Below are 144179 nucleotides of genomic sequence, written 5' to 3'. Positions count from 1 at the left end.
GCTTCGGACCGCAAAATACAAAGATGTCTGAGAAACGACAGAGAAAGACTGTGTTCGAGCTGGCTCAGAAGAGACGGAAATCTGCGGAGACGAGAGACAAAACTCGAGTTATTCTGGGAGAATCGTTTACGCGCTGGCATGGGTTGAAAGCGCAAATCAGGCTTCCGACCGACGCCTCCGTTGCAAAGTTTCTCTTGGACAGGTAACTTTTTAGCTTACTTTATATCTTAGTGTATGTAGAATTTATAATTGTGGACTAGCTGGTACAACATTTTTATGGTGTTGCGGACTTTCGCGTGTAAGTTTTTCTGGTCAGTGTTTAGTGTGTAATATTGCCGTGAATAGTGTTACTTTTTCATTTACGCTACAACAATTGTTTTGTTTATCGTATATCTTTGCCAAACTATTCTGATAACTGATAGTAAATGTTCTGTTGAAGCGTCACGCACAATGACCTCAACTCCCCTCCCACACACACAATGTTCATTTTCATCATCTATGCTATTGCTATTTTTATAGGGATGCAGATTTCTCTGTACCAGGTGTCGAAAGAATGGCCAGCAACAGCAGCAGTGGTGGTGAAGACCAAACTTTGTCACACAAGGCTCGCAGGTAAAAATATGTTCTGTGTTCTGGCTTGTGGAATGGCTCTTTGGTATATGGAATTGTGATTTTAATGGTTCTTTCAAACAGGGCCTCAACTGACATTGATGTGGAGGCCTTCAACAGTCTACAAAATTCAATGTAAGCAAAAAAAAATCTATATCGATTCACATGGCTCACACATTATAATACAGTAAACTTTAAAAAAAAATCGGACACTGAAGTTCAGAGAGCTGAGATGGAAGTTGAAGGCTTTCTTGAAACCGTGGTTCCGGATCTTATATTCGGGACTCCAGTTGTGATCCCCACTTCACTTCATATATAAAAAAAATTATATATGTATTATATATATTCCAGGCCGAACAAGCCAAAGTCTTGTCTAGAATAAGACCTACAAATGTGAATATTGACAAATAAAATAACATCACTATGATGTATAGAAGAATCAGAAAAGGTTTAGTGCCAATGAACAAAATTCACAAACATTGGGACTTGCTTTGGTGATTCATTGCAATATAGCATATATAAAATCAAACAGTGCTAAGCAGTAGTTATCTATACAAGTGTGAGATGTTGTAGTGGTATTTGCATTGAAAATGCTTTCTTCTTTTAGAATAGACTGTAATGATGAAACCTGGACCCCGGAAATGGAGACACAATCTCTGTCATCCTCTGAGGAAGAGTTTTCTTCAGACTCGAACAGCGAAGACCCAGACTCTGCCACTGGTATTTGCCTCAAGTATGTGTAATCAATTTAACTAATTTAAAATGCAGCCATGTGTACCAAGGTGCCGTACCCAAAATGCCTACACAAAAGAACTACCAAGTACCAGGGGGAAGCACAAGTGTGAGAATAAGTATTATTTGGATTGAAGTGATATGTAATCCTTTACCCAGACAGCAATCATCAATTTATGTTTTCATTAGGCCGGACGAGAGAAGGATTGTGCTCTGCTTCTAAGTTGGAACCGAGACATTAGCAACCACTTTTGGTACTGCTGCAAGGAAGCAAAAAGTCATGAAGATTTCATGGTTAGTCTTTAAAATAATTTATATTTGACTGTTATTTTAAGGTGCCTACACATGTAAACTTCCTACATTTAGTACAGCAAATGTATTGTTTGTGTTCTGTTACAGTACCTGTGGACTGGAATTTCACATCATGTCACTAACGTACATAAGTGGCACTTTGGTGCATGTCATCATGAGCCATTGGAGGAGGAAAACAGGACTAAGGAGTGGATCCCAAAGGGCTTGGCAGTGCACCATCGACACGCTGGCTGAAGAACATTATCAAGTATCTCCCATTCAGGTAAACTTTTCAGTCAGAATTGAAAATTCAGCCCTATTCAAAAAAGTGGTTAAAAGCGGTTTTCTCAATCTTTAAAAAAAATAATTATAGATCCACTGCAGAGCTTGAGTCATTCCATAACCATATACTCATGTATGCCTCCAAACGCCACTCCTTCTCCCCACCCGGTTATAAAGCACGGATCTTGCTGGCTGGTTTGGACTACAACAACCATATGAACCGGGTAGCACGGACCCATGCAGATGGCACACTTCAGTACGTATTTTTCGTTCTTTACATGTCATACTTGTGTGTTGACGCCAGATCTTGTCTGATCAAAGACTCTAATCAAAACTGGGCATTAGTGCCTTGATTGGATAATGCTCGTTGTGTCCTTTGGCAAAACACTTCACACACATGGTGGTTGGAGGGGCTCATGGCAGATTAGCAGCCCTGTGGCTATAACCTAAGTGTGGAGTGAATGAATAATGTGCTTTTGGTGTCATGAAAGGCGCTATATAATATAAATAATTATTCTGAGAATGCCATGGGAATGTTATATTTCATGAATCTTTGTGCTCCCTTTATAGATACGGCAGACTATACAGCAAGAGATCGAAGATGTGGTGACTCTACACCATTAAAAAAAATCCCAGACCTCCAAAATGCCATTCTGCATTCACGGTTGATGGCTTCTAGTGGGATGTCAGAGAAGAAGCCATCCCGGCCAGATGACCCACGAAGGCTTGGCCTCTTGTCTGGTGGCCCTGCCCCTACAATCCAGGAACTGCAGCAGCTAAAAGCCAGTAGAGGGCTAGGTAGGTTCTCATTTTACTTTGTGTGTGTGTACATACACTTGGTAGAAAGTTATTGTACTGTTCATTGATAACTTTATACTTATGTTGTTGTTTTTTCCCCACAGGGCAACCATCTCAACCCTGACTCTGCCATATGCCTTTGTTTCAACCTTTTTGTAGTTGACTGTGTACATTGTAAATATGTAAAATTGTTGATTAAAGTATGAATACTTTTATCTGATCATTATAAATTGGTGGTTCATGTGATAATGGTTACATTGTGTTTGACATAAATAACACCTGAATGTTTAAAATTGTACATTTTGAAACAACCTTGATTTAAATAGATGGTATAAAAATAAGGTATAAAAATTATAAAATTATAAAAAATGACATGTTTTATTGCGACGTGAAAACCTACATGTAAATGAATGTACAGTTCCATGTGTGGCAATTTTGAAATACAGTTTGTGGAAATTGTCCACAGCATTTCTTTTCAAGTAGTGTATGCATATTTTCACAGTTTCCACAGATACACCAGCCTGGTGCCTGTGGAGTAGGTGGTTCTGGTGGAGCAGGATCAGGAGCGTAAGCCAGGAGGTCAAAGATGAGACTAGGTTCGTGTGTTAGGCATCTTTCTAGCAGCTGCTGACACTCCTCCAGGGTCAGTCTCGGGATTCTAGCCTGTAAAACATAACCAGTTGGATTTTGTTGTTTTGTTGCTATTTAGATGTTCAAGTGTATTATCAAAGTAAATAAACCTGCATATTTACCTTTTCAATTTCCATCCTCTGCTCATGAACATCTTTGACTCTTACAATGTCCTCTTCTGTCAGATTACCCAGTACATTGGGTTGGCCCCTGCGACCACTAGTTTTCCTTTTTCTTGTTGATGGTGGCATGGCTGTCTCTGTTGGTTGTTTGCATGTTCTCTTTTTTTCCCCCTTTGCTTTTCCTTTTCCCTTTGATGCTCCCTGGGACTGAGCTGATGGATCATAATCCACGTCTGAATCCCCATGGTTCTTTTCTTCAAAGCTCTATATAATGCAAAACAAAATTATGACGAAATGGCATAAAACACGCTCTCAAACGCACGTGATACAGCGCAAATACACTCGAGACACGATCCATATCATTACTTTTCACGTTTTAATTAGGTTTACATCAAATGACATATAATTTCTGTACATAATAAAACATTGATTTTACTTACTTGAGAATCCGACATCGTTCTAGAATTTACAGCTTCTTCGGTCTAGAAATAAATGCGATGCAATGAACCGGTCACGCCAATAAACAAACGCACATGTAGCAGCGAGGCTGTGTCTGGCGTGCTCGTGCATGAGAATTGAATGGAAGGGGAGCCTCCCGGAACGAACGCGAGGGTGGGGGTGAGTGCGCATGCGCATTTTTAAAAAAAGGACTAACAGTCGCTGGTTTTTCGAATCGGCGAAAATCGTCCATACCGCCTTTAAGTTTAATATACCAATATAACATTAAAAGAATGCTATTTGAAAATGTTCATATGCCATTGTGTTAGTTGAATGGAATTCACCCTTATCAATTTACCAGTGTTCTGAATCTCTCTGGTCCAGCACAACACACAAACACAAGAACCCCAAAAACATGAAACAAAGGAAACAATAAACTGAATAACAAAAGGATTCATTCCAAAAGCCAACTCCTGGCCAACTTCTGATCAAATAAAAGATCAAAAACTGGAGGGAAGTCCATTCTGTAAAAAGGACACACTGAGTCAATATCACAACGTCCCCAAACCACTACGTTCCTCTGCCGGAGCTTGTTATCTATCACACACACTATTAACACTCTGTGGAGTGCGTGTGACAGACACAGAGCAAATGTACATGGTCACAAAGCATGGGGGTTCCAGCTATGTTCATGTGTCAAATCAATAACTCATATAGCACATGTGTGACGATGTAAATCTGTGTAATAATCATCACGTTGTTTTGGCAATACGTACTCATTCTGCCTGGCATCTTCATAGTAAAAATAAGGCTTCATAAGGTAAAAGATAAGAGATAAAATCAGCTGCCCCTAAAATAAGTAGGTCAACAGTAACTTCAAAATAATAGAAAAGTCTCATAATGTGGCATTATTTGAGATAACATACCCCATATTGGTGGATGAAACTCCTGCTGCTGTTCAGTTTTCTATGTTCTCTGTGTTCTGCATCATGTTGAGGAGCATTTCTTCCTCCGCTGGTGTTTTGAGCACATGTTTTCTACCTTTGTATGTACTGTCTCCACCTGAATTCCTCACAAACATGCAGAAGTGAGTAAAGAATGCCTTCTTACCGTTGTACTGGATATTTCTTTTGAATCTTGCAGAACCTTATTCTTTTCACAGTGATTTATGAATCGCATTATCAGGCATCTCAATCTTTTTATTTTGCTGAGTCGATGCACTCTCTTCAAAGTGAAGTGGGGATCACAACTGGAGTCTCGAATATAAGATCCGGAACCACAGTTTCAAGAAAGCCTTCAACTTCCATCTCAGCTCTCTGAACTTCAGTGTCCGAGACCCTTCGCTCTGCTTCAGCCACACGTCTGTCCACTCCACAAAGGTCATTTATTTCAGCTCTCACTGCTCTCAGCATCTCCACCATGTTTTTATGCCAGTTCTCCTCTCCATCTGGTGAGCCTGCCGAGTGGGGGGCCGCCAGGTCTGTTTGTGCAGGAACCATCGGCCCCCATACCTCCAGGGGCTGCTTTTCTGAGATTGAGGGTGTAGCAGCCATTTTAGCATTAGCTTGAGAGGCCATTTTATCGTAAAGGTTACAGTCCATCAGTATTTACCGTCTGATTTACCCATCTCTCAAAGCATCTTGCTCCTTGTTTTCTTGCAGTTGAAATAAAGATTTTCTTAGCAGAAGATCTGCAAAAAACTAAGCGACTTGGTCATTCCAAACTGTAACCAGAACACAAAATCTACAATATCTTAATTAAAATCATGATCGCAAATGTGCAAATTGCAGAATTGTACAAAATTAATAACATTCTACTCCATTTCCATTATCTGTACATTTTTAAACAATTGCAATCCTTAGAGTAGTATTTGATCTTTTAAAACCATGGATAATATAATGTGTCAGTGTCTATGCCTTTGACTGCCAAATGTTTCTAAGCAAGCACTTTATAACAGCACTTTTTACTGTTATTTTATTTATCTATTAAAAGTAAAAAAATAATCTGGACGTAATATCTGATTTACAATTTTAACTTAATTAAAATTAGACGGACAAAACACAATTAGGTATTTTCAAAGGATAGAAAAAGTTAGGACTGGCGCAAGAAACACAAATAATTTGATTGTCAGGCTGAGCAAAATAATATGTCTGTTCGCCGTAACCCGAACGACCTGGTATAAAAGTAACCAACTGAAAAACAAATATCAGCATTTTGTCAAAATGACGCCAAATTATTTTTTTTCTCTAATATTTCGCCGACTCACCGACCGTTCTTTTCTAAAGTGCAGTGTAGATTAATTTTATCGCGCTGGTAAACCTATCTTTCATTCCAAAGGACAAATAACGCATTGCACGATGCATTTATGTCAACATTTTCGGTCCTCCATATGCTTCTGTATTAAACAGACAGGATTCAACCTGTATTTTTGTTTTGTTGATTATCCTCTGTCTGTCGACTGGCAGGGGCGATTCTAGGGAGTGTGGGGGCCCTAGGCAGAGATTCTTAGGGGGCCCTACCGACCAGTGTTCACAAAAAATCTTTGCGGTCTATTCTGTCCTCACTGTGGTGTCACTACCAGGGCTAGACAGATAGCGAACATCCAAAAAAGAGAGTCCAACGACCATGTAGAGAAGCGTCTTTTAAGACGCTTTTCCCCACAACTTGTCTCTTTGACAATTGGAATTTTGTAAAACTGTAACAAACACATAAAAACACAAGTAAACCTTATAAATGTAAATTCACATCAATTGTACATGAACAGATACATATAAGAGCAATGAAAATAAAGGTTTGAACACATAGCCTAGCTTAAAATGTGACAAGGCTACATGCACAGCAGCTAGCAACAACCAACATTCAAAGGAAGTACAGATTAAGCTTAAGTTTGACATAAGTTTATATATGCAAACGTAGAACAACATTATAACACAGAATAACATTCAACTTACGGACAAAGATACCCCAAGGCAGAAAACGGGATGTTTTTTGTCAGTAGCTGCACTGCCGGAGCCGGACATGCTTGACTGAATGCATGAGGCCGAAAAACGAAACTTATACCGACAACGTCCACTAGGGGCAGTAGTCGACTATCGCGCACACAAAGAAGTTTAGAAATGACGTAATCCTGTGTCAACAGTACACGGGCAGTAAGCACAACCAGAAATAAACCATATATTAAGAGCACGGCGGCTTCGCGGGGGCCCCCTAGTGGCCTGGGGCCCCAGGCAATTGCCTGGTATGCCTAATGGGATGCAGCGCCTCTGTCGACTGGTGTGTTCACCTCGTTCTGCATCATGGTGTGGATTTCATATTGAATTGCATGCTGGGACATAAACACGCCCAGCAGCGTAATCACAACAAAGATGGCGGCGCCCGTGTCCCCGCTCGCCTTCGCTACCAAAATAAAGGATAGCGGCGTACAAAGGTCGATTGAAATATCTCAAAATCGGGTTGATCGAGACGTTTTCCGTCATTGACTGTTGAAGCCTGACCCCTGGACTGTTGAAGCCTGACCCCTGGACTGTTGAAGCCTGACCCCTGGACTGTTGAAGCCTGACCCCTCGACTATTGAAGCCTGACCCCTGGCGGTCACTCCAAGTCAAAAAATGGCGACGATTTGGATCTTTTTTTTTTTGCCTTCAAAGTAAAAATAATAATAAGAATTTACCTACCGACCCACTTGAAAAATGTTGGGTCGGGTTACGGCAAAAAAATTATTTGGGGCAGCCTCAACATAAAGCTTTTTTCACTTGTAGACTTACCAACACTGGGAAGAAAAACTAAAACTTATTAGTATTATATTAGTATTAGTATTAATACACTGTAAGATATATTACTCAAATAGGAGTCAAATAATGTGTGTGAAATCCATTCAGAGAAGTATAACTTTAATTTAAAAAATGCTTAACTCCAATAAATGTAACTGAGTGCCCACTTCTGTCTACAATACTCAGAAACCAAAATGTCATACTTCCCATATGAACTCAATATTCCAACTCAGAACCATCCTAGCTAATTCGCCGCAGCTACAAGCCCATTCCTTCAGATTTGAGGAGAGTATGACTGATGAGGTCCTTTGGTATTTCCGGGAACAACAGACGGGGTTTCCTCTCCTTTCACTACAGGGATATTGGAGTGCTCTGTTGCAGCACTGTCCGCACAATCATTGATTTCCAATGCATGCGTCAGCACAGAGGCGGACAGGAGCCAGAGAGCGTGCTGTTTAACTAGTGGGCAAAGTGTCAGGAATGCACAGCAGAGAGGACCCGACATATAGTACAAGTCAGCCCGGGAGTACACACATGCAAACTGCCTTTGACACTTCATACACAAACCTCATTCTACAGCATGCATTGGTTTGTTGTCTTCCTGTTATTAAGTCTTAAAGGTATCCAAGCTTAAACTATTATTATATTGGATTCACATTTTAGATCGGGCTTCAAAGCAATTGCTTTACAGTATTACAGCTAATCAATTATTGAAATAATCATCAACTAATTTAAATAACTGCACTACACATGGCACATACATATGCTGGGAGAAGAGGTTTTATGACTGAGAAAAGGCAGTACTTTTCTGTCTGTAAGTGTACTCAATCCAGCTTTTCTCAAGTGGCATCATTTTAGATTTATCTGGGTCTAATTAAGAACAAATATATACACGCTTTTGCAAACCAACAAATTGCCAGATAAATCTAGAACAAAATAATAGTTAGTTGCAGCCCTAAACTTCATAAGTTTGAACTGAACTTCAGTTCTCAAACCAGAAGATTTAGCTTTCTGTTGGTGAATTTGAATTCGCAACATTATTATTATTATTTTTTACAGACGATGGATATCTGCAAGTTGACTGTGAAAACTTGAGCATTTTGTAGCCTGGTGGAGATGAAAGAACAGACAAAGCTAAAAGTAACCCTTGGCATTTGGATCAAACTTTCTGTGGCACAGACTACATTTACAAAACTTATAAATACTTTCTTGGACAATGCTGTTTTCTCTCTTGTCTTTCCTACAGCAGGTACTAAACGACAGATGGCCGAGCATTTGGTTTCACTCTGACAACGATATGAATCACTTCTAAGCTGGTTTGTAAAGCAAGTGAAAAGTGCTTCCCAGCTTTCATATGCTAAGAATTAGTTTGTCAAGGTGCAATCAATGAAGCTGTGGTGGAATGATGTTGATAATCTTACATAACAAGTTCACAAATCATTTTCATCTTTATACGTGTTGCTCCTCAGTGTATGTTCCTATACACTGAATTGCAAGAAAAATGTCATAAATGTACATAATATATAATGTGAATTTAAACTGAACAAATGTTAGTAACGCATATTGTTGATTAGTCACAATTATAACATTTTACAATATGTTTTCATTTGTGTTGTGGTTGTGAGAATGAGCTTTTAATTTTTAGCCAGATCTTACAACTAAAACCATTTGGCAATAAACGCAAAAGGATTCTTTAGGATATGATGCGTCTTCAGTTTAAAACTTAATAGTATTTCAAGTTCACTTGTAATTAGAGCTGGGTCATGATTATATTCATGTGCTTTGGAATAACGCAATATTATTTCCGCGAACACTGATATTCTTCAGGCTATATCTCCTTACCCTATTTGTAATTGTATTGCTGTTCAAGCCAATAGGAGCACATGTTACCTTCAGAGACATAAGCTCCTTTTGGACACTCTGTTCACATAATTCGGCATTGTGGATGCTTTGTTAGGAGCGCATCGTTATTTAACATTACATTGGATGGAAATCATGTAAATTGCCCCAGCATATTCATGTATTCTTCCACTGCCCTACTTCCACTATTTTACGGTATCTGGCTGCTGGCTTTGCAACTGGCACGAAGCAAAAAATCGTTAGCAAAACTCAACGGCGAAATGCAAATCACATAAATGACAGACAGACAAGACCACAGAGCGATACGTCTCCTGTAACGGGCAATGCGGCATGCCGGCCTCGAAAATGCTGACACAGAAACGGTGAAGCGGAGGAAGGATGGGGGGGGCGTACAAGCTAGCGTTGAGAAAATACTAATTAAAGCTATTAGCATCCGAGTGACCTCATTGGCTTTGGTTACGACAAACCGCTATGCCAACGACTTCAGCGAGGAGGAGAGAGAGAGGTTACACTGCCACGCATTATTTATACCAGAGAAATGCAAGGAATGTGAGCTTTTACCCTCGAGCGATGCGTGTAGTGCGGCAAAAAGATTAAGCAACAGGATAGGCAAGGTAGAGAAAGTGTGAAGAGATGGAAACGCAGATAAATGGTTGGAAGGTGAAAGGCAGTCTATATTTAGAAGAGGAGATATTGTTTTCAGGTTAGAGGAGGATGGGGGAGGTGCCAGACTTGACAAGTTTTTTCTCTCCCGAGCCTTTCCAAAGTGTAAAGTCGTTGGGTACGTGCAAGAAAAGTAAAGTGCAGAACAGATGTGCGATAAAGAAAGCAACAGCCTGTGCATTAGCAGCTGCACTCTGATGGTGGAATTCTCAACAAATACATTTTTCTAGTTTTTAATCACACAAGCTGATTATTATTTTACATTTTGTTCAGTGTAAAGCATAGTAGTGATTTAAAATGTCTTAACAATAGCAATTGGTTCATGCCATAGAGGTTATGCAGATGGAATTTGGAATTTTAGCAGTAAGTGTCATTAGTGAGCTCAAAACGCTGCTACAGTATAATAACAAATGTAAAAGTCTATAATTCTGCTAAATGTTTAGTTTGTTCCTGACATCTAAAAAAAAAGAAGATCAAGTAAACAGAAGTAGAAGACCAGATAAACCGTGGTGACACTGCACAATTATTACTGTTGGCAAACAAACGAGCTCTGCAAAGTCAGAGTTCGTTTGTTAATCAAGCAAAAAAAGCAAAGAAACACATTTTGTGCTATCTGTAATAAAACTCTGATAAAACCAATTTTCGGCCTGATTTGCCAGTCCACAAGTTCAGGGAGGCGTGGCCGCAGTAGTGATTCTTGTAGGAGATTATTTGTCGTGGCATTGGTCATCTCTGTGGTGTTAGAGCGACTCTGTTACGACTATTTGTCAAATCATAAGGTTCCAACATATTACTTTATAACAGCCAATCAGAGCAGCCAGGCTTCGTTCCCTAGTGAAGGCTCTCAATTACACCATCCAGAAAAGATGGTGCAGCAGATTTATATAGCAGATTAAAAAAATATATACATTTTTGATTATATATATATATATATATATATATATATATATATATATATATTTATTTATTTTTATCATTTATTGTTTCATGTTGCACCAAATCACCAAAGCAAGTTCCTATGTTTGTGAATTCTGTTCATTGGCAATAAACCGTTTCATATTCTGATGTGTTTGAACTAATTCTATAATGGTGACGCTTTAAAGTGTATTTTACAGAGCTAATATTAATAATGAAATGTAACGTGTTATGATAGCATTCAAATGTGTACTTTTTATTATGTTGTGCTGTTATGTATTCACCTGCCCAGGGACAGATGGAAAGTAGCAGCAGCTAAATCTGGTGCAGATCCCTGGGCAGGTGAATACATCTTTGAAGATTTTCTATTTTCTACATGGTCCCTGAGAAATAAAACTGAACTAAACTAAAATGTGGAAAATATCGGGAAAATCAATGAGTATATTGCGCTCTCCTGTGGCCTTAATCAGCAGATTTAATCCACACGCGTTTCATTGTTTTGTTTTATTTTGTTAATCTAAATACAAGGGCGTTTATAGACACTTCTCTCCTCTGCTTGTAGAAAATGTGGTGTTACTGTCCTTCATGCGAGTTTGAGACAAATACTCATCACAAAATATCCTTGTGTGCAGCACTTTGGACAGCTATATTTGCTGTGCCACATAAAAAAAACTTGACCATGACCATGACCTTATTTTTTTGATACGTCTTAAAATCGCCAAACTCTTTAACATCCTCTAGTGTTCAGCCAGCTTAATCCGGGAAGATTTGAGGAAGTAATTCTTTACTCAATTAACAGTAGGATAAATATTTGAATTCTCAGACTACATCCACAGATTGAGAATAACTCTTGGATGAGAGTTGAAACAGATGACTACTGAATTTTCTTCTACAATGGAACACTTCTGGACTAATGAGGATTTACACTAAACACGTTGCACTTTGCCGCACGTCCTGCTACAGATCCTGTGCTGTCCGTGCACATATATAGGATACGTTATTTTTGGTTTGGCTTGTTACTGGGTGTATTTAGAAAAAAAGAAAAAGTGACATGGAGCTGGTAGTCTCATCTGTTGTCATCGCTGCGTGCTCAGTCTCATATAACTAGGCCTAGTGGAGTTTTTGGCAAAACGTGAAGCTTTAGCTGAGCTGTTCTACATTTAGAACAGGTCCACGCAGGCGACTGGTAAAGGCCCAAAGAACACCAGGGTGGTGACCCCTGGCGTAAACCTTTAGCTGTTTTATTATAGATATTATAGATATATATATAATTGGCGCGTAAAACTGGCATCGGAGTTAATGGCTAACTAACAACAGATCAATCAATCTGGGAAAAACAAAATCTGTATTTCTTTTATTTTCTCCTGTATTGCATAGCCCTATTCCAAATCCAGGATGTTTCAACCAGACCAATGTGACAAAAATATTAACAACAAACGAATTATTCAGTGAGCTATGTCAAATTTGAGCACTGACACTGCTGTTAACTGCTTCCGAAGAGTGCACACGCTTTTTTGCTCGCTCCGCTTGCTATCGCTGCTTTCCTTATTTATTTTGCTTTTTAATCAGTTTTTGTCTTCCAAACATTTTTGCTTTAGACTTTTTCAAGTAAACCAAGGATTTTAAGAACATTTTTCCAGTTTTAACGACATATCTGACGCCAGCGACATGTCCGTGAGAAGAAGGGAGAAAGACTGTGAACGCTGTCGGAAATATCAACAAGAAATTAATGAGCTGAAAACACGGATATTTGTTTTGGAATCTGAAAAAGTTCTTCACGATACCATTCCTGTGTCAACCGACGGTAAGAAGAGCACACTTTTTACAAGAAAAACTGCTACTTTCAACCTAAACGATACAAAGATAACGTGAAGTCACCTAAAATACAGCTCACCAACAGATTTTTACCACTTTTAGAGATGGAATTAAATGAAAAAAGGAAAGATGACGTGGCCAAAATACAGCAAGGAGGAACTGTGCCACAAGCCAAGGTCACGCAGATTGTTTTAGTTGGGGACGGAGCGATAAGTCATGTGACGCATGAAAAGATAAACACACATTCTTTTCCAAGCGCCACTGTTTCTGAGATAACGTCACTCCTTCCAAATATTATGGCTAAGCATGGAGGAGCTAAACAGCTGATTGTGCACGTGGGTGCAGTGGACATGCGGCGGGAACAGACTGAAGTTTTGAAAAAAGACTTCTTGAAGTTATTCGACGTGCTTGATAAAATGGAAATCAAAACATTCATAAGTGGACCTCTTCCAAACATCGACAGGAGGATAAACAAGTTTAGCCGGCTTCTTCAGCTGAACACATGGCTGTCCAAAGAGTGTTCCCCGAGAGGACTACACTATATTGAGAACTTCTATCTATTCTGGAAACGAGAGGACCTGTTTAAGAGAAATGGCCCCCACCTATGCAGAGGTGGAGTGAGGGTGCTGACAGAGAACCTGCTCCACGCTCTGAGGCATTGGACTGGGCCTGGACAGGGTCCTGAGCAGATAGTTAGAGAAGAGAGGAATGAGAGAAGAATTCCTGCTCCATCAGCCAGAGACCGAGCCAATGTTTCAACATCAAAAGCACCACAACCTCAGCCTCCACCAAAGGATTCATCAGCAGCTGCTCCACCACCACCACCAGCAAAGGATTCAGCTCCAGCTGCTCCACATTCACCTCCACCGCCTCCAGCAAAGGAACAATCTTCAAAGGCCTTGGACCCATCTGTGACAAGCCCAACAACATCCCTGTCATCGCCCCTGCCTTCACACCAGCCCTGGGTTCCCCCTGCAACATCTACTCCCACTAAAGATTCATCATTCTCCTTCTCATCTCCACTCTCACCCATGGGCCTTCCCAGCCATTTTGAAAGTCTGATCAAATCAGGCATTAAGATGGCTCCACTCACGCCCAATATAGCAAGGGCTATGTCAGTACCGACTACACCAACAAAAGCCCCACCACCCATCCCCCCTCGCCTCTCACCTGGTCCCAAACTCTCCTTGGCTACAAAAGCCCCACCACCCATCCAACCTCGCATTTCACCTGGTATCTCCCATAGCTAGGATGCACTGGGTCTCAGCGTTGCCGGGACTTATTGTCACATTAAAAATCAAACCAACCCGGGGCCCTATGTAAAAAGAGCCCCCCCTAGTGCTATTTCTGTAGTCACATCATCACACAGATGGAAAAACAAAATGCGAGTCAGGCCCAATCTGAGAAATGTGATTCATATTCCCTGTGAAAAGATAAAGCCCAGTCTCACTGAAACTAGTCTGAAACTTGCTGTGCTAAATGTCAGATCCTTATGTAACAAATCTGTCTTAATTAATAATTTTATTTCTTCTTATAATCTTGATTTTATGTTTTTAACTGAAACATGGCTTGACAAAAACACAGGAAATGTAGTTCTGATAGAATCTGCTCCACCCAACTTTAAGTTTGAATCTGAAACACGAGAAAACAAAAAAGGGGGTGGAGTCTGTGCTGTCTTTAGAGATGAAATAATTACCCGCAGGTTGTCTTTTGGGGTGTTTTCATCATTTGAGTATGTATCCTTTAAAATGGAGCTAAAACGGTCTCCATCCATTCTCTTCATTGTTTTATACAAGCCTCCCCAGCACTGCCAAAGTTTTATTGATGATTTTACTGAGATGCTTTCAGTCATATGCACAGACTTTGATGGTTTGGTCATTACAGGTGATTTCAACGTGCATGTTGATAATATTTGTGACAGAAACGCTAAAGAGCTTGATGCTGTCCTTGAAACCTTCGGTCTTACTCAGCATGTGAGAGGCCCCACCCACAGCAAAGGACACACTCTAGATCTCATAATTACAAAGGGGGTAAATATTTCAAATGTTAATGTGATTGATGTTGCTCTGTCTGATCATTTCTGTGTCTTCTTTGACCTGTCTGTTTCTCCCAAACCACCGGTTGGTCCTGCAGTTGTTCAGCGGAGACACATAAGTAATGGCACAGGTGCACTGTTTATGGAAATGATAAACTTTGAAAATGTCTCATGTTCTAATGTAAATGATTTGTTGAACTCTGTTACATCTAGTGTTTTGAATGTTCTGGACACCATCGCCCCAATAAAGGCTAAAATGGTTAAAAATAAGCAGAAGGCGCCGTGGAGAAATGATGATTCGGTCAGGGCACAGAAAAGGGAGTGCTGCAGGGCCGAACGGAAATGGCGCAAGTCAAAGCTCCAGGTTCAAAAAGAGATTTACAAAGAAAAGCTGAACATGTACAACCTAATCTTATGTAGAACTAGGGAAAGATATTTTTCTGAAATAATTGGAAGCTGCAGTAACAACTCGCGTGTCCTGTTTGCCACAGTAAACAGATTAACAAACCCTCCAGCTCAGCTGCCGTTAGAACTCATTTCCACATCCAAGTGTAATGAGTTTGCATTATTCTTTAATGACAAAGTTCAGGGCATTAAAAATGCTATAAATCCCACAATGCAAAAAATTACCCTAAAACCACCAAGACACTTAGAGCTAACTCACTTTGCACCAGTAACTGACAAAACTGTCCATGAGATCATCACCAGTCTGAGTTCATCTACATGCTGCCTTGATGTGTTACCCACCAAATTTCTAAAGTCTGTGCTGAACAGTTTGTTAGCACCACTCACTCACATAGTTAACATGTCGCTTCAATCTGGAACATTCCCAATGTCTTTGAAAACTGCGGTCATAAAGCCTCTCCTAAAAAAGAGCAGTCTTGATGCCGCAGTACTGAGTCATTACTGGCCCATCTCTAATCTGCCATTTTGGGGCAAAGTCCTTGAAAAGGTTGTTTACCAACAGCTCACAGATTTCCTCTTAATAAACAACTCATTTGATGTTTTTCAGTCAGGTTTTAGACCTCATCACAGCACTGAGACTGCTCTTGTCAAGGTGACAAATGACATCCGCCTGAACACTGACACGGGCAAAGCCTCAGTCTTAATTCTGTTAGATCTGAGTGCTGCTTTTGACACTGTCGATCATGGGATCCTCTTACAGAGACTAGAGGACTGGGTGGGCATCACTGGCACTGCCCTAAACTGGTTAAGGTCCTATCTGGAAGACAGGAAGTACTTTGTTGAAATTGGTAGCTGTGTCTCAGACCACATGACCCTGACCTGTGGAGTGCCCCAAGGGTCAGTCCTGGGTCCCCTTCTGTTCAACCTCTACATGCTGCCGTTGGGTCAGTTGATACGCAGTGAAAATGTGTCCTATCACAATTATGCAGACGACACTCAGATCTATGTTTCACTATCGGCAGGTGACTATGGACCAGTAGATTCACTCTGTCACTGCATCCAACAGATCAGTTTGTGGATGCAAAACAACTTTCTCCAGCTGAACTCAGACAAGACTGAAATAATCGTTTTTGGCCCACAGAAACAAAGAGAAAGTGTTAGCGGTCACCTCCAGAGTCTCGCTCTAAAACCTACAAACCAAATTAGAAATCTGAGGGTAATAATGGACTCAGACTTGAACTTTAATAGCCACGTCAAATCAATAACATCAGCAGCTTTTTACCATCTAAAAAACATTGCCGAAATCAAAAATATAGTGTCAAAACCAGATTTAGAGAGACTTATCCATGCGTTTGTCTCCAGTAGATTAGACTACTGTAATGGCCTGCTCACTGGTCTCTCCAAACAAGCTGTAAAACAGCTGCAGTACATCCAGAACGCTGCTGCTCGGGTCCTGACTAGAACCAGGAAGTATGATCACATTAGTCCTGTTCTCAGGTCTCTGCACTGGCTCCTGTGGCTCAGAGAATAGACTTTAAAGCAGCTCTGCTTGTGTACAAGTCTCTCCATGGCCTAGCACCAAAGTACATCTTGGATATGTTAGTGCCATATGAACCATCTCGGACTCTGAGGACCTCAGGGACCGGCCTCCTGCTGGTGCCCAGAGTCAGGACAAAACATGGGGAATCTGCGTTTCAGTTTTATGCAGCTAAAATCTGGAACAGTCTTCCTGAAGATGTGAGACAGGCTTCTACTCTGACAATGTTCAAATCTAAGCTAAAAACAGTTTTGTTTAGCTGCGCATATGACTGAAGGGATTTTTTCTTTGCACTCTTCTCTTCTGTTTGTGATTTTATTAGTTTAGAAAATCAGTTGGATTGATAATTTTTAATTTAGTTAATTTTATTGTATTTCTGTAATTTCTTTGTGATTTGAATGCATTTTTCCTGCTGTGTGAAGCACTTTGAAACTTTGAATTGCCTTGTGTATGAAATGTGCTCTACAAATAAACTTGCCTTGCCTTGCCTTGCTTGTCCTGCCTCTTATTAAAAATGTATATGACAGTTTCATTCTAATCATTTCACACACAAAGGCATGTCCACCGTCTCTGGGTCTCCAAGCTCGGACTCATCAAATGAATAATACCATTATTCAGCAGCTGACCTTATCCGTGTGTGATTTATCCTCCAGTACAATATTACCATCAGACTCACTCGTCTCGCAGATGCACTCACCGGGCATGTCCTCCGTCCTGTTAATGAGCAGGCTGCACTTTGGATGGACCATTAAGGTGTTACAGTTACACAATGTGAGCTGACATATTGTCTCAAAACATTTTCAAATATGTTTATCATACAAGCACCTAATTTGAAGGTCATGTCTGTTTCTGCATTTATTTATTTAGCTATGTTCTTCAGGGGTCACGAGAACAGGTGGGAAAAACACATTCTTACAAACCCTTTTTGAGGAAAGTGCTAATTGTGTATACTTTTTTGGCATGTTGAGAATGCATTGTCCGTTCATTTTGCACATAAACTTAAACTTGTCACATTAGTGCAACTGGAGCGGGTTATTAAAGTGAAATTGAGTGAGGACAGACCTAATCTGCACCTAAAAAAGTTTAGAATTTAATTGCATCGTTTATATGCATAGAGACATAAAGTTCAGCCCTTAAAGAAGCATGTTTACAATGTTGTGCTTAACAAGATTTTGACGGATCGTGCAAAAGGATTTGTTGATACAAAATTAAAAGCTTGATTCATTTAATAAAAAAAAACACCTAACATCTAGTTTACTCAAATACTAAATAAAATGTCCAAAATCCGCTCAGAAAATGTTCTTGTATGAAAACTACAGGTAAGTTAAACATAAACATAGCTGTGTGAATTTTTCAGATTTGTATGTACCAATTATAAAGACATTACATTATGAATAACTTGTAATTAGTTTTTTCTTACATTCATGTGAGTAAACTGTAGAAGACATTTCCAAATGAAAGGATTTTTCCTATTTACCTGCAGTGACTGTCTTGTGCATGTTCATTTTCATGAAATTAAGACTGAAAGCCAGTTTTGTTCTAAAAAATAAAATGCATTTGCAAGATATGATCGATCAATATTTTGCTATTGCACCCAGCCTACAAGGACAGGAAAAGAACCTTGTTTATCAGTGATTTACAGCCGACCACAGTGCAAGTGATAATCTGGTGGTGTTGTATGTAGTTACACACTGTGCTGTGTCATTAGCATGGTTCAGGGCAACTCCAGTGGCTGTGTAAGAAGAACGGCACACACTCCAGTCTGAGCTCCACAAATCCATGTTAAACACAACAATGCACAGATGACCCTCAAAGCGTCACATCTGATGGAGCGTCAATGGGATTTTGTTTTTCATTCTAAGCTGAATGACTAAGATAAACAGTCTTTAATGTTATATTTACTACCCTGTCCAGTATATAATCCTTTTTGAAAATGCTAGTCTATTATATGGAACCGAACATTGCATTCAATATAGCTTTGCAGTGGTTAATTTATAATTTTACTTAACCATATTTGAGAGCAGGTATCTGTGCTTTCTACTCTACTATAAATCTTTTAACTGGACTGAAAAGTATTTTTTCTGGTAGTTGATGGTTGACATTTTACCTTAAGGTTTTGAGGTTTTATCTATTGAGCAAACAAAAGTGTATGGACACAAATTAACAGGAACATTTAAAAATCCATTCAGTTGCCTCTGATTATCAAAAATCTGCAACATGTTTTATCACTACATTTGACTCTTTAATAGTCCTCAAAAATGGTGTGATAACACGTGTAACACGTTTCAGCCCATGGCCTCAGCATGGTGCACATGGGCGGTGCCCGTGCACATGCATGGGCGGTGCACATGCATGGGCGGTGCCCGTGCACATGCATGGGCGGTGCCCTTGCACATGCATGGGCGATGCCCGTGCACATACATGGGCGGTGCCCGTGCACATACATGGGCGGTGCCCGTGCATGGGCGGTGCCTGTGCACATACATGGGCCGTGCACATGCATGGGCGGTGCACGGGCGCATGCATGGGCGGTGCCCATGCATGTGCACGGGCGCATGGGCGGCGCCCGTGCACATGCATGGGCGGTGCCCGTGCACATACATGGGCGGCGCACATATATGGGCGGTGTTCCAGTCCTTGTTTAATTCTGAGTCCAGGTTTAGACTCGGGTTTAGTCCTGGTTTTGTCCCAATTTTGATGTGACAAATGTGCCAGTGTGAACCCTTATAGTCCCGGTTCAGATTTTGTGCTCTTTTTGTCTAATTATATTTTCATAAATGATCAGATTTTGTACACCAATATCTTATCTTTACAAGCAATCTTCTTAAAAATGTTGCCATAGAGATAGATAATCATATTTGGGCGTGAAGGGCACATTATCCCTGGGTTAAACAAGGAGACAGAAGAGTGAACGGCGCGTGACTCTACTCCTCTGTGCAACCTGAACATGGATAAAGCCTTTAGTCTGAGGGCCAAGTGGGGCCAAGCCGAGCAATCACAGCTGACGAAGCACACCGATGAGCCTGGCTGCCACCGCTGGAGGAGCTGAGGGCGGAAGAGCAGCTGCAATGAATAATACAGTCACTGGAGCCTGAAATCACCTCCAACAATTTACCTACACTATTTGACACGCCGTAACTCGCTAACACCTATAAGCAGAATTTGAGGACTCCTTATGACTCCCTTATGTTGTGACAAACAGAATTCAAAATCAATTATATTACAAAGTGAAGAGGTTAAATCAATGATGTGCTGACTTTTATGTCAGCACCTGTGATGTCTTTATGCAATTTCACTTCTTGTTCAAGTCCCTCCATTTCTTTATCTGCAGTTTTCGGCATGTGACACAAAATCAATCTCCACCCACGTGCTATAAAATCTGTTGCTGTGGCAGAAAACCACCACAAAATAAAGATATAACTTCTTCATATAACCTCTGCACATTCTTCCACAGGTTTAAGCTATGTCAAAGTCAACAGCTAAGAAAATCATATGGTGCAATGCGTTTTTTCCAGTAATTAAATATGTTTTGTTCTTCATAGCAATTTACTGTATGCTTTATTTTGATCTCGCATGCTTTTAGTTACCATGGCATTTTAAATTTAGAATTTGAAATAATGCCTATACTTATATAAGAGGCTTATGACCAAGCTATCAGATGAATTAGAACTCCTTCTGCTGACAGCCATAGGCATGAAAAATCAACAATGTAGTAAGCATGTAGCGATGTTACTGGCATGCTAATATATACGCATGCAGTTGTGAAGAAACCAATTTGACCACAGAATTGCTCAGAGCAAGATTTATGCATTTAAAAACTCTGCAAGGGGTTGCTCCATGTACAAGTCTCTGAGTTCAAGTCCCGGCTTTGATTGTTTTTTTTATTTTTATTTGGTCGGGACAGTGCATTTTAATGAACATACATGAAACACATGATGTAAACATGCCGTCGCCCTGCATTCACTCTCACAACACACTTTCATTCATGCACATGTTTGTAGTAGTAGGTGAAACCGGAGTACCTGGCGGAAACCTAAGCAGACACGGGGAGAACATGCAAACTCCACACAGAAAGGCCCTGCACCACCACACTATCTGAGCAAAATTAGAATTGATTACTTTCTGAGTGCTAAGAGGGAGAGACCTGGTGCACAAGATTACTGAACTAAACTATAAGTCTCCTCAATCCCACGGTCACGTCTTCTGTGGAGGGAGCAGAGGCTGAGGACACAGAGGCCACTCGTCCTTCATCCAAGCTAAGGTCACTGAGGTTGTTGGCAAGCTCCTTGGTGGTAAGGCTCCGGGGGTGGATGAGATTCGTCCAGAGTATCTAAAGTCTTTGGATGTTGTCTCTTGGCTGAACAATCAACATTGAGTAGCAGTCACAGACAGTGCCTCTGGACAGTGCCTCTGGACTGGCTGACCGGGTTGGTGGTCTCTCTGTTTAAGAAGAGGGACCCGTGGGTGTGTTCCAACTACAGAGGGATCAGACTCTTCAGCCTCCCGGGGCCCTTTGCTCAGGGCTGTCCGGTCCCTGTATGACCGGAGCAGGAGCTGTGTTCGCAGTAAGTCAGACCTGTTCCCAGTGCATGTTGGATTCCGCCAGGGCTGCTCTTTGTCACCGGTTCTGTTCATTGTTTTTATGGACAGAATTTCTAGGCGCAGTCAGGGGTCGGAGGGTGTCCAGTTTGGGGACCACAGGATCTCACCAATGCTGTTTGCAGATGATGTTGGCTCCATCACAGCAGCGGAGTGTGAAATGGCTGGAATAAAAATCAGAGGCCATGGTTCTCAACCGGTAAAAGGTGGTTTGCCCCCTCCAGGTGGGTGAAGGGTCCTTGCCACAACTGGAGGAGTTCAAGTATCTTGGGGTCTTGTTCACAAGTGAGGGATGAATGGAGCGCAATATTGACGGGCGGATCTGTGTGGTGTCTGCAGTGAAGAAGTCGCTGCATTGGACTGTTGTGGTGAAGAAAGAGCTGAGTCGAAAGGCAAAGTGCTCAATTACCGGCTAATCTACGTTCTTACCCTCGCCTATGGTCATGAGGATATTTGTTTCCTCTGTAGGGTGGCTGGGTGCTCCCTCTGAGATAGGGTGAGAAGCTCTGTCACACAGAAGGGGAAGCCAGCTGAGGTGGCTCAGGCATCTGTTCCGGATGCCTCGTGGACGCCTCCCTAGGGAGGTGTTCCGGGCATGTCCAAATGGGACCAACATGCTGGAGGGACTATGTCTCTCATCTTTGTGTGTTCATGGAAAAGGAAGTCCGGACATCCCTACTCAAACTGCTCCCTACGCAACCCCGCATGGATAAAGCAGAAGAAAATTGATGGATATAATTTTAAGTATGCTTTTGATGATCAGCAAATACAAAAACAGTAAACATTTCCATTGATCATATATGATGAAACATGTCGTTCATGTTTCATCATATATGATCAATGGAAATGTTTACTGTTCTTTCCCAAAATGCTTATAAAACAATAACGGCAAATACTGCAGAAATATATCCTCTTTTAGCCATTGCTATGAACTTCATGTGTTATTGAAAAGACGCCTTGAGGAATAACAGGAAGTATAACCAAATTAGCCACTGCATGTCAGTTTGAGACTGATGATAATGCATGATAGTCATGATTTGCGGTGGGAGTATTTTTACAGACTCTCCAAGGAACAGAAAAGCAAGAACACAGCTTATTTACTTAAAGAAAAAAAAAAGATTGACCGAAAGGGCAACTCAGGCGGTATTTATTAGCTAATTAATAGGATAATGTTTGCAAGACACTTTAAAGCCGTATGGGACCACTACACTGTCTCCTTATGGCGGTGCCTTTAAACTGCCTTTGCAACATGAATTAACTCACATCGTGCTGCTAATTAATTTACCATTGCTAATTAAAATGAAAGGCACCTTCTCTAAACCAGTCCTGTGTGTCCCCGCTCTTGTCTCTTGTGTTGTTTGTCGTCCATTGCTCTAATTCTCCATTGGTGCGCTGCGACTCTTCCCACAGTGAGTTCATGCCTGACAGCTGATGCTATTATTGTGCTATGTGCCTCAAGCTGAAAGTAAAACGTCTCGGTATTTGTACCTTTAAATGCTTCCACCAACAAGGAATTGTTAGCAGGATGTCAAATATGATCACTCTAAATCCCCAACTCCCCAAGCGCTGCCTCATATTGCATTCTGCTTGTTATAGAATAGCAGTGTTTAAGAGGCCAAAGCTGTTTATGATATAGTTTGACTGTATTCTAAGCACGTATGATAGATATTATAACATACCGGTTGTAAACCAGTAAACTGACTACAGTATGGAACTATACATTTTAAATTTTGATTAATTAGTGGGCTTTGATAAATATGAAATGATGATGATAAATGTAGGAAAAAAGTTTAATTTGGCCAATTATGAGGGAGTAGGGCTGGGCGATAAATACATATTCAAGATATCATTTTGGGGAAAATATAATTTTGGCCATATCGTAAATATTGATTTGATTTTTAATAATAGATTGATAATTCTGTGTGGAGTCTAGATCTAGGGTGGAGCAGTGCTGTCTGTGTGTTTCCTCTCTCTGCGCCTCCTCTTCTCGCTCAGGGCAGACCTGCACTTCTGTCTGTGTCAGAGCCTGCTTTCATCTCAGAATCAGAATCAGAAAATCTTTATTGCCATTGCCAAAGAACATAATTCACAAACATAGGAAGTTGCTTTGGTGATTCAGTGCAACATAAAATAATGAACAATGATAAAACAACATTATGTAAAGTACTTTATCTGTCCTCTGGACAAATGCTGTGACCCAAAAGAAAATCTATCCAGATTTATCTGATGCTTAATTTCTCTCACTTTTGAGTTTACAGGAAAAAATGCGAGTCAACACTTTGGCGGTGCCAAAAACGTATTCCATGACAAATCTTTACATTAAATGTGCCCAGAAACTGACCTAAACTAACTCCACATTGTGTCCTGCAGAGGACAGGGTACAGTATTCCAAGTAGCTACATTTTTAGCATCAGGCGGGTGCTAACACATAGCTAAACTATACTCGATTTGGATGTAGTTATAGTGGTTGGATGGATTTGGATGTAGTTATTTGTTATAGTGATACATTTATACAGTATATATATTTTTTACTAGCAGCTCTAAAAACAACCCTGTCACACAATATCACAAGCACTACACAGAGAAAACTAACACACCAGTCGGCCACAGAGAAAACCGGAGAGATGAGAGGTTGATCAATAAGACTTATTTGTTGTTATATGTCAAGCATTACTCTGTGCCCCTTATTGTTTATTACAAGTGAAAGGAAACATCTGTGTGATGCATAAAATTCATTGTTGATGTTAGACTTAGTTTTAATCAGGAATCAGCATCACTAAAACTATGTAAATACATTTTTTTACTGTCCAATTTGCAGCCTAAAGGCGTGGAAAAAATGATTTAACTTTAAAAAGATAGCAATATATATCATATATCGAGATATGAAAATATATATTAAGATATAAATTTTTGTCCACATCGCGCAGCCCTATGAGTGAGCATACCTAAAAGTATAAAGGGGCGTTCAGCGTTAAAGCGTCCAGCTTACATTCAAAGTGGACACGCGTTCAGGGCGTGTCATATTAGTGATATTCACTCAACTTATCTCACCTCGGAAGTATCTGGACCCAGACAAGCCACTGAGCCGATTTCCTCAGTTTTTGGACTGTGTAAAGAAAATAGACCAAAGCCGCTCTCTCAACCTGGTCTGCCTTTGGACCAAGAGAACAGCCACACAGGGAAACACAACAACTCCTCCACTGCACATGTGAGCTGGACGCCTCAGAGGCACGTCTGCTGGTGAGTTTATTTAAAGTGTCTGCCTTCAAACTCACAGGCAGGCGTCCAACGGGAGTCCGGTGCAAATTTGGACATCCTGGTCTGAACGCACATACCGTATGCCATCTAAAATGCTATTTTATTTTATAAACCAAAAAACACAAATCACTCCAACAAAGACATTTTTACCTTAACTGTAAAACTTTGTATGCATATCTCATAAATAGATATGTACGTTATGTGTGGGTTAAGATTTCGTGGGAAGCTCAAATTGCCAAAACTTTGATATAGTGGGCGACCTCTAACTGAGATAGAGTATATAGTATAACATTGCTATGACTGTACTGTATTATTTTATGTGGTGTGATGTATGTAATGATTACTGAGGCTGGAAATGAGCAGAAGCAGCTGATTCTGAACCATGAGCAAAAAAGAAGCTCAGAAAGCGTTTTTCCCATAGAGCGCATGTGAAAACAAACTGCGTTTGGCTTGCGGGGACACCTACAGCTTTCACAAAGGTCAGCTATTGTGGCGATTTTTGTCTATTTTCAAATCCTGACCTTTTTCCAGTTCAAAAATCATATGTTTTCTTTAAAAAACGCTTTTTGACCTTTTTTTTATGATTTTTTATTTATTTATACCTTTGTTTACGCAGGAGGTCGACATTAAGGTGTAACTAGCTGCTAAAGGCTAAACTGGTGACATGTGCTAATAAGCACCGACATTGATTTCAATGGATGGGCATCTTGCTCCCTGGGGGCTTGGAGTGAACTCTCTGGGATAGTGTCAGTTGCTTTCCACGCACAATGCCACTGATTGGACAAACTGTTGTCCCTGTCAGTCTCTATTAGATAAAAAAATGTTTTGAGAAAGGCAGTTATGTCTTTCAGTTTAAACTGTTTTCTCAACGATCTGTGTTTACAATACACAGCATTTTGAAGGACATTTATTTTAAACAGAATTAATTTTAAAAAAAGTATAGGTCCTTTAAACCTAGGGTACCTGATTGTTGACATTAAAATGAGGAAGTGTGTATTAAAATCTATTACTTCTATAACTAGTTAACAAGCTTTAAAAAACCTTTGGCACAATTGTGTGCATGACTTTTCAGGCATGTGTTTCAGACCTGCTTTTGGTTCTGACTTCCAGGTTGGCAAAAGAATAAAATACTTTTTTTACTTATTTACAGGAGAAATGGCACCCCAGCAACAGTTAGAATTTCAGTGTTAACTATCCAATGTAGGACTTGTAAGGGAATATACAGTGAGGAAAGTAATTATTTGAAAACCCTGCAAAGTTCTCCCATTTCGAAATTATGGAGGTCTGTAATTTTCATTGTAGGTACATTTCCACTGTGAGAGACAGAATCTAAAAAAATCCGGAAATCACATTTAAGTGGGAGAACTAGCAAAATCGCAAGGCGTTCAAATACTTACTTTCCTCACTGTATCTCTCTAAAGGTTAGTAGAGGGCATGATTGGCTAACAGCAACAGACTGATGACAACAGAATTAGTGACTCAGTTCAGTTCATTTCTGAGACTTTTGAGGGCAGCCAGTCCCCTTGCAGTTTTATAAAAGGAGGGTATGTGAGAGCCATGTCCATTTCCCTCTGAGCTCCTGGATGCCATATGTCCGTTCATGAGTCAGAGCGGATATATAGAGGCCTCGCATGGATGAGCTCAACACAACTCCCCATGTGCACCAGTGCCCTCTCTAACCCTCCATAATGGCCTTGTCATGAAAATGTATTGCATGTCAAAGTGTCCAAGGCACCCACATGGAGCAGAGGTTCATGAGTGGGACAACATTTGCCTCGCATGCGTCTGTGAGAGGGGTTTAGCAAGTTCAAAGGTTAGAGTGATTTCAACCGTTCATGATGCGACACAGTAAAGAAATTGACCAGAAGGCATAGCTTTATCAAATGCTGAACTCAGAGGATTAAACTTAACACTTTATTGCACCACGTGCATATAATGCATGTACAAAGCTTTGTATGTTATAAATGTGAAGACTCCAATTGGTGCCACAATCTTGCCTTCGATCCAGAACTCACTTCTACAATTCTTTACACAGGGTGAATCTGGTCACCACTCCCTCCAGTATGATGAATCCTGGTTAGAACATCTTCTGAATTTCTCAGATGTGTGATGTTTTCTCAATCTTTGACATCGCTCAGAGATTATTCTGCTCTATTTTAAAGTCCAGACATCACTGCCAGACTCGTTCTGAACATTTCTGCCGTCCAGTCACAAATATTACAAATCTGCTTAGCTACTTCAGGACGCTAGATTGCAATGTTTGTTTTAACTGTTTAATTTCCTCTGCAGCCAGTAACACAGTCAGTGCTGTGGAAAATGGCTGAGGTACACAAGTATTTAGGTTTTTAATTAACTTTGTTTTTAGTTCTAAAACATGAGAAGACAAACTAAAGGCACCCTAGAGCATGTTTAAAGGCCAATAACAATACAAATAATGCATCATATTTATCCTTTAAATGAACTGGATAGGGTATTGCTGGTCGTGCCAGTACATATGTTCTGCAGCAAAAAGTCCTCTACTGTCCAGCATTTTACCCAAACAGCGCAATGTAAAAACAAACTACCAATAATTCTGACTATTTTCAGATCAGGACTGACTAGCTGGCTGGTTCAGCCCATTATGCATGCTTTTTAATGCAAGAACATTGTAACGAGAGGAAAGCCCCCCAAGGTGCTTTTTGTTTTAGTGCTTATCAAACTTGTTCTGGTGGGTCAGTGTTACCTGTCTGCAGTGGGACAGCAGAGTGTCACAGCGGATCACTTCTATCGGGTCCGCACCACACAGACTGCTCTCTGAGCGGTGGTGACTTGTATTGATGTGCTCATGTTTCACATTTTATGAAAAGAGCGTGGGATCAAAGTGGAATGGGGGCAATATAAATGCACAAGCAACATATTCAGATATGACAGGCTTTATATCGCCAAATGAGTGATCACTTTGGGGAGTTAATTAGACTCGGAAAGGGATAAGACGAGCCGAGGTGGACGGAACAGAAGCGTGGAGCTACAGAGGGGCGTGGAGTGGGACAGAGCGGAGGCATTGGAGCACAGAGAGATAGACTGCTCCACTCCTCCGTTGCTCTCTCTATGTAGAAATGAACCTCGTGTTGGTGCTGGCTGTTGCTGAAGACATGCACATTGCACGTAATATGTAATAAACGTCTGGCACAGCTCTGCACTCCCCCAAATGGGAGTGCAGACCCACACTTTGAGAAGCTCTGGTTTAAATGATCTTTTTAAAAAAAGGTCAGGTCATTCACAAACTACTTCTCAAAGAATTCTACACATTTTATTTCGATCCTTTCAGCCCGATATATCAGATTATCCCTTCTCCGTGGCTGTAGTGAGTCGACCCATGTAACTGAGGTGTGACTGCAGTTCAGCTGACTAAATTATCTTCTAGTGTGCTTTAAATATCCCTGTGCTTACATCAATAACCATTAACATGATGATTACCATGATAAAAGATTGATCTCCACTTCTCTGGGGCTACGTTCTGATTATATTACCAACGGCAAAGATAATGAAAGTCATACACTATTGATTAGCGCTAGATAAACCTTGTTAGAGTCTATGTTAAATTTAGGGACTCATTTTAATAAAACAAGGGTACTTTACCAGACGGAACTTTATTACAACTGTTTCAGGAGGTTTTCAGTGTCATTGACATCTACAGCTTGCTCTGTTGGGAATAACAAAAGTGTATTTATCGTGTGTATGGTGTCTGCAGAAGACAAAGGGAGCTTTATTCCCAAAGCCACATCTGCTACAGGACCATCTCACAGATGTGCCTTGGTTCAGTCTCACCTCTGTAAACCTTGAAGTAAAATAGTCATATCAGTTTTGGGAATACTGATTTACGTCATAAGGCGCTGGTACAGCTGGCAGCCCGGTGTAAACGCTCTCTTCTTTCTCACACTTATTGTGCTTTATCTCCTATATTTTGTAAATATAGTTAGTATATTTTTTCTATTTTACTGTACGATAGGGACACGCGCTGGAATAGTTTTTTAATTCAACTGTTTTTGACTTTTTTCGGCTGGATTTGAGCGTTTTTCGTTGCGTTCGTTGTGTTGTTGTGACGTGAGCTAGCTCCGAGCGAGCCCACCAGCCCCCCCCCCCGCGCCCTCCGGCCGCGCTAAAGTACGGCGTGTCGTCGGTACACGTTTATATACACGTTTATATGAAAGAGGAACTTCACGAACGATCAGGACACGCACTGGAATCGCTTTAAATTAACTTGTTTTGACTTTATTCGGCTGGATTGAGTGTTTTCGTCGTGTCGTTGCGATGTGTCTTGGCTCTGAGTCCCCCGGCTCCGGCCCCGCCCCCCGGCTCCGGCCCCGCCCCCCGGCTCCGGCCCCGCCCCCCGGCCGGCGCCGTACCGCGTTTATACAAAGGAGGAACTCATGAAACTGCGGAGAACAGTCGTCTTACCCGGAGATCGCCACGTTATCCCGTCGCAATACTGACCTAACCTAATACTGATGTGCAATTCTGTCATATGTGCAATTGCTGTTGGAATTCATGTGCAATTCATGTGCAATTACTGTGAAATTCATGTGCAATCTATGTGCTGTCGTGACACATATTCATGTGCAATTACTGTCGGGATCACATGCAATGGTATTTATTTATTTATTTGTCTATGGGAGTTTTTATTTATTTATAGGAGATCTTCTACTGAAAGTGTTTTTCAGACTTCCTATAAGTGATCTGTTCTTCTGTATCTACCTCTGTATCTACCTGCGTTGCACCAATGAAATTTCCCCATGTGGGACAATAAAGGAATATCTTATCTTATCTTATCTTATAATTTTGGGTGTTTGTAATACTATAATAAAATATCCAAATAAATGTCTACAAAAAATAGTAGAACAACCATGATATAACTAGTTCAATGTGCTGCGATAAGAGAATTGTTGCTGTGCTGGTTTGCTCTGAACGCGAAAATAAAATATCCACAATACTGAAAACTGATCATGTTGTGTCCTTGGGCAAGGCACTTCATTCACACTGCCCTACGTGTCTTAAGCCTGGTGTCCACATATTTTCTGTCTTATGAGATTTATGGATGTCCCATTACTAAATGTGAGGAGTTTAAGTGAGAAGACAGCACACATTCACACTGTGCAATGGTTTATACTGTTAGTCATGGCTAAAACCAAAGTTTGTCTGTGCAAATATCAGGCTCTAGTCCAGCTGAGGCTTACACTTCATGCTAGTTTTGATTTATTTGGGTAATTGTAAATATTTGTGAATTAAAGAGAAATGTTCTTCTGCTGTTACTTGGCCAGCGCATAACGCTTGTGTTTTTACTGGTTACATGTTTGACAGAGATTTATCGTAGACACAGTGACAGGAAGGCTCACTCTGCAAGCAAGATTCTAAAATATCAGACAGCTTTGATATAAATCGCAGCTCATCTTTCGTCATACAACAGTTCTTAGAGCAATATTGGTCCTACAACCTACATCTTTGAGCTACCACTCGATATTTCCCCCCGATCTGACATCGTTCATCGCAGACAGCCAAAATCATGCAGAAGATATTTAGATTTATTTAGTGCCCATTTTAGAAACACGCAGTTGCTTTACATTGTTGACAAAAGTTGGGCGAAGTGTCTTGACCAAGGATACAGGGACATTGTGTACTGACCAGAGCAACCCTCCCATTAAGACTCCCAGAAAAGACATTGAGCAAAAATACAATATTGGGTTTCAATGACTTTAACATATGTGCCAAATGTATTTACCAATAAGAATAATGAGGTGACAGTAATCTGAAGGATATGCTGCTCCATTAAAATACTATATGTAAAAATATAACTATATATATAACAATGATGAGCACTGACAATTGCCGTTTTCAGGCTTGATAGCTTAAATAGCTCAAATGATTGTATTCTACCTTGATGGTGCTGTGACAACATTTTCTACACCTCCTTTAAATTCTAGCAGGAATGGCTCAAATGACTGAGGTAAATTGGTCGCTGAGCAGATTGTTATAGCAGCGGATGTCATTTTTCTGCATTGTAATAGCACATTTCACAGACGCAGTGCACAGGCTCATTCTGATGGAGATTGATTGTGATTGCAGAGACGGCTTCTTTGGTCAGATCATTCCATGGAAGCTGGGAGAGGATAATGAGGTCGCATCGCATGCAAAGTGTACATGTCATCGTTTTCAGATCGTGCACAAAGAGGGAATTACTACAGACGGTCGAAACTTGAGATAGATCCTACTAGAGTAATTTTTTTGCATCAATGTTATATGTTGTATGATTTTTTTCAGTACGTAGCAATTCACAACATGATTTCAACAACCTCACACCAACATCTGGTAACTTGTCCAAAAATATACACATTTATTTCATCAAGCAATGAGGGCAAATTAAGGACTAAATATTAAAGAAATAATAATAAGAATAATAGAGGATTTTGCCAATTTGAGAACTCAACTGTTAGTCCCTTTTTAGAAGACGCGCATGCGCACACTCACCCCCCACTCTTCATTTCATTGTATCCTTTACTGATAGACAATTTATGAAGTGATCTTGATAAAATTATGAAAAATGTTATTCATGTACTCATTCATGTACTAACATGAAGGGTTAGGCTTTTTTGCTCAATGTAATAAACACCATAAAACATTTTAGTTGGTGATTTTATTTAACAGTCAACTGTGTAAACAGTGTCAATAAGGAGATCATATCCTTCCCGTGTTACAGTGGGTTCTTCCGTCTCCTCCCACCGTCCAAAGACACGCAGGTGTTTGGTAGAATGGCAGTGATGCAATGTCAGGGGTAGCATTCTCTGCTAGCCTGACATTTCAACTATACAATGTTTAACAGTTATATTATTACATAAATTATATATATATATATATTCATTTTTACTTACGTAATTATCTCAAACATTACGTAGGTGGAAGGGTTAATGTTCTGTGAACAGTAAACGTTCAGAAATTTTGTCTCATGTGCAGGGATTTCTAACTTCATGCTACTACCCCTGGCATTAGCACTGACCAATCAAATTGTGCCTTTACAGCACAAGCACTGCTGGCTTAGTCCCGCCCCAGGGCATGATCTCAGCCCAGCGCTAAACCCATGGCTGGACCTGGCCCTGTGTGACTGGAGCTGCCACCAGTTGGCGCCAGATTGTTATACTGTATTGCCAAGTCTGTTGATACAGTCAACTGTTTAACTTTTTTGCCAAGTTTGAAACAAAAAGAAAATATTTAATTTGGACAAATGATGGATTATGGTTCAAAAGGAGAAGTTTATTGTTGTTACTTAAGTTAGTTGTAAAGAAACATTCCGAAAAGCATCTAAATTAACTGTTTAAGATAAGATATTCCTTTATTGTCCCATATTATTTCATATGGGGAAATTGCATGGCCAAAAATCATTCAAACGCTGAATAAACAACTCATCTAAGAAGGCAGTAGCTGTGAGTGAGACTGAAATGTAAAATCAGTGTTGGTGTGTATGTGTTATCATATATGCAGTAACTGTGAATGTGCACCCGGATGGTTGTATCAACTGAAGCGTTGTGGAGAGAAGTTATGTGTCATTGTAATATGCATATGTATGTGTATGATACACATGTTAATAATTCATTCAATCAAGCCATAAGGTCAATGTAGTCAACAAAAGTACCAAGTGTCATTCAAATCCCATCTCTGACAATTTACTTCATGTCCTTCTTCTCTCTCATTCCCATTTCATGCTCAGCTGTCCTAATAAAGCCTATGGGCCAAAAAATCCTTAATAAAAGAAAAGAAACACCAATACAAAACATTTTGAACCGTTATGAGACGATGAAAACCATCCATCCATTTTCTACCGCTTGTTCCCTTTCGGGGTCACGGGTGCCTATCCCAGTGACTTTGGGCTTTAGGCGGGGTACACCCTGGACAGTGGCCAACTTGTCGCAGTTAACACATAGACATAACAGACACCAGATGATGTTGGTCTGGTTGGTCCATGATCTCCTTCTTGGGAGGCAAGAGAGCTAACCTCCTTTGCCACCATGCACTCGGGCACTTAATTCTTGTGGGGCTTGACTCACTACTTGTCCATTTAGTTGCAGAAAACCCCTTCACTCATCAATCTGGAGTTTTGTAAATCTGGTAAAAGGTCCAGGTTTTCTTAATCATTTGTAAATCCTGGTGCTCAAAAATATTCAACAGTCTCTAACATTTTGTGCCATTTGTTTCATTGCAAATTCTCTGCCAGTTTGGAGTTTAGTGGTGCATGCTGGGTTAGCGTGAAGACAAAAGCAGGAGCTCTATTGGCTGAAATGTTTATGCAGCAGAGCTTTCATTTGCGTTTTTCAAAAAAACACAAAAAGGTTATTATTTAATACATTGTTGCATGGAAAAAGTCCTCACTGAATTTTCCAGTCCAGGTTATAAAGTTCTGTCTGCACATTACATAAATCTATCTCAAATCTTTGATTCAAAATCAGAGGTGGTTTTTGTGATAGATGTTGGGCAGTCAGGATAAATATTTCAATGGATAGAATGAATAATTTTGACTAATTTTAAATATTTCAGTCTTAGATTTTAAATAAGGAGGCAATTTCAGTATCCACATTCCCTCTTCTTTACGGTTAAAATGGGGATTTACTAACCCCGGCATAGCCATAAGCCTCCTTGACTCCAATTTCTCTTTGAAGAAGTTTCAAGCATCAAATTAAAAAGGAAGGGCAGACTTTGATAGTGCGATCTCAGCATGAATGTTTTTCGATTAGATCAGGAAAAATATTCCACCCCAGGCAATTTGCTTTCCAATATATGTGCCGTGTATTTACAAAGTCGGGAGGATTTCGGCAGTGGATATGGGTCTCTGCGCATAAGCCAAAAGGTTTGTGCAGGTTATCAGCTGCACATGCTTCTGTAAGTGTGATGAGATGATAAATATAGAGGTGCATAAACCGCTCCAGGGAGAAAGCATCGAGATGGTGATGTCAGCGCCAACTATGGACTTATAATGAGTCACACGTTTAGTAGGATGGTATTCAAGGAGAGATATGCAAAACAGACTATTTTGAGCAGTATGCCATGTTATAACATTGTCTCTTCATCAAAAACCTACCACATTTTAATAATCCAGTATTGTGTTCAGTCCCTCTCCAAAGCTCAAAGTACTTGGAAAAATTCTAAGCCATACAGCTCCTTTATGTTTTTAAAGTCCAACACACATTCTCCAGATTTGATGTGATTATTTCAGTGCCTAAATTGCCTGCAGTGCACAGGAGTTTTAACCATGACTAGCACAACTACTAGAGACTAGTTAGCCATGTGACTGTATGTCCTCTTGCTTCCAAAGAGTGCACACGCTTTTTTGCTCGCTCCGCTTTCTATCGCTGCTTTCCTTATTTATTTTGCGTTTTAATCAGTTTTTGTCTTCCAAACATTTTTGCTTTAGACTTTTTCAAGTAAACCAAGGATTTTAAGAAATTTTTTCCAGTTTTAACGACATATCTGACGCCAGCGACATGTCCGTGAGAAGAAGGGAGAAAGACTGTGAACGCTGTCGGAAATATCAACAAGAAATTAATGAGCTGAAAACACGGATATTTGTTTTGGAATCTGAAAAAGTTCTTCACGATACCATTCCTGTGTCAACCGACGGTAAGAAGAGCACACTTTTTACAAGAAAAACTGCTACTTTCAACCTAAACCGCAGTGACTCTGTGTCGTTTCCAAAACTGTCTAAAAACCAGAAAGACCAGGTTGTTTCTTGGAACAAACTTGGAGCAAAGCCTAAACGATACAAAGATAACGTGAAGTCACCTAAAATACAGCTCACCAACAGATTTTTACCACTTTCAGAGATGGAATTTGCAAAGGCCTTGGACCCATCTGTGACAAGCCCAACAACATCCCTGTCATCGCCCCTGCCTTCACACCAGCCCTGGGTTCCCCCTGCAACATCTACTCCCACTAAAGATTCATCATTCTCCTTCTCATCTCCACTCTCACCCATGGGCCTTCCCAGCCATTTTGAAAGTCTGATCAAATCTGGCATTAAGATGGCTCCACTCACGCCCAATATAGCAAGGGCTATGTCAGTACCGACTACACCAACAAAAGCCCCACCACCCATCCCCCCTCGCCTCTCACCTGGTCTCAAACTCTCCTTGGCTACAAAAGCCCCACCACCCATCCAACCTCGCCTTTCACCTGGTATCTCCCATAGCTAGGATGCACTGGGTCTCAGCGTTGCCGGGACTTATTGTCACATTAAAAATCAAACCAACCCGGGGCCCTATGTAAAAAGAGCCCCCCCTAGTGCTATTTCTGTAGTCACATCATCACACAGATGGAAAAACAAAATGCGAGTCAGGCCCAATCTGAGAAATGTGATTCATATTCCCTGTGAAAAGATAAAGCCCAGTCTCACTGAAACTAGTCTGAAACTTGCTGTGCTAAATGTCAGATCCTTATGTAACAAATCTCTCTTAATTAATAATTTTATTTCTTCTTATAATCTTGATTTTATGTTTTTAACTGAAACATGGCTTGACAAAAACACAGGAAATGTAGTTCTGATAGAATCTGCTCCACCCAACTTTAAGTTTGAATCTGAAACACGAGAAAACAAAAAAGGGGGTGGAGTCTGTGCTGTCTTTAGAGATGAAATAATTACACGCAGGTTGTCTTTTGGGGTGTTTTCATCATTTGAGTATGTATCCTTTAAAATGGAGCTAAAACGGTCTCCATCCATTCTCTTCATTGTTTTATACAAGCCTCCCCAGCACTGCCAAAGTTTTATTGATGATTTTACTGAGATGCTTTCAGTCATATGCACAGACTTTGATGGTTTGGTCATTACAGGTGATTTCAATGTGCATGTTGATAATATTTGTGACAGAAACGCTAAAGAGCTTGATGCTGTCCTTAAACCTTCAGTCTTACTCAGCATGTGAGAGGCCCCACCCACAGCAAAGGACACACTCTAGATCTCATAATTACAAAGGGGGTAAATATTTCAAATGTTAATGTGATCGATGTTGCTCTGTCTGATCATTTCTGTGTCTTCTTTGACCTGTCTGTTTCTCCCAAACCTCCGGTTGGTCCTGCAGTTGTTCAGAGGAGACACATAAGTGATGGCACAGGTGCACTGTTTATGGAAATGATAAACTTTGAAAATGTCTCATGTTCTAATGTAAATGATTTGTTGAACTCTGTTACATCTAGTGTTTTGAATGTTCTGGACACCATCGCCCCTATAAAGGCTAAAATGGTTAAAAATAAGCAGAAGGCGCCTTGGAGAAATGATGATTCGGTCAGGGCACAGAAAAGGGAGTGCCGCAGGGCCGAACGGAAATGGCGCAAGTCAAAGCTCCAGGTTCAAAAAGAGATTTACAAAGAAAAGCTGAACATGTACAACCTAATCTTATGTAGAACTAGGGAAAGATATTTTTCTGAAATAATTGGAAGCTGCAGTAACAACTCGCGTGTCCTGTTTGCCACAGTAAACAGATTAACAAACCCTCCAGCTCAGCTGCCGTTAGAACTCATTTCCACATCCAAGTGTAATGAGTTTGCATTATTCTTTAATGACAAAGTTCAGGGCATTAAAAATGCTATAAATCCCACAATGCAAAAAATTACCCTAAAACCACCAAGACACTTAGAGCTAACTCACTTTGCACCAGTAACTGACAAAACTGTCCATGAGATCATCACCAGTCTGAGTTCATCTACATGCTGCCTTGATGTGTTACCCACCAAATTTCTAAAGTCTGTGCTGAACAGTTTGTTAGCACCACTCACTCACATAGTTAACATGTCGCTTCAATCTGGAACATTCCCAATGTCTTTGAAAACTGCGGTCATAAAGCCTCTCCTAAAAAAGAGCAGTCTTGATGCCGCAGTACTGAGTCATTACCGGCCCATCTCTAATCTGCCATTTTGGGGCAAACAGCTCACAGATTTCCTCTTAATAAACAACTCATTTGATGTTTTTCAGTCAGGTTTTAGACCTCATCACAGCATTGAGACTGCTCTTGTCAAGGTGACAAATGACATCCGCCTGAACACTGACACGGGCAAAGCCTCAGTCTTAATTCTGTTAGATCTGAGTGCTGCTTTTGACACTGTCGATCATGGGATCCTCTTACAGAGACTAGAGGACTGGGTGGGCATCACTGGCACTGCCCTAAACTGGTTAAGGTCCTATCTGGAAGACAGGAAGTACTTTGTTGAAATTGGTAGCTGTGTCTCAGACCACATGACCCTGACCTGTGGAGTGCCCCAAGGGTCAGTCCTGGGTCCCCTTCTGTTCAACCTCTACATGCTGCCGTTAGGTCAGTTGATACGCAGTGAAAATGTGTCCTATCACAATTATGCAGACGACACTCAGATCTATGTTTCACTATCGGCAGGTGACTATGGACCAGTAGATTCACTCTGTCACTGCATCCAACAGATCAGTTTGTGGATGCAAAACAACTTTCTCCAGCTGAACTCAGACAAGACTGAAATAATCGTTTTTAGCCCACAGAAACAAAGAGAAAGTGTTAGTAGTCACCTCCAGAGTCTCGCTCTAAAACCTACAAACCAAATTAGAAATCTGGGGGTAATAATGGACTCAGACTTGAACTTTAATAGCCATGTCAAATCAATAACATCAGCAGCTTTTTACCATCTAAAAAACATTGCCAAAATCAAAAATATAGTGTCAAAACCAGATTTAGAGAGACTTATCCATGCGTTTGTCTCCAGTAGATTAGACTACTGTAACGGCCTGCTCACTGGCCTCTCCAAACGAGCTGTAAAACAGCTACAGTACATCCAGAACGCTGCTGCTCGGGTCCTGACTAGAACCAGGAAGTACCATCACATTAGTCCTGTTCTCAGGTCTCTGCACTGGCTCCCTGTGGCTCAGAGAATAGACTTTAAAGCAGCTCTGCTTGTGTACAAGTCTCTCCATGGCCTAGCACCAAAGTACATCTTGGATATGTTAGTGCCATATGAACCATCTCGGACTATGAGGACCTCAGGGACCGGCCTCCTGCTGGTGCCCAGAGTCAGGACAAAACATGGGGAATCTGCATTTCAGTTTTATGCAGCTAAAATCTGGAACAGTCTTCCTGAAGATGTGAGACAGGCTTCTACTCTGACAATGTTCAAATCTAAGCTAAAAACAGTTTTGTTTAGCTGCGCATATGACTGAAAGGATTTTTTCTTTGCACTCTTCTCTTTTGTTTGTGATTTTATTAGTTTAGAAAATCAGTTGGATTGATAATTTTTAATTTAGTTAATTTTATTGTAGTTATTTTTTATCTTTGCACTCTTCTCTTTTGTTTGTGATTTTATTAGTTTAGAAAATCAGTTGGATTGATAATTTTTTATTTAGTTAATTTTATTGTATTTCTGTAATTTCTTTGTGATTTGAATGCATTTTTCCTGCTGTGTGAAGCACTTTGAATTGCCTTGTGTATGAAATGTGCTCTACAAATAAACTTGCCTTGCCTTGCCTAGAATGTGACTGCAGATGCAGTCCTAGAGCCCCCTAGCTAGAACTAGAACATGCTGCGAAGCTCTGTCCTGTCTTATTAGTTTCAGTGCTTGAATAATTCATCTCGTCTTGTTGACATTAGAGGTGCAGCTTATTTTAAATTTCAAAATGCTTTCCTCCTCATTGCAGTCAGCAGATAGCGCCAGGTACTCATATATGCAATCAAAGGAAAGATACACAACTTCAGACGGACAACACTTTGGACAATCACAAGAGAAATGCCAGGACAAAAGCTGTCTAAACCCCTGCAATAACCTGAAACTTCAAGGACAAGCTCACAACGTTGAGAAAGAACAGTGGCTTCATTAAGGACTATTACATGTGCTAATACATATGTGGATTATAGACAGCCGCTGCACAGATTATTAAACATGTTCATTTAGGGGCTTTACACCTCGCTCTGAGTATGTGCGTTGCTGAGCTGCAGTGAGGCGAGTGGATTGTACAAATCCGCTTTGTGTCACAGAACTTTACCAGGCGAGAGAGAGGGAGCAGAGCAGGGTATCACTGCAAAGACTCTATCTGACAGTGGCTCATTGCACATCAGGCTTATTCTCCAGCTATAGGTACTCTTGACCATGATGCTCATCCAAGATCAGGAGAAGGGTACTTTGGCGCGGCAGTGCTGTTACCCTCATGGTATTGACGGATGGGTCAAATGCAGAGGGTGATTTTACTTATGATGACAATAAAGTGTACCTTAATCTAGATCATGAGATAATTTTTGCTGACGCAGCATATGATTGCTCTTTTGGACATCACTCTTCTTGGTCTACGTGTATGTGATTAGTAATGGGTGGAGAGATTGTGAAAAATTACGGTCATGTTTCTGTTAATATCAGTACCAGGGTAACTATGGCTACAACACAATGCATTATTAACTTGTCTGTATATTGTGACTTAAAGGTCCCCTGATGAGTTATTTTGGTCTCTTCCTTAATAATGTTCGGGTGTGTCAATGATGTTGATGATGCCTTTTTTGGCGATGTCTTTTTTGTGTTGATCTTGAAGAATAAAAATTATTTTGCATTCCCACGTAACTTATAAAAGACTGTCTTAAAAACATGACAAGCCGAACATTTTAAAACTCTTTGCTGCAGTCCGCAGGTATCACCCATTCCAAGTGTCGTAATCATTCACAGCGACTTTAATGAGTTTATAATAGCTTTTCACAACGTGAGCGGGTTTGGCCATCACGGTAAAGCTAACAACAACAACAAGCATTATTACGGTGCATTTCCTGCTGTGTGAAGAATAAAACGCTCTTTAATTATGTGCAGACAGCGCACATATATCCAATTTTCACCCAAATAGAAGCTTTTACGGGCACAGCCCCAGTTCGAATCAAACTAAAGCAATGCCCAGAATATTCCTCTTTACCTCCATGCCTGTTTCATACCTGCTATGCATGGCTTGGTTCACCTCTAGATGACCTCTTACCCAATCCCTCTATCCATCCGTGAGCAGCGTCATCGTGCATCGTGGACAGACCCCATCTCTGAGCGGTCGGGTTGACTTACGGCAGCTTTAGTCCTGATGGCACATGCAGAGTCCACAAATGGCTTTGCAGGGGACCTCGGCTGAAACTGACACTGCCATCTAATAAAGACAGAGCCTCCCCAGCGAGCAGCAGCAGCTAATCCACAGGTCTGACAGCCGGACTAGCTAACCTGTTCTGATAGCGTCTGGCTCAACCTTATGTGCTTATCTGATGATGCGTCAGGATTACACTCCCAGGGCCTGTTAAACGCTCGTCTTTGGTAGGGAGAATATAATTTGCAAATCGTTTGAAAGGGAAGATGACGACGCGAGGCTAAGTCATTGATCAAGCTCCACAGATGTCCACAATGACGCCTCTGAACTGTGAGCGAAATATCACAGAGCTTTCACTGGAGTGCTATAGCGTTAGACCAAGTTGATGAGTTCAAAGTTTGAATGTACTTGAGCTGCGGGAAAATGCGATTAGATTATTCAGCACAAGCAGGTCAATACATGTGATAATGAACACACATAATTTATTTATTTATTCATTTTGTATTGATTATTGAACTTGTGCGGAGGACAGGACCTGATCCCAGCAACTTTGCATCTGTTTCGTGTGATTGACAGTTAATCGCAGGGCTGACGGGACAATTCTGAGGCATGTGTACGCATGTTTTTGGACGAGGTACCAGAAGGAAAAGCCTTTGTGTTTATACACCAGAATAAGGGCGGGTAATAAGGATGATAATAATGGTAGGTTCTAAAGCAAAAGAAAATTTCAAATGGACTGGAAAAATATGATCAGATTATTGCTACAGGCAGAATATCCAAAGATTGCCAGTAAAAATCAATTTAATTATTTACAGAAAAGATGTTATGTTACGGAAAACACTATAAATATGAAATGACTCTTGAGCTTATGATGTTTATGATCTGTAACAGGATAAGTGGTGGTCACTATCCTGCTATTTATACCCAATCGAAATCTGATACACAGTACATAAAAATTATGAGGGACTAACAATAACCCGATCAATTCACAACAGGAAACCGGAGACTGTGATGGATTTTTGTCATGGAGTTCCAAACTGACCTACATTGTCTCACAGGGACGATGACTTGAGCTCCTCTTTCACTGCCGTATCCATTTGTTTTTGTGCCACACGGGGAAGTCTGAAGAGCGGAGAGCCGAGGGGGTCAGCTACAGAGGGGAATTAGAGACCGGGGGTATCTTCAAATGAAACTTGAAAGAAGAGTAGCGGGGGACGGCATAAAACTCAATTCAGATGTGACACATTCAAGAACATAGTTTGAATTTAATGACATAGATTGTTATGAATGTTGCATCTTCAAAAGATGCTGCTGCATTTTATGGTCTTATTTTATTCCGCATTTACTGGTGTTTTACTGGTGTTGAAGGACAGATATTTGTAAGAAATTTTGATGTGATAAAGAGAGGAGCTCCTTGGTCCTGGCACAGTTATTATTGCATATGTATGGAAGGCAGAGAACAAGACTAAAGCTAAAATCTATTTTGGCACAAAACCTAGTTGGGTTAAAATGAGTCCATCGTGTGCTGTCTTCATCTAATCATAGAGCGTTTTATTTTCCATGAAACAGGATGTGCATTGGTGGCATGCTAGCTTTAATGTGGCGGCAAAACTTAATCTACTTGCGATATATGTGGAACTCTGCAAAGAGTTTAAAATGAACAAGTTCTGTTTTTCATGTTTTTAAGACTTTTGACTGTTTGACTCCTTTTAAGGAGTCAAACAGTCAGTTCCTTTATTTGGGAAATACTAATTTACTCATCTTAAAGCTGGGGTACCCGGCCTTAGTAAATGAGAGCTGAAAGCGGCGCTCTGATTGGCTGCAACTCCAATTTCACTTCACCATCTAAAAAAAGCAGTTTCAAAGCCGAGCACGAGCTCAAAGAAGTTATGTTTGTGAGAGCTTGGGACGAGCTGCACAGATTTGAAAACTTGAAGACTTGCGGTTTTCTGTGTGAAAATCAGGTACGTCAACTTTAATGTTAGAGTATAACTAAAGTAAGCTGTGGCTTTATTAGTCAAATGAGGGGGAAATGAGGAGACAAAATAAGTTAAACTAAGTGAGGGAACAAGCTGGAGTCATTTGGTTTTGTTATTATTTAATTCCGGAAAATGTAATATGTATTAAAAAACTAAACTTTGGACATTGTGTCTATGTGCTTTTATATTTTGTAATATGACACCTAAAAATGCATGATATTATACAACAACTATTAAATGTATATTTTCCTTGGTATTGTACCATTTAGATTCCTTTTATGTCGATACTGCAATCAATATGTTCAACTATCGGCTTTATGCGATCCTTAGCACAAGTGTTCAGCTGCAGAGCTGTGAAAAGTCGCCCTTATTCTCCAGACAGAAACTCAGTCAAATGATTGAGACTGATATGCAATTTGCTCTCTCTTCCCTCCATCTATCCCTGGGAACACTCATCCTCCTCCATCATCCCTCTATCTGCCTGACCCCCCCTCTCGCTCAGGCACTCGAGTGTCTTCAAAAACCTACTGACAGTGATGTGTTTATCTCAAGACGGGGACAGAATAAACTCCAATAACTTTCATTTCTTTCCATCCATCCATTCCCCCACAATTTACACACACGCTTCTGAAATGCGCTGAGGACACATAAAAGTCAGACTACGGGGTTGAAGAGGATTAGCCGATTTGGGCCGCACGCCATATTGTGAAGTCATGGCACCACAGTGTATTTGAATATGTGACTTGCTGCTGTGTGTCTGTGCGTCTTCACTTGACATAACTCCTTGTGCACTTTGCCAGAGATTTGGAGCAAATTTAGGCCAAGAGCGCAATAAGAGAGAGAGAAAGAGAAAGAAAGAGGTTTACTTGCAGACATAACAACACTACACTGACAAAAACTGGGGGAGGACAAAAGAGGGCTTTAATCTAAAAATGTCTTTACACTTCATGCAAAACAAGATGAATATTTTGAGGGTATCAAATATTAAGCATTTTCTTATTCATAGGGGTTTGGGCTTTGGGATTACCAGATATTCCAGTTAAATCTTAAAATTTTAAAATTTTAAAGCATTTTGAAACATTTAGTTACTTATCCTTTTATTGTTCAAAAATGCATTAAGGTATCCTGTTTAGATAGATCCCCTAGGCCTGCATTTGACCAATCAATGCTGGAGGGGCAACCTGTGTGTAGAGCTCTAGGATTTAGAGCCAGGCTTTTGAAAACAACAGCAGCCGGCCTGCTCACATGGCATGTGTGCCATCCACTCCACCAGTGACACCCAATATTCATTGTTTTCTAATTGAACACCATGTCAAAGTGCTCATTATTCACAGGGAAATGCTGATAGTGAAACCTATATCACGTGTTTTGGGACTGTCCTGTTGCTCAGAAATATTGGACTAAAATCAACAAAGAACTATAGACTGTATTTGCTATCCCATTGATTTTTAGAACTAAGTGTTTTTTTTTTAAACTACTGCCATGGACATAGTCATTGGATATCATTGGAACATAATTTAAGGGGGGGAAAAGGCCATTACAAAGAAATGGATGACACAAACCTCGCCTACAATAAAGGACTGGACTGACATTGCAATGGACAAATTTAACAGACATTGAACCAGGTGGGACCACTTTTTTTTTTAATGTATCAGGATATGTATCAGGATAAATACACACACACGCGCACACACACACGCACACGCGCACACACACACACACACACACACACACACACACACACACACACACACACACACACACACACACACACACACACACACACACACACACACACACACACACACACACACACACACACACACACACACACACACACACACACACACACACACACACACACACACACACACACACACACACACACACCATTCTTGCTTTGGGTCCCATATCTGTCTGTGCTCTCCATCTATCTCTCTCTCCTCCTTCCTTCCTCATTTTCTAATTCCTCTTTCACTCAGCTCTTCCTTTCTGTCTTGCAGTGTTTATCTCGCCTTCCCTCCCCCTCCCTCTCTTCCCCTGTCTCCTAAATCAGAGCTCATAGACTGCAGAGGCACACGTGTTGGCACGCACACAAAGATTGAAAAGTGCGGCAAAGCAACGGCAGTAAAAGCAAGCCTCATTCACACACAGGAAGGAAGTGATGTCATCAAGGAGGTGTTTAATCGAAAAATATCTAGGTTATTTTTCAAGATAAGCTTTTTATTGTGATCACGCACCAAATCTTTGACCGTATCAACTAAAACATGAATTGATGGCAGAAAACTTTGCAGTAATTGTGGTTAAAAGAAGACAAAAGCAAATGTTCACTAGTGGCCAATATATAGTATTACAATAACACAATACAATTTTACTTTTTTGTAAACATTATGCAAATCTTAAATATTAGACAAAAAACAGAAAACTAAAACAGATAAAACATACAGACAATATAAGGATAGGATTAAAAAATGCAAACAGAAAAGAAGAACGTGAGAAAGAGATTGAAAAATAAAACAATGGAAAAGCAGTATCCGTGACATATGAGGTATAAAGAGAAAGAACTGGCCGCATTTGTTGAAGGTGAGAGAGGGAAAGAGAGAGAGGGAGTGGAGCGTGCGGCGGAGGGAGGAGTGAAAGTGCGCCTCAGTGGATGTGTGTGCGAGACGCTGTCATTGAGTCCTGCACAGACTAGCAGCAGCAGTGAGAGGAGCAGACAGCAGGACCCACGCTACGGAGCAAACACTGGATTTACTCAGAGGAACCACGGCAACGCGCTGACGGAATAACTGACGCCTGTTTGGACCACAAGCAGAGCACCAGTGAAAACACATACATATGATATATATATAAAACTCCTATACATATATATCAAATTATGCCTGTTTTCAGAGAAGCTGCAGCCGGACAAGGACTAACTGTCAGCAAAACAAATTTGGGGGATTAATATGCAGCTTTTTCCTGAAACTGTTGCATATTAATGCACTAAGGTTTCTGTCTTCTGCTTTTAAAAAAAAAGGTCAGATTTGACGAGAGAAACCAAGTCTTCTTTGCTGCAGTCCTTTATTTCCAGAGGGGCTTCTTTTGAAAACAGGATATTTCCCCCGTGTGCCGCTGCGCTGTCGCATCTCCACTTGTCTCTGTCTTCCAAATGAGCTGGAGCAGTGCACATGTAGAGCCCACAGACTTCTGATCTCAGTTCATATCTCTGTGAGGTAAGCTTGGACAAAACAGGAACATTTGTATCACCAAGTAACAAAAGAAAAGAAAGCTGCTAAAGATCCGTTGTGTGGGACCCTCCGCTCTGGTAAAGTCTCTTAGAGAGTCTGAGAAGGCAGAACAGCAACAGCAGTCAGATCTGAGCGTTTCCAGCAGCCCCCCCGTCCTGCGCTGTAGCACTCAGATTAGAGTGAGTGACAGAGCTGTGGTCCCGGGCCGCTCTGGACTGCACACAGAACACAGGAGTGTGAGCAACAGCTGCAGGAGAGTCCAGGGACAGCGCAGAGCAGTCGAGGTGTGAGCGCAGGCACGTGAGAGCCAGAGCAGGTTGACTACACGCACTTTACAAACACAACTGTGCACAGCCGTGCGGACACTGGACTACTGTTGATACCGCTGACACAGAGAGAGAATCTGGGACTATACTTCTGAAACAAAGGAATGCGAGAGCACTGAGGAGGTGAAAAAATGAACTGAAAGAAAGTGAGAGTTGGAGGATGATAGGTTAAACTCAGAGGAGCCAAAATTTGAGTTTTTGGAAGTATTAACTCATCCAGCTCTCATCTAATTTAAGAGTTGTTCTATTATTCTGTGAAAGACTAAGATTTTTATTTTTGTACTTTTGCTGGCAGGAATCCACTGTGGTTCCCTTTACGGATTATTGACTTATACTCTTTTACCCGGATGTCTTCAGGAAAGTTAATTCATATGTAACCAACCCTCTTAACTGGATTTCTGGTTTTGGACCTGTCTGCACCCGCCTCTGCCGTCTGTGGATGACATATGGCTTTATAAAAGGTGACACTTTCTCAGTATTGCAGTGTTTGTTTACAGCCGATCCCATGCGCACACGCCCCCACACTGTAGCGACCCGGTGCATGTGAGAGCTGCACCCTGGGGACACATTTCTCCCCATTAAGAACATGCTGAGAGCCAGATTGATTTCTTTGACTCTTTGGTCTGTTTCCTCATGACAGTTACAGTCCGCAGCTAGAACACCTCCAAAGGCAAAGGACTGCATTGACTTCTAATGGAACAAGAGAAGCCCCATTGAAAAGACCTGTACTCCTTTGGCTTATGAGTGAGATTCTTGTACTTTTGTACTCTGGGACAATCTAGTTAGAAGCTCTTTATCGAAATTTTTTTGGGGCATTTTGACGTCCAAACACAGCAAACAAACCACAGTCGATGAAGTCCATTATGGCTCCTAACAAAAGCTCAGTGCTGGTGAGTCTCAGCTTGGCTGCTATGCTCGGGTTGACCTCTTTTGGGGGACTTGGTCAGAGGTCCAGAGGGGCACTGGCCCAGGCCATGCCTGATAACCAAACAGAGAGCTCACAGCTGAAAGATGCGGCTGTGCCCACTCCTACAGCAGAAACTGAGGACCAGACTGCTCCCACCAGCACCAACCGCTGCTGGGGCTACTACGACGTCATGGGCCAGTGGGACCCTCCATTCAACTGTAACTCAGGCATGTACAGCTTCTGCTGTGGCTCCTGCTTCTACCGCTTCTGCTGCCAGTTCAAGGTGCACAGTCTGGACCAGACGTCCTGTTCCAACTATGACACCCCGGTGTGGGCCAACACGGGCCGCCCCGCCCCACCTGTCACAGAGGTGCAGGAGGAGCCCTACCGAGACCGCACACACATGATCGTCTACATCATCTGTGGAGTGGTGGCCATCATGGTGTTGGTGGGAATATTTACCAAACTGGGCCTGGAGAAGAGCCAGGGAGGACGGACAGACATGACCAACTCCAGGTAAGAATGTCTTAAGTTTGGCACTCTTCTGAAAGTCTACCATTTTCATATGCAGGTATACACTGTAAATACTAAATACAGAGGCCTTTAAATGCAATAAATCACATTCATGCAACAAAATAAAGCTACATTTCCTGAAAGTCCTGAAAGCCTTATTTGTGCAAGAATACCAAGGCATTTAGGTAACTATCTATTTGTACACATAACCATATTGATTATATTGTGTCATTTCATAGCAGCTCTCACACCTGTTGTGTTTAGCACATGCCTGAGTGTATCTCTCCATGCTGTATGTAAGAAGGGTAACCCCAGATATGCTAATGGCCGTGAAGTTGTTCTGCTCTGATGCTGAGCAATAGCTTGGGACTGGGACTGGGACTGGGACTGGGACTGTGGAGGTCCAGCAGGAGAGGAGATTTAAGCGCTATCAGGTGTAGGGCTATTTCAACCACGGTACTTTTTGGACTTTAAGCCGTTACTTTTTTCCCCACACTTTGAACCCTGCGTTGCATAAAATGATGTGTCTAATTTAAAAGGGGGCAATGCAGGAAGTGCAAGCGATTGACACACTGGAGAAGAAGATGTCAGTGGACAGTGGTTACTGTCCAGGGAACATGTTCTGTTTTCTATATTTTAAGCTTCAAAACGCTGTGTTTTATTACAATCAGACTCATATTCACAGATAAATTAGTCTAATGAGGAAGTGAATCTAGACAATATATGGTGGTCTGCAGTTTAGAATCTGCCGCATTGAAATGAGACTTTCTTGGCCTGAACTGCCTCACGTGTCAAAAGACAACCTGTGCATCACTATCATGGAACATTATTTCTGTGTAAATATCTCATGTTACAACGTAACACACAGTCGCTAAGCACAAGCTCAGGAGCAGATAAACCAGATGTGAAGACAAAGACACAGGTTAATCAGCTCACACAGAGTCATCAAGGACAGAAGGGACAGCAGGGGAAGCGCAGATGCTCAGACAATGTTCTTTGTATGTTAGAATTCAAAATGCTGTGTGTTTTATTACAATCCAACTCATATTCCCTGAGAAATTAGTCTAACTAATCCCTGGTTCTAAAGACGCATCACTACCATGTGTAAATAGCTCATGTTACAACGTGGGCACGAGCAGGTTTATTGACAGGTGAGGCCTGTATAGGTACGATTTCTATTTTCTTCATACATTTTGTATGCACTGCTTTTATTCAGGAGCGCTGTATTGCGCGAAAAGTACGGTATACATAATATCATAATGATAAAGAATTGTCGGTGTGAATGCGTTATGCTTTAGATATAATTTGATGTGACATTTTTACTGCAGCTGCATCAAATTGTCTGTGACAGACGATTGGCTCACTGGTTAATATGCAGTTTGACCTGAGCTCAAACTGAAATATTTGTAAATGATATTCACTTAAATTGTGACTCAGTAGTAATCCCTGATAAACAACACAGCTTCAATCTCCAATAGTCTTCTTGCATTTTTACCACAATCTTGTTTGGCTCCAAGAGTCATTTTGGTGCTAATTGAATTAAGTAATTTCCTTGCAGATCAATAAACTCTAAAAAGTAGTTAGGGTAAAGCAATTAAAACATTGCTCATGGTAGCTGTAGCGGAGAGCTTTTAGTTTCAATGACAAATTAAAGGTATACTAAGTATCTTTTCTGCCACAGTAAGGCATTAAACTATCCATCTTGTACTTGAAATATTGACAAATTTGCATGGACTCGCTTCGCCACAGACCAGTTGTATCCATGGAGAAGCTTAACAAAACCAAAAATGACATAGTGTACCTTCAAACATTAGTTTACTATTGCATTCTTAAAGCATTACCTTTGGTTATTAGAGAAATGTAGCTTGAGTTGACTGATGATACTGAGGTGCAACAATATTTGATATAATAGTGAATCGTTCGATACGGGTGCCACGATTCAATACACGTGTTTGCTCGATACGCATGTGTTGTCCAATGAGCGCTTTTAGTTTTGAAAGGAAACGGTAAAGCTAAGACATTTATTTGTAATATAATATCATTTCACTGATCTGAAAGAAAAGAGGAGAGTTGTGTGTGTGTTATGCTTATGTCTGTCTCTGCTGCTGAAGACAAGGGAGACGCATACACTGACATGAGAGAGAGTCAGGAGGGTTACATTATATTTAGAAATAAATCATTAAATGCACAACATGGAAAGGTCTGATACTGTATCTCTCCCACCAGCTCATATTAACTATATTATAAAAGTGTTCCACAGGTTCAAAGTTTAGAGTTGTAAATCATTGAACATTCATCCCAGCAGTCATGCTGCAGTTTATTGAAATGTTATGTTTAAAGTATACATCATTGGTGTTCAAAAACATTTTCTAATTACCATAAATATCATGAAACATTTTTGTTTTTATTTTGAGCCCGACAGTTTTTTTAGACAGGAAAGACGGGGTGAAATGGGGGATGAGAGAGAAGGGGGAAATCGTCAGAGTGGGGATTCAAACTCACAACACGTATGCCGGCTGCGCTGGCATACGTGTGCTGTGCCTTAAATCAAATCAAATCAAATCAAATCAAATCAATTTATTTTTGTAAGGCCCAAAATCACAACAACAGTTGCCTCTGAGGGCCACACTTGACCACCGGGCAGCACTGAACTTTTTTATTTTAAATCAAATCAATATAGTGACCCATGTATCGAGATACGTATCGAATCTGTGTCCCATAGCCACGGCAGGGGTTTGTTTGAGCACTAACTTTGACCTTCCATGGAACAAAAACACTAAATCAGACAGGTACATAAATAAGCAACAGAGAGGAGGAGGAGTGGTGTTCTTGCGTCAGAGCTGAGGTGAAAGCTCATGAGAGACTGTAGACAGGCGACAGAGGCGAGACACATGAGCCGAGTGCGGTGGTGAGAGGACAGGCAGCAAAGAGGAAGGAAAGACAAGGTTTAAGGACAGTGGTGTTGGAGTTTGCCATAATGTTGTCAAGTCAATACATAGGCAAAATAATAAAATATGGTATGTAAAACTAGTATCCTTGTTTCCAAAAAGCCGCAGTTGAAAGATAAATACTGAAAATTTTGTTGTGGAGGAGTAAAATTTTGTACGAAATATGCCATTTCACAAGTTTTTAGAGTTCAAATATAACATACAATTGTAAACAGTTATTGATCTGATATTGCTCGGCTTGATAATAGAAACGTGTCCCTTGACTTCCTGCACAAGTCTGCAGAACTGATAAGCCTGATCAAACCAGGAGCAAACCAGAACAACCATGAACAGGTCAAACTCCACCTTAATCTTTCTTTGTCATGGTTTGAAATCTGGATACACCAATGATGTGTTACAAAAAGTTTCAATCATAACCACAAAGCAAATTCGTGACTGAGAAAAAACACAAACTAATTTATTTTCATTCACTCACAAGTGAATGTTGTTCAACAGAAATTATGAGCTAAAATTAAATTTGTCCAGTATGTTATCAATTGCATTTTCTCATCCAGCAGTGGCTCTATAAGTTTTTCAGTCACGACCCCTATTCTAACAACTGTTGGCATTAACTGACCCCCAAACACATAGACCACCCGCAAAGTCATAAAGTAGCCTTCACTAGCAAGGACCACGCCACAACAAATATATATATGCAAAATATTGTTTATTATAATAATAAATGTGAAAAGAAAGGTGAGAAGGTGATGAGGCTGGATGCGGAGACTTAGGATGGGGGCTCCGTCTCAGGCGGTCGTTTCAGCCGAAATATTGGGTGGGGTCGAGATTGCAGAGACAAACGGTGATGTTTGCCTGGGCGGGTAGAAATAGGTTGCTGGGGAAAAGGGCGTTAGCTAGGAGGCGTGGCTAGCTGAGTGAAGGGGTTGAGGCTTGGACCTGCTCCCGAACCCAAGTTAATGACATGTCATCAACTATACTTATTTCTAATGATTGATATCATTTTCAGGCAGGCTTTTAGCTAGGATTTGAAAACACCCCGTCCAACCGGGGGCTTAAAATTTTTTATATGTGTTTCGCGATCTTTTTTCAACGCTCATATTGACTTTCCATACTCTCGCGCCGCCTGCGCCTCTCGGCCGCGCGGATCACATTCTGCCGCTTAGGAGCTGTTTTACGTGGTATTTGGCCGGGGAGGTTCGGCAAACGTGGAGCTTCGGCATTTTCCAGACCACGGCTCGGCAGCCAATCAGAGCAAAGCACACACACTTTGTCGACCAATCAGCGCGCAGCATGCAAATTTTCACTTGTAAACAGTCAACTGTCATGGCGCGGCCCACGTTGGACTATCGTCAAACACTTCCCGGCCCGATTTAAAAACTTTTCAAAAATGTATTAATAAAAATTACACCTTCCTTGCCCTCGAAAATGTCCGTCCACATGTCGAGATACCCCGTCCAAAAGACGGGAAGACGGCCCTCTGGCTAAAAGCCTGTTTTCAGGGCATAGGCCCAGATAAAGGAATTTTGTAAGACAGCAAACAGGAACATTCATCAACATTTACCACTGCCTTATACAAGATTGTTGCATACATTTTCAATATTCCCCACATCATTTGTGGACCCCCTGAAATAATTTCCCCTATAGGGGACCTCACCTGCAGGTTGAAAACCACTGATCTATTGTATAGTAATAGTTTAAAATAGCACCTGCTGTTTCATAAAGGCCCACTGGTAATTTGTATTTGACGTAAAATTGTAACATTATGAATGTTTAACAAAAATGATGCTTAGCTTAAGCAAATCAATACCAGCAGCTCATAATTGAAGTCTGCAATTTGATCGCTGGAACGAGTCTTATACAAAACTGCTCTTTTTCTCCTGCCTGTAAGTGAGCAACGTTTCTGCTCAACAAATAAATAAATCCACATGGGCATTTAGGTGGTAATGTTGTGTAACCGTGGGGGTCGCAAACTCTCAAAAGACACACATGTCATGTACACACACAGCACATGCATACCTCTCATTATACACCACTCTGCTCCTCTGCTCCCACGAGGCCGCTACAGCTTTTGTTTTCCTCTCTCCGTCTGTCTACCGCGGCATGCTCCTCGTCTGCCGCATCTACCGCAATGAAAAATGTATTTTAGTCTTTGATACATGATTCAGTGAGGGGAATTAGAGGCTTTAATTAATGTGTCTTGAACTCATAATAAGAGGGAAGAGGAGTGCAAAGGAAGAAAATGTGGCTTGTATTAAATCTTACGTATTAAAGAGACTCAAACGGAACGGAAAACAACACTGCTTTCTCTGATTATACCACGAATCCCATATAAATTTTGCATATTATTATTAAATGTAATACAGTCAGGCATTTATTCAAAGCACAGTGCAAAGTGTATTAATTCAAAAGCAATAGAAGAATATACAGCCGGCAGCGTAAACAAACAAGGCGTCAAGTGCCAAAGCATAAATTACATTAAAAACCAGATTCATCTTAAATGCGTGATGAAACTTAAATAAAAGAGTATTATGGAGCCAGCCCTCCAACAAGTTCTTTGGAACACAATGGCAAGTATCCAGTGTATAGACCAATAAGGGAACAAAATCAAATTTTAGTATGACAATTATTAAAACAGCACGATAGTCATATCCATATTTGGTCTTCATTTGTTTGATTCATTCACATTGTCTATGAGATCACCATTCCTATAGCATGTTAACAGCATTAAAGATAACATATTTGTGCTTTTGTCTGCTAATTAGTATGACACCTGTAGATCTCAGCGTTGCCGGGAATTATAGTTATAATAATATCAAACGAACCTGGGGCCCTGTGTAAAAACAGCCTCCCCTAGTGTTATTTCTGTAGTCACAACACACAGATTGGAAAACAAAATGCGAGGCAGGCTGCCCAATCTGAGAGATTTGATTCATATTCCCTGTGAAAACATAACGCACAGTCCCACCAAAACAAAATTTCAGATCCTTATGTAACAAATCATTCATAATTAATAATTGTATTTCTTCTTATAATTTTGATTTTATGTTTTTAACTGAAATAAGGCTTGACACAAACAATGGAAATTTAGTTCTAATAGAATCTGCTCCACCCAACTTTAAGTTTGAATCTGAAACAAAAAGGGTGGAGGTCTGTGCAGTTTTTAGAGATGAAAATTGTGTTTTGGGGTGTTTTCATCTATTGAGTTTAAAATCCTTTAAAATGGAGCTAAAACAGTCTCCATCCATTCTCTTCATTGTTTGATACAAGCCTCCCCAGCACTGCCAAAGTTTGTTTGATGTATTTTCTGGGATGCTTTCAGTTGTATGCACAGACTTTGATGGTTTGGTTATTACAGGTGATTTCAATGTTCATGTTGATAATATTTGTGACAGAAACGCTAAAAATCTTGATGCTGTTCTGAAATTCTGCTGTTCTCAAATTTCAGGGCATTAAAAATTGTATAAATTCCATAATGCAAAGAAATAACCCTAAAACCACAGAGACACTTTGCACCAGTAACTGACAAAACTGTCCAGGAGATCATCACCAGTCTGAGTTCATCTACATGCTGCCTCGATGTGTTACCCACCAGATTTCAAAAGTCTGTGCTGAACAGTTTGTTAGTATCACTCACTAGCTGTGGTTGGATGTCCAAAGTTGTTTGGAGGGTCTGCTTTAGGGTCTGGTTCCAGATCTGAATCCTATGTGTAAAAAAAAGAAACATTCAAAGCAGTGTGTGTGTACCGGGGATCGATGAAAACAGGTATAGCTGGGGCAATGGCATCTTGAATACAGGAGAATAAAGATTAGTCAAACATGCATGAATCATTTTGATTGTCGATTTAGCATAATGTCTCCATTAAAAACGTGGAGGATCTTCCTGGATTGCCACAAGATGTCGTAGCGGACAAGGATTTTAAGAGTTCAAGTGGGATACAGACAAACATGCATTATTCAAGTGAACAAGACAAGACATTTTTGATGAGGTAAAGTCTGTTTAACTTTAACTTAACAATCAGCTGGAATGTTGCTACCAGGAATTTCACTAGAAATACTTTCACAGCTTTGAAAATAATACAAAACTTAGAAGCTGACTTTCTTTGTTATCCCTGTTCTCAGCTTACAAGCTAAAACAGCACAAAATAGCACAACTTACCTGTCACAAATAAAAATAAACACCAGTAGTGAACTTCTCACACCCTCTCCCTATCATTCCCTATTGTACTATTGTAGCACTTATCATAAGTTATTCAGCTAAGCAGCCATGTGTTCAAGGGCACAGCAGATTGAATGACCCACTGGGGATCTGTACTGCCGTTTCATTCCGCACTCTGCTCCTTTACTCTATTGTACGCTGTGTTTACATTTGCTTTATTTGTCGGGCCAAAGGTGTGCTTTTCATCAAGGCATCTGACAAACGTTTAGAGGCTATACATAAACGCATGCAGTTTTAGGAAATCAGCAACAATTGAAATTAAATGACAAATTGGATTAATGGCAGAAAGCTTTGTAGTCGACATTGAAGATTTCTTTTTTGTCTATTAGTGCCTATGTGAAATGAATATGCAATAGGATTTGAATGGCGTGACCAAAAAAGAGCAGCATCCTGGATTCAAAGAACTGAAATAGAACTTCAAATAAAAAACGAATTAAGGTAATGAACTCTTAAGGCTTCTGTTAGCGTTTCTGAATAAGCTAACAAGCAAGATCATTTTTAGCAACGTAGCATTAACTTTATCCTCCGTACCTAATCTGAAATCAAAACATCCACTTTCTTTGATCCTGGGATTCCAAAAAGCTGCAATTATTTTAGTCTTTTATCAATCCATGCGCACTCAAAAAGACGAATAATAACAAGAAAGAGGTAATTTAGCGTTTCAGTGTTATGCAGCTAAAATCTGGAACAGCCTGTCCAGACGATGTGAGACAGGTTCAAATCTAGGCTGAAAACAATTTAGTTTATTTTGTTTGTGCATATAACTTAAAGGGATTTTGATTTGCACTCTTATCTTTTATGTCTTAATCTATTTTGTGATTTGAATGCGTTTTTTCCTGTTGTCTGAAGCACTTTGAATTGAATTGTGCTCCACAAAGTCTGTCTCTTAGCTCTTCAAAACAAACCACTTTTTTGATTTTGCATGGCTCATCCATCTTGACTTTGGTCCACAATCCCTCTGCAGTTTTGGAATTTTGGGTTCTTGGTGTCCTTAAATCATTGGCAGTTGAACCATTAGAACTCCACACCACGCTTCAGTGCGGTAAAGTCAACAAAGTTAGACCACTGCACCCCCAAAGTTTCTCCCTTTTCTCACTTCAGAGCAGCTTTGAGTTGCCTCTTCTACCTCAGAAGTAATGGAGCTAATCCTTGACCTAATCTCTCAATTTAAAGGGAAGATTTGCTGCACGTCTAGGGTTTTATTTAATTTTTTTCAACTTTTTTCTTTCTTTCATTATCATAAGACAGTTGAGTCACATACAAAAACATTTCACGTTGAGAGATCCAGGTTTCTAAGGTGAGTTGTCCTAGGCGGATTTTCCACCCAGAGACAGCAGGGGGAGATGATGGACCCTTCAAACGCCCCAAAAATACATATCTAACCATTACAGGGACTTACAAAGACGTTCAATAAAGTTAAAATATGACTTAGTTCTGCTTTATACAACCATTACGTACGGTACAGTAGGTATTTAAATATGTGTAACTTGTCTCTAGCTCTCACAAATCCTTTGATATGTTGTTAATATCCACATGCATTCATTTTTCCACATGCAAGAGCTTTCTTCAGAGATTGAAGTGAAACTGGGGTAGACCACCCAAGCACAGTCAGTCAGAGCGCTGCTTTTGACTCTTGCTTCCGGCTTGACAAGAAATAAAAAACATTATTATTACGTTGCTCCTGCCTAATTTTTGTCTTTTTTTGGTCGCTTTTACAATTTTGTTTATACAAACATAAACAGAAACAGAAAATGTACTACATTACCCAAACATTGTTTTGTTTGTTCAATAAAAGCATATCTTATCTTAATTCAGAAATGTGTAAAAGGCGACAGAGACATTCTTTGTATGAAGTGCTGAAGGGGAGCTGAGGTCTTCCATAGAGTGCTCACTTGGCATTTTGAGCCTTTTAACGAGCGACCCCCCTTTCATTCATATTTGCTTTACAGTTCCAAGTAAGTTTACATTATCCCCTTGTAATGATGTGAAGATCTGTTTTATTGCAGCCCAATTTTAAACACTTTGTGGTTACCATTTACATTTTTTTTTAGATTGGATTAAACTTGCATAAAACACAACTTCATGTAGGTCTTTGATGAAGGAACTAAGAAAGCGTTTATATAGGGTTTCATATATAAATAGATTAAATATAAATAAATAAATAGTAAAAAGAAATGCACCCCCTTAAAAGAACATGGGTGGGCTGTGCCAAAACAAGAAGGCTTACGCAACTAACTAACTAACTAACTACAAAATAATTATATCACTGACTGGGTAGACTAAAGAACATCAGAATTAGATTCAGTAATTTGCTCAATTACTGAGGTACGGAAGTTGGAATACAGTTGCCTCAGTATCTTTCTGTTTTTATTAAGACATTTTTTTGGCTCATCACGCTTGTGTTCAATCTTGTGCTTGCATCATCTATCGCCCACACTCATTTAAAACATTATTCTGAGCCAAAACATCTTAAAAACAAGTCATGCTTCCCCCTCATTGTCCCACTTCACTTCCTCTGTCAAACATTCTCAGCTTTTCCCTTTTTATTACTGCCGTACACTAAAAAGACAAGTTAAACTTACTTAAATGAACTGTTTCAAGTGGTAACACTCAGTGAAATGATTTTCTTTCACATTAACATGACACGCATTAGATCTAATGGGTGCTTTTACTCAGATTCAGTCATTTAATGAAAGCGATTTCTCATATCTAATGTAGTGTAGTCGCAACTGAAAAAATATGGCTGACTTGATGAGATGAACGTACGTTCTTAATGCTTATCGCTTCAAGAATACACTTTTAGGTTGGGTATGAAGGATTTTTACTGCACATTTCTTTAAATAACCTAAAACCTGGTTGTGCTATGTTGTTAAATAGAGCTATTGTTATGTTTAACTGATACATGTTTGAGTAATCCTGCCAATTCAGTTCATTGCCATCTCCAGAGCTCATAACAGTTGGTTTGTCATTATATCATGTCATTACATTACATAGGTTCTCCTCTGTTTTTTAGTCCATTCAGTGTTAACTAGCTCATTTTGATCATCAGATATAAACTTATATTAAACAAACTAGCACTTTAGCCTCATTTAAACTGCTCCACCAGTAAATGGTCAGTCGTCACATCCTCTGCTGTAAAACCTTTTTTTGAATGCACAGAAATTTGTGTACATTTACAGCCATTGTGGTTACATATTTTGACCATTGTAATCCAGGATCATTTCAGGATTCTTACTTCTTATCTAACTGTGATCCTTCTTTGCCCTCCGTTTGCCCATGTAGCACACAGCCTTTAAACTGTGCACTTTGGACAGTGTCTTTGGGAACATGGCGTCCAGCAGGGCCTCCATTTTCACTCCACTGATCCTGGTAATGATCTTGTCCCAGTGAAGATTGACGCAGACCCCAAGTCGCTGTGACAGAAAATCAACTGCTTATATGTAGCTGTTTGCTGGAGCGCGCTCTGTGGCAGGCATAGCTATCTCTGTCAGGGAGCCACGTCTGGTTGTCCTGCTCTCAGCTCCTACAGTATATGCATACATACTGCTTTTTTATCAATCTGGGCTTCATCTGTATTCATTGCGGATTTTGCAGCATTTTGACTTTGTTATTACTTTGCCATCCACACTCCGGCCTGTTGATTTCTTCTTTTCTAATGTGTTTCTCTCAGTGGAGACATAAGTCAAGAATGCCACTCAAATTGTATCCGTAAAATCCTAATTCTGCCAAGATACCCTGTTGTTTTGGTTTCTCTGGATGTTTTCAGATGTGTACACCAATTATAACTCGCTGCACATTTTCACTGTCATAGAAAACAATAATAGCCCAATAAACATTTATTGACCTTTTACTGGAGAGTGACGTCACTGTCAAGCCGTTTGTCGTCTTTGCAGAGTCCAGCCATTATCTGACCTTTTCACAATAAAGCACTTTAAATAGCAAATTAATGAAATTCTGTTAGGAATACACCTAAGTCTAACCCAAATTGTGCAATAATATATTGTCAAAAATAAACATTTGCAGAGAAAAAAATGTCAAAATCACTAACTAGTAGGCAATCCCTGCGAGGCGTGTGGAACCCAAACTGCACTCACTACAAGGGCACGGAATATCATTCAAAACAATTTATACAGAGAGTACTAGGAAACTGTGTATTTGTATGTAAAAAGGCCGATTAAACTCATGATTAACTCCCATATCTTCAGAAAACTCATTCCATAGCTTCTCCACCATATAAATCCATATAAATCTAAATAACATTGTTAGTTGACCAATACAAATTCTAAAGAACCATCGACCAATTAATCGACAAAATGCTGACAGCCCTAGTGCACTGTTTATACATTTGGGGCATGAGTGGCTTAGTGATTAGACTGTTCGGCCATTATTTCGGAAAGTTGGTGGTTCATACTCTTGTCTTTGAGCAAGAGTTTTCAACTAGTTCGTTTGGGTTCACAATTCAGCTGAATCGCTTTTCCCTAACTTTTCCCTATCAGCACTGACTGTAACAATGTTTTCTTTTGAAAATTTAGAAAATTCATTCGGTCTTCTTTTTCAAATACATTTCACCTTTTCTTGTAATAAGACAGTGGTATCCAAGCGATAGTCTGTTTTCTTTTATAGTTTAAAGTTTCAAACAATTTATCCTTATTTAAGTACAATGTCTTATGTTTCACTTGATCTCAAAACTCCATCATATCTTCAGCAGCCGCTCCGTGCAGCCATTAAACACAAAAACAGCCATCTCCAGATTCCATTTATCTTTGCCTACATCCATAGCAGCAGCCACCGCAGTGCTTTCTTAACATGTTTTTATCACAGTTCTCATCATTTTCATACAAATAATTACATCATTCATTCTGAAAGACTGGGATCCCGCAACAGAACTTAAAAATAATACTTTAAAACCTCTTCTTCATCTTTGCCCGGCTCATTTATCAACTTCGGGATGCTTTTTGTGACACAATTTGCCGACACAAGTTTTATAGAACAATAGAAAAGCAGGCAGAGGAGGGATGGCAGGCTACACAAAGCCAATGCTCTGTCATGGTGAGAGCAAAGCTGACAGAAGTTCTCACCTTTTGGGCTGGAAGTGGGGTAATTCATCTTCTCCAGAGAGCTCTGGAGAATAAGATGAGACCGAGGATAGAACATATAAAATATATATATATATATAACTTTTTGAATAAGATCAATGCCGCAGTCATCATTCATTTCACATTATAGGCTACAGAAACCATATGGTGGTCATAATGAATCATTTAATTGAAATTTAAAAATATTAAAATGCATACAAGCCATGCTGTAATGCTGTAATGCTGCTCTAATTCTCAATGTCCGTCCATAGACTTTTAATAGCCATAATACAGCATGAACAAAGACTAAATTAATAAGGAACAAAAAATTAAGTGACTACTTAATTAAATCTAATTCTTAACTCTTTAATTAAGTAGTTACTAAGTTATTAGTGCTGCCAATATTATTAAAATGAAATAAACAGTTAATATACCATAAAATCCAGGTTCATAAGGTCCATAAAATACCAACAATATAGCAATTCTGTACAATATTTTCTTTAGAGAGGGCTGTGTTTGTCTGCTGAGGTTTCCAGCGTTGTCCATTGACCTCGGAGTCACAGGTTCAATCCATTATTTTCATGTGAAATTGCCCCAAGAGCCAGTGATATTGATGTGTAAAAAGAAGGCCAATAGCATTCTTTAAGTAAATCAGCTTTAATGGTAATCTAAGCCTTGTACAACGATAATGTCAATGTACATACACAGGTGGCCAGATTTGTATTTCAGTTTTAAATTATATTGTCTCTCTAGACATGAAGCGCTTATAAATGTCTTGTATTCCTATAATTGCATCACATTCTTATGATTGCATCACATTTCAGCAAGAAGAATATAGAGTAGCTATCGGCTGTGTTTGCCTGGTATAAGCTTGTTTGGCTACAGCTAATTGGAACCTTACCTGCTGTAATGGTGGTGATGGTGCTATATGATTGATGAGACCTCACGGCATCAGGGCCTTTACAGTCGATAAAACACTTTTCTTTTCTGTCCTCTAAGCTCCATCAGTCCCCTCTCTACGCACAGGGACCATATTTAACAAGAACCACTGTCAAGAGCAACAAAGGGAAAGGGGGAGGTGGTTTAAAGCTGGTTAAAATGTGGTTTCAAGGTCAGTGGAGACGCCGCAGTTTCCTCTCTTTTAGATGTACACATAGTATACAATGTGTTTCACCATCAAAATAAATCTAGAGTCGTGTTTTAATTTCATTTATATTTGAGGTTTTTAGCATCATTTTAGCATACCAAACCCCCCCCCCCACCAGTGTTGCTACTGGGGGTAAAAAATATTGTACGTAGTTTGGGCAAAAGCTATTTTATATGTAAAATGGATTTTCTTGAGACAAAATAGATAACACGGGCATTTCTGCATCTACTAATAAAGTGTTTTATGTCTTGTCAACCTGGAAATAAGAGCTTAAGCTGAAAGGTGGTCAACCCGAGTCTCATTTCAACGTCTGAAAAACAGCTGAGTGCGCGTCCAAAAATGAATGCATGTGGATATTAACAATGTAAAATTTGGGGTTTGTGAGAACTAGGACACAGATTTAAAAAAAAATATTCCGGTTTTGCTCAGGTATTTAATCAGGTACCCCAGCTTTAATTTTAGAATATTTCCAAATGAAGGTTTTTCATTTAAGTGACAAATCTATGTAACCATCAGCCCTCTGTGTGGAGAAAGGGAAGGGGGAAGGTCAGTGGAAAATATAGCTTCATTTTTCAGGCGTTTGGTCGCTTCACACCGGGTGTACAGAGACTCTAACGCGGTCCATAAGACTTAGAAAATTATACCTATCAATGCGCCCTGTGAAAATGACCTTGCAGCACTGCGGGCGTGGGTCCGGGAGCCACGCACGCTGGTGTCAAAAAGATTCCGCAAGAAGTCTATTTTTGCTGAACACTGCAGCAATTTGGAGCAGTTTTCTGGTAAGAAGACGAGCGCAAAATCCTGTGAATCTGCTCAAATGCATACACTTGAATTGGTGTAACAGGCAGTCTGCAAGTACGTTTTTTCTACTTTCAATGGCTCAAGTCTTTCATCAGCTAAATTTTGGTCCAAATATAGAAATAAAGGATCAATTTGGGTCACATTTCAGATGCCGAAAACACAAAACCCACACAAATTTCAACAACAAAAAAAGTCTGACGTGGATTATTTGGATTAATGTTATTAGACCCTTGCATTATGTCAATAACTGCTAACAACAGTCAGTTTTGTGCATTATTGAAAGCGCTCCTCCATATTTTTAAAGTCCTTTTGCCTTCAACCTGCCTCCATTCAAGCCTCTACTACTTTATAGAACTGCTTCACTCTTCAAAGCACACGTAACTCGAGTCCATGCGCCCTCTGCCGTTGTTTTCTGGTCATTGACATTTGTTTGATGTTTGATGGTGATCTGGGTCACTGGTCAAATGTTTTGGCGGGGGTCCAGTTTCTCTTGGTGCTTTCGTTTGTATTGCTGTTGCACTGACCAGGACCATGTGTGCCATTAGCCATTGTGAATTTGCTTATTGCCTCATATCACATTTAATGCTTCCCACTTAGAGCCAGCACTAGTCACTCGTTACCGAAAAGGTTTGGACGCCTCCGATCTGCTATGGACACATGCCCGGCTCTCTAATACCCTACTGTCAACTCTTTCCAATGTTTATCTCAGTCAGCTATTCACAATTATTCCAATGAGATGAGTGCAATCACAAATATAATTCAGGTTTGAAGCAGTTTACAATGTGGAAATCCGCTGTTGACGTAATTAATTAGAATTACCTTTGCCATTTATTGCATGTTGACATAATAGTTTTTTAACAGTAGTTTATCCCACACTATTCATTATGTGTGGAGTCAAAATTGGCAGTGAAACAAGCGTCGATATGGGCAGCCTAATTATACCATTGCTGCACCAACGCTTCAAAGCCGGGGTGACATAACATTGATGCTGTTTGTGAGAACCTAGAAAAATAAGTATTTACGCCACCATAGAACCAGAAAAAGCATGAGGAAAGAGATCTTTGACTCTCTGCCCTTGAGCCAGCATTGAAAACAAAATAATATTCCCTGTGGGCAGCCGTGAAATAACACTGAGTGAATTGAAAATGACAGGGGAAGTAAGATTTCTCATTCCAGAGTGACAGTCATGATGGTCAAAACACAACTTACCTGATGCAGGCACTCCTTCCTTTCCCAAGCTATCTTTTAGCCCATCTATCACCTCTTTTGCCTGTTTTACAATCTCCCTGGTGTAATGTATCTCACAGTGCGGTCCCTTGCTGCTCCACAACCCTGCGTTTATTGCCGAGCTGGAAATCATTCATTTTTAAACCTAGCTGAAACGTGTCCACTCTGGAGGTTTGAGCCTTTTCACACGCTTCTCCGCTCAAACCAATTAACGGTAACCCTGCTATTGTTTGAATGTGTTGTGGTAGACACTATGAGATGATATCGCTCACCAAAACACAGCCTTTGTGTGCGTTGTGGCATAAATAATAAAACAAAAGTATCCTAGAGAGGGAAGCAGTTAACAGATAATGGGGTGCTTCGCTCTTTCTGAAAGTGGAGCATGAAGACACAAACACGGTTACATAACGTGAGACGAGAGATGAGTGAGTGAGAGGGAGGGAGGAAGTGAGAGGGGAAGAGAGAGAGGAGGGGGGCAGCTCTGGGGACAGTCACGGGAGAGCCAAACACAAAAAGAGGAAGATTGGTATCATTCCAGAATCGTATATATAAATAGTCCACAGTGATGGCAGAATTAGAAGGCTGTATATTCTGCATTATTTAAGTTGTTTACACCAGTGTTAATTTTGTTAAATATAATATTTTGTTCCCGGCTGATCCGTTTGAGTCCACACTACTTTTGAAGGGGAGCAGCAAGCATTTTCTGACAAAACCATTTTCAAGTGTAACGTTGGGTATGATGCTACACATTAATTTAGCCAAAAACTGTATTGAGTTAATATTGAAGCATGTCAATTGGCTGATGTGATTGGATAAAACCCAAAGGACATTCCAGATTGATCATGAACATACATTATTTTCATTGTGCTACTCATATTAACCTGGTGTAAGCCAGGTTAATATTTTGGGTGATGACTAAATAACAACTAAAAGGTACTGATATTTTTGGATGACTTATAAAGACTTGAACTCATCCGCAAGAACTTCTCACCCATCTAGAGAAAGCCTAGAAGTTCTGTCCATATAAAAAAACTGAACAGAATTGATGACAAAGGGCAGCCCTGGAGGAGACCAACATGCACTGGAAATAGGTCTGACTTACTGGCGGCAATGCAAACACAGCTCCTTCTCCGGTCATACAGGGACCGGACAGTCCTGAGCTGAGCATGACACCATGAGGGACACGTCCAATGCCTTCTCGTTCCTACCCTCACCTATCGCCCTGAACTTTGAGTAATGACTGAAAGGACAAGATTGCGGACACAAGCAGAGTTTCCTCTGCTGGGCATTCCCTTAGTGATCGGGTGAGGAGCGCAGCTACACAAGAGGAGCTTCGGGAGTAGAACTGTGTATGTAAAATAATTGAGGGCACAATTAATGGCAGCGCTTGTGGCAACTTCCAGAATATGGTGAATATAAGACAGATAATCATCATTAATAGAATTAGAACACTTGTAATCCAATCCTGGTACCAACCAACCACATTCAAGCTATTCTTCTAGATGCACTCTCGCTCCCCTCCATCCCCTTGTTGTTACAGTTTAAGGTGCAACCCTCCTCTTCCTCCTCCTCCTCCTTCTCCTCCTCTTCCTCCTCCAACGTAGCAGTAGAATCATCAGTCACCTCAGACTCTTCCTAATTCATCATTTAGACCTGGGAGTGTAAGGCGTCACCAATACACTGATTGGACAGATCGATGGATTAGGGAAATATCTCAGCAAACACATTGAAGTTTTATATTTCTGTTTTATGGCGTAAAAATTGCTATTTTACTGCCAGCAAATTGAGTTGGCCCGAGTTTTTGTCAGTAATAGACCATAAAAACTCCTCAAATAGCAAAGCCAATTTGATTACATAAAATTGCTTAAAACAACCACGTCTCTTCTTTGTGCTCCTGCGACAAAGTGTAAGCCATTGCTATTCTGTCCATAGAGCCCTGTGTTCCATCTCTTACCCCCGGTACAAATGAGTGTGATAAATCCTAGGAGAACGGCTGTGGACTGCCTGCTGAATACATAGAGACTGCAGCCTGTGAGTGCCAGTAAATGGAGCACATTTTAGCTGGCGTACTGAGGGAAAAGTCAAATAACAACTCATTTGATGTATGCAGAAATGTTTTGAGAGGTAATTGACATGCCTCAGCTTTATAGGATAGATTGGGGCGTAACACACTGTTTACCGTTCTTTCTTGTTTCTGTGGCATTAGAAGCACTCAAACACTCACTTCAAGGGGAGCAGACTGCATCCTGCACTTCTGAGAGCAAAACAACAGACTGTGGAGGCATGCAGCTTTTTTCACTGCTCTTTTAGCTATAGAGTGCAGTGTGATGCTATAATCCTAATTTTGTACGAAAAAGCCACAATTTATTTACACTTCATCATTACTATCATATATCACAATGAGTTGCATGTTATTACAGGTTGTGTTAAACAGTGTGTTACATTAGAGTTACACGTAAGTACATTGTGTTTGAGTTACATTATATTTTAGGTTGTTTAACAGTGTTTTAAGATTGGGAGTGTCTGCAGAGCCGCGGAGCGCGGCCGAAACTGCCATGTTATTTTTGTCCGGCCGCGCGCCGCGGCTCCTGAAACTGCGCCGCTATTTGACCGCGTTTTAGCGCCGTTTTAGACCGCGCCGGGTTAAGGTTAGGGTTAGGGTTAGGGTTAGCCATGAGGCTATAAGGGAAATGCTGCGGTCCCTGAAACTGCGCGGCTATTTGACCGCGCCGCGGCTCTCCAGCCACGGCCTTTAAGATTACACATGTAGTTGCAGAGTTGTACAAATAAAAGGTACAAGGTATCCGATGTAGTAAATAAAAAAGTATTTCAGTTTTTAATTAACCATGCACATTGCATTGGCCTGTCACAAAATTCACTATACCAACTTATTGTTCAATAAATGATTGATGGAACAATATATTTTATTGTGTGTATTGCAGGACATGTGTTATTTTTTTGCAACAATAACATGGTTGCAATTTAGCTTTTATGATTCATTATTGATAATAACTCCATAATAATAACTAACTCCAAAAGGGTTTCATTCTGCTATTTATTTATTTATTTATTTATTTATTTGTTTGTTTGTTTGTTTATTTATGTATTTATTGCAGCTCATATTTATTGTACATTTGTACATTTATAGATTAAAAGAAAAATCTAGGATTATTTTGTCAGTGGCAAAAATATTTTTCTATATAATTTATCATCTACAGTATATATTCCTCAACAATATATCACACTTTGTTATCATGACAACATGATGCTTTGCTGTTTCTGTTGTTTTATCTCGATTTCCCAGTCTGATGTTTGTCTTCCCTTGTCCAACCACCTCTGCCTATCCCATTAAGTGATGAGCATCTCAACATGAGCCACGCGAATATCTCCAGTCATTAAGTGGATTTATGGTCTTCTTTTCAGAGAACTATTCCGAGCCAAGTCCAATCAATGTTCCTTCTTACTTTGTGTAGGAGTCCACACGTGTCTGCAGTATAACCCTTTAATACCATTGACCAGCCATTTATTTACCACAGAACGTCAGGGTCCTAAATGGAAGTAGCTAAAGGTTTAAAATTATGATTACTGAGCTTTGTTTATTATAACAGTAAAGCCATCAAACCTGAATTACAGTGCATCTGGAATGTAATTCACAGCGCTTCACTTTTCTCCACATTTTGTTATGTTACAGCCTTATTCCAAAAAGGATTAAATTCATTATTTGCCTCAAAGTTCTACAAAAATACCCCATAATGACAACAAATAATTCTATCAAGAAGGTTGATAGAATTATTTGCAAATGTATTCAAAATAAAAACACAAAAAAGCACTTGTACATAAGTATTTACAGCGTTTGCTGTGACACTCAAAAGCTCAGGTTCATACTTTTTCCACTGATCATCCTTGAGATGATTGGCCTCCGCCTGTGGTAAATTCAGTTGATTGGAAATTGTCCGTCCTTCATTGTGGAGCTCCCCGCGGGTTCTACTCTTTCCCAAACAGGTTTCCTTGCAGAGAAGGAGGGTCTAAGGACAGAGGACCTTGAGACATTTGTCTGACATTGCTAAGTCCCTATGAACATTGTTTATCTGTTTTTCTCTGCCGTCCCTCATGCGTTACAAAAATAAATTGAATTGGACATGATTTGGAAAAGCACACACCTGTCTATATAAGGTCCTACATTGAACAGGGTCAGAGCACAAACCAAGACATGAAGTCCAAGGAATTGTCTGTAGAACTCAGATAGGATTGTATTATGGCACAGATCTGGGGAATGGGACAGCGACATTTCTGAGGAATTGAAGGCTTCTATAAGCACAGTGGCCTCCATCATGTGGCTTTTTTTGTTTTTAAATTTGCAAATAATTCAAACAAGCTTCTTTCACATCATCATTATGGGGTATTGTTTGCAGAATTGTTAGGCAAATAATGAATTTAATCAATTTTGCAATAAGACTGTAAAATAACAATATGTGGAATAAGGGGCGAATAATACTCTTCAGATGCACTGTATAAACATTTTGAAAATGTCTTTCAGAATGCCAGCCTGCAGCATAGCACGAAGAATAAAATGACCCCAATTCCACTGGGCCTGACTGTGTGTGTTTGCATAATACATACAATACATATGGAAGGCCATGCATTACTCACACTCACACTATTGTAGAAAAGGGACTTAGGCTAAATTGGAAGGTGCCGTTTGAGGCCAGAGAGCTTTATTTAACTCTAGACCTCTATTTATTAAAACTGATTTGCACATATTGCTGGTTCCCACATAAAAAAAATGCAGGCAACATGAATGCAGGTAAAATCAGCTTACGGTAGTCTTTAGACACATACACATACATACACACACAGCAGTTCTTACCAGGTCAACCACTTCTCTGACTGAGAACCTAACACAAGGGACTTAAGACCAAAAATTGACACGTTGTCATGGTAAATAAAGTTGATTTTAGAGCCTCGCTGGCACTTCTGAAACTACTGCTGTGATATTATAATGAGAACAATGTATTAACACTTCCCATGTGAACACCAGTCAAATGTTCAGAACTGGGTATTGTTTGTTTGTTTGTTTGCTTGGGACTGTGCATATTAATGAACATACATGATATATATGCTGCGAACACACCAGATTATAGCCATAGGCTAATTGCTATCCGTTGTCCCACATTCATTCTCACAACACTTTCATTAGTACATAAAATTGAACGTTTAAATGTTTCAGTTGTGCTCAGTTACATTTTTCAGTAGTTTTCAGACACCATACTTTTAGTCCTATTTAAAAATATTACATTGTGTACTCTACTCACTGTGAGTAAGTCTAAAAGTTTTATTTTGATGATTATATAATTAGGGATGCAACAGTATCGAAAACATTGCCAAAACATAATTGTTTGCTCTTGGTATTAAATGGCATGAATTTGGGTCAAAAATACTAGTTATGAGTACGCTTCAGTGTCGTTGTTGTTGTTGTTGTTGTTGTTGGGGGGGACGACAGAGACCGTATGTGTTTTGTGCTATACAGAGAAAGAGAGAGAGAAAGAGTGAGCATCTGTTGCTGTTGTGTTACTTTTAATGGCAGCCAACTGAAAAGGTGCATTTACCGGACCTATTGTAGTTGTATGTCTTCAAAGTATGTGTTTTACGCTATACCATTAAAAAAGAGAGAGGGAGAAAGAGGGAGGGAAAGAGGAAGAGAGAGAAATAAAGAGAATATAAAAAATTCTTCGTCGATCCTTTGCGCCACGTCACAATCAGAGCCGCTGTTTGAACCGATTGGTTGTTTTCAGATTCTAGAATGTGATGATGTCATACTCCTAGATGGGGGGCATGAGCCAGAATCCTTTATCGATTACTTATTGTACTATCACAAAAATTGCATTTTAACAATATTAATTATAGCTGCCCCCATTTGCATTAAAAGTTATTGGCCAGTAGAATGCAAGTAAAAGTGATGTCATCTGAAACCCAGCAATAAGATTGCATACTACAGACGTTAACAACAACAACAACAACAACAACAACAGCCGCACTGAGATGCAACAAAGGGATTAGCAAGGAAAGCCGAGCAGAGACTGTGCAAAACTTTCGCCAAAGACAACAAGCGGTTAAGAAGAAAAATACATGACAATCGTAGCTGCTGAAGTACAGCGAGGCACTCATGGATCTATCAAAATACTCTGGGAAATTTTAACTCTGAGAGGACTCGTTTGAGGACTCGTTTGAGGACTCGTTTGCCAAAATGACTGAATGCAAATCTCACAATATGAGATGTATGAGGTATGAACATCACAGTACAATATTTATTGCGATATTGTGGGAAGGCTCACAGTATCATTGAAGGGCCCACAATATTAAGGTTTTGCTTACAAAAATATTAGTTCAAGCATACAAGTCATATTATCCTTCATCATTCTTATTCATAGGTTACATCCCTATTGATAATATAAAACTATTTTTAACATTTGTGTTTCTTGCAGTCTGAATGTGTCAGTTTTTCTCTTTCTTGTGCTCAGCATTATTTAATGTTTTGTCCTTCCAATCACATTACCTTCGACCCCAAAATCAGAGAGTTGGTCCTCGCAAATTAGTAGTGTAGTAGTGAGTTCCCCAAACATTTTAGTATTCTTTCTTCTACTCAGTATTAATTTATACTGAAGTAATTCTATTCTTGATTGATTCTAATCTACCTACCTCTTGTTGTACAGCAAGAGATTTCTTTATAAAATTTACAGTGAGCAGCTCTTATTTATGCTATTAAATGTATTTTAAATTGTATTTTTCTCATTTAGTATCATAATAACATTGACTTCTATAACAAAAATGCAGGCTCTTAGGGGCGAAAAAATATTGCTCCATTCAATATGGTTTAATTCAATGTCTAACAATGTAGACGTGGACATCAATTTGAGAGTTAAAACCAATTGTGGCCCATTCATGTCAATGGTCGAAGTCATGAATACAAAGGTACATTATTCAAATATTGTATAAAAACATTCCACACTGAGAAAAACAGTTTTCAGAACGTTACCCTTGAGTGCCCACCCTTGAACACAAAGCCAGTGGAAGAGGCTTGAGGAGGACTGTTGTGGAAACGTTACAATTGTGTGAGTGCGACTATGTGTCAGTGTGAGAGTGAATCAGAGGGCAGTTTGTCATGCTGCAGCTCCACAGGCCTGATCTGAACTGACAGGTGAAGCTAAGCGCGGCTAAACAGCACACGTAACTCAGGGAGGTAGCACAGATAAGTAGCAACCAACAGTGTAAGGCAGTGTGTGAAGAGAGCGGTGGCGAGCATGAGAAATGGAGCGGCGGGTGTGGGGCCTCGGCGTGAAAGAGTTGAAAAGTTGGAGACACGCTGGTGAAAGTTCTTTTTCTGGTTTAAAGTCTTTGGTAATATATTATTCAGGATCTTAAAATGACTCTGGGCTTGGAATATCCTGTAGTGCAACTTCATTTCATGTATGCGTCTTGGGGAAACCAGCAGACGGTGCCAGGACTGCATCTGCTGGCTCACCACAAAGGGAAGTCATTGGTATAAATTGAAAAACATGGGCAGTTAGTGGTATGATTGCTCAACTTTGGAGAATAGTCTTTTTGAGTCCACTCATCAAAAAAGGCCTGGTGAAGGTGTATGGACTTTTAAAACATGGAGGAGCTTCATGGATTACGACATGCTGACATAGCACAGTGAGCGGTGATTGTTTTTAGCTTTAGATTTAAATACCCTAACCTTAACTTCAGCAGGTACCCCATTTTCCGGACTATAATATACTCGCACCAGCCAAAAAATGCATAATAGAGAAGAAGAAGAAGTCACATTTTTGGGGGGAATTTATTTGATATATATCCAAGACCAAGAAGAGACATCTTGAAATGCAATTTAAAATAATAACAGATTAGAGAACATGGTGACAAGGTGTACGTATGCTAACGCTAACACCTTCAGCTACATGACGCACAGACAGCGAACAGTCATAAGTGTCTGGTATGTTAACGTAACATATTAACAGTTATTCAGATAACTATAGCATAAAGAACATGCTAACATGTTTACCAAAGCATCAGTTTTACCCCAAATCACTAAATCCATTGAATTCTTCTTCCTCGGTGTCACTTCTAAACAACTACGCAAACTCTGGAGGTAGAGGAAGTGCAGATTCATCTTCTGCGTCGCTTAGAGCCTAGAGCGCCCTCTTGCGTTTGTCAGTGTGAAAATAATCAACATGTGAAATGCAGTTGCCAGTGTGAAAATAACGAATAATATCACATATAAGTCACTCTGGAGTATAGGTTGTATCTTCTCAATTAACACCCAATTTAAATAATCAATTTAGCTCAGGGGGTTTCTAAGTTTCTACGGAATGATGTGCCTGTAGGGAAAAAAGTCCACCTGTATGTCAAGGACATAGTGCTTTAGCTGATACAGAGATAAGACTGAACTGAACAACAGTAGACATCTTAAAATGACTAGAAATACACATATAAAAATACTAACTGCTGATTACGATACCACAAATTGTCACTAATAAATCTAATGAATTTCAATGTTAATTTCAAGACAAAATAGTATGATGTTGTCTCATAGTCATTATGTAGCTGTCTTACAATGTATAGTTTGTACTCTAATTAAAAACAAGTCAGTATTCAGTACACTCAATAAGTACAATGGCTTGTAGGTATTAGCATTTTTGTGAAAGAGCAACACAATGCGGCACACAATAGTGAAGTGGAAAGAAGCGTGTAAAAGTATTCAGGTAACAGGACACAGAATTTAAGTATAAACCTAAAATGTATCCAGCACAGAAAAGCATTTTTGGTTGGTGAACGTTATCATTGAATGGACGATATAAGCGTGGAGGTTTGTGAAGATAAAGCCTGATTTTGGTACTCAGATCACTGTCACGTGTGTTGGATAGAATGGGTGGTCCGGGGGGACAGTTTGATAAATTAGAGTCATTGGAGTGACCCTTACAGAAGGTGGCCACTCCATCACCAGAGCAACTCCACAAAAGACTGAATGAGCGCTTTAGTGGCTTTAATTTGATTACATTCAAGTAGATGACGATAGTGGCCATGTGCTGAACACCGGTGAGGACTGAGACTTGACAAACTCCATATTGTGGCTGAACTTTGATCTGAATGAATGCTGAAGGGACGAGCCGTGTGAGTGCCAGTGTGCACCATGAGCTAAACAGAGGCTGACTGCTGCAATGCAAAGCCCTGTGTTCTCTTGCTTTGTGTTGCAGTATATTGTATGGCTTCAAATGGAATTAATATATCAAATAGAATTGCTCTTGTCCATTTGTTCTGGTGATGAAGCAGCATCAGACAAAGGAATGACAGCAACAGAAAAACTATTCTGTTAAATTTTACAAAAAGTGTCCTGGGGGCATTATCCAGACAATAAACCATCCAATGCATAATTCAAAATAGCGATAAAAGGGAAGCCACTTTTATTAACTCTATGAGGGAGCAATAGCTCACAGATATTTACCAACTAACCAGACAACTGGTGGTTAAATGCTCACTGCTGGTATTTATTACTGTTACTTGCCTTGGTGGTCAGAAAGGATGTTTGTGCAGTACTAGTCCAGTTATGGTTTGATAGCCTATACTTCGTAGGTTTGGTTCTGTTCTAGTCCTGGTTTAGATCTGTTATGAATTATACAGTAATATATTTTAGAGAGAAAAAAAGTAGGTCAAATTCAAGGCATCTCCCATGACTGGTTGTTCTACATGGGTTCAACGGCACTTACTATTCAAGTGGTGGCTTTAGATTGTTGTTGATGCAAAGTCTGCACAAATGCGGAACAATGTACCAATAAAAAGATATATTGTACAAGGTACAACGTTTCAGGTCAGAATCAGACCACTGTGCACTGTCTGCATCTAGAAATGTTTTATCCTCTGCAAACATGAAGTGCGCTCTTAGCAAGCTAATTGTCGTTAGCTTTACCGTGACAGTATTCTCTAGTCTTGAACTTGAAACTTGTGAAAAGCGCTTATATAATAATTTTGGTAAATTATAAGGATGCTCGGGTGCTTTTAACTTTTTTAAGACAGTAAAAAAGAGGTACAACACCATTAAAGGGACAGTGTAGAATTTGTATTTCAAAATCTGTGTCCTAAGTAAACTCAAACTCAAATCAAGTATTGCTTTTACAAATAAAAATTGTAATGTTACTTAATTTCACACAAACATTGGAAATGGCCAAGTTGTCGGGGTCAGCCCTGTGTTCCCTGGGACTGCTATTCCTCAGTACCGCTATTTCCCGGGATGGTACCTCCAATCATGAAAGGTTCCGATGTTCCCCTTTGCCACAGGCTACTGTGGCTCTTCCACAAAGACAATATGATTCCGTACGGGTGATGCTGCTCTAGGTGGCTCTAGGTGCACTATTTACGCTATTCCTGTGCCAACACCGTAACAGCTCCATGACGCGGCTCTAGGTGCGCTTTTCCTGTCCGCTTTTTCTGTGCAAAACACTGCGACGGCTCCAACAGTGCTTGTAAAACAAATATCCACAAGAATCCCATCCAGCGATGGTACACCCGTGTTGCTCAGTCCCGCTGTACATGAGGAGGCAGCAGCGGATCTGGACATTACAAGAGGGAGGCGCAACACTAAAACCCGCAGATACAAAGCCAGGGGAGGACGATTTGCAATACCAAATAATTTTATTAGGCATAAAATATTATTATAACTCAGAATATATCCTCACCTGTATCCTGCAGTCAAAGGGTACCCAGAGTGGCACTACAATCCAATAAACATGTGCATGGACCGGACTCCTACAGCCTCAACATAACGTTCTCTGAATGCGTTGCCGTTCGTGGATCGTTTGGAAAATCCAATACGCACGAACAAACTTTCTGGAAGTGCGAGAGTCTTATTGAATAAACGCAGGAATACACATTCTGCGCCTTTGAAAAAAAGGGGAAGAGCGGGACTCTGTAAATGTGCACGCACCTATGTTTCCGGTACCAATGTTCCCAATTATTTGGTGTGGGGCATAGTGGACCCGGGGAATACCGGTACAGTAGTTCCCCGTCCATAGAAAATGGGGAACATCGTGCCGGGGAACATAGGAACTGAGAAATATAGGTACCAAGTTGTCATAATTTGATTATTTTTTAATAAGAAAGAAGAATGAGCCTTCACCTGAGACATGGCCTGTCCATATTCTGAGAAGAAGAAAACCTATGTGTCCTCTTTATTGTCAAGTATTTCTAAACCAGTAAACATACAGTAAACAACAGTAAATACCCTATCTTTAAGAGAATTTACTTTTGATCCCATTTGTAAACACTGCAGACTGTAAATGTGCCCTCTGTTAACATCTAATCAAGTCGCTGGCATGATCACTGATAGGAGAGTCCAGCTGCAGCCCCTTGGCCATAAATAGCACCCATCAAGACGAGGCTGTCACATTTGGAAAACACAACCTGTCATCTTGCCATCAATCTGTGCCTTGGGTGCCCCCCTTCCCCACTACCACCACCCCACCACCATCCACACCCGTTTACCTTACTGTCCATGTCAGTGTCCTGTTCAAGGTCACCCGACTGCACACCTCACATCTGCGTAGGCAGCCGGAGGAGCGCAGGAGACAGACAGTTGTGGTATTGCTTATTCATCAACGCTGCCATGACCGTGACATGTTTATATGACAGGAGCAGGAGTGTAGTGGGTGGGTCAAACATCTATAACCAAGAGATGTCTGTGTCAAATGCATTGTCAAGTGGCAGATCACGCCATGCATGGTTTTAGATTGAAAAGCAATACAAACGATGCATTCGGGCCACATGTATGGCTACAACAATTTGTCGAATGTCTTCACCCTACCGTGAGTGAATTAGGAAAAGTATTAAATTATATTTTTTGTGAATTGGGGATAGATTTGTGCTGCTTTGTGGTTAAGTGGCAAAGGCGGCAGCCCATATTCCATGTGAAACCGGCTAAAGTGTTGTGAGTTAGAATCCTGTTCCGTCTAATAAAGCCTTCGAGCAAGAAAAATCTGAGAAAAATTATGTTAAATTATAACTGTATTGTATTGTTGTATAATACGACGCACCTACTGCTCACTTGCAGACTCGTCGGCTCGTCCCCAGGAAAGCAGCACGTTTCCCTGTGTCTAAGCGCATGGATCTATCATAATTTAGTTCCCTCAGTGTATGGGACAAAATTAAGACAGAGAAAGACAGTTCGAGTTGGCTCAGAAGAGACGGAAATCTACGGGAGACGAGAGATGCGATGCGATCCATCACGCTAATAAACAAACGCACGTGTGTGTTGTATCAGTCCGTACGGAGGAGTGTGCATCAAATCGGCAAAAAATCGTACATTAAAAGCCTTTAAAGAACATGTTTGTAGAGGTCTAAGCTGCATGGTGAACAGGTTTTACCAAGACAACACAGGGACAGTTTTTTGTTGAAGAGGACTTCTTAATCTTAAAGCAATACAAAAGGAATGTAAAATCAGAGAAGACAATCACAAGAATTTCCTCCCTGTTTTCAAACACTTAAACTATTTGGACACATTTCGATTTCTGCTAATCCCAGATCAATACGGCTCTGTGTATCATAGTCAGGTGATTGATGAGGTTATGATTGTTGCCTGCATATACATTGTGTCGTCCTAGGCCCTGGTGACAAACTGGGTGTACGTGTGCCTGGCCTAGCGTGGGCCATGTTATGTACGTCACAAAGATGAACACGTGACAACACATCCCTGGAGGAACCAAGACCGTGCATGTTTTTTGTGCTTTCTTTCTAAAATAACACACCAAATAATGAGCGCAGACGGTGACTCACAGCCTGACATATGGTTGTGTGTGTATGACATCATCTTTACCGACGACATCCTGCCAGCAGCACATTCAGCCTGTAATGTTCACGTAAGACTGGAACTGTTCTGTTGCTCTGGTTCTCCTGCTCACTCAAACTGGTGCGTGTATACAAATGATTAGGTCATTATGGGAGCAGGTCATTGATTTTGGTCACAATGTTGCTAAACTGCTTTAGAATTAGCTTTAGAAATTGGTTGAAATGTTAGAATGAAATTGTAAAAGAACTAAAATATTTATTCTAATTATGACCATTTTCAAAAAGTAATTTCAATGAATGTAAATGTTAATGTACATTTTTGTAAATGGTAATGTAAAATTTGTATTCTTTTTATCTGTCTGTTTCTGCCACATTAACTGCACTGTATAATTTCCGTTTTATATATATCAATCATTCATAACCCTCACACATTCTCTTTCACACACCAGCATACACTGGAGGCAATGGTCTCCCATCCAAGTATCAACCAGCCCCATGCCTAATTAGCTTTCAAGATAGGGCATTGACAAGTTGGTATGGCCACACACCTGTGAGGATTATTCTGGTCTATTCCAATGCTCATATTGTCTTCTCTAAGATGTACCTCAACTTTGAAGCTAGAAACTACAGTTTTAACCTTGCTGAAACTGCTTCACTCCTCAGTGCACCAGAATAGGGCACATCCCAGCATGCTCTGACAACTGTGGCATTTATTTTGGACAGGAAAAAGGCTGCACTAGTTTTCATTGTTTTTCATATATTAATTCTCATTGCAAAGGGCTCCAAAAAGTAGTTCAAAAAGCTTGAATAATCCATAATATGATGACTAAATATGACAAATGTATATTAAGAGCACTGAAACTTTGAAACTTTCATTGTTACATTGTTGTATTTTGTTACATACTTACAGAGTCATTTAAGTTATGTATCATTTTCTAATCATCTTCTACTCCAGAAGTGATATGATTAAGTGTAAGAGCACTAAAGTGGCTTTTGAGAATATGAGTCGGTGTAATCCCCCATTCGTCTAGGAGTGTTGCATTGTAGAATTTTTTTTTGTATCATCTGGTTTTTAGAAAAACAAAACGACTCTCATCCAAGAGTCATTCTCAATCTGCGAATCAAGTCTGGGTTTTATATCCTACTCTGAGTAAGCCCTGCCCACCGGGCGGGACCTCCTGATAAAGGGAGTTTTGGTTTCACTTGAGACTGCTCTTCTTTGTTTACTATCACCCCTGTAATGGACAAGCAACATCCTATTATAACATGACTTTCGCTCCCTCCTCACTAAGTATGTGATTACCATCAGAATTCTCTGGGTGTCTCCCGCTCCAGGGTTTCAAAACGCTATTATCTATGACGGAAGATTGACTCTTAAACCTCAATTTTGGTTTAAAGAAGGCCTTCTTGACAACTTTCTTCACTGCATTGGATAGAGTAAACTACATTGCTCTGTTGTGTCTGCATCTTGTCCTTAGGGTGGACAAATTTTTGTCTTGAAGTATTGCCCGGTTTAAAATAAACATTGCCTTAACATTCTTTGCAGTTTTCCTGACAGTCCCGAGACATAAAGGATAGAGACACCAGTTGGTTCTCTTCACTTTATCAGGAGGTCCCGCCCGGTGGGCAGGGCTTACACAGAGCAGGATATAAAACTTGAGTTCCCAGACTCGATTTACAGATTGAGAATGACTCTTGGATGAGAGTCGAAACGTCCAGACGATACATCTGAATTTTCTCTGCTCTTGAGAATATGATTTTATCTGTCGATGCAGAGTTTCTTTCTCAGTAATGGGCATACAAACACAAATTCTTGAGTGGCTATGAGCACAGACAGGGCCTGGCATGGCGAGCGCGCAGCCATGCCAAGGGACATTATTTGGCAGCTGTCAGCTCTAATAGGAGTAAAGCAGGGTGGGAGACAGATTCAGGCTCTGGACCAAGCCTACCAGAGTGAACTATCTGGCACATAATGTGTATGTGTGGGGGAGGGTGTAGTAGTGTCATTGAAAAAATGCAATTGGACCCAACAACATCGGCAAGCTAAGTGGTCTGTTTAATTAAAAAGCTGATTATTTTACTTTGACTCGCAGCAGTAGTGATTTATCAGACCCCACCTCTCAATCAGAGAAGCGGTAAAGTTTTTTGCTTGGTTTTGGGAAGTAAACAGGGGTGAGGCTGGGATTTACAGATGTTGATCGGCTAAAAAAGAGCTAATCTGTCAAGCTGATCAATCAGATTCAGCGTTAGGTGAGTGTAAAAACTTCCCTCACATTGTATTGTTTCACGCAGAATGTGGTCTTTTACTATCTCACTCCAAAACACAGTGGTGTGGATTTCAAGAGATCTAGAGGCGCTGATGGTCGATAAGATCTACAAATATCTTTAGGACGATATAATTTTCATCACTTTCCCAAAATTAAATAATTTTAAATAACTACATACTCAATTAGTGCCTGTACTCACAGCACAATAATTAAAGAGTATAATAAGGAAAAATCTATAGAAATTATTTCAGACACCAGCAACCCTGTTTTTCAACTAACCAATAAGGGAGCAGTGTAATTTTCTGCAGTACCTTCTTTGGACTAAAGTGCTCAGGTAAATATTGGCCTACAGTATATATTTGAATGTTTAAGGCCGACAGTTAGTAAAAAGGGTAAATATCTATCTCTAGTTTTCAAGGAAATAAATAATTATTTGGCTTTCTGATGGGAGTCAAATGAAGCAATGATTGTAAGCCGGTTTTGGTGCATGGCTTTGAACTCTGTGAGGAAGAAAAGCCACAACTTCAAGGTGGATTTGGCTAAATGTGATTTTTACAGGCAGCAGTTTGTATCGTTTTTGGAGCTTTTTTGCAATTTAATAGTTATTTTATCTGGTTTATTATTTATTTTCAGCACAGTGTAGTAACGTGCCACTATAACAACTCACTTTTCTGAAGGTAAAACACTGGTTGTGTGTTTGGGGATGACTCTTCTCTGACCTTGCATGCAAGTATGGGGAGTGGATGAATAATATATGAAATTGTAACGTGACTTTTTACTTCATAGGAATAATGCATTATTCATATTATTATTCATATTAACAAGATTATAAAATGTAATCTACTTATTTCTCCTATTTTATATGTGAACCAGTGCTGTTTACTGCAGTGTACATCACTGATAATCTGCATGTTCTTGAGGAGGACAACTTTTCAGTGTTGTGTAGGCCATTGACACAGCATTCTATTTGTGGGAAGTGAAATAACAGTTTTCAGCATTGTCATGTGAAATGAGTGGGTTCGCGTGCATGCTCAGATCCATGCGTCCATGGGTCTTGTAATATACACTAACCTGCTGTGACAGTGAGGAGTGATTCAGCATCCAAACGCAGCGTTCACTCCCCAGAGTGAGCACATTGTGACGAGGGTTTCAGCAAAATCATTCTAAATGTATTGTCTGATTTAGTGACGCTGATGTTAAAGCAATAAAGCACAAGCGTGTAGACAAGCAACAGTGCAAAGCGGTGCCCTTAACAGAATTAGAGTGAACAGACAGAGGCTTCATTATGGGTGTTGTGCTGCAGTCTGACCAAAACAAAATGAGTAAATTCAATTCCTCACAGGACGGCATGCTGCTGTTTGTATTAGACACAATTGTATAAATGAGCAGTAAGTGATTGCATAAAAGGTTATGAAAGAATTGAACTGAGCAAACATCAAATCCACATGATCCTAACATTGTAAAATAGATTTTAGTTTGAGCTGCTCATAAGTGCATAGCCCAGGGCTCTGCCAAGTACACATTAGCTCCTTGGTTTAGGCCTGTTTTAGATCAGTGTTAAATAGGCTATGTCAGAAGAGCTGCTGTGTGCAAGTGCCTCCAATTACATTTGTCACATTTGGAACGAATATACATTCATTATGCACAAAGAATTACTGTGTCAGCATTGATTTAGATCTGCATTCAGACTGAGAATGGCTCATTTGTGCCTAATCTTTGTGAGAACGTCTAAGATAAGCTATTGTCATATTATTAGGCTCATCGAGGAAATTATACCCCAAATTTCCACAAATGTATTTCTGCATGCTGACCATGTGTATTACTGCGTAGAGGTAAGATAAGATAAGATAAGATAAGATATTCCTTTATTGTCCCACATGGGGAAATTTCATTGTTGCAACGCAGGTAGATCCAGAGGTAGATACAGAAGAACCGATCACTTATAGGAAGTCTGAAAAACACTTTCAGTAGAAGATCTCCTATAAATAAATAAAAACTCACATAGACAAATAAATAAATACCATGTGGGCAATGTATCAAAAAAAATATCATATTGTGAATGCTATTTTAGAAATAAAAGTTGCAATCTTAAAGTATGAAGTAATATTTCTTCACTTTTATGTATAATTTTACAGTCTGATACTTAAACCTCGTCTAATACATTTTAAGACATGTTTTAGCAAATTTCTGTTGAATTGACAAAATATTGTCTGAACATCGTTATCGAAATATAGATCTCGATAAAGAGGGTTAAGATTAAGATCTCCAAACCCTATTTACTCATTTCCTCCCCTCACCGCGGACTATTTCAACTGAATCGATACATCGCAAGTTGGTGAGTTTATGTGACGGTGTGACTGCGAGAAGGACAACACAAACCAGAAGATTGACTGACTTGACTGCTGCAGGGATATAAAAAAAAGTGGGCCGAAGGGTGAAGTGTCCGGGAGGTCACATAAGAGTAGATCACAAGGATAAAAAGAAAAGAACTAAAAGTTGAAGATAATTTGTAGAGAGATATACAGGCCTCCCAGCAACAACAAGGGAGCAGGATGCATGAAGTTGAGCAGATTAGACAGAAAGGATTAGAAAAAGAGATGTTTCCTCTGAGATAGTGCGCCTAGATAACAAGCGAGCAGAGTGATGCGTTTTGGCTGCTGGGGAAAGCAAAAAGAGTGGACAAACTTTAATGAGAGAGAGCTACTAGACAAACTGGATTGGCCTGCCAGTGTAAAAACACAAAATATATGGGTACAGTGTGTTCCAGTGATGTCCTCGGTCGTCCTTCTACAGGTTGTACTACACAGATTTTATTAGCCATGTCCATTAGTGCTGTTGTAATTGTTTCATTAGCAGATGATCGCCAGGTCCTAATTACACTGCAAAAACTGAATGTCTATGAAATCAATTGACTCAAGAATGTTGTATTTGTTCCACTTTCACCATGGATCTTTTTGTAAACTAGAAAAAGGAAAAGTCTTGGGTGAACATATATTGAGAAGGAAATAAAGCCATTTTAAAAGTGGGAGTTCCCACTTTTAAAGGTATGTTGTTCTTTTTTGCTGCGTAATCCTTTTATAATGGCATAATGTAATGACAGTATAAAGTGGATGCAGCAGTGGTAAATATTAGCAGGCGTTTTAGCACCAAAGAGCTTAAAAATAGCAGCAGATTTAATGTGGCTGCGTTGAATTCATTTTATGGTGCAGGTTTTTCACGCTCGGCGCTCTCATGGTCGTCGTTACGCAGCAGGCTAATAAAAAGACAATTGCTGTGGTGTATTTTAAAAGGCCTCAACAGTGCAATTAACAGAGAGGAAATATGCACGGCTCTCCTGTTGGCAGTGCCTAGGTCAGCTCCGATTAGTTCAATGTGTGGCTGTGATGTCCTTGTGAACACTGATGCAATAGGCTCGGGGGTGCTTGTTAATATGACAGATACTAGGTGTGGGAAGATCACGACTTGGCAACAGATTAGAGAGATGCGACAAGTGCATATTTCTGATACAAAATGTATCACTTTAAGCTATTTTTCAACATTTATTTATTTAATTGATTGACTGATTCAGACTTAGTTAAATCGACTTTTAGGAGCTTTAACCATATTACAATTATGCCACCTTGTCATTAAAGCACCATGCCAAAGTTGTATTTAGAGTGATTCATGCATATTTGAGTATTCTTTATTTTCAGCAAATTCGAGGCAATATTACTTCAGTCCAGTCCTAAACCATCAGCTGCGTTCCTGTCATCCAGCTCCCCGCTAATGCCTTTAAAGCAGCTCTGCTTGTGTACAAGTCTCTCCATGGCCTAGCACCAAAGTACATCTTGGATATGTTAGTGCCATATGAACCATCTCGGACTCTGAGGACCTCAGGGACCGGCCTCCTGCTGGTGCCCAGAGTCAGGACAAAACATGGGGAATCTGCGTTTCAGTTTTATGCAGCTAAAATCTGGAACAGTCTTCCTGAAGATGTGAGACAGGCTTCTACTCTGACAATGTTCAAATCTAAGCTAAAAACAGTTTTGTTTAGCTGCGCATATGACTGAAAGGATTTTTTCTTTGCACTCTTCTCTTTTGTTTGTGATTTTATTAGTTTAGAAAATCAGTTGGATTGATAATTTTTAATTTTGTTAATTTTATTGTATTTCTGTTTCTGTAATTTCTTTGTGATTTGAATGCATTTTTCCTGCTGTGAAGCACTCTGAATTGCCTTGTGTATGAAATGTGCTCTACAAATAAACTTGCCTTGCCTTGCCTTGCCTTGCTGCAGCTAAAGTACACACAAGTACCACAGGAATACATCTGTTTACATTGTTTTAAAGTCAAATGGAATTGAATATGATCTCAGTGTAGTATTTATGTATAATAGGCCAAACCCCCAAAAATATAATAGCGATGTGCTTCCTGACTGCCACATTTTCACTAAAAACTAGAGTTTCCCTGGGAATATTTCTAAATTATGTTAGAATATACTGGGCGTGCGAGAAGAGGACGTATGTATTTAAATCTAGCTAACTTCCTACTAGCTCCCCCAAACCCTTTGGTGCATCGTTAATATTGGTATGCATGAATGTTCGGTCACATGTACGGCTTTAGAACAGCTTTTTTTTCAAATGGCAAAGCTGAGTTGGATCGCTAAAGCTCATAAAATCAGAACGCTGCTTTCGGCTCTTACTTCCAGGTTGGCGAAAGATAACATACTTTATCCTTAGATGCAGATGGCGTACAGCAGTGTCATTTTGACAGAAGTGTTGCTTTTACAAGATGTTATATGGGGAGAAAAGCTAAATTTTCTGATTTACAAGAAAAACGTCAGGACAGAATAGAACCTAACAATGCAGAAGCCATCTAAAATAGATGAAAATGCGAGTGGCCAGAGCTGTTAAGTGGTAATGGAATTGCCTCGTCCAAATGAACATAACAGATGAGCAGCACAATTTATTGCAAATAAATGTACAAAATAATAAGCTGACACAGTACTAAATCTAAAACTCTGACAGAGAATTACACTAAAAACCTTTTACTGTAAGACATGGTGTTGTTTTTTTTACAGTAAAAGCGATATACATATTTTAGTAATGGCTTAATAAATTGAATCTGAATTGCACCTGGTTTTTGACCTAGTTGATTCTCTTGATTTCAAAACAATTTTGACTACCAACTTTCAGGGACTTAAATGGGATTAAATGACAAGCAAGTTTAAAATAGCATATCAGAATATTACAGTAGTACTCATGCTTTCTCATGTTTTGTTTATGCAGATTATGTATTGTGAACAATGAGTCAGGGATGTTGCTATTTTTTTTTAATGTTTTTTCATTTAAGAAAAAACAATATAACATGACCAGAGAGTGGAAGGAGTAGCCTAAATAACAGTTAATAAAATGGCAGTCATGGAGTATACCCCCATGTCATTTTCCCATCTGTCCCAATGTTTGGTTACTGTATTTTCCGGACTATAAGTCGCTCCGGCTGTCGACTATAAGCCGAAAGCCAAAAAATGCCAAAATATTTGATATAATTTGAATAATGTGCACTTTGACATGGAAAAAGCTTGATCATTTTTACCAGCTGAATCCCCTCCAAACATGTGACCACTGTGACGTACACACAATAAATTACCTTCTCTTTCTCATTTATTTTGAATATATTTAGTAGAAAGGCTTTCCAAATAATGAATTTATATAATTTAGATATTATTTCCCTTCCGATTTATATACTTTAATAAATATGTCCGTTAGAGGGCCACAATGGTCATTGCTTTGTTTAATCTCTTCATTATAATAAATTCTTATTTGTAGTAACTTCTCATTCATTGACAATAAAACCCTTTCTGATTCTAATTCTGATTCATTTTGTTTTGGCTGTTCTATAAGAGAGAATATCGTATGTTTGGTCTTTTCCAGTCTGTGCAGCAGTTTTGTACAACTTGTTCAAAGGATATCTTTGTATTAAATGATTGACAATCTAACTTGGCAAAGCTCCAGACAGTCTCTTTGTGCTCCATTTGAAACACATTCAGAGCACTTCTGTTTTATAGAGAGGAACCATCTGTTTCTCACTGTGTTAAGGCTGTGTGGAATCGCATATTTTCATTTGTATTGATCATTTCCCTCAGCCTGAGCCTCTCCATCTCTGTATCAGCTTTTATTATTGTGAAACATTTGCAGTTGAATGGCAGTAAAAATTGTAAAATGTGCGTGTTTTTTCTCTCTCTCCAGGGCTCTAACAGAGTTGTTAAAGCAGCCAGGAGAGGCAGGAGCACTGGATGGAGGTGGGGTCCATCATCCTATAGGGACCAACGGCATCTCCGCTCGGGCCCTGCGCGCCAACACTGGTCAGTCCTACACACTCACACACACAATTACACATGTGCTATTCTTATGGGACAGGCCGCTTGTATTTAATTAAGATGTAATTAGCCCTGCTCCAGCCCGGCCCCACTGAGGGAGCACTGTGACCCATCTGTCTTCTTACACACTCTCAATATAACCCTATGGGGAATCAGAAACACCACTTCCTTCATTTGTAACAGGACCTGAGCCATTTCTCAAGGATAAAAGAAATGGATTTTAGTTAAAGAGGGTTTATCCAACAGTTTTTATTTTTTTAATTTAGCCCCAGTACAGATATATTGTAAAAATATTGTAAAATCAACTCTAAGAGTGAAAATAAGTCCATCTTGTGCTGTCTGCATCTAATATAGAGCGTTTTATTCTGCACAAAGCAGGGAGTGCGCTGTTAGCATGCTGGTTGTTGTTAGCTTTACGGTGACTGCAAAACTCACTTTGCCCTCAGAGAGTTGTGAAAAGAGCTAATAAACTTAGCCGTCACAGTAACACTGACAAACATTAGGCGCACGTCCTGCTTTATAGAGAAAACAATGCTCTATTCACCTTATTCCAGAAGTCCGTCTGAGCGCCACCATCCCACCTAATCCTCCTTCTGGTTGTATTAGTTCACATAGGACTGCCGATCTTGAGAGAAAGTAAGTTCTACACCGACTAAAAAGCCATTTTCACGCCACCCAGGAAATCGGTGAATTGTTACTTTGTTGGTCACATGAACATTGGACATTTTACACAAATCAAACTACTTTATAGCACATTTTAGAGACTTTTCTCTCATTTTCCACTTAAAGATAAGATAAGATGAATTATGGAGGATTTTTTGGCGCCAAATCTTTGTCTCATTTCCTCGTGGCGTGGACAGCTGAGTAGTTCATTCACATGTCAATCATAGGACGCATCTACTGCACAGCTGCAGCCTCGTCGGCTCGTCCCCAGCATAGCAGCACGTTTCCCTGGCTGCGCATGCGTGGTTGATATGCCGGTGTGTGTCTAAGCGCATGGATCTATTATAATATAGTTCCCTCAGTGTACAGGACAAAATTAAGACAGAAAAAGACGGAAATCTACGAAGACGAGAGATGAGATGAGAGATGAGATAATCCTTTATTGTCCACACATGGGGAAATTTCATTGATACAACGCAGGTACAGAGGAAAAGGACAGATAACAGATTATAGGAAGTTTAAAAAACACTCTTAATAGAAGAACTCTTATAAACAAAAACTCCTATAGACAAAACCCATTTCCCAAAAAGGGATGGAGGGGAAAAATTAGGATGTCCGCCGGGGTAACGTGACAATCTCCGGGTAAGACGATGGTTCTCCGCAGTTTTATGAGTTCCTCCTTTGTATAAACGACGCAATGCGATCCGTCTCGCTAATAAACAAACGCACTTGTAGAAACAAGGCTTTTGTGTGCCTCCGCACGGGGGTGAGTGCGCATGCGCACTTCCGCTTGAGTTCTCAAATCGGCGAAAAATCCTCCATTATTCCTTTAAGTGAAGCTCGGCAAAAGTGGCCGGGGCAAAATAAGGTAAATAATCAGATATAGGGCTGGGCAATTAATCGAAAGAGACAGATTGGCAGATCGACATTGGGTCACATGAAATCGTCAATTATTTGGGAGGGGTTTTTGAATTGAGAGGTCCATAGTCGAAGTGGTTTTGAGAAAATGTCAGACTTTGGGGGGAAAAATGTGAATATTACTTGTGTTAAATGGCACAGATTAAAAGTCTGTAGTTTATGTTAATGAAATCATTACTAAAAGCCATTTTTACTTTGTTTTCGGAAAGACCAAAAAAAATCAAATTGAAAATCGAGATCGCCCCATGACAAAACAGATTTTACTTTATTACATGCACATAATTTGGTACAGGCCCATTAAGCAAGCCGCTCTGGGTGACAAAATCCAACTGCTGTGCACTATAAAGCATCACAAACCCGGAAGTAGCTCTATTAGCAGTAGAGATTTAGAATATACAGGCCATAAAGCTCAAGCAGTGGACAGTAATTTATCTGGGCTGAGCACTACACTAAAGGAAAGGCATGGTGCTTTGTCCGAACACATGTGCAAACTGGGCCAATTGGTTTTGGCAACGATCATGAAAAAAACCCTCTAGTTAGCAGGATTTAGCATTGCTCATGAATCAAACTCTGCTTTGCCCCCTGAAAGTGGTAAAACATGCTTATAAACTCATCCCTGTGAAGAATGCATTAAGAGAATACAATCATCTAAACCAGGCATGTCCAAACTACGGCCCGGGGGCCAAATGCGTCCCGCAGCCCATTTTTTGTTGGCCCTTCGGCTTCCTGCTAAGTTGGTCCAAACAACAAAAAGTAGTACTTTTTACTGTAAAATTCAAGCATTTTTATGTGATAACAACCTATTATTAATGTTCCAAATATTATTAAAGGTGTGGAGGCTCATCGAACAATTTTTAAGTATTCGAATTGTCGGGTTGTTTGTGGCCCTCTGCTCCATAGAAATTTCAAAATGCGGCCCTCGGTGAAAAAGGTTTGGAAACCCCTGGTCTAAACCATTTTTGTCATTATGGTTTAACAATATGGACATGTTTTGGAGTCATTTTGCTAGTGCTAATCTTTTTCAACAAACAAAATTTGATTAAAACATGCTAGATGGTGTAGTTCCTCATTGATCCAGGAGATGTCAAAAACATTATCCACATGACTACATTTGAAACTTTTATTTATAAAAGTAGAATTTGTTTCTTTTTTTCTTTTGTGTATTTAATTTGCTTCTGAAACGGTGGTACGGGGATAACTGGTGGTACTCAGCAACTATTTCCACTCCGAACTTCCTTTATATTAATATAAAGGTTCATATGTGTCCTGATTAAGGTCATTGTTTGTCCTGGTTGGTTACAGTATACATAATTTAGTCATGATTCAGTCTGCTTTTAGACCTGGTTTGGGCCTTATTTAGTCTGTCTATTCCTGTGGAAACGGTAATCGCTGATACTCATACTAAATCTTTAGCATAATGTAGAAGCAGTAGGTCTTGGCTGGGGTATGACTTTAAAAACTGCAGTTATCTACCCAAAGTGTGCGCAGAGCTACACCATATTAATAAACATGACTCTAAAAGGAGGTTATTTGGACAAACATAAAAGCTGCAAGAATCTTTTATAAATGCAGCGTTTCTTACATAAATTATGACGTTCTTGGGCTTTAGTTCATCTCTCATGCTGTTACCACCGCCACGCTTGCATAGACAAAAGGCAATGCTTTTATCCTTCTGCATTACATTAAACAATACGTGTCCTGTCCCTCACCCCCAAACCGCTCTGATAAGCTCTGCAATTCGCTCAAAAACAAAGGAAATTTGTGTGGAGCAACATTCTTGGTTTTGTTTATCTATATGAAGAAAATTTAGTAAAAAAAAAAAGTTTAATGTTGGCTTGAATGGGGTTACCGGTTAGAATATGGACTATGAACCAATTAATTCCTCCGGCTAATTAGACAAAAAGTGAAGTAATTGAGGGAATTAGTAGTTTCTGTAGTTGACTCATTAATTAAAGATGGCAGCATATAAGTGGTTGTTCAAATAGCTTAGGGTTGAAACATAGGGATAAATAATAAGGCATTCTAAAAATCCCATTGTTAAACTAATGACCTCAAAACTATCCCAGACTGCTGCGGTGTCCAGCAAAATTAAGACTTTGAGCGGATTCTTCATTACACTGACCTCGGCTGCAGTGTGCCAAGGTCAGTGTAACGGCACATTGATTTTCTAAGTCTTGAGGGACCCTCTTGAACTGCACTAACAGTGAAGTCAGTGTACACCCTTTTCTACAATATTTGTTTCTATATCAAAGCCATTATTGATGTTTTCCAATGCCACAACATGCAAAAATGTATCCTAATCCAGATTAAACTAAGGATAAACATGAACAACTGATTTATAGAACTATAGAACATGGTTTGTGAGTGGGTCAACAACAGGTAACTCAATCATTTTTGACATTAGCAGAAAATAGTTTAACTATGTTGATTGCTAGAAGTCAGAGGTGAATCGCCAGATTAGTTTGAGTTTAAAAATGGCGATAGTAACTCAAACAACAGATCAAACAGGCGATCGAAGACGATCGTCTTTGAAACTCTGAAACTGATAGATGACCAGTGAACTTCTCTGTTTTACATGCGTGACTTAAATAAATAAATCTGATTGCACAATTCTGTTTGAGCTTGACTCGAGGCATGATAGAGGGAGTGATTTGTAGGTTTTAGAGGGAGTGCTCTAAAACCTACAAATCAAGTTTGAAATCTGGGGGTAATAATGGACTCAGACTTGAACTTTAACAGCCACATCAAATCATCAATAACATCAGCAGCTTTTTACCATCTAAAAAACATTGCCAAAAACTAAAGTATAGTGTCTAAACCAGATTTGGAGAGACTTATCCATGCAATTGTTTCCACTTGATTAAACTACTGTAACGGTCTGCTCACTGGCCTCTTCAAACTCCAAATAGACTTTAAAGATAAGATAAGATAAGATATTCCTTTAGTAGCTTTGCTTGTATTAAAGTCTCTCCATGGCCTCGGAACAAAGTACATCTTTGACACGTTAGTGCCATATGAACCATCTCTGACTCAGAGGACCTAAGATACCGGCCTCCTGCTGGTGCCCAGAGTCAGGATTTAACGTTGGGAATGTGCGAAAGCTAAATCTAGGGAGGGTGCAGACGAGACTGGGTCCATCATTAAAGATACAAAAGCACCACACATAAGGTGGAGGCGTCGACGAGAGAGCCGTGGTAAAAGATGATTACACTCAGCACAGACGTGTGCAGAGGCAGAAAGCGCGCTCACGTATAGGGACGGTCAAACATGGGAAAGAATCAATCTAAAAGCGATGTGCCCATTCCAGAGACTCATGTCACGCTGGCAATGTCAAATAAATATGGGAAAGAGTGTCTGGAGTGTCTGCCAGTGTGGGCCAATAGATTTGGTTTTCGATCTGGCGGATCACTAAGCACGGACAAAATGTATGATTCATGTCATTCAAAATTGTTAAATTGAATGAATAGACACAGATGCTGTGATTTCTGTCATGTGATTTAAATGCATTTTTTCCTATTGTGTTAAACACTATTAATTGTGTATGAATTGTGCTCTACATATAAACCTGCCTTGATGACCAAAATCACTCTTCGTAAAGAATTGGTTGTGTGTACTCTGGATCCCAAGCAATCCTCAAGCTGCATTTCTTTAACTTTATCTGGGTTACATAAAATTTGCAATCGCATTCAATTAATCGAAAGGACAATCAATTAAAATGTATCTAAATAATGTTAGTTGCAGCCCTAGTCCATAGAGGTATACAGGCCTGTTTTACAGTTTACAGACCAAGTGACTGGGTATGTATGCTTATCTTTGAGGACATTTAGTCTTTTTGTAATGATTTTCTAATTGCAACAAGGTCTAATTCCGGTTTTAGTCCATTTTGATGTGGTGTCTGAATGCATCTTTATTGAGTACTGAGCAGTTTTGTCTCCTCTCTGACACTTCACCTTCACTCCTCCCTCTGATTGTCCCTGGTCTGCTGCGCGGCTTGTCATTTCTCTTTCTTCTGATGTCCCTCCATTAAAGCGCCGTGTCTTTTCTAACCTCATTTAATCCCGCTCCCCGCCCTCACATTAGCGTCTTCACTGACTTTGGCTCTTGTTTTCCCTTGTTCTCTCTTCTCCTGACCTCTCCTCCTCTCTTTGTGACATGTCTTTCTTCTCTTAGCAGCTTCACATGTAGTGGCTGTTGTATAAACTACATTTGTCTCTCTTCTTTTTAATCCGCTCTGGTAGAATGACCTCACACCTCATGTTGTTCATAAGATAAGATAAGATAAGATATTCCTTTATTGTCCCACATGGGGAAATTTCATTGGTGCAACGCAGGTAGATCCAGAGGTAGATACAGAAGAACAGATCACTTATAGGAAGTCTGAAAAACACTTTCACTAGAAGATCTCCTATAGATAAATAAAAACTCCCATAGACAAATAAATAAATACCATTGCATGTGATCCCGACAGTAATTGCACATGAATATGTGTCACGACAGCACATAGATTGCACATGAATTTCACAGTAATTGCACATGAATTGCACATGAATTCCAACAGCAATTGCACATATGACAGAATTGCACATCAGTATTAGATGTGCAATTCTGTCATATGTGCAATTGCTGTTGTCATATGTGCATCTTAGTTACTTAAAGTTTACTGGAGAATCTATGGAAGAAGCATGTTTGATTTGACAATGACAGGGGTGAGCTGTGTGTTTCAGAACATTTTGCAGAAGCACAGAATTATTTACTGATATGTCTGGAATCATCATGTACAACATAAGGTCTATTAGCACCAATACATAAGAGTTGAGGAATTCTATGCTTCCATTGCTTGTTTATAACCTCTGATGATATGGGCTTATTCAAAAAAGAATGTCAACATGGGCAAAGATGGGATATTTCTAAAAACTGAGCTATAGCGAGAAAAATCAACTGCCAGGGTGGACGTGGTTGTGTTTTTTCTTAATCATATTTTTAGCAATGATTCCTAACTAAAGTGCATACAATATGACATGTTAAAGGGGACTTTTATGAGCTTTTGAGTAGGGTTGGGCTACATATGTAATATAAAAAATATGTAATTTGCTTTTGGGGAAATTTGCTAAACTATTGCAATACATTTCCACATATATTGCAACTAATTTTCCCAGCAGTTGCGAAGGCAGGCACGTATTGCAGCTAATTGAGAACCTTAACAGCTAAAAACATTATAACACTGTATGTTTTTAGTACAGATCTGTTCTGGTTAGAATCTGCAGTGGAGTGTGTCTCTTAAACACTGACTTCAAAGAGCCAAACTCTGTACTATTACTCGTTATCGATCACGCTATTCCCACTCCCCGGCCGTCAAAGCGTCTGCTCCATCGCTCACAGCTTACGGGCTGCTCCGAGCCACCAGAGAACGACCCGCACTATTGGCGCTATTTTTAGAAGCGACTGCCGTGGCCAGTGACTTTATACCGGGCCCACATTTCCCCGCTCTGTTATCGGGCCAGGCTCGGGTCCAGGTGAGCGTGGGGAAGTAAACACAAGCACAACGAGGAATTGGAGAAAGTGATTGGCTAAGAAATTAAACAAAATTACTGCAAATGTGAAAAAGAAGCATCAGATGGGTTTAAAGGTGAGGTTTTACTTCCTAATATTTCATTGGTTTCCATTACACGCAGCTTTCTACAATCCAGAACATGGAAACATGGAAAAGGAATTAGGCGTCATATGCATGAATTTTATGGATGATTTCATTTATTATTTATTTTGCAGCTTTTTGTGATGGGAGTAAAAACAGCGGCAGTGCCATGTGCATTTGGGGTGTACAGATTTCCATAAAGACTTGAGCCAAGCATGTCTGAATACAGCAGACTACTTTCTCCAGTGCCACTATATTAAAGGTGCCATAACATGCTTTTTTTCACGTTTCGTAGTCTATCCTAAGTGTATAATTGATAATAATAAGGGTTGTGCAACACCATTAACATAATAGTTAAGAAATATCACCCAGACCTTGGACCCCCTCACCAACCCGGAAATGCAAACGGCTTGGTTTGATATTCGCCCCCACCCTTGCGAAGAGCGATCTGGCTCCCCCGCCCAACCCGTGACGTAGTCTCAGAGCACGTGTGTGCCCCGCCCACCCGTGACGTAGGCCCCACAGCTGTGTGCTGTAAGCGCCGCGGAGCAGCGCGGAGTGAGTGAGAAAGAGTCTACTTTGAGACTGAATAAAAACGTGTTGATTCTACAGCGTGCGCAGAACAGATATATCTATAGATCTAGATCTAGATATATATATATATATATATATATATATATATATATATATATATATATATATATATATATATATATATCTAGATCTAGATCTAGATCTAGATCTAGATATATATAGATCTAGATCTAGATCTAGATCTAGATCTAGATCTATCTAGATCTAGATCTAGATAGATCTAGATCTAGATCTAGATCTAGATCTAGAGATATATATATATATATATATATATATATATATATATATATATATATATATATATATATATATATATATATATATATATATATATATATATATATATATATATGAATAAAAGTCTTATGTCCATCGCGCTCTTATTTCCTGGTTTTTCGGTATCTGATAGAACTTCTCTCCGTTTATTTTCCCGGTTGCTGCATCAACTGCCACATCAACCTTCACCATTGTGATAATAGTAAAGAGTGCGATATCATTAATGAAGTTTTGGGCCTCTTTGAGCCGTGTTTCGTCGTAAATCGAAGCAGAAAAACTCCGGAATGGGCTTGAAGGGAGACACAGCCTGCGCTATTGTCACTGTACAAAGTGTGTCTGGAGAAGAATCACTTAATTAACACTAGTTGCAGGTGCATTTAGTGATATATTGTTTTGTAATTAATAATTACTTTACCTTTCATTAAGCCAGTTACTAATTCAATTACATTTGGGGAGAAGTAACAGGTAATTATAACGAGAACTTGCCCAGCACTGTTAATTAAGTAAAGTGTCAATGTACCAGTAAAATGTCGGTGTTCACCTACCCCCTATCTCCGCTTACTTTCCTGTATTTACTTGCAATTATTTAAAATATATGACTCTTAGTCATACAGGTATGATTAAGAAATGTCACATAGCCATCGTTCATTATGTTCTATGTCAAAGCAGGAAAAGAGGAAAACGGAAATGTATTACCATGAAAAGAACTAAAGAACAAAGTGGGAGGCGTTCCAAATGGAGAGATTGGATGGAGGAGTGAACATGCTGCTTGCTGCGAGAGGGACAGCTGGTCAGCCACTGCTCTGCTCTGGTGTGGACAAGCCCCGAGGACAGTCACCCGGCTCTGCACACTTCACATGGGCACGCAACAAACAAGTGGCCAGAGTGTTACAGCACCACAACACAGAAAATAAGGTCAATATTCACAAAAGATGTACAAAACGCAGAGCTGTTTCGAACAAAAGAGTTCAACAGTTGGCTACGTATGAGAATTATGCACTAAAGTTTGTATAACATATTTTTAACCTTAGGTGTGCTTGCATTAGAAAACACTTTTTTATTTATTTTTTGTGCTATATGCTTATTTATTTCAGGCTTTTTAAATAATATAAAACACCTTAGACTGGAATGTCCTGTAGTACTACTTAAAGTAATGCATTGATGTTTAAAAGCGTCAGATGATCGGTTTTGCAGAATAAAGTCCTAGTCTTTTGATAGGCTAATGGCTAATAAATGTTTGGCCTTTTTCCTCCCAAATTGTAATAGATTAAGTTTTGTGTGTCACTTAAGAAATATTGGAAATCCCCCAAGGAGCGCATGCTACAAACCGCTGTGGCAATGTGACATTGTTAACATGCAATGAATGTAAACATCACGCCAAAAGGTAACAGGGTGAGGAGCAGATGGTAAAGGAGGGCAGAAAAAGAAGAAACTCCTTGCACACTTGCAGCTGAGCCCTGCAAACCTGCAGCCATTATTTGCCATCAGCTGATTTTAGCACCATGGACAGCACACTAAAAACAGCACTAAGGATTTGTAAGGATTTCCCTGAATTACATAACCCAACGGGCAAACACTGAAATCTGTTTGTACACTGCACTTTGAGGTTGAAATGTTTACTCTGCGAATCGGGTTAGGGCTGAATCTCTTGAAAATAATAATAGAAGAGATACACTATACAATGTCCTGTCCGAGTCATTTCCTGATTGTTCAGCAGTTCTCAAAGGTAACCTTCAAAACAATAGGTTCTTCTGCAACAAAAGCATAAGCGGCTGGTATATCTGAGCCCGCCCAATTCTATATTCTCCAGCGGGGGTCCTGCGAGATATGGGGGATTTGCATTTGTGGGGCATAATTTGCATGTTGTTGGCCTGCATGAGTAGGATAGAGAAGAAAAAAAACATGAGCATAAAAAGGAGGAGAAGATGTGGAGAAGGAAGAGGGGAAGAGGCTTTTGGAGAGGAGATAAAATAGTGTGACATTGAAATCAAAACAAGGAGATGGGTGCCTTGGGAGCCGTCAGGATGGTGTTAAGTGAAAAGGCGCACTGTAGACCGCGACAGAGAAGGGGAGCGCATCTGTGAGGAAGAATAAGTGTTTGTTTACATGTACGTGGCACTACGAGGCACATGGGGCCAGTGCCAATTAGATCTGAGTGAGGCCGGCGGAAGACGGAGAAAGTGAACTGTATTTTTCATACGTTAGCATATGTGCGCGCGTTGCCATGTTGAGCGCGTGCATCGAGGCGTGAGCTGCTGCCACTGCTGTCAGGTGGCCCACTTGTCTCACTGCAGCAGCTGTGTTCACTGTGGAATGACTGACAGGACCAGACTGTCCTTTATGAAGGTATTTATTTAGGGGAGACGCTGCAGGCCAAAAATGTTTTAGTTTGTTTAAAGCTTTTGTGTCCTTATGTTCTTATGCCATCCAAACTTGCACCTGAGAAACAAAGATTTGACTTTCATCCACAGAATTATAGAAGAAAATTTACTAGGCATTTTTCTCATCTTGTACTTATATTTTTTAGGTTCTTACAGGTTTTGTTGATAGCTCTAATTTCCTAGCATGATGGATTTAACCTTTTGCAGAATACTTACAAGAATAATAACATGGCGCTATCCATTGTTCTGACTTGAGTATGTACAAGAAATGTATACAACTGTGAGCTTTCTGTGTGGTCCCTCAGTCGTCCAGGTAGGTTTCATAATAAAATAAAAGAATTCTGTCAACTGGACAAAGGTTTTAAGACGTTTTGCATCATCAAGTAGCTCTTCAATCATTTTGAAGGCTCATATATATGAAGGGAGGAGCTTGAACTGAAACTAAATCAAATAAGCAAGCCGTTTACAGTAAGGAGCATCTGTTTTTAGTTAAGTCTACTGAACTACTCTAAGCCCTTCTGTATTGTTTTTTTTTTCTTTCTATAAAACTAAGACTTCCCTCACAACAGCCTCTGCACGCTTTTGGTGACCTTCCAAAGCTGAGAACACTCACAGTTTACTTTGGCTCTCCTTTGATACAAGCATGTTTAACTAAAGCTGGCAGCAGTAATACATCAACACAGATGCCAGCACGTTGTATGTCTTAATGCGCATGAAAACAAGGAGCAAAAATGTGGCGGCGTGCTAGAGGTAAAGCAAATGAGCTCTACTGTTCCTGCTCATGTTGATATGTTAAACTTGCTTACAACAGCGGACTGTAAATAGCCTTTTCATAAACTAATTGATTGGCCTTATACTTGAGTGATTTCTTGAACAACACCCAACCCAGTACCCAACCTCCATCCTCAAAGCCCAAGACAAATCATTGGGATTACTGTCAAAACCATGTGAGTAAGATATATTTCCCGTTCTACTATAGGAGTGAAAGATTTGTCTCAGTCTCAAAGGTATGGTTTGGCATCCTCTATTAGGGGACAGTGCAACATGATACATTAACTAAAACAAGAGTCATGGGAAAGATGCTGGGGCCTGGTTATAGCATAAATGCTCATTGTAGACCATGAGCAGGTTGGTGTAAATACTGCAATTACAGATTAAATGTATATTAAAAATATACATAATAGCTGCATTTATCCTTAGCAAAATAACTGGCTCTGGTCACACAGAGCATTCGGCACAGTTTAGTTAAAGGAGAACTATGTCATATTTTTACCTATTTTTACCTTATTAAACTTCTTTGAAAGTCCCCCTGTGACGGTGAAATATGTGTTTCTGGGGCGTTTGAAGTGTCCGTTGTTTCCCCCCTGCTATCCTGAGAAAGCCTGGCACATTTTTTTGGAGGCAACCTTCAGTTTTTGCATGTGATCATACTGTCTTTAAAAAAAAAAAAAGCGTGCCGGAATGGCTCCCTTAAAGGTTGAGAAAACATGTCTGGAACGTACGATCCTCGACAGTCTTGTTCGGAAATGTGCATGATTCTTGGATAAGGTTAGCAGTGCAGCCCAAACGCTCCTAAATTTGTTGTTATGCACTGTGAACTGAATCTTGAATTTTCAATTAAATTAATCTCAACTCTCATCACAATTCTTAAGAAAAAAATGCTCAGACCTATGTTTAACTAGTATTTACTGCAATGTTTTACTTGGACTTTAAATGTCTTATATTCTTGTCATTATAACATAACTTTTTCCTATTTATATTCCAGCTTTTACTTGAGGGGGAAAAAATCTGCAGAAACTGTTTTTGGAGCCATTAAATGCATTACATTACACACTCTGGCAAAGTGTTCTCATTCATATCTTGAAAAACGGCAGAACAGAGTGGAGTTTTCGAAATGGAGTATTCAGGTGAAACTCAGTGGTAATCCTGAGGCACATCACAAGTCTTTACTGCGAAGCTCTTCTCATTAGCTGCTATATCTCCTCTCACGCTTTGGCCTCTTTCTGTCTCCAAGTCTGCTTTCCCTTGAGGTCTCTCTCTTTTGCTGTCATCTTGGTGTTCCCTCCCTTCTGTTTTCCATTCTCTTTCGCTCTGACTCTTGCCGTCTGCAGTTTGTCTTGTTCTGAGCTTAAAATGATCACAAGACGACAATAAATGAAGACGATGTACCTTTGGTGTTGAGAAGTTTCACGCAAAAGTTCGCCTGCGTAGTTAATTACAAACAGACTATTGTCATAAAAACATCAGAGGTAATACCACACGATTTGTCATATTTTAGACCTTGTTTCGCCATTAAATGTCACAAGACAGTCCAGAATATAGGCTTATTGGTAACCCAGGGGAAAGGTAGCTTACAGACACAAAGTAATGACTGAATACGAAGCAGGGGGTCAAGTCCATGAGTGGAATTAGTGGGTAATTAGTAATAGTTTACAGAGCTCCAGGTCAGCAACCAGGGTTAATGAATGACATATTGATCAAAGGATGGAGAAATGTGAACGCCAAGGACAAGGTCAGTGCCTATTATAAATAACTCCCTGATACAGTGCATTCAAATGTATGGATATGAGGCTGGGAAACACCAGGCTTCTCCAAAACTATATTTGTGTATTTGCATATTTACTTGGGGGTCAATTGAAGGACATAGCTCTCATGGATAACTGCGCACACTTGGGCACATGGCGTCGTCAGCCGTCAGGGGAAAGTGTGGACGGGCGATTCATGAAACAAGCTTCAATGGAGACAAATGACGCAGCGCATTGGCAGTGACACTGAATGCGTCTAGAAGAGGGGGGGTTCAAGCACTTTTACATGAGTGTGCTGCTGATGCTAGAACGAGGAGGAGAGGCAGTGGGTGGTGTTTTGTTGTGGCTGCTGCATCCTGGCCTGTAGTTATCCAGCTGTTATGACATGTTTCATTAACTTGACCGCAGAAAATTGTTGCTATTTGGGAAGTCTTTGGTTTAAGAAAGAATTGTCATTATCGAATTAAGTAATTCAATATCCCGGCTTTATAACTACTTTTGGAGACACCTTGGCATTGGTACTTCATTGTATGTTTTATAAACACAGAGCCCATGGATTTCTCTCTGATGAGGCTAAAACAATCAAGAAAATAGTATGAATAAACCACTAAAAGTCAGTTTAGCATAATATAGGACATTTAATCTTTTAAAAAAATGTAGGGGGTCTAAATTTGCATAATCTGTGTAAATCGATGTAATCCCTCATTCCTCCAGGAGTAGCCCATAGTAGAAAAAGGTAATAGCCAAAGGTAGCCATTTGATTTCCATATGAAAGTCATTTTCAATTTGACGATGGATGGTACAAACAACGGATTTTCATGTGCAATTTTATTGTTGAAAAATGTCTGTGACATTTCCAAAGCCTACATGTGTGACCTGGAATCAGTTATCATTATTTTAACTGGTATGAATCAATTGAAATGCAACTTTGATTAAGTTGATGAAGGCAGAACACTTATACAATCTCATATGTCTCCCTGAAGGTCTATTTCCAAACTGGGTGACCAAGCAGAGGTGTCTTAAGCAGGGGCACTGAGGCAGTTGGAGGAAAAGATGGGGATTTCATGGAAGGAGGGCAGCATGACAAAGTGCGCAGAAGTGTGCTCTCTGATATGAGCTGAGACCATGAGTGAGGGGCAGTGTGGCTATACATTAAATAGCATGGATAAGCTCCAACTGCTGCACGCTCTCTGATAGTATTAGTTATGGAGTGACTGCGAAGTACCAAGCACAAATGTGACTCCACTACTCGTTATATAAGTTTAACATTTAAAGTCAGTGGTGCCTGTATGGTGACTAGCGTGAAGCCAGATGACAGAGAATTGACGGGGTGGTTTGGGAAAAGCAAAAGTAGCACAAAAATATTCAAGTAGAGCGAACTGCGCAACACATTTGATTACAAATAGAATATCGTTTCACACGCTCACTGTTGATGAGCGAGCTGCTTCTTAGTCCTATCTCACACAACAAAGCTGTCAGATAAAAGACACATTTGGAACAACAGTCATTTTGTCATTTGGTTTGTCTTGTACAAACAACATCCACTTGGCTGTTATTCAGGAATAGGTAAAATGGGAAGTAACTTGGGTGTATATACTGATACTTATTGATTATAGAAAGTATGGCTCAACAGATTAAATTACAGCCAGTCTGGAACTGATAACTAATCACTTAAGCAGATGGTTTGGCTATATACATTTATGTTGTTATTTTTGTTAATGTCTGACTATAACTATTCATAAAGACTGTAACTATGATTAAAAAAAAAAACATTTTTGTCCACAAAAACAAGACTAAAAGTTGATATTTAAACATACTGATATTTTTTAAATAATAAAAATGAAACATAAATGAAGGAAAGTATGAGGGGAGAGTAGATACAAGTTCCTCTTTTAAACTATAGAACCCCAATGAAAGGCATATAACCTATGCCTGGTGTACGATAACTCTGAACCGGGTGCGGTCCGTTTTTGAGGATTGCCATGTTTCGCATGAGAACACATATCTAATGACCTGGAAGCCGCACCAGGCTGCTGTGGTGTCCGGCAAAGATAGACTTCTTGTGGATTCTTTCCGCAGACCCGTGTGACTCCTGGACCCGCGGCGGGTCTCAAACCGCAGACCGAAATCAGTGAACACCTGCCGTTAGTCGACTAAATTAGTATGGCATTCTTGTCGACATTCCCTTTATTTACTGTATTTTCCAATACACTGTGCACCCCTTGTACGTTGACCAGCCTCAAAACACTGCACCTACATTCACATCGGGATCAAAATACATGACTACAAAGACTGAAAATATTCTGGTCCACAAAAGCACAAAAATAGACATGCGTATGTGTATGTGCAACACAGTGCCACCTCACATCACATCACTCCTGAGCATGTTTAACCTAATCACACTCAGCCATGCATGATCCTCCCAGGAGTCTGTTATGACAGGCCATGTGCTGGGTGACCACTACAGGCAGCTGCACAGACCAATGACCACACTCAGATGCACCGGACAACAGGCAGAGTTAACTGTGTAGAAGTAATCATCCTTCCTATTTACAACTTTTAGAATTTGTGCTTTTGTACTGCCATGCTGATGCACTCTAAAGTAAAAGTCATTATACATGTTTATATAACATTTCTCTCTAAATATAAAGGTACAATGATTTCAGAACAACCTTCTGTCCCCAAAGAGACTAATTCCAACGTATTTACTTACACAAAAAGGAAAGCTGCTTGTGCCAGGTTAAAGCAAATTTGCAAATTTCCACCTGTAGTCCCAGGGACAGAATGACATTTCTGAGAGTCAAAAAATATATACAGTTCAATTAGATTATTGCAAATGCCCTACATATTGTACCTTCAGCAAAGGGTCACATTTCCTTCAGCATCAAAACCCTCAAACTCTTGTCCACTCCTATCCTGCTTCCGAAGAGTGCACACGCTTTTTTGCTCGCTCCGCTTGCTATCGCTGCTTTCCTTATTCATTTTGCTTTTTAATCAGTTTTTGTCTTCCAAACATTTTTGTTTTAGACTTTTTCAAGTAAACCAAGGATTTTAAGAATTTTTTTCCAGTTTTAACGACATATCTGACGCCAGCGACATGTCCGGGAGAAGAAGGGAGAAAGACTGTGAACGCTGTCGGAAATATCAACAAGAAATGAATGAGCTGAAAACACGGATATTTGTTTTGGAATCTGAAAAAGTTCTTCACGATACCATTCCTGTGTCAACCGATGGTAAGAAGAGCACACTTTTTACAAGAAAAACTGCTACTTTCAACCTAAACCGCAGTGACTCTGTGTCGTTTCCAAAACTGTCTAAAAACCAGAAAGACCAGGCTGTTTCTTGGAACAAACTTGGAGCAAAGCCTAAACGATACAAAGATAACGTGAAGTCACCTAAAATACAGCTCACAAACAGATTTTTACCACTTTCAGAGATGAAATTAAATGAAAAAAGGAAAGATGACGTGGCCAAAATACAGCGAGGAGGATCTGTGCCAGGAGCCAAGGTCACGCAGATTGTTTTGGTTGGGGACGACGCAATAAGTCATGTGACGCATGAAAAGATAAACACACATTCTTTTCCAAGCGCCACTGTTTCTGAGATAACGTCACTCCTTCCAAATATTATGGCTAAGCATGGAGGAGCTAAACAGCTGATTGTGCACGTGGGTGCAGTGGACATGCGGCGGGAACAGACTGAAGTTTTGAAAAAAGACTTCTTGAAGTTATTCGACGTGCTTGATAAAATGGAAATCAAAACATTCATAAGTGGACCTCTTCCAAACATCGACAGGAGGATAAACAAGTTTAGCCGGCTTCTTCAGTTGAACACATGGCTGCCCAAAGAGTGTTCCCCGAGAGGACTACACTACATTGAGAACTTCTATCTATTCTGGAAACGAGAGGACCTGTTTAAGAGAAATGGCCCCCACCTATGCAGAGGTGGAGTGAGGGTGCTGACAGAGAACCTGCTCCACGCTCTGAGGCATTGGACTGGGCCTGGACAGGGTCCTGAGCAGATAGTTAGAGAAGAGAGGAATGAGAGAAGAATTCCTGCTCCATCAGCCAGAGACCGAGCCAATGTTTCAACATCAAAAGCACCACAACCTCAGCCTCCACCAAAGGATTCATCAGCAGCTGCTCCACATTCACCTCAACCGCCTCCAGCAAAGGAACAATCTTCAAAGGCCTTGGACCCATCTGTGACAAGCCCAACAATATCCCTGTCATCGCCCCTGCCTTCACACCAGCCCTGGGTTCCCCCTGCAACATCTACTCCCACTAAAGATTCATCATTCTCCTTCTCATCTCCACTCTCACCCATGGGCCTTCCCAGCCATTTTGAAAGTCTGATCAAATCAGGCATTAAGATGGCTCCACTCACGCCCAATATAGCAAGGGCTATGTCAATACTTATCAACTCTTCCCTGCACAAGCCGACTACACCAACAAAAGCCCCACCACCCATCCCCCCTCGCCTCTCAACTGGTCCCAAACTCTCCTTGGCTACAAAAGCCCCACCACCCATCCAACCTCGCCTTTCACCTGGTATCTCCCATAGCTAGGATGCACTGGGTCTCAGCGTTGCGGGACTTATTGTCACATTAAAAATCAAACCAACCCGGGACCCTATGTAAAAAGAGCCCCCCCTAGTGCTATTTCTGTAGTCACATCATCACACAGATGGAAAAACAAAATGCGAGTCAGGCCCAATCTTAGAAATGTGATTCATATTCCCTGTGAAAAGATAAAGCCCAGTCCCACTGAAACTAGTCTGAAACTTGCTGTGCTAAATGTCAGATCCTTATGTAACAAATCTCTCTTAATTAATAATTTTATAATCTTGATTTTATGTTTTTAGCTGAAACATGGCTTGACAAAAACACAGGAAATGTAGTTCTGATAGAATCTGCTCCACCCAACTTTAAGTTTGAATCTGAAACACGAGAAAACAAAAAAGGGGGTGGAGTCTGTGCTGTCTTTAGAGATGAAATAATTACCCGCAGGTTGTCTTTTGGGGTGTTTTCATCATTTGAGTATGTATCCTTTAAAATGGAGCTAAAACGGTCTCCATCCGTTCTCTTCATTGTTTTATACAAGCCTCCCCAGCACTGCCAAATTTTTATTGATGATTTTACTGAGATGCTTTCAGTCGTATGCACAGACTTTGATGGTTTGGTCATTACAGGTGATTTCAATGTGCATGTTGATAATATTTGTGACAGAAACGCTAAAGAGCTTGATGCTGTCCTTGAAACCTTCGGTCTTACTCAGCATGTGAGAGGCCCCACCCACAGCAAAGGACACACTCTAGATCTCATAATTACAAAGGGGGTAAATATTTCAAATGTTAATGTGATTGATGTTGCTCTGTCTGATCATTTCTGTGTCTTCTTTGACCTGTCTGTTTCTCCCAAACCACCGGTTGGTCCTGCAGTTGTTCAGCGGAGACACATAAGTAATGGCACAGGTGCACTGTTTATGGAAATGATAAACTTTGAAAATGTCTCATGTTCTAATGTAAATGATTTGTTGACCTCTGTTACATCTAGTGTTTTGAATGTTCTGGACACCATCGCCCCTATAAAGGCTAAAATGGTTAAAAATAAGCAGAAGGCGCCGTGGAGAAATGATGATTCGGTCAGGGCACAGAAAAGGGAGTGCCGCAGGGCCGAAAGGAAATGGCGCAAGTCAAAGCTCCAGGTTCAAAAAGAGATTTACAAAGAGAAGTTGAACATGTACAACCTAATCTTATGTAGAACTAGGGAAAGATATTTTTCTGAAAAAATTGGAAGCTGCAGTAACAACTCGCGTGTCCTGTTTGCCACAGTAAACAGATTAACAAACCCTCCAGCTCAGCTGCCGTTAGAACTCATTTCCACATCCAAGTGTAATGAGTTTGCATTATTCTTTAATGACAAAGTTCAGGGCATTAAAAATGCTATAAATACCACAATGCAAAAAATTACCCTAAAACCACCAAGACACTTAGAGCTAACTCACTTTGCACCAGTAACTGACAAAACTGTCCATGAGATCATCACCAGTCTGAGTTCATCTACATGCTGCCTCGATGTGTTACCCACCAGATTTCTAAAGTCTGTGCTGAACAGTTTGTTAGCACCATTCACTCACATAGTTAACATGTCGCCTCAATCTGGAACATTCCCAATGTCTTTGAAAACTGCGGTCATAAAGCATCTCCTAAAGAAGAGCAGTCTTGATGCCGCAGTACTGAGTCATTACCGGCCCATCTCTAATCTGCCATTTTGGGGCAAAGTCCTTGAAAAGGTTGTTTACCAACAGCTCACAGATTTCCTCTTAATAAACAACTCATTTGATGTTTTTCAGTCAGGTTTTAGACCTCATCACAGCACTGAGACTGCTCTTGTCAAGGTGACAAATGACATCCGCCTGAACACTGACACGGGCAAAGCCTCAGTCTTAATTCTGTTAGATCTGAGTGCTGCTTTTGACACTGTCGATCATGGGATCCTCTTACAGAGACTAGAGGACTGTGTGGGCATCACTGGCACTGCCCTAAACTGGTTAAGGTCCTATCTGGAAGATAGGAAGTACTTTGTTGAAATTGGTAGTTGTGTCTCAGACCACATGACCCTGACCTGTGGAGTGCCCCAAGGGTCAGTCCTGGGTCCCCTTCTGTTCAACCTCTACATGCTGCCGTTAGGTCAGTTGATACGCAGTGAAAATGTGTCCTATCACAATTATGCAGACGACACTCAGATCTATGTTTCAATATCGGCAGGTGACTATGGACCAGTAGATTCACTCTGTCACTGCATCCAACAGATCAGTTTGTGGATGCAAAACAACTTTCTCCAGCTGAACTCAGACAAGACTGAAATAATCGTTTTTGGCCCACAGAAACAAAGAGAAAGTGTTAGTAGTCACCTCCAGAGTCTCGCTCTAAAACCTACAAACCAAATTAGAAATGTGGGGGTAATAATGGACTCAGACTTGAACTTTAATAGCCACGTCAAATCAATAACATCAGCAGCTTTTTACCATCTAAAAACATTGCCAAAATCAAAAATATAGTGTCAAAACCAGATTTAGAGAGACTTATCCATGCGTTTGTCTCCAGTAGATTAGACTACTGTAACGGCCTGCTCACTGGCCTCTCCAAACGAGTTGTAAAACAGCTGCAGTACATCCAGAACGCTGCTGCTCGGGTACTGACTAGAACCAGGAAGTATGATCACATTAGTCCTGTTCTCAGGTCTCTGCACTGGCTCCCTGTGGCTCAGAGAATAGACTTTAAAGCAGCTCTGCTTGTGTACAAGTCTCTCCATGGCCTAGCACCAAAGTACATCTCAGACATGTTAGTGCCATATGAACCATCTCGGACTCTGAGGACCTCAGGGACCGGCCTCCTGCTGGTGCCAGAGTCAGGACAAAACATGGGGAATCTGCATTTCAGTTTTATACAGCAAAAATCTGGAACAGTCTTCCTGAAGATGTGAGACAGGCTTCTACTCTGACAATGTTCAAATCTAAGCTAAAAACAGTTTTGTTTAGCTGCGCATATGACTGAAACAATTTTTTCTTTGCACTCTTCTCTTTTGTTTGTGATTTTATAAGTTTAGACAATCAGTTGGATTGATAATTTTTAACTTAGTTAATTTTATTGTATTTCTGTTTCTGTAATTTTTTTGTGATTTGAATGCATTTTTCCTGCTGTGAAGCACTTTGAATTGCCTTGTGTATGAAATGTGCTCTACAAATAAACTTGCCTTGCCTTGCCTTGCCTCTTCTGTTACAACTGGGTTAGGCTTGAGTGAATGATGAAACATGAATTGAATCTCTTGTTGGATGTCAGTCAGTCGCTTCCTGCCCACACACTGTCCTCGTTCACACACAGACTCACACCATATGTGCCAACATGCGGCAGTCCAGTCTGCCAAGTCCAAATCTACAAACCAAGGACAAACAAATCATCACTTTTTACCTAAATTACATCTGGAGGCTGCCTGAGCTGTCGGAAATGTTGATTCAAATGACACAGGTCCATAACATTTTTGCATTGCTGTCAGTCATGCAATGTCATGAACAAAAACATATTGAATGTTTGAATTATATTCTTAAAATCCATTTAAATTGTAATTTATTTGAGGAATGTTTTTTGTCATCATTCAGTTGTGGAGACAAAAGAACTATGAATATAAGTTATCAAAACGTCCTGTCAACCCGGCTTTGTATTTGTCTGTGGGGACTAATCGGCAACATTAAAAAGTCTATGTGACGTTTGAGGGTGAAGAATGTGAAGAGGATGAGATCACAGAAGGAAGAGAGAGAACACAGCCGTCATGTCACTGTGCTATTGATCTGAGAGTCTCTGAGATCAGCCCAGTGCTGACACAGCTATCACAATGCATTATGGGGGATCAAAGACAGGCCAGAGGGTTGGCCACCATGCTGGAACCGACAACCAGAGAAGAACAAGGAGAGCGGAGAGGAATGGAGAGAAGAGAACAGAGAGAAGAGATGCTGCAAAACACCCTTTTATACAGCATAATATCATTTATACTGTATCTAGCTTAAGTGTTTAGCAGGATGGAGGTCAAAGCTAAATGTGATTCAAGAAAAAAATACTTACAATAAAGGTGCACTATGTAACCAGATCAGAAAAGTTATTGCTTTGCCTGGAATATCCAACATTATTATCTCCATTGAGACAAGACGGTAACACCACCAGGTTAAGTTACATGTCAGATCTGTGGAGGGGTAAGCCTGCTCATGGATACCCATGGGTACCCTGTTGATAAACAACACAAAATAAACAACAAATAAACACAGGATACTAAAACACAAATAAAACATTCAATAAAAATAACCAATAAAAACACATTTAAACATACAATATGAGAAAAACTTCTCCTCTTCCAACTCCCAAGAAGTGTCGGGAGAGAGGGAAGTCTGTGAGAGTCCCCGCTTAGACTGCTGCCCCCGGGACCCGGCCCCAGATAAGCGGAAGAAGATGGATGGATATGAGATAAAATTATATAAAACAAGTACATCGGTGCAGCGGGTAGTCCTTGACCAGTGCTTTAAAATCATTAAAAGGCTTAGAATTATTTAATTTAAAAAGTATCTGTGTCTGTGTTTTGTTCCACAGGAGCAACGTTTTTGAAAGCCTTTTTTCCTGTCTCTGTGTTGACACGATGGGATTGTAAGAAAAAATGTCCTGAGGACTCAAACGGTGAATACCTGAACTGATGTGTAATAAACTTGATAAATAATCAAGCAAAATGAAAATTAGAGCCTTATACTCAAACAAAAGGCAGTGCTGTTCTCATCTTGCATCCAATGATTGCCATGAGTGAGTTCTGTCTCCTCCTGTAATAAACCTTAAAGATGAACCTTAGAGCTGAATGATAAACTGAGTTCAGTGGTTTTAACACTGTTACTGTAGATTATGGTCATATATATATATATACATATATATGTGTGTATATATATATATATGTATATACATATCATATATATATATATATACACATCTATGTATATACATATATATATATACATATATATATATATATATATATATGTATATACATATATATATATGTATATACATATATATATATATATACACACATATATATATATACACATATATATATATATGTATATACATATATATATACACATATATATATATATATACACACATATATATATATACACACATATATATATGTATATACATATATATATATATATACATATACACACACATATATACATATACACACACACACATATATATATATATATATATATATATATATATATATATATATATATAACCACAATCTAGAAGTGAGAGAGATGTAGCCTGGATTAACTGGAAAACTTTTTATTTCTAAAGAAGAATGACAAAAAAAAAATATTTGTCAGCTCTTGTGTTTGTTGAATGAGAGTTTATCATCGATCCAGCTGCCCAAGTAATAGAGTACTTGTTCAAACATGTTTCCATCAAGCGTAAGAATAGATATAATTGTTGGGTCACTAGAGTGTCTTTAGGAGAACAGCATACATTTTGTCTTGTTTTAATTCATTAATAATTCTAAATTAACAGTTTTGTTGGATGGAGTTAAAATCCCTTGAAAAATCACATTTTGTCTTGTTTTAATTCATTAATAATTCTAAATTAACAGTTTTGTTGGATGGAGTTAAAATCCCTTGAAAAATCCCTGAATATTACAAATAAAAAAAAAATAAAAAAAAATGAACGGTTTAAAAAGTAAAACTTTAAAGAGCCCTGAGTGTACAGGGTCTTCTGTCCTCCCTCTGACGGATCTAGTATTTATTGAATCCATTGTCAGAGACTGTGTAAAATGTCACTGGACTGAATACATTTGCCGACTGAACTGTGCCAGAAATGTCAAGCATAAGAGAATGTGTTCTATGCATTGATGCTAGCTAGGGCATAGCTAACATTACATGTCTATATGCTAAACCAGTGAGGATGTGGTATAATTATTCGTATGTGTTATGTGGATGTATGTGGAGCACAGCATCCTTAGTGTGGGTGCTTTATAACACCCTGAGGAGGTACACTTCACCGGCCCGTCTCCATCAATAACAAGCTGAATCACATGTTACAAATGTCAGCTGTGACCTTGGCATATGAAATCACATTGCTGCCTTCACAAAGCACTATGTATGCAGTGGTGCAGCGGCGCTAAATTGACTTGAGTGTATTATCATCATAACAGGGGATGCAGGGTTCAAAAGAGAAGGTTTATGCTGCATGGTACTTGAGAGGAGGCATTGCATTGTTGTGAATAACAAGTGCAAAAGAGCAAACAAAATCATTCAGCTACAGTAGTCCTGACTAAGCCTAGCACAAGCTCTAGAGGTGGGTCACATGATCTGCTGCAGCAACCACTGCTCCTGATAGTTGCCCCAGTGGCATGGAAAGATGGGTCAAATGCAGAGGACAACTTTCCCTACAGGAACAATTAAATGTACCTATTTTAAGCTTAAAGGAAAAACCCAAAAATGTGAAAAATATTAATAGACCCTTTTTAATGGAAGAGTATGTACAATTTTGATTTCTAATTTTATAAACATCCTCTCTCTGTCCCAGATATGTACAAAGGACTATAAATTATGAAACACTCATAGAACAGATTGACAACGAGCCCAAGAATTCCCCGCTCAGGAGGGACAATCTAGTTCACGCCCTCAATCTGGGCTTCCTATTTGCTCAACTGAGTCCACATGGTCTTCCATTTAAACCTACCGCACATACCTATTTGGACAATCATAATGTGCTTTGAATTTAGCCATTTTTCAAATGTATGAATCCCATCCAAATTCAGGGAGCTGTTCAGCACATGATAGTGTGTCAAGAAAGGGTGTGAATCTGACTGAATAAAATGAAATACAAAGGTTAATTGTTTGGACACAATTCAGAAACACGACTCATTTGTCACTGCACATTTTGACAGTCTGTAGCTGAGGCGCTGTATAATTAACTACTACACAATTAGCTCAAGTCAGGTGTGCAAATGTCACCGACCTAAGATTACACAAACCTGGCATGGTCAATTTAATCTCCTACAACAGTAACTGCAATGCAATGTGTGCGTGTGTAGTGGGTAGTTTATTTGAGTAACCTTTTGTAAATGTTTTACTACTCTGAGAAGTTATCAGAAACCATACTTTTATAACCTGACTCACACCTGATTGATCTGTGTCTCACACTGAAGTGAGTTCTTCACATGGCTTCACTGAAAGTTACAAAAATACTTCCCGCTGATTGGTCGAAGCGTCACTACAGTGGAAGAAGCAGACAAATCTAAATTGTGTTGAATCCGGTGTTCAGAAAAGCACAGTCCTCTTTCTCATCCACAAACGTACAAAGCGCCATTCTGTGCCAACTAGTCTGTATTTCTACTAAAAAAGGCCGAAGTCTGGCTGACGGAGCAGAGTAAGAGTACTCATGTTTGAGCAAACGTTTTGGTTTCTCTTCCCACTTCTCTCTTTCTCCTCCTAGTCTTCAAGTAACAAAAGTATTATTGAGTAATGTCTTGGACCACTACTTTGTAATTCTTCCAGAGTAATAATAATTTGAAATATAGCCGACAATTGGGGCGCTAACGCACCCCAATTGTCCTTTTATTACGCCTACTGCTGAATCTGTGACGCTGTCACATCTTCTCCCCTTTGTTTTACCATTCAAAAAGCAATTTTATTTTGAATTCTTGGCAAAATGTGCGGCTTTGCCGCACAGACACCGTGACTCTTTGAATAAAAATGTGGATAATTTTTGATGGTCCACCCCTGCAGATGAGTCTCACCAAATTTCAGGTTAATAGGGCTGACGCCCTAGGAGGAGTTTGTGAAAGTATGAAGTGTAAACATGTTCTGGCAATTTCCCCATTGGAATAACATGGGAGGTTTTGGTCATCGCTACGGCAAAGCCATAGCAATTATGACATGGGTCTCATTGACTTTTTTGATGGGGGTGCCAAAATTGAGTTGTGTGTCAAATTTCATATAATTTCGCAAAACTAAACATTTAACCTCCATATAAAATCTGTAGGTGGCGCTGTGGCGCCAAATTCATTTATTTCACTTCAAGTATGTTTAGGGCAAAGAGTTTAACAACTGATTCTAATTTGACGCAATTCGGACTTTATCTGCGCAAACGGCAGAAATGTTAAATTTGGGAGATTTCTGAAATTCTAGCTACAGTTTGCGGCTTCGCCGCACAGAGACCGTGACAGGTATCAATGTAATTTGAATAACTTTTGATGTCCCACTCCTCAGTAGCATTTTCACCAAATTTCAGCTTTTTAGGGCCAACGCCCTGGGAGGAGTTCGTAAAAGTACGACGTTTGGAAAAACTCCCGAGTCAAGCTTAGCCATTTTTGAAGCAATATGGCCGACATTTGGTTGGGCGGACGGCGTTGCCGTAATAATATTTTTTACTTCTCTTGTCACCATCTACCTCTGCGCCAAATTGCATGATTCTACGATCAATTTTTTTTGGGTCATTTCCTATCTCTCAATGCATTTTTGGTACATTTGGGGGCGCTGACGCGCCAATTGTTTTTATTTTAGAAAAGGGAAATAGCCAGAATGTAGAGAGGCACGATTTTTAGAGGTGTGCAAATTTTTGTGACTTTTCGTCAATGTTCACTGGGTGAAAAATAGGGGGGTTGGTCCCGAGAAGAAGAAAGAAGAAAGAAGAAGAATATTTCGATGCGAAAACAATGTTTCCCATTTTTCAAATATCATAAACTATACATTTTCACACCTCATGGTGTGGGTCCCTGGTCACTGACGGGTACTTTGGTTAATTTTGAGTGGGCTCCGCCCACTTTGTGTTTTTGGCCCTCTATACAGTAATAATGTTCAATTTTTGCATTACATGCTTATATGCATGGAACATGCAAGAGATGGGGAACGTATTCGTGAGCTACTTGGCGCAAATGAGTGCTTTATATGGGGATGACGACCGCGAAGCCAAGTGCTCGTTTAGTGCGCACTTTTGCACGGGCTTCGCCCGTTTACAACGGTAATGTTCCATTTTCCCACTACTAATTAGTATGCACGGGGCGTGTATGAGTGGAGGAGTGCGTTAGTGAGTGTTTGGAAGTGGGCGAGCGCGTCACGCTCGATTTCGTGCGCACTATGTGCGCACTATGCACTATGTGGCCTATTAATCTCGTAAGGCCGTGCGAAGCACGGCTGCGAAAGTGCGGACGTAGTGCGCACGAAATCGAGCGCGAAGCGCTCGCCCACTTCCAAACACTCACTAACGCACTCCTTCCCTCACACACGCCCCGTGCATACTGATTAGTAGTAGGAAAATGGAACATTACCGTTGTAAACGGGCGAAGCATATAAAGCACTCATTTGCCCTAAGTAGCTCACGAATATGTTCCCCATCTCTTGCATGTTCCGTGCATATAAGCATGTAATGCAGAAATTGAACATTATTACTGTATAGAGGGCCAAAAACACAAAGTGGGCGGAGCCCACTCAAAATTAACGAAAGTACCCGTCAGTGACCAGGGACCCACACCATGAGGTAGGAAAGCGCGAGCGCTTTCCGAAAATTTATAGTTTGAAAAATGGTAAACATTGTTTTCGCATCGGAATATTATTCTTTCTTTCTTCTTTCTTTTCTTTCTTTCTTTCTTTCTTTCTTTCTTTCTTCTCGGGACCAACCCCCCTATTTTTCACCCAGTGAACATTGACGAAAAGTCACAAAAATTTGCACACCTCTAAAAATCGTGCCTCTCTACATTCTGGCTATTTCCCTTTTCTAAAATAAAACAAATTGGCACGTCAGCGCCCCCAAATGTACCAAAAATGCATTGAGATAGGAAATTACCCAAAAAAAATCTGATCGTAGAATCATGAAATTTGGCGCAGAGGTAGATGGTGACAAGAGAAGTAAAAAATAATATAGCCGCAAGCGGCAATGATCGGCCCTCGCCACGCCGCCGCCACGCCGCCGCCACACCGCCGCCACGCCGCAAGAGGAGGGGGCGCTAACGCGCCCCAATTGTCCTTTTATTACGCCTACTGCTGAATCTGTGACGCTGTCACATCTTCTCCCCTTTGTTTTACCATCAAAAAGCAATTTTATTTTGAATTCTTGGCAAAATGTGCGGCTTTGCCGCACAGACACCGTGACTCTTTGAATGAAAATGTGGATAACTTTTGATGGTCTTGAAGATGAGTCTCACCAAATTTCAGGTTAATAGGGCTGACGCCCTGGGAGGAGTTTGTGAAAGTCTAAAGTGTAAACATGTTCTGGCGATTTCCCCATTGGAATAACATGAAAGGTTTCGGTCATCGTTACGGCAACGCCATAACAATTGTGACATGAGTCATTGACTTTTTTGATGGGGATGCTAAAATTGAGTTGTGTGTCAAATTTCATATAATTTCGCAAAACTAAACATTTAACCTCCATATAAAATCTGTAGGGGGCGCTGTGGCGCCAAATGAATTTATTTCACTTCAAGTAGGTTTAGGGCAAAGAGTTTAACAACTGATTCTAATTTGACGCAATTCGGACTTTATCTGCGCAAACGGCAGAAATTTTAAATATGGGAGATTTCTGAAATTCTAGCTACAGTTTGCGGCTTCGCCGCACAGAGACCGTGAGAGGTATCAATGTAATTTGGATAACTTTTGATGTCCCACTCCTCAGTAGCATTTTCACCAAATTTCAGCTTTTTAGGGCCAACGCCCTGCGAGGAGTTCGTAAAAGTACGACGTTTGGAAAAACTCCGAAGTCATGTTTAGCCATTTTTGAAGCAATATGGCCGACATTTGGTTGGGCGGACGGCGTTGCCGTAATAATATTTTTTACTTCTCTTGTCACCATCTACCTCTGCGCCAAATTTCATGATTCTACGATCAGATTTTTTTTGGGTCATTTCCCATCTCTCAATGCATTTTTGGTACATTTGGGGGCGCTGACGCGCCAATTTTTTTAATTTTAGAAAAGGGAAATAGCCAGAATGTAGAGAGGCACGATTTTTAGAGGCGTGCAAATTTTTGTGACTTTTCGTCAATGTTCACTGGGTGAAAAATAGGGGGGTTGGTCCCGAGAAGAAGAAAGAATAATATTCCGATGCGAAAACAATGTTTCCCATTTTTCAAATATCATAAACTATACATTTTCGGAAAGCGCTCGCACTTTCCTACCTCATGGTATGGGCCCCTGGTCACTGACGGGTACTTTCGTTAATTTTGAGTGGGCTCCGCCCACTTTGTGTTTTTGGCCCTCTATACAGTAATAATGTTAAATTTTTGCCTTACATGCTTATATGCACGGAACATGCAAGAGATGGGGAACGTATTCGTGAGCTACTTAGCGCAAATGAGTGCTTTATATGGGGATGACGACCGCTTCGCGGTCGTCATCCCAATGTAAAGTGCTCGTTTAGTGCGAACTTTTGCACGGGCTTCGCCCGTTTACAACGGTAATGTTCCATTTTCCTACAACTAATTAGTATGCACGGGGCGTGCATGAGTGGAGGAGTGCGTTAGTGAGTGTTTGGAAGTGGGCGAGCGCTTCGCGCTCGATTTTGTGCGCACTACGTGCGCACTTTCGCAGCCGTGCTTCGCACGGCCTTACGAGATTAATAGGCCTCTCGCCAGCTTGTGGCGCTCGGGCCTAATTATTACGGCAACTCCGTCCACCCAACCAAATGTCGGCCATATTGGTTCAAAAATGGCTAAGCATGACTGGGGAGTTTTTCCAAACGTCGTACTTTTACGAACTCCTCCCAGGGTGTTGGCCCTAAAAAGCTGAAATTTGGTGAAAATGGTGCTGAGGAGTGGGATATCAAAAGTTATTCAAATTACATTGATACCTGTCACGGTCTCTGAGCGGCTAAGCCGCAAACTTTAGCTAGAATTTCAGAAATCTCCCAAATTTAACATTTCTGCAGTTTGCGCAGATAAAGTCCGAATTGCGTCAAATTACAATCAGTTGTTAAACTCTTTGCCCTAAACCTACTTGAAGTGAAATTAATTAATTTGGCGCCACAGCGCCCCCTACAGATTTTATATGGAGGTTAAATGTTTAGTTTTGGGAAATTATCTGAAATTTGACACAAAACTCAATTTTGGCATACCCATCAAAAAAGTCAATGACTCATGTCATAATTGTTACGGCTTTGCCGTAGCGATGACCGAGACCTCCCACGTTATTCCAATGGGGAAATTACCAGAACATGCTTACACTTTATACTTTCACCAACTCCTCCCAGGGCGTCAGCCCTATCAACGTGAAATTCGGTGAGACTCATCTTCAGGTGTGGACCATCAAAAATTATCCACATTTTTATTCAAAGAGTCACGGTGTCTGTGCGGCAAAGCCGCACATTTTGCCAAGAATTCAAAATAAAATTGCTTTTTGAATGGTAAAACAAAGGGGAGAAGATGTGACAGCGTCACAGATTCAGCAGTAGGCGTACGAAAAGGACAATTGGGGCGCATTAGCGCCCCCTCCTCTTGCGGCGTGGCGGCGGCGTGGCGAGGGCCGATCATTGCCGCTTGCGGCTATATTTACTATTACTCTTACTCAAATACCAGTTTTAGCTGCTCTACATGTCAAACACAAATTCAATCCAGTCGCAAGTTGGCACTTATAACGTGTTTAACCGATGGCTTTTAAGAATGGGCTCTCATTCATAAAAGAAAACCTGCGTTCTTGCTTTACATTTTTCAGTGCCATGGCCTACATTCCAGAAACAAGATGACGAGGTGTGATTATTCAAAGGTTGCTGGACCCATATGTACTTCCATTCTTTTCTTCTATGCACCCTCTTCCAGTCTGCATCTCTATTCCTCTGAGAAGGGCCCAGACAGAGGAGCCAGCTGCCACAATGTGACAGAATCCACAAATCATAGCCTTGGGGGAAGGAAAAACAGGATAAAGACAGAATATTGTCGGGTTTAGAGTAGCAGTAAAATATATATATATACATAGGGAAAAATAGGAGGAGGAGAGGTGCTTGAAATGGTTTCTTATGTGTAAGTTTACTTGCTAGAAAGGAGTTGATTGCAATTTTTACTTCAAACTACAACAAAAAATTTCAAGGACTCCATACAAGGATCTAACAATAAACAATACTCTTGTTATTTGTGATAAAAAAGGAAGAAAATAATCATTCATGGTACATTTGTATAATTGTAATAATCATTATCATTATACCACCAGATTAACAAAGCTACTTTAACGCTATGTCCTCTTCTAGGTTCTTACAATTCTATTATAGTTGTTTGAACACAGAACTTATTCATCATTATTAATGTATTTTTAACTTAAACACTTGATGTGTATAGTTGTTTGAGTATATTTCCATTTTTATACCGTCAGCAATTTGAATAATTAACGTGACATTAGAGGTGGGCAATATATCAAAATGTAGATGTTGAATGTTGTTTTTACAATAAAGTGATCACTGTTTATTTCAAATCCACAATTCAAGCCGCATGAACTAAATTCAACATTTATGTTGTTTAGTCCTGCTTAATTTTTATATGCATCCAATCAAACACAAGCACAAGAAAAAGTAACCAATGACAGCACTAGGTAAGCAGGATTTGTTAAACAGGATCCAATCGGAGACAGAGGAATATGTTTCTGAAAGACAGTCAGAACAGCCTATCAGTGAAGAGAACAGGAGACTGTGCAGATCACAGACAGAACGTTGTGTGAAAAGTGTAGATACAGACGCACTCCTAACACAGCTCCAGGTGAATTTGTGACACTCTTTTGCTTTCTATATTACTATACTTTTTTGATCTGTTTCATATTTCTTTTACATGCTCTCTGTCCCGTGATAAATCATCTTTTGTCTCATTTTTTTGTCCATCCCCTCTGCAGGATACAGTAGCCAATTAGCAGTTTGAGCAAGGCATGGACTTAGACTCTACCACCACCCCCAATTCTTCCAAGCTCCCAGTGTCCCAGGTGGCCCCATGAGCGAATGACCTCAGCTACACCGTATTAATGAGCAGGAGCCACAAACACTATAGGCTGTTGTTGGAGTTGCTGGCAGAAAGGTTGACGTGAAGGTCGAACACTGAACAGGCCCTGTACATGGCTTTGTCAGTGAGCTCTTGCATGAAGGAGCATCAATCAGAGTTAGGCTTGGTGGGTGAGCGCTGAGGCAGGAAATTCACGCTTTAGGAACAACGGTGAAGAGCTGGCTCTACATCGACAAGACAAAGGGACAAAGTGAGCGCTGGTGGAGGGAAAAGTGTGCTGCAAAACCTTCGGGCAGCCCACATCAGAGAGTAATTGAGGCATGGACAGGACTAGTTCCCTATGGTGGAAGGAGACATTCAAGAACAGGATAATGCAAAGTTCCGAGGTGAACTAATGGTTAGTTTAGCAGTTGGCTAATCAGCTAGCTTTTTATTGTCCAAAATGATCATTGCAATAGTAAAAAAACAAAAAAACAAAAGAAAACACTAAAGGCAATAAACCTCAAAGCAAGAAGGTCCAATCGGGATCTAGAGTAGTTGGGGTTTTTCTGTTTGCATGTTCAGGAGTTTGCATGTTCTTCATGTGTCTGTATAGCTTTTACCAGATGCCTCAGTTTCCCCGCCCAATAAAATCCTGTACATACACAGGTGCTGTCTAAGTGATGATTTTTGCTGATCATGGCATGGCTTTGAGTCTGTTTAGTTAAAGGTTGAATGGACGATTTTTTTGGCACAAATCTGAGTCTTATTTCCTCGTGGCGTGGACTGCCGATTAGTCCTGCCACGTATCAATCATAAAACGCACCTACCGCTCACCTGCAGCCGCGTGTGGCTCGTCCCACATTTCCGCGTGTCTAAGCGCATTGATCTATCATAATATAGTTCCCTCAGTGTACGGGACAAAATGAAGACGGAGAAAGACAGTTCGAGCTGACTCTGAAGTAGACTGAAATCTACGGGAGACGAGAGATGCGATGCAATCCGTTGTGCTAATAAACAAACGCACGTGTGTGTTGTATCGGTCCGCACGGGGGAGTGCGCATGCGCACTTCCGCCTGCGTTCTCAAATCGCCGAAAGACAATATAATCTAATATAAAGGATTTCAATGATCATTTTCATTTGTCGTGATTATCCCTACTGCCAATGCAGGTGGAATTGCATTGTAGAAATATTTAATTATACTTATTTATTATGAAGCAACGTTCTGTATTGAGTAAATATAATTTTCAAATGATAATCTGTGTAAATGGTGGAGCCATTGGTTGTTCTGTATTCAAAAGGAATGTGATAGATGTTTTCCTGCAAAAAAGTAAAATTATGTCGTTGTTGTATGGCGGTTGGCATCCAAGTGTTGCATTACCGCCAGACTTTATTCCTCAGACTTTGTCGTATTCTTTAGAAGTTTTTCTTCCATTACTTTGGTGTTTCAAAGCCCATGAGTTCAAAGCACGTTAGAACATCCTCTTGCTCCTCATCCTCGGCTCAGTCTCCAACACGTCTGGCAAAACTGTGAGGAGACCTTGCTCAACACCCGGTCTGGAGAGACGGGAGATGGCGGAGGAGAGTGGATCGGGGATGGAAGACGTTCTGGACGGCGTGGAGGAGCAGCCTTTTCTGGCTGCACGTGCCCGTAAACGTAAAAAGTCCCTTAGCTCGTCCGAGGGTTCTGGGAATGAGCAGCAGGATGAGGCTGAAGCTATTGATGTCCGGGGTGAGAGCAGAGACTGTAAGGTGATCATAAAGCTTGCACAGGATAGTGCATCCTTTAAGGAGTGGAATTCAGTGGCATTGTCAAAGAGCCTGACTGTAGCTGTGGGAGTGATCAAGAGTGCGAGTGTCCTTAGAGATGGCTCGCTGCTGGTCGTGTGCAAGGACGCGGCTCAGCAACGGAAGGCGATTGGAACTAAACGTCTGGGTGGAAAGGACATTCTTGTGTCTAATGCTGAAAGAAACACGGTCAGAGGAGTTATCGTAGGCGTCCCTACGGCGACGTCTGTGGATGAAGTTAAGGAGAATTTGACGGGAGTTACGGTGGTGGACGCTAGGCGTTTGAAGGTGACCCGGTTTGGGGTAAGATGTGACAGCTTGTCGGTAATGGTAACACTTGAAGGGAGGTGCCTGCCTAGTACGGTGTTCATTGGGTACATGTGCTATAGCGTCAGGCCATATGTTCCGCCGCCCCTGCGTTGCTTTAAGTGCCAGCGCTTTGGGCATATTGCAGCGGTCTGTAGAGGGAGGCAAAGGTGTGGTAAATGTGCAGGAGATCATGAGTATGGGAAGTGTGACGTGGGTGCAAAACTGAAGTGCTGTAACTGTGGGGAAGAACATAGCTCTGCCTACGGGGGATGCAGGTTTAGCAAAAGAGCTGCTGAGGTGCAGAAAATAAAGGTCTCTCAAGGTATAACCTATGCAGATGCAGTCAAGAAAGTTTCAAGTAACAAGTTTAGAGTAAATACAGAGAGAGGAGCCAGCGCTGCTCCCGGCCAGGGCGAAATGAGAAAGGCCAGCGTGGCTCCCAAGAAGTGTGAAGGTTTCAAGAGTGGAGGTCCCAAGTGTGCAGGTTCCAGAATTAATGAGAATACCCTGGTTGTGGATAGAGAGGATTTTGTACTCTTTATGGTGGATGTTGTAAACTGTGCTGCTCAGACTCAAAGCAGAACTGAAAGGATCAGGATCATTGCTAAAGCTGCAGGGAGATTCCTTGGAACAAAGGAGCTTGATTGGGCAGATATAGAAAACAGGCTAAAGGCGCTAAATGGGAGTCGGAGTGATGGGGGTCTGCTTTTGGGGAGTCAGAGTGATCAGAGTGACGAGATGGGGGTGGGGGTGGTCTCCTGTCCTCGCCCAGTCTCGTAGACGCACGGCTACCAAGCAGGGACATCAGTGGACATATTAAAGCCTATAGAATGAAGCCTAAAGAATAAAGCTGTACGGTGGAAGCACCGAACGTCAAAGAAGGAGAGGAAGATGAAGAAGAGTCTCCCTGGAATAAAGCCGGTTGGTCTCTGAAAAAACAACAACTATTCTAGTCACAAAGACATATCATGACCTCATGGGCTTTGTGACACCAAAGCAATGGAAGGAGTACTTGTTGTTGTTGTTGTTGTTGTTGTTGTTGTTGTTTTATGGCGGTTGGCATCCAATTGTTGCATTACCGCCAGACTTTATTCCTCAGACTTTTCGTCCAAGTTACATTACTGTTGTTGTTGTTGTTGTTGTTTTATGGCGGTTGGCATCCAATTGTTGCATTACCGCCAGACTTTATTCCTCAGACTTTTCGTAGTCCTTTTACGGACTACGGCAGAGTCTGAGGACTACGACAAAGTCTGAGGAATAAAGTCTGGCGGTAATGCAACACTTGGATGCCAACCGCCATAAAACAACAACAACAACACGTCTGGCGGTAATGCAACACTTAGATGCCAACCGCCATTAAACAACAACAACAACAACAACACGCCTCAACTCTATAAACAATTACCCTGTGCTATATAAGTAAGCAACTACAGCCTCACACAAACCCTGTGACTGGAATGTAAGAAACGTTCCGCCGATTGAACTCCCGCCCATTATCCCGAAACCACAAGTTCAACCCGGTCCTTTCTCTTTGTCCCAGTACAAATATAGGGTCAAAATGAGACCGCTGAGTGCTGTCTGCATCTAATTATAAAGATAAAATTATAATTTTATCATCTATAACCAGGAAGTAACACTGGTGCGCTGTTAGCATGTGATACTCCCTAAATAATTGGCATTTTGCCCCTAAGCCCTTACCTTAACCAAATGAACTCCTCCTAAACCTAACCTTAATTCAAACCCTAAAAAAAAACTTTAGCCAGATCCATCGCAGATAAAATCCAAAATATTTAGGAAGTATTGTTAGTAGGGCTACATGTATCGATTATTTTAGTAATCGAGTAACCTATCGATTATTGTCTTCGATTAATAGCGTAATCTGTAAAAAAAAATTAAAGTCTGTAACCAATTTTTGGAAGCATATTATATTTTTTTTAAAGAAACATATTTCATAGTAATAAACAAATACAGAATTTCTGCTTAAAATAACACACTGTATTCTTTATTTCATGTATGGGCCGCTGCTAGCCATTTGGTTGCCCTAAACAGTAATGCTCAGTGGTGCCCACATGCCCCCAACCCACTTTAAAGGAGTAAAAATACATAAGAGTTTGATGCCTGTAATACAACCTTACAATTAGACTTATTTATGAGTTGTTGTTTTTTTTAAATATTGCAAAAATCACAATCCTCTGGGGGCTCTCAACCAAGACGTATTCTGTATTCTGGTGCATTTTAGATATATTAATATTATTAGAAACTCATTACTTTAGGTTTATTATGAGGGCCCCCACAGTCCCTGCTGCAGAGTCACCGCTCCTGCTGCAGAGTCACCCGAAGCCCGTTTCCTGCTCTACAGCAGATCGAGGCTCTAGAAAACACAGCTTGCAAACTATTCACGGTTTCTGTTGCATTTATGAAAACACCATTGAGACATTTGTAAGAAGAAATTGAACTTTGGCTTTGCGCGCGCAAAGTCAATTATCTAAAGATAATTTTGCTCTTTGTAGTTTGTAGAATATGTATGTGAAGTTCCCAGTGGTGCCAATGATCTGTCTTTATCTGTTTAAACTGTGGCTTGTGTAGCTGTCCGTGCACATCTCAAACTTCATATGGAGAGAGGTAGCACTTTGTCCAAGTTTGAATTGATAAAAACTAAAGATTTACAGACAGACAGACAGATTATGGCTACTGAATGCTCCCTATTTAATTGTAAAAGAACAGTGCAGCACAAATAGTCTATGTCGTTCAGTCCAAACAGCCTGGTCAGGTTGGTGCCCTTTGGTGCGCTTGATGCCCTATGCACTGTGTGCTACCTGCGAAATGGGAGCGGCTTTCCCAAAACAGTATTTCACTTCACCAGTCCAAATTGTTCTGTTAGAATATAAAATAAAGGACTATTTAATTTGTTAAAGTATTGGTAAACTGTTACAGTAGCTATGAATTAATTTACGTTTCATGTCACATCACTTAGAGGATTTTTGGCGAGCAATCTGAGTCTCATTTCCTCGTGGCGTGGACAGCCGAGTACTTCTCCCACAGGTCAATAATTCCCTGCGTCCTACTGCACACCTGCAGCCTTGTTCCCAGGATGGCAGCACGTTTCCCTGGCTGCGTATGCGTGGTTGATATGCCGGTGTGTGTTTAGCAAATTCCTTCAGTGAACAGCACAAAATGACGACAGAGAAAAACTGAGTTCGAGCTGCTCAGAAGAGACGGAAATCTGCTGAGACGAGAGATGTGATGAGATCCGTCGCGCTAATAAACAAACGCACGTGTAGCAGCGGGGCTGTAGCGTGTTTCCGCATGAGGTTTAATGGTAGGTGGCGTCTTGGAAACAACAGGAGGGTGGGGTATTTAATCACTTGAGTTCTCAAAATGGCAAAAAAATCCTCTATTATTCCTTTAAATAAAAAACTTTGTTAGTGAGGCCAGTGATGTGATGAACCAAGGCAGGTGTTTTGAGCTGTAACTCTGCAGTCATTTTGCAGCTTTACTGTGTGCTGTTCACTTTAGCCTCTGTGTCGTCACCCTGTCATTGCAGAATGTCTGCTTCATAATTGTGGTCCTCTGTGCTCTTTCACACAACAAAACTATGTTTTGCAGTCACACTCCTAAATTCAAAACATGCCACTCTCTCCTCTGTTGTGCTTTAGTTCCCGCAGGTCTGCGCAGAACAAGCTCTGTGTGAAACGCATGGGCCACAAGTAGTTTTGTGCGTTCTGCGCACCAAAAATTCTTGCGGTTTTAGTTAAATATGTAAAGTTAACGAATCATCCAGGCAAAAAAATAATAAGCAATGCTTTTTTTAAAATCAAATCACTCAATTCACTCAATTAATTGTTTCAGCCCTAGTTGTTAGCATGCTAATAAGCTCTAGCAAAGTTAAACTAATTGAATGATTACGATGCTAGAGAGTAATGTAGTAGTAATGTTTGGACAGCTGCAAACAGTTTAAAAATTATGACTTCTGTTTTTAAGACACTAAAAATCAGTTACAGCACCTTTAAAAATGGCAAAGACAGTCGCTATTACAAACCATATTGTGCAACCTCTATTTCACTCTTGCTACAATGCCTTGTATTTGACAAAAAGCTGAAACGCCACAAGATTGATACGAAATAAACGAAACCCCTGCCTTTTCATTTCTGACTGTACGTGTAGACCATTTTAAGCTGCTTCTTCCCCACTACAGGACCTCTATTAAAATTCCCAATGTCTCTCCCAGTGCCAGGAGATGTAATAGGGCTGTTGAGTGAAGGACAAAGGGGCTGGCTGCAGGTTTTATAGTGCACTCACTTTGGGAATAGGAATGAGACCAGGCCTGTACATGCATACCACTGCACATGTCTGCTAAATTATAGGGTAGTTCTACTTTAATCATGGTTAGGTCTTGGTTTAGACCTGGTTTAGTCCCAATTTGGTTAAGTTCTGGTTTCAATTTCTCCCTGGATTAGTCATTGCTTAGTTTAGACTTGGTATTCAAAGTTGGATTAGTGATTGTGTAGTAAAATCAAGCTGTGGACTATTATTTAGATGCGGCCGAAAACATTCAGCTCGACCCGGCTCACACTTGTGCACAAGAAACCTACTATACAAACCCATCCAGGTCCCACAGTATGTCTGGGCCATTCCTGTACAGCCGCGCACTAGAAGCACCCGGAATACATTAACGAAACAAAAGTTTCCAAGATCTGTGCAGCGTTTTAGTGGCACAAGTATTTACATGATGCTTTAGTGTTCTCACTGCTGTTGTCAGAAGCACTTGTCCCTAATACTTTCACTAATTACATTCACATCTATCTCATTAACCTGGGTGTTAAAATGTTTTGTCTTGAGAGAAAAGCAGTTTTGTCTATTTCTTGTGTCTCCACACTGACTTATCCTCATCTTCCTTCTCTGATCTTCGCGTCGGTTCATTTAGTGCCCCAAAACGCAGCCCATTTCAAGGTTTGGTGAAGAAGTTAACATCAACTCATGTTATGTTTCTGACTTCCCACTTTTATTTTGTGTACACATGTGTAGACTATTAAACCATTTTATAAAATGGCGTCAGAACAACCTGCGCTGACCCCGTCAGTGACTGAGATGAGTCACTGACGGAGGAAAAGCCGTGGTGGTAACATCCGGAAAAAGGAACATGAGAAACTAGAGAAATACCAAGGCCTCAGAGAGGAGCTGGAGAAGGCCTGGAGCGTGAAGGTATCTGTGGTGTCCGTAGTGATTGGAGAACTTGGGACAGTGACCCCCAAACTGGAAGAATTGCTTGAGCAGATCCAGGAAAAACATCTGACATCTCAGTCCAGAAAAGTGCAGTGCAGGAACAGCAACAATACTGCACAGAACCCTCAAGCTCCCAGGTAGAGGACCCGAGCTTGAACGGGGACCACCCGCGGAGGGTGAGGTGAGAGTATACATATTTATCTGGCCTGTGCCCCAGTACAGCTAAAGATCTTTTGACGTTCCTGTTCATTAGCCTTTATAATGTGGTTGGCCTGTATTTCAATATTGGTAAGCATTAAGCATTTGGGCACATCGAACATTTTAGTGGCATACCCAATATGTAATTTTGGCCCTTGTTCAGCCTAGGTTAACTTAAGTCATTGGTTAATCCTTGTTTTATGGTGCAGTAACGTTGCAAAGAGGAATAAGTCCTGTCATTGTATACACGTGAATAAATGATTTTCAGATAATCATCAGGTTTTCTGTAAAATGTGCCACAGCCCCTCTTTCTTCATTCCCCATTCAGTAAAGTGCATGTGTTTTTCTGCTTGCGTCCCCACCTCCCATATTCTCCCTCTGAGTGGTATCAGCTCTAATGCCTTTTCTCACTTTCATCCTTTATTGCATTTTTTATGCAGCATCAAAGGTCTCTTCTGTAATATTTCAGGAAGACGCAAATATGCACAACCCATGGCTTTTCCTCATATCTGCATGCATACATAAATAGTTAACCCAGTGAAAGGAAGCCCTTTTTCTAAGCCTCTGAGCATAGTTAGAAGAGGTCCTCGTTTCTGACCATGATGGGTTTGAAAATTCAAGATTATAGAAAACATAGAATGCACCTAACAATTTGCTGCTAAACATGTTTGATATATTATACAACTGTTGTTACTACCAATACTACCAAATTCCTGTTTTCCCCTTAACAGTTAGATAATCCAGTCCATGATTGCAATTTATCACAAGCCCAAATAGTATTTGGGCTTGAATTTTGTGTTTGTAAATGAATGTAGCAGATTATAGCTAAATATAAAAGGTAATTAGTATCTAGAATAAAAAAGCACATGTATTTTCTGATTAAACCAAACGCATGGTCAATAAGAAGAGACTGATTCAAGCTCCCAGTGGATGTCTTATTATTTGGCATTTTGACATCTTGACTAACAAAAATATATTTCAGTTTTAGTTAACAAACACTAATACACAACAAAAATTGGCTTTCCAACTATTGTGTACTCAGCCACACATGGAGTCAGTCTACTTAAAGCTTACAAGCCTATAAGCCTACTGTATATACACACTGTAAACGAACATGAAACGCTTGAATATTGAATGAGTCTGACGTGTGAAGTGTGTTTGTCAGTGTTTGGGTGCATTTCATAGTTTTGTAAGAAAAGCCCCAGGGCCTGCTTGGCCTCTGAGATGATCGGCTGTGTCCAACACTAAGAGAGCTTCAATTATTCAGCAGCTGCCTAAGTACAGGAGCAGTGCTACCTGTGACTACCAGCCATTACACACATAACCCCAGTACTCTGAAATGCCCTCCAAAATGGGGAAGAAACTGTTCTCATTCAATACCCTGTGCTGAATGTCCTGTTTCATAAGTTTCATAAAGAACATTTTGTAAGTAAATAATCTGGATGTGCAAACTGTTTTGTCAGAGAAAGACATTAGTTAAAGCAATGTATGACTGCTTAAATGCAGCTTCTCCCCTCTGTTTTAGACTTTAATGCAGAATTACATAACATTTCCACCTTATTAAATGTATTTCTAAGTCCCTGCGATGGTTAAATAGGTATTTTCGGGGAATTTGACGAGTCCGTCGCCTTCCCCTGCTGGATGGAGATGGCCAAAGTTACTTAGTTCTTTTCGAGAGCCGATACTCTGTCAGACAGGAGGTCTGTTTAGGTCTGACCATCTGATTGAAGTCAAAATCTAAAAGGAAACACCCTCATGGCGAAATTTTGTTTTTTTGACATTTGGAGCAGATCGATAAAGTTTCTCATGAAACCTTTCTGGATAATGAGAACAGAATAATGAAGAATAGATTTATGCACCACCACAGAACAAAAACAAAAAAATAATCTGTTATCAGTGGTACTAACAGGATGATTTGAACCGTTTTTTAAAGCTGGCAACTGCTCAAAGTACTGAAAACGAGCAGATCACACTTTCAGTTATGTATTAAAAAAGTGACAGTTACGACTGAACTGTACTGAATATTATTATTAACTGCTTGTGTCAAATACTAGCAGTGGTGCGGTCCATGGTGCAGACAAACCCCAGCTGCCATATTATAACAGTGTTTTATACTCTCCCTTCTAAACAAACAAAAGCCTTGTCACTGTGCGTTTAAGTGCTTGTATCTGTCATCTCCATGATGTAATATAGTAGATTTGCAGTCAATACAATGCAGTAGGTATGCTGAGCTAAAGGCTGTAAATAATGGTGTTATCCTGGGATAAGCCCAGGTTTACCCTTCACATGGGCCCACGGAGACGCATTGAAACAAGTCCTTTTACTCCATTGAACACAGAAAGAGCGGCGTGAGGAATGAGGCAGCACAATCAGCTCCTGCTCGCAGCCATTTTGTCAGACTCTTTATATGTCTGTAAACACGGCCAGTAAACTTACAGCAATTTGCCCGAGCACACAGCGAGTCAACAGGGGAAAGTTTATTACCAGTACCAAGATGTCAGAAGCTTTTGAAGTTATAAGAGAAAATCAGGCCTGTCACAATAATTATTATATCACATGGTTAAATACTGTAAATGTGTTTTTGACTCGCTTTTCATATTCCTTAGTGAGGAATTCTGTAACACTTTATTATAACAATAATTTATTAACTTTAAAAAAGAAAGTACGAACAAAGACTTAAAAAAATATGTAAGAATGATTCAGGCTTAATAACTGGTCCTAACCCTAAATCCTAACTTTACCTCTTACTTAAAGGAATTTTGGAGGATCTTTTGCCGCCAAATCTGAGTCTCATTTCCTCGTGGCGTGGACAGCCGAGTAGTTCATTCACATGTCAATCATAGGACGCAACTACTGCACACCTGCAGCCTCGTTGGCTCGTCCCCAGCATAGCAGCACATTTCCCTGGCTGCGCATGCGTGGTTGATATGCCGGTGTGTGTCTAAGCGCATGGATCTATTATAATAATACTTCCCTCAGTGTACAGGACAAAATTAAGACAGAAAAAGACAGTTTGAGTTGGCTCAGAAGAGACGAAAATCTATGGAGATCCGTCACGCTAATAAACAAACGCAAGTGTAGCAACGAGGCTTTGTGTGGGAGGGGGGAGCGCGCATGTGCACTTCCGCTTGAGTTCTCAAATCAGCGAAAAATCCTCCATTATTCCTTTAAGTAATTACTGAGCCTGAATCTTCTTAATTTGTTCTAACTATTTGCTCATTATAAATTACGGCTTGGCCCATGTGTTATTCTGCTAATTAAGGTGTAGTTATAATACAAGGGTACTGGATGTTTATTTGTGTAGTGTAGTCTCATTATGGATAATAATTTACTACCAGAGGTTACATTAACTGAGAATTCTCCATCACTGGCAGACTTCAGCTGTGACAGAAAAGTCTGGAGGCAGGCTGTCTCTTTGACAGGTTGAAAATCAAACTATTGCATGCTTGTTCTTGACATTCATGTTTAAATCATATGAACACAAATATTGTTGAGGAATGTAGCTGCAGCGGGTGTGAAAGAGACCTAGTAGGTGCATTCATGTGTCGTACACGTGTTGGTGCATGCTGCAGATATACAAATGTAGATGCATAAAAACATGGAATATAGTCTCGCTTAAAGGTCCCATAACATGCAAAATCGACTTTTCAGAGCTTTTAACCTTCTTACATTGCTATTTGTGTTTCATATATGTACCCAGAGTGTTTTTTGATTGATTCCCGCAGTTTTTAGCTATATTACAGACTATCTCCTTTCAGCGAATCGGTGGTGGGGCAAGGCCGCGTCATAAGGGCAAGCACGCGTCACCATCCCCCCTCTCCACCCCCCTCCCCTCCCGCCTCCCGCCTGCCGCCTCCCGCCCCCTTCCCCCCGGCTCCGCGCTGCTGTCTCCCTACAAGCCCATTCCGGAGTTTTTCTGGTTCGATTTACGACGAAACACGGCTCAAAGAGGCCCAAAACGTCATTAATGATATCGCACTCTTTACTATTATCACAATGGTGAAGGTTTATGTGGCAGTTGATGCAGCAACCGGGAAAATAAACGAAGAGAAGTTCTATCCGATACCGAAAAACCAGGAAATAAGAGCGCGATGGACATAAGACTTATACATAAGACATATATATATATATATATATATATATATATATATATAGATCTATAGATATATCTATATATATATATATATATATAGATCTATAGATATATCTGTTCTGCGCACGCTGTAGAATAAACACCATATTTATTTAGTCTCAAAGTAGTGTTGATCTGAAGTTCTATTGTTTCTCACTCACTGGCGCGGAGCGGCGCAGCGCGGAGCAGACAGCTGTGGGGGACACACTACGTCACGGGTGGGCGGGGCACACACGCGCTCTGAGACTACGTCACGGGTTGGGCGTGGGAGCCAGATCGCTCTTCGCAAGGGTGGGGGCGAATATCAAACCAAGCCGTTTGCATTTCCGGGTTGGTGAGGGGGTCCAAGGTCTGGATGATATTTCTTAACTATTATGTTAAGGGTGTTGCACAACCCTTATTATTATCAATTATACACTTAGGATAGACTACGAAACATGAAAAAAGCATGTTATGGTACCTTTAACTATGTGTGTTCACTTCATTAGTTTGTACAAGATGAAGTAGAGGAGTGTGTGGAAACAGATGAGCAGGTGTGTGTGTGTGTGTGTGTGTGTGTAGAGACGAAGGGAGAGGCACAACAGTAAAAACATAATCAAGGAATTTTATTTTTTCATAACTATATTATTTTGGTTAAAAATTAACCTGTTGATTACCATTTTAATTAATAATAATAATTTCATTTAATTGTTGTTCAAATCAGGGACGGCCTGTGAAAATGAGATTTCTACAAAAGATGAAGCAAAAAAGATGCAGCTTGAGAATGTCTTGAATGAGTATGTATGAGTGTATTTACAAGAAGTTACCTTTTTCATTGAAAACACACATTTTACACATTTCATTTCATTTCGGGGTAACTACTACTTTGTCTGAGTCATAAAAATCAAGCAAATACCAAGTGTCTAGTTAAGAAAATTATGATTCAATTACTAAATTAGCTAACGAGTATTTAATTGATTAGTTGCAATTAATCAACTTGTTTCAGCTCGTGGTCGAGTTCGCACATATGCCTGCCGTGTGGGGCCGCAGTAGTACGGGTTGTCTTTTGACCCGTTCGGGTTGGGGCGGGACAGGTTCAGGTTCAGTTCCTCATTAGACTAATTTCTCCTTGAATATAACCTGAATTGTAATAAACACACAGCATTTTGAAGCTTAACATAAGGAGGACATGTCCATACTGTTCCCCCTGTCCTTGATTTCTCCACGTCTGGCTCTGCTCCTGCCCTTGCACTTAAGAGTGAGGGAGATAGAGTGAGCATGAGAAATAAAGATGCAAACTCCCAGTTCCTTTTTAAATGATTATTAGTCATGCTGATGACTTTGTCATAATGCATCATTGATCGGCTGCAGATCCTACATGTTGCCACAAGTTTAGAGATTTCAGGTACTTTTTCAAACTGAATCGAAACTGTAGTCAAAATTACACTGCATTTCAATACGGGTTGGAAAAAACCCGAGCCACGCATCACTAGACTGCAGCGCCGTATGTTCGGGTCCAGCTCTCTGTAATTTGCTGCATGTCATTCCCCAGGCTCGTTCCCATTTCACACTACACTCCCCTGTCGATTAAAGCCTACAGGTAAAAAAAACTCCTTTAAAAAAAAGAAGAAAAAGAAGAAATATATTATCATAACAAGCCTTTATATTACTGTGCAAAATTTGGATTGCGTTCCACACAGCAGAAAGCTAATTAGGCAATTGTTTTGACTACACACACATAATCACTTTAAAAAGCCCCAGTCTTTTAGTTTCTGTCTTGTTCACCTTATGTTAACATCCTCAATTCCAAGGATTGTATGTGTTTTATACATCAAAGCTGTGGTCAGTGGTGTCATTTGCTCCGTGGATGAGAAAATGGTAGAAGCCAGAGAGGCAAAGACTCGAGACTCCACAGCAGTCGCCACTTTGATGTTGAGCCTTGCTGAATTAGGACATCACCAGCGGAACTGCATCTGCACACTCACAGACAGAGAGCGAGAGCTGGAGTGCCCCAAACAAACAAAACAAATACATGCTGGCAGAGAGCATGCATGGTGAACGCGAGAATGCACATACAGAGAGCGGATACACAAACATCACAGTGCGCGTCAACACATATAAGCCTAGAATATTCTCCAAACTAGTTCACTCCCTTTGTCTCAGTAAGATCATGCATATTCAACTGAAATTCATTATATTCATGCACAGGCAGTTTCTCCTACTTACACTTAATGAACATGATTTTAATTCTTCCTTTTTGCTTCTTGGTGCATTCAGGTCTAGAAAATGTATGCTTTTAGCTGTGAATGACAAAAAAACTAAATATTTCTGTGCAGAGGGACAGTTGATAGGCTTTGAATCATGCATAATTTATATATTCGCGCATTAAATGTTGTAGGAATCTGGTGCACTCAAAATTCAACCTTATATTTTCAGTTACAAGCTAGTGCATAGAGCTTTAGGACTTAGAAATGCTGAAAAAAGACAATTAACTGTGTGAGAGGGGGAAAAAACAACTCTCCCTTAATTCAAGCCGTGCAAGAACAATCCTGTGGAATCTTTGCACCAATTAGTTTTGCTGATGTATCTCAAACTGGCTTTTGTTCTTATCTGGCACATATCCACTTCTAAGTCCCACTAATACTAATACTATGCTCACAGTTACCATGCATACACGTCTGAGCTCCTGCGCCTTCTTTGAAAAGTAATTTCATCTTTCGCTCTGCTGAAGGTCATTCACTGAAATATGTATTTTGAAGGTGTTCCAGGATGAATGGACAGCGGCTACACGCATCCCGCATTAAATTACAACGCACATTGGTGGCTCTCCTCGCTCTGGGGGGTCCTCAGCGTGGTGTCACCGTTGCATATCAATTACACGGGGAAGTGCAGATTCATTTCTAATTCAATCAGTCAGGGCTGGTATCACATCCCGGGCTTGCTGCTCCTCCATTACTTCCTCTTCACTTCAGTCTATAAGAGTTTTCCCCAGTGAGACTGTATAGTTTAGATTAAATGCTTGTACTGTTGAAAATACCTTGTAAAATTGTGCTACAAAAAGTTTTCATTTATACAGAAGAGTGTTTCTCAAGAGAGAATTTAGCAAGGGCTACTTGGAATCATTTCAGCCTGACAAAGTGAAATAAAAAATAGTAGGGCTGCAACTAACAATTATTCTAGTAGTCAGCGATTCATTTTTTGATTAGTTGACTAGTTACATGTTTATTTCTATTGTACATTGATATTTTTAACTATATTATCAACCAAATAAAACATGCTAACTGAAGGCGTCTAGAAAGAGAATAAAGTGTGTCATTATGATGACAATCAGAAGTGATTTGTACTTTGTTGACATTTGATTTAATAATGAGGATGTCTTTGTTATAATGTCTTTGTAGCCAATGATATGACTTAAATAATAAAATAGCATTAAAACAACAGTATAACAGTAATAATTGTAATTGCTCAAGCGTGTTTACCCACTTCACCAAAGTTTGGATAGTGATTCCAAACCAAAGTGCCAAAAGCCATGTTTTGACTGGTCCTGTACGGTTTTCTTGTAACGTCTCGGGACATTGTTAATGCAGAATGTGTTTCCATGCAGAGAGTCTGTTACATGAGCAGCTAACGTCATCCAAACATAACAAATGTTTTCTTATTAAATATAATCTAAACTGAACCGTAAAAAATACCTTTTATTCGTAAGACTGATCTAATAACCTGGAGGCCGCACCAGACCGCTGTGGTGTCCGGCAAAGATGTACCAGGCATAATGCTTCACAGTGCTTCCCTTAGATTTAGACTGCTTAAATAGGGAACATTTAGAGTATGCAATAAAGTCATTGAGGAAGTAAAGACAATGCCTGATTGAGGAGCCTGCCAAACTCTGCAGATTCACATTGTTTGCTAACTCTTATTGTCTGTGTTTCTCTTCTCTCTACAGAGCACAACCACTTAAACAATGCATCCTTGTCTCCCTTGGGCCGGACCATGGCCTTGTCTCACCCCCACAACAACCTGGGAATGGGCTTCAATAAGTACACATCCCTCAAAGCTCTGGGTGAGTGCACACTACAGCAGAGCACAGATCAGCCTGAGTCAGGAGGGGCGTGATTAAAAACTACACTAAAGCACATGCTCCGGAGCACAATGGAGCGGGGTCAGGGTCCCATTAAGAGAATGGATTTTTTATGAGTGTGACTCTCATCAGACCACCTCCGATCATGACAGAGGACCACAAGATGTAAACCATCTTGACTAAAAGCATTATGCAGTTTGGACTGTGGTGAGATGGTCATGATCAGATCTTTTGAACGAGTTAAACCGGATCTCATTTTTTGTTTTTTCACTGAAACACAAGTAACATCATTTATACTAAAATATTTTTGCAAAAAGTTGTAGTTATGTTTTACTTTTGTTACTAGGGATGTCTAGATTATTTTGTTAATAAATAGTCGTGATTATGGAGGTCACAATATAATCTTAAGTACCAAAAAAGAAGTGTAGGCAGCAATAATTAATCATTTAAGGCAAAACTAAGTATAAAGTACTTTTTATCAGGATGTTTATATGCCAATATTATTACTTTTCCTTCCAATTTTGATTTCATGAAACAAGATATTGTGACATCCTATTACGGTATTTGTTATTTTAAAGGGTAAACACCAATCCAGCCATAGGTTTGGGAACTGCAAGTGTAATGAGATTGTAATCTGAATGGTCACTATTGGCAAATCATAAAGGCTGAAAATATTTAGCCAGTGAATATTGCCTACAGAGATCAAAATACTCTCTCCATGGGGTGTTATAAAACCTGCTAATCCTGTAGTTTGTAGATTTATAACATATATATGTATAGTTTGAGTTAAACTAGCATCTAGAATGACATTATCTTAAATTCATGCACTAAGCAATTTGGCATTTTCCCATTACATTTCCACTCTTTGTTTGAACTCCTCGGGGGTTATACAGTATATAGAGCCAGTGATTGTCATGCTGTGAAAGGGGAATAGAATGTTTCCCAATGTCGTGTGATCACTGTAGACTAACAGCGACACATTGAAACTAATGAGGAGTGACTGGGTGACAAATGAAAATGAGATAAATGTGTGGTGGCCGTAATATACTAGCGCTAGACTGTCCAAAGTCCCAAAACATTTCAGACAGACAGAACAATGACTTTTACAATCGACATGAGTATTCACCTTATTCCGGAAGTTCGTCTGAGCGCCGCCATCTGATATTCCTCCTTCCGCTTTTATTAGTTAACACAGGGATGCAGACCTCAAGAGAAAAAAAGTTCTACACAGACTAAAATATTGTTTTTAGGCCGCCCAGGGAATTGGTGCATTGTTGACTTGTTGGTGCATGTGAACATTTTACACAAATCAATCTATTTTATAGCATGTTTTAGCTGTGAGACTTTCCCCTTGTCAATGCCTGGTGGGAGACAACTTGGAATACTAGTGCGATCTGTCGTTGTGTCCTTAGGCAAGACAATTTACCGACCTTGTAACGGGGTCTGTGAATGATGGTGGTAATCAGAAGGGCCAATGGCACAGCTTGGCAGCCTCTCTTCTGTCAGTCTGCCCCAAGGCAGCTGAGGCTAAAATAGTAGCTTTCCACCACTGAACAGTACATACAGTAATTAATTTAACTTGAGGATTTTTTTAAGGAAAAAAAGAGTAGTTTGCCGTTACCATTCTAAACGTGATTCCACAAGTTAGGGCTCAACAATATGGTTAAAAAAAAAACTACATTTTTTAATTTATTTTTTGTATTTTCGATTTGATTAATTTTTTTTTATTTTCACACAAAAAATAAAAATTGCTAGAATTTATTTCATGAACATAAACAACACAGAATTCAAAATCATAACTGAATTCCTTTCAGCAAAGGCAGAATTAGGCACAAACCACTTGCTTTTACTGGCAGAGGATTGGCTGTGGAGCTTGTGATTAAAAACCCCACCCATATCCTTGATGATCAGATATTACTGAGTCTCAATCTTAATTCAAATTCTATTAATAGCACAGCCCTACTAAAAGTAACAAAAGTTTAATTTTGACTCAATAAAGTCATTTGTGTCTCTTGCACTGCTCCTTCAGATATTATTTAGTTTTTCTATCTCTTGTGGTCTAGAGTTTGAAATTATTTATATTATAATTTAGGCATTATTTATTTTTTGTGAATTAGATGTTTCTCTTACAGTTACTCATAGTTGAGTTCAGTAGATTCTTGGACCACTACTCTGTACATTTAATTGAGCAATATTATTTTGAAGTAATGTTTCTCTTACTCAAGTACATAAAATTTTGGCTACTCTAACCACCTCTGCCTCAGAGTATGGAATAAATAAATAATGCACAAATTGTAATGCAACTTTGAGCATCTGGGAAACCCATATTCAAACCAAACGGATTATTATAGATATTGATGTATTTATTTTTACAGTGGAGTTAACAGACTGTATCATCTTTCGCACATGTTCATCAGTTACAGCGGTACACTAAAATAGTGCTTCCAAAACATCCCTGGCTGTGTCCACAAAGTCATGGCTAGGACACACAACGAGAGCTGACTGTGTGCCAGCGAATACTGCGGGCACCTGGAACACTGCAGTCAAATCTTAATGAAATGTACAAGGCTTAAGATGGAGTATGAGCAATTTAGTTTTGAAGTTATGCCAACAACACTCTTTCATAAACTGTCCTCTCTCTGTCCTCCACATAATCGATATTGCAGCCTTGTATGTAATAAATATACAATACTTATGTACAAAAATGGAACAATGAAGAACAGAGAAAGGCAGAGCTTTGTTCCTTAAAATAAATACTACTGATTTATTGAAGTAGTGACCAAAATAATGATTCAAGTTCAAGATAAAGGGTACTACCCAACAACCGAGTGACTGTTTGTCTAAATATACAACATAAGATTTATTATTTAGATTTGAAAATGTTAGTAGAAAATATATTTAAATAAATATGTATTTTTTGATTTGCTAAATTTATTTTATTTTATCATAATATTTATGCTAACTAAAATTAAGAGGTGTCAGAAAAGCAAATACACCAACATTGTTAGGTGGCCTTATTTATTTAAAGTGCTGTGCAAATTTTAAATAAATTACTTTATAATAAGAATTATTGGAGCTCTCTACGATAGTCCAATATCGAGGATTAAAATGATGTCACTTGACACACCGGTACTCACTGACTTTGGAAAGAGGGGTGAGACAAATGATATACCAGTACCAATAATAATTAATAATCTAGACAGCCATTCTACTAAATATATTAAAAAATAAATGGGAAAGAGAAGGTAATTTTGTTTTGAAAGACTAAGAGTGGGAAAGTATATATGTACCCATGGAGGACGACAAAGTAACATGTTTGGAGAGAATTCTTTTGGGAAAATATATCAGTTTTTTTGATAACACGATGTCAACGTGCTCGCTATTCTCAGGGAAATGCTAACTGCTGGAAAAACTGTTGTTGCCAGGATGCACACCATTACGTGTGTTTTGTGACTGTCCTGTTGCACAGAAATATTGGACTGAGATCAACCAAGCACTGTGGTGTGTTTTCCATCCCACTTGATTTCACAACTATGTACTATGTACACAATCAACAAATCCTTTTGAAGAATACTTTTGGCGGTGGGCAAAAAGGCCGTCACAAAAAAGGACACAAACTGAACCTACAATCAATGACTGGATTAAAATTACAACGGACAAACATTACATTTCATTATTATGAAAAATGATCTAAAATAAATGTAACGTCAGTTACATTTTTTATATTACCCACCCTTAGAGAATGACAATAGCTTTAATGGGAAGCTGCACACATTTTAAACCCGAGTGATTTGAAAGGACAACATGGGGTGAGTAAATCAGTGGCAGATGGAGAGTTGTTGAAATGGAGAGGCCCAGAGGACAGGGCTGTCAGGGGCTCCTGCCGTAGTCATGTGTGCGGACACTCAAAGCACATAGCAACAGCAGTTGTTGTTGTTGTCAAGGAGTCAAGCAACCGTTTACATAGCCATAGTTTATTTTGCACAATACTATGGAGGTACATGTAATATTACATCCATCCATCCATCCATCCATTTTCTACCGCTTGTTCCCTTTCGGGGTCGCGGGTGACTGGAGCCTATCCCAGTGACTTCGGGCCTTAGGCGGGGTACACCCTGGACAGTGACCAACTTGTCGCAGGGCCAACACAGAGACACAGACATTACAGACAGTTCACGCTCACATTCATTCACTAGGGCCAATTTAGAGTCACCAATTTTTACCTAACACATGCATGTCTTTGGACGGTGGGAGGAAGCCGGAGAACCCGGAGAGAACCCACTGTAGTGTTATTCATGTCCTCCCACTTATGAAAAAGGGTGACATTCAAACTTGATATTGATTAAAAATTTGATTAACATTTTAACACGCCACACAGCTATTGGTGAGAGTGTGGGTAAGTTTATTAAAAATATTTTATACATTTTTTGTGGCAATAGTCTCAAAGTTAAGGCAATTACCAACTCTCAAATCAAATATCCAAATGTATCATTTTTTAAATAAATTATTAATAGTTAGTTAATCTGAAGGTTTGTAAGAATGTCACAAAGACAACAACTCTTTTCTGGAAATAATTGAACACTGTACCTACGGTGGTTTATTAAGATTTATTGACCAATGTGAAAAAGATTCAGTTGTAGTAATCTGGACACTGTTTATTATGGAGGGGAGAGTAAAGTTCCTTGGGCGTTGTCCTCTCTGGAATGTTTTTTATCTCCTTGCTTAGCTGATACGCAGAGAGATACTCTCAGTGTTCCTCTTGCCTCCTTTAGTCATTGGTCTTGGAGGAATTAGATGTAACTGCCCAGGGGGTTGATGTGGCCCTCTGGTTCTTGCTTTAGGCGACAAACAATCAGACACATGCAAAAACCTCTGTCCTGTCACCATGGCAAAGCTTGGAGGTCATCTGGAGGTCGCCCTACACAGGATACGATTGTTTCTGTATGTATGTGGGGGGGTTTTATTTTTCAATTGAGATACCTGAACCTCAACCAAGACATCACCATGTATTTTAGGAAAGATTTCTGATGGAATGTAAAAATATTTCTTATTTTTGTCAATATAACCATCTTTAACTCTTTAACCTTTCCCAATTACTGAAACTTTTAAACCCTCAAAGGTTGACTGAAAGAAATTGAGGGTAATCATTTTCATTCAACATGAGACTACACTAATGATGCAACCTTATTCTGTCTTTGTGGCAGATACAACACAAAGAGACTACTACAAAAGCTACCCGATGTTGGAGTATGGTGGACACCACCAATCCCCACCTACGTTCCAGCCTATCAACTTCCACCCCAAGGACAAGCCCTTTCTGCCACCCCCGGATATCCACGCCCCTCTCGCCATCACCATCAACGCCTCACAGATCCCCAAGCCCAAGATCTCCAAGACCAACACTCACCCGCTCACCACCAGCTCTGCATTCAAAGCCTGGGATCCCAGCAAGAGTCATATCCAGCATAGCCACATGGGCCTGCAGGGGGTGCTGCACCACCCCATGTCTCAACAGCACCAGGTCATGCACCCACAGAACAGACGTCAGATTTACTCCAACAAGAGGCAGTTCAGCATTGAGACCCTCCCCGAGCTCTTCTCCCAGCCGTTGGGCTATGGCCACTCACCACTCATGCACCCCAAGCACAAAGGACTGCCCACCAACAGCAAGACGGAGGTCACAGTGTAAGGGACAGATCTTTTTAGCTAAGCCAGCCAATATCATAACATGAGTGAGGTGGGTTTTGGAGCCTGGATGGAGTCAGGAGCAGATAACTCTTTGAACCAGGAGGCTGTGCTAAATAATTGAGTGTCCACTCACAGTGTGAGGCTGCTCTCCTCACACCTCTATGACAATCTGTAGCAGCTCTGTAAACCAGCGAGGCCCGCTACACCAGCACAGATGCACTTCCAGATTTTGGAGGAGGTTGTGCTCTGAGACAGTGCCATTGTGTCGTCAGAGCCCACTGGCCTTGGGCTCTCCAGGAGTGAGATATCAAAGTGGCACTTTGAAACACACTGGAGGGCCCAAAGAGGAACTGACAAAGTACACACAATAAGTACACAAGGCTCAACAGTTGTGTAGTGACCGTAGTGACATCAATTAGACATAAAACTATCTTTGTACATCCGCATTCATTTGTACTACTACTTATACTCTTTTCAAGTTTGTAGCATACATAATGTATGTGTAATGACAGTGATGTGTCTCTATTTACAATCATCAGGGGATTTTTATTCTCCAGAGAAGAAATCTATAGCCTACTCTTAAATGTCAATACAATTATAGAAAAAGGTTAGATGTGAAGGAGTGCATGCATGTTAGAGCCAAGCAGAGTTCAAATTTACAGGAGTCCAATCCCATTCAAGTCACTGATGATGTTTCTGTCTTTCTCCAAAGGGCTGTTGTTACTCAAAACGACAGAAACATTTAGAGTGCATGGAATACTCATTAAAATCAGTAAATAAATCAAAAATATTAATCCAACAAGACAGAGAACATTAGTAACAACAATAATAATCAAATTGTTCATTGGTATTTCCAATTTAATGTTTATGATAACATTTTAATTTGTTTTCTTTTATACAATCGTAAATTGAAATTATCTTAATTTTCCATGTTTAAAATCAAAAACATGTAAGGCATATAGTAATAAAAAACTGTCCCACTGCTCAGTCACTACCCTCGCCAAAATTTTCTCACATGCAGCATGTCAATCATTTTCCCCTTCCACATGTTCAGGGTATGAATAACCAGTGTAACTAATCCAGTACGTATCACTCTTAACACACGTTTGCTCAAATGAGGCGCTTGTCCCTTGTCCCCCAGCACAGCCCAGGTGACTCAGGTGGGTCACACGGTAACCAGCCTTGCATGAAGTCCAATACTTTCCTCCATATTTGGAAAACCAAAAGGCAGGCCCATAAAGCATGCATGAAAGTACCAACATACGTAGATCATTTCATCTAATACAATTTTATGGAGCCTTCAATTGGTGTAATAATACCTATTGAGAATTTTGAATTGAATACATTTACCCCAGGCTTCTCTGACATACCCTGGTGTTAGCAAGAACTGAGTTTGATATGTCATCTTCAAATGTGCAATTGAGATTGAAAGCAACCTTTGATCCCACCCATGTTTCGTTAATCTAGACTTTTCCAATAAGATGTAATGTTCTATATTTAAATTTTTTTTACAATACAATATGCGATACAATTATACAATAATAATATAACCACATTGACAAGCCCCTTAAACAACAGTGACAGTGTTTTGCTAACTGATTCAGCTTGGCTTGAATAGCACAGTGGTCCAAAGCCAGACTCAGTCTGATAAACTCACCTTCATTTGTTTCCATGCACACAGGCCTTGCCGCAGTGCATATGCTTGGCATAGGCAAGAGGACAACAGATTGGTGGTGAAGCTAATCAAACAGTAGAGTTTTACCACGTGCATGCTTTTCTATCTGCTGAACTCATACTTGCTCCTCCCTAATGTTTGACCTTAGTTCTCTGTATTGACAGAGACAGTTTCAGTGCTGTGCACAAGCCGGGTGGCCGGGTGTCCACCAGAGGTACTCCCTGTGGACTATCACAGCTCAAACACTCTGAGCATGCTTCTATCACACATACAGGTTCATGAATTGGCCAGATGCTTCACAATATATTATTCACATCGTGAGATTTACTGCCTCCATCTGCCACTTTCACATAAGCCCAGTTGCTTTGCTATGGCACAGATTCATTGTGCTTTTTGAGGAATTTCCTCAAACGTAAGCTTACTGCATCTCAGTAGTGAAGAGAAAGCCCGTACTTATCAATGAAACAAAATTAATGAAGGTAAAAAATCTCTGTGACTGAGACATCTTATCTTTACGTCGTTCATTCAGAAAGCATAAAAAGGCAGGCTTTGGAACAGGACTAGTGGATGACAGGGATGGCAGATAAAGGGCATACATTAACACTTGGATGGTTGCCAGAAAGTCATCAATATGAACAAAGCATGAGAATATAATCCATCAATAAAACACAATACTAAACAAGCAATATGTAAATGTAAGCAATAAGTCCATGCAACCACATTGTAAAATGAATACAAGTTAAAGCAGAATAAACTAAAATGAATACAAGTTAAAGCAGAATAACCTGCTTTATTCTTTATACCCCTAATGTTATAGAGGGAGAACATCAGGGGTACTTTTTTCTCCTATTCTCTCCAAATTCCTCCCTTTTGTGTTAAGACATATTGCATGTCTGTATGTGCCCTTATAGTTGAGAATGTCATCATTTCACCTCTCTCCCTGGTTTTGCACAAAACAACTATAAACTCATAATAATGTGTCAGAAGTGACTCTGGGACAATGGAGAAGTGACAGACAACAACAAGCCCTGAGGACGCAGCAGACCTGCAGACAGGCTACAGGCAAAAGCACCGCTCTGACACAAGGAACACAAGCTATCAGCTTTACACATACACACAGTATGCAGTCACTTCCCCACGGCCACATATTTTGGTGACACAATACACTGTAGATTTTTTATTTAGTTCCATAAAAGCAATGTCTGATAACAGAGAGACAATTATAACACATAGATTTGTCACGCAATTTGTCAATAATAGTTTTGAGTCCCAAACTGTGTAAATAACTCCAAAGAGCTAAATATCAAACACCTTTTCCAGTTCCCAAGTTATCAAACATTTAGTGGGTTAGAATACGGTCTCACATCTATGAGATATGGACATTTTAAAAAACAAATTCAAACACTCTGACCATACCGAAATATTTACTTTTAAGTGTAGCGTAACAGTGGACCAATCCATGTGAATCAGGAATCACTGAGTAGATCCAGAACTCTCTTGGGTCAAAGATATCTTCTCATCACTGACAGACTTTGGCGTCACTTGCTCTAACTGACTGTTGTTTGTAAGACTTCCTCTATATTAAACCGTAAAGTATGCTATCAGGTATTCTGAATGCGACCTGATAGACATACTTGGGCTCCATGATCCCTAGCAATATAGATTCCTGTGTATGGTTCAATTGTTTTGTCTGTTTTTGTACTGTGTTTTTCAAAGATTGTGCACTAAAAATAAAGTTCATTTGACTGACGGAACATTTAAAGTGCTTCCAGATTTTAGTCGTGGCTCAATTTTCACAAGATGTGTTTGAGCTTGTGATGCTAACTTATGTTGTCTGGTTTACATGCACTCATGTATTAATGTTCAAATATTGCATTGTAACTAAGTGCTTCGCCAACACAATAACTGAAAGATAAATTGGAGGTTTTCAGTGTACAGCTTTTGCATATGTAAAAAAGAAATAATACAAAAATGTGTTGTTCATGTGGTATTGGTGGCGATCGGCTACGTTGGGTTGCTATGTTGTGTATATATGTATGCGGTGCCACACGTTTGCAGTGAACTGTCAACGACTCTGCTAAAATAAGGGCTTTTTCTAGAGCAGACTGGCAGACCTGACGTCAATCTCTATGAACTCCACACAAATTTCTCCACTTGTTTTTTAAAGGGTTGAAGGGATATATACTGGATTTTCTTGCATACAAAATAACAAATAAATACAATGTTTGCGTCTGTTGGTACTCAGACATTAACAAAATTGTGAGTTTGAGAATGTTCTTTTTACACGTTATTTTAGACTTCCTTTTTACCGCCTGGTGTTTCCGTTTTATCCCCTAATTTGTTCAGACATAATCTGGAACAGTCTGCATGTGTGTCCTGTGAGTGATGAGCTGGCGCCGCATCTTTAAGAGCCCCAAAGTGTGTGATGTCATCCAGCTGAGACACACATTATACCGCGGTCACCGGATCACTACTTTGTGCTTAAACCTACATGTGCATTAAGGAAACAAACTGTGATGGATTCAGCATAGGCCAAAAGGGAGCACACTTCTAATTACACTAAGAGATTAAACTCTGGCAAAGGCCAAACTGATGTAAGTCAACTCTAAATTCAGCCATGATTGTGTTATATGTGAAGTAGAGTAGGGCCAAAAGTTAATACAATGTAACAAGATAATGTAAATATTGTCGTCTTGAAGATTATGCAAAATTAGAATATCAAGTATTTTGTCTAAAATAAGAGAGCTGACAAAAATGCTGCAATATATGAAAAGAATAAATGGATAAATAAAGTGTACCAAATTACTGTATATTTCTGCACTTTTGTTTTCAATATAACATTCTCTTCACTATTTGAGTAATACTAGTAAGACATTTATTAAAAAACACTTTTCTGATAGATTACAAAAGTATGATCTGATTATCATTTAGGAGAAAATCTCAAATAAATCTGGATATTCTTTTAGTCTAATATAAAAAACAATAAAGCGCAAAAAAAAGCAAGTGTCCGCATAGGAGAGTGGTGAAATAGATGTAAGAACGGGCTTGTTTGAGGCGTAGCAATGGGCCCCATCTCCAGCTGTCACAGATGTCACAGTTCATTTGTGTGACTCAAGGCTTTGGACCCAATCCATCACACAGAGCAAGGAGCCAAATGCCACAAAACACAATGTATTTCTCCTACTACATCTACTACTGCATCCTATATTCTTCTTGTGCAGAATTCTAGTCTTGTGTGTAGTATTCTTATGTCGTACAATCAATAAGAACACTCACCAGGCCCAATCACAATTGCTGCAGCTATTTAGGTAATAGAATGTCCCCTGCAAACAAAATTATATCCTGTCTGCAAATTGAAATGTAGAGGATCATTGTATTAGTTTAGTAGCTCATATTTCAATCTGCGCTCAGGAATAAAAGGAGCACTATGTAGCATGTTTAGTCCTGTTTTAGTATTGCTTTTGTCCTTCTTTTGTTCCTGTTTAGTCTTGTTTTTGTCCTGTTTTAGTCCTATTTTATTTATTTATTTGTGTTTTTAATGCGTTTTTAAACGTAATTGAGGTTTATGTGTCCGACAAACATGAATTGACTGTAGAACTATGCAGAGACGTGAAGAAACTTTACTTTATACTCTTATTATCTTTTTTTTTGTTTATATATAACCAAAAAAGGCTGCACTTTTACGATACAAAACATTCACAATATGATCCCACCTCTATATGTTAATATTCCCACATCTATATGACAAATATCTCAATTATACTCAGCTTACCAACCTGAAAATGACAAAAATGTAGAAAACCATGCAGACAAAATATGTTTCAAAAAAGGTTTCAGCAGAAAACGTTGAACGAATTGATATTCCTCCCAATGTGAATGGAGGCTCCGGTGACATTTGAGCAGCCTACCTCTGAATCCAGCCGCCAATGTTTTTTTACAGACACCTGCCAAGAACAGATAAGGCCGTGGCTGCAGCACAAAGCCGTCTGCAGCAGGTAGAATGCCCAAGCACACGGGCAAAAGAATATGATTTAACAACACTGAGATAAGCTAAATGAATACAAGGACTTGCTTTTGGGAAATGAATAGCTACTTAACAAAATTGCTGATTTTTCATTTGTGCTAAATCAAAGTCTCAATGCCAATGTTATGAACCATTACAACAACTGCACCTGCTTAAAATGTATTGTTTTGGGTTAGAAGGAAAAAAAAAGTAGCAGTGTTTAACATAAGCTGTGGTGAGGAAGAGTGGAGAAGAGCCAAAGACAAGCTTGGAGCTGCAGCAGAGGAGGAGAGGAGATGGAGGTTAATCCGGCTAATGCTGTGGACGACAGGACAGAAGACGTCACCATGGGCTCAGGAAGTGCTGACTACATTAGACTCTTCCTCTTTTTGGACAAGCCGCTGCTCTCCGTAAGCTAATTTCACCACTACATTTTACGTTTGTTTGTTTGGACCTCTCCCTGTCTGTTTTTTATCTATTATTATTTATTATTTGTTATTATGTTTTGCTTGTGTAGAGATGAGCATGTATTTATGCAGAGCTAGGAACGGGACAATAAACAATAATATTGGTCATTGTGATAAAAAGAGACGTCAATAATCGTTCGTGGTATATATTGTATAATTGTGATAATGGGCAACAAAGTTCATCAGTGTTTAAGCACCAAGATAAAAACATTATCCACGTTGTCCTCTTATAGATGATTGTTGTATTCACAGTTTAAACCAAGTACAACACTATACTATTGTGTAAACACCAAATTATTCAACAGTAATTTTTAGTCTTTTTTAAAACTGTCAGAAATGTAAATAATTATTGCGATATGCTACGATAATTGTGACACAAAATTCCTGTATCATCCCATGCCTATCCACAGTACAGATGTCAAGATTATTTGGATAATCGATCATCATGATGAGTCAGGTCACAGCATCAAGATCAAAGTTGATTTGCACTCTAAAAGGTTACGCTTAAATGTATAGCACTTTTTATGTGGTTTGCTGTGTTTATATCACAATAACCTTCATTCAGAAAGTTTCATGAAGCTGGTCACATACTGTTAGTAATGCAGCAATGAAAGAAAAAGAAGGATTTCTCTTCTGTTTTGTTATGTGGCGTGATGTTTCTTCTCACAATAATCATAGCACTACAACTTGATATTGTGACATTCCTAACCCAGAGCTTAACTACAAATGGTGATGAATCGGCTGACATACAAACCTATGGATAAATTAACAAAACAGTTAGAACAAACAATGTATTTGGCATCGACACTAAAGCTTTATTTTCACTCCTACTGATTCAAATAGTTAACAATATCAAAAACAAAGGATCTACATACACCCCATATGTGAGTAGATGAAAATAGATAGTAGGGCTATAACAACAATAAATGAAATATTGTGATATTGTATGATCAAACGTTTCACAGAATCAGAATCACAAACATAGGAACTTGTCTTGGTGATTCGGTGCAACATAAAACAATGAGTACGGTAAGTCAGAAAGATAAAGATTTAAATCTGCTATGGGATAAAAATAACAATAGGCTATAAGATAAAAAAAAAATAAGAATAAAAATAAAAAATAGGCTTAATATGTACATAAATTTACAATTGAGTTTACATATGTAGTGCAATAATAAATAATATCATGGGCTGTCACAATATTCACGGGTTTCATCTTCCTTCCAGTTGAAAATGAGACCACAGTGCTTTCTCTGCAGCTAATTATAGTGTTTTATCGCCATGAAGCAGGAAGCTCACCATTCGCATTCCAATGTTTGTTAACTTTATCGTGAGAGTAGATAAAAGTACTTAAAAATAAACTCGTAAGCTAATAGCGCTGGTGAATATTTCGAAGGCATTAGATAAGTAAGCAATACATGTAGACCGCTGCAAAGAGAACGCTCTGTTTTCACGTTTGAATAAAATCAGACACGGCACCTTTAAATGCATTGTTTGCTTGCAGCACCAGCTAAAG

At 40.0% G+C, this 144179-nt stretch overlaps 1 protein-coding gene across 1 annotated transcript; it reads left to right on the top strand.

Moving 5' to 3' along the window:
- The first annotated feature begins 45626 nt into the window (after positions 1–45626).
- LOC140358013 (protein shisa-8) lies at positions 45627–137327 on the top strand. Its single transcript, XM_072442642.1, has 4 exons — positions 45627–46784; positions 83518–83633; positions 130696–130812; positions 136035–137327. The coding sequence occupies exons 1-4, from the start codon at positions 46213–46215 to the stop codon at positions 136517–136519; spliced, it is 1290 nt and encodes a 429-aa protein (XP_072298743.1). The 5' UTR covers positions 45627–46212; the 3' UTR covers positions 136520–137327.
- The last annotated feature ends 6852 nt before the right edge of the window (positions 137328–144179 follow it).

This window comes from Eucyclogobius newberryi, unplaced genomic scaffold, assembly GCF_026437365.1.
Source record: "Eucyclogobius newberryi isolate DKJ021-1_F unplaced genomic scaffold, fEucNew1.0.hap1 SCAF_13, whole genome shotgun sequence".
Lineage (NCBI taxonomy): Eukaryota > Metazoa > Chordata > Actinopteri > Gobiiformes > Gobiidae > Eucyclogobius > Eucyclogobius newberryi.
The sequence above is the reverse complement of the archived record's forward strand: the minus strand, read 5'-3'. Positions and strand labels throughout refer to the sequence as shown.

Excerpts from the sequence above, each read along its gene's own strand:
- LOC140358013 (XM_072442642.1), top strand. The coding sequence starts at position 46,213 with ATGAAGTCCATTATGGCTCCTAACAAAAGCTCAGTGCTGGTGAGTCTC. Across the intron at positions 46,785-83,517 it reads ACAGACATGACCAACTCCAG|GGCTCTAACAGAGTTGTTAA; the intron begins GTAAGAATGTCT and ends CTCTCTCTCCAG. Across the intron at positions 83,634-130,695 it reads GGCCCTGCGCGCCAACACTG|AGCACAACCACTTAAACAAT; the intron begins GTCAGTCCTACA and ends TTCTCTCTACAG.